Genomic DNA, 144,179 nt, shown 5'->3' on the forward strand with positions numbered 1-144,179 from the left:
TGCCGTATTCAGCCGTATACATCCAGCTTAGCTATAGCCCAGCGAGAGGGGTTATGTGCAAGTGGTACTTCCTTGGGTGTAGGCCATTTAGGAATAAGTGCCCAGAGGGAAGGATGAATGAGTGGTCTATTACCCCCAACACCAACTCAAACCCTAAACGACTCTTTATACAGCATACAATCTACTATCAATTTCCTTATCTGTAGCATTCCCCAAACAAAAGCAGCATTCCTAACAGCTTGTCCATATTTTGAGAACAAAATAAAGAATAAGTGTTCAGTCAAGACTCTTTATAGAAACAATTTCAAATTACCTTTTTTAAAAAAAGAGTGTGTTTTGGGGGTTATTGGAAGGAGCTGGGAAATGAAGCTATAGAACATTCCACAAGGGGGCCAGCCCAGTGATTGAGTGGTTAAGTTCGCGCGCTCCGCTGCAGGCGGCCCAGGGTTTCGTCGGTTTGAATCCTGGGAGTGGACATGGCACTGCTAACGGAACCACGCTGAGGCGGCGTCCCACATGCCACAACTAGAAGGACCCACAACTAAGAATACACAACTATGGACCTGGGGGTTTGGGGGAGAAAAAGGAAAAAAATAAAATCTTTAAAAAAAAAAAAAGAACATTACGTAGAGTCAAGATGCACTCACGGAGCCACCTCCTCCTCAGGCAGAAGCACATGGGCTGTCTTTGTAGAACTCACAAACTTAGTTATTAACACATTAATATGTTGTTGCCTATGAAGCTCGGCCATCAGCAGTATAATTTAAACAATTAGAGTGAACATTGTAGAGGACAACAAGGTACCAGTATTTTTTAAAAATCCCATTTTTTAACAAGTATTTCATAGTCAGATAATTCTCATAAGAAAAAGCACTGAGCCTTAAATGCCCAAACTTGAACAGAATTTTCAGAAATGGCAATCGTGACTATTTAAATTATATTCCTATTGTTTTTTTCCTCTGATTCAAGACTTGCAAGAATAACTGGGCTTTTGGCTTGTTTGGGGAGACGTTCACATTTGCAAATTAATGACCCCGTCCTAGCTGAGATGGTGGCGTCCAAGAACTTCATTTCAAGAACAAACCCAGATCTGGAATTTTTAACAGCCCCAGACCTGGGATTGGATTGACGTTCATTTGTGCCCTAAGACACAAACCCAAGACTGAGAGAAGAGAAAACCTAAGTGAGCACGAGTGTGGGGACAGTTTAAGTGAAGGAAAGCATTTCACTGGACTTTCAAGCTGCAGGTGATCAGATAAGTCGGTCAACACACCAGTTTCTACTATCTGTCATCACTGAGAGATTAGGGGAACTTGAAACTGTCTGTACGAAAAACAATTTATAATGTTATATAGGTTAATTCAACAGATATCTATATGCAGCTACTTTGTGTAAGGCATTATGTGGATACAAAGGCAAATTAGACAGGGTATCGAAACAGAATTATAATAGAATGCCATAGATGCTAGGAAGGTGATAGAGTTATGTACAAAAGGTGAGCACCCTGGGCTGGGGGTGGGGACAAGAAAAAATTAGAACTTGTCTTTATATTTTTTATCTCATACTTTAAATTTTTTTATTTTTGTATGTTTTTAGATAAACATAATTGGTACAGTGGCACACATATAACTTCTAAATAGGTATAGGTAGCTATGGGGCATAATCAATCATTTAGAGGGCACTGCTGGAGGAGAACAGAAACAGGAATATTTGATCCAAGGTGTGGAGGATACAGGACAACCTCCCTGAACAACCAATATTCCATCTGAATCTGAAAGGAAGCCTGTGATTTTACCAGGCAGAAAAGCGGGGGGACCATGTTGGTCAGAAGGAAAACAGTGCAGTTTTTTCTCACATGTGTGAAAGAATATATGACAGTTTTACAAAACGTAGTGTGGCCAGAGAGAGCCCTGCATCCATGGTGGGACATGCGAGGAAAGAGAGAGGTGGAACTGATGGCGGGAAGGAAGATACCAGAGTGTGAACTTAGTATGCCAAGTTCAAGAACCCATGTTGTACCCCATATGAAGGAGAGAGGGGGAGGAAACAGAAAGACACAGTGGTCTTCTGGATAAGCAGACCCTTCCATTGCCCCCTTGGATCAATCTGTGGGATTCTCTTCTTGGTTATGTTGCTAAGAGTGGGTCTGCCTCTGTTGGAGGAAGGAGGAATGAGAATCAAAACACTCTCCTGCCTCACCTAAAATATAAAATGTAGCCCCCAGCAAGAGAAGGCCTCAGATTTTTTAAAAATTGGACTATAATGAGGCCTCCAGCTGTCTATAACCAAATCCATATTGTTGGTTAGCACAATATTGATCTCAGACATGTGGTTAAATAAGCATTATCTTTGAACTCACTCTCTATTCCACTCCTAATAACATTCTTTCCCTTTATTAAATATGTCTAAAATCTCAAATAGCCAAATCATCAAGTCAAACGCCTTCTTGAATAATCTGCAGTACTGGACATTGTCAGCAACTTTTTTATACTAGTCATGGGTCTTAGTTGCAAGCAACAGAAATCAGTCTGGCTGATTTTAAAAGGAACAGAAACGTACTGGGTAGCTCAAACAATCTGGGGGGCTTGGGGCCTAGATGTCGGGGAGGGACAGGGAACCAGGCCTAGAGGCCAGGAATAAGTCCCCATATCATGTTGGAGATTGATCCACTGAATCTGCTGCTTACATTGTTGGTGGCACCAACACTGACTGTACCTGTCACTGCTGCCACTGTTCACTGCAGAGGGCGCTCTGGAGCATCGCTAGTTTCTTGTTCAGAGCCTGAGGCCTGAGCATCTGGCTGGCACTCTGTCTAGGTTATACCCCTGCTTCCTAGCTGAAAGGGAGGCTGGGAAAGTGATCAGGCTCCGCCTTAGACGATGAGGAATTCCCCAAATGTACCAGAGGGGCTCAGATTCTAGAGAGTCAAAGGAGAGCTAAAAGTCCACTTTCTGTCTCCTGGAATGACCCTGTCTTATCTCCCTGACACTGCCTAGTCTGGTTCCCTCCTACCTCTCAGATCGCTGTGCCTCTTGCTTCTCTTCCTCCCTTTGGCCCTTAAATGAGGACAGCCCATGTGGTATCATAAAAATGTATTTGGTCTTTTTCCTTGGTTCCTGGCACAGAGCTCCTAAAATCCTTGGGATTTCCTGAGTGATAAGTGTGATAGGTGTTTCTTTTGTTCTAATGAGGTGACTCTTGGTGGGCTCCTAGATAGCTTCAGGATGGGGACGGTTGCCAGAAAGGTGAAGCCTTGACTAGAAGCTTGGAGCTTTCAACATCATCCCCCTGATCCCCAACCTCCAGAGAGGGGAGAGATGGAGGCTGGAGCCTGGAGATTGAGTTAATCGCTAATGGCCAATTATTTAATCAATCATTTCCACGTAACGAAACCTCCATAAAACCCCCTAAATAATGAGATTTGGAGAGCTTCCAAGTTGTCAAATACATCTGCATGCCACGAGGGTGGTGAACCCCGACTCCATGGGGACAGAAGCTCCTGTGCTTGGGAGCTTTCTTGACCCTCACCATATGCAGCTCTTTATCTGGTTGTTCATTTGTATCCTATATAATAAACTGGTAAATGTAAGCGAGGTGTCTTTCTGAGTTCTGTGAGCTGTTCTAGTAAATTATGGAACCCGTAGAGAAGGCTGTGGGAACCCTCAATTTATAGCCTGTCGTTCGGAAGTATGAGTGACCCCAGGCTTGCCACTGGCATCTGAAGTGGGGGCAGTCTGTAGGACTGATCTGACACTAATTTGGAGTAGATAGCGTCAGAATTGAATTGAATTGTTGTACACCCAGCTGGTGTCAGAGAGTTGGAGAAGTGTTGTTGGAAAAGACACCAAGTATTTGGTGTCAAGAAGGAAAAAAATCTAGTAGCCCCCAGATGGTGCCCCCAACTTGCTGTTCTGCCAAGAGCCACTCTCCCTCTTCTCTTAGTGACTGTAATGAATTTTTTTCCCATTCTTTTGTGGATCACTTCAAATCTGTATTTCAATCTCTGACTATTCTCTAACCTCCAGTCCTCATGTCTACCTGCTTACCGAACGTTTGTATTTAGGTGGCCTACCCTCACCTCAAATGCAATTTGTCTAATACAGAAAATTTTAAATTAATATGTTCTTCTCTCTCACTTCTCTAACAACGATGGTTAACCACTCAGATTCCAGACTTCAGAATCATTTTTAATGCCTTCTGGTTAATCTTAAATCTTTTTGATCTATCCTTCAACATAACTCTTGCATTCACTTTCTTTTTCTAATTCTGCAGCCACGACTCTCCTTCAGCTCCTTATTGACCTATGCCTGGACTGTTGCAACAGTCTTCAACCTGCATCACTGCCATCCATCTATACTCACCCCAGTGTGTCTTGGACTCTGCCACCAGTGTCTTCTTAATGGACTTCTTTGATGAGTGTCAGCCTGTCAACAACACAATGGTTCCCTACTGACTATCAGAGAAAGGACATCCTTGTAAGCCTGCCATTCAAGGCCTCAACCATCTTGCCTCAACTTCCTTACTCTGTTCTAGCATTATATATTTTATGATTTAACTTCAAACATTTAAACAGACTAAGGGATGTTACCTTGTGGGGATCACAGAAAGAATATGCTGATTCCAATCATTCGGAAGTCCTTTAAATTCTATGCCTGCGGTGCTCCTCCTTGCAATCTCTTCTCTTCCATTACCGCTGCCCCACTTTAGTTTCTCTATTCTCAGTCAACCCCCAAGTTCTTCAATGAGTCACAGCAGCTTCCCTGAGCAGAGGCATAACATGCATCTAAAATTTGGTGTTTGCTTCTTTCCTCTCTTTTCTCTGTGTCCCTCCAAAAGCGGCTGTCGGTGTACAAAGCAGGGAAACACAAAAACAGGACTTGCCTACTTGACAAAGAACATGACAATTTAATTTAAGCAAGATATTCCAACATCCACTTAAAGCTGGTAGAATGCTATCTCCGAAAATTGTATTTTCATTTGTGTAAGACATTATCATGCCACAGCTATTTTATTGTTATTGAAGTTGGGAAATTACAAAGGAGATACATTTTTAGAAAAAAAGAGACATAAATCACGTGTTGGTTCTAGTTTCTTCAATTAAAATAAGCAATGTCTATATCTCTAAGCCTAACATTTCTCTGATCAATTAATAAGACGTCCTCAGGGCCCAGTGGCCTCTTTTCCCAAAGGCCTGGCCAGCTGCACTCTCTCCTACCAGGGACCTGAGCCCTGACCAGGGCCTGCGCTCCACTCCCGGACTTGCTACTGTCCTCTCTAGACACCTCTCCTGTCTTCTTACTCATGATGTCGTCTTTGTGTGTTAGCAATACAGTTTCCCACATGATTAACTGTAGCCACACTGGTCTATTTGCCTTCCGCAAAAATCTCTTCCTTCACAGACTTTGTTTTCCTTCGTTTTTTCACCCCTGTTCCATTTCTACTACTTCGGGTCCTTCCCTCATTTCATGACCTCTCTCCCAATCTCACCTTCTCCCTGAACCCATTCTTGATTTTCCAAGCCAGAGTTTTCTTTCTCCCAAGAACACTCAAGACTCTTCGATTCATCTGGACTTCTCCTCTAACTGTCCTGTTCAGTGAATATTGTGTGGTGACTTGGTAAACAGTGAAGAGCTGTACAAAGATAAGGTGACATGTTTGTAGTTTCCTCTTTTCTTTGCAGATATTTTGTGAGTTCTTGTAGGGCAGAGGCTAAGTTCTCAACCTTATTCATGCCCCTTAGCATAGAGCACAGATCTCTTCAGAGCAGAGGACAGGGTGTTTCAGGATGGAGGCGCAGAGGAAGGGTAGATGGGCTCAGCAGTATCCAGCCTTCCCCTATCTGGGCTAGGGGGACTGTACCTTCCCCGTCCTGCAATGAAACCCGAGCAGAGATGACTTGTGTCCCTGTCGCTGGAAGCATTTGACGGATGGTGCTTGGCTCTCTACCACGCTCTTCCCCTCCAACAATGATTGTGGAGGAGAACCTGAGCTGAGATGGCAGCCAGAATGCAGATCACTGACAATGGAGAACAGCTGGCCTGGAGGGTCGCCCGGGCCAGCAACAGACTTGGCATGACCCAGAAAGCCTTTGTAAGTTTAAGCCACTGAAATTTTCGGGTTGTTTGTTCCCATAGCGTAACTTTGCCCATCTAACTGACACTTATTATTATCTTAAATCCCTAATGATTAGGGTTTAATTAGATGACTGAGAGGCAAAGTGGGATTCTTGGAAATTTGGCACTTCAAATATAATAAATCTAAAACTAAACAGGGAGTAATTCAGGGTAAGAGAAAGGGTTTTGGAATCAGATTGACCAGGGTTTGAGTACTGGCTCCCACAATTTACAAGTTATATGTCCTAAACTGGCAGTCTTCAAAATTCTTGGTCTCAGAACCCCTTTATACTCTTAAAACTTCTTGAAGAGCCCTCTGTGCTGTGGTTTCCACCGCAGGGGTAGTTTGTTGCCCCTGCCTTGATCAGTGCTAATGCAAGCACACTTTTACCCACGGTGGCTTTTGCACCATTGGTGGAAATTCAACACAGAAAAAAGCAGGTATTTTAGTATTGTTATAAAAATTGTTTTGACTTTGTGAACTTGGGCATCCTGAAAGAGTCTCAGGGACCCCTAGGAGGATCATGGACCACACTGTAAGAATTGCTGTCCTTAGGCAAGGTACTTAACCTCTCTGAAATAGGAATAAGGCTGTTTGGAGAATTACATGAAATATTATTTAACAAGAAATAATGCATGTAAAACACTCAGTGTAGTGTCTGGTATATAATAAATGTTTATTAAATGTTAGCGATTACTGTTCATTATTGATACTGTGTAGGTATAGCTATTTATAATAGTAGTAAAGATAATAATGTTTCATTTTTCTCCACAAACTCATTCCTCTGGCAAATCTCCATTCTAGTTAATTGTTCCATCTGTCTCCTGAGGTCTCTCTCTTGGCTCCAGCCAATATCCACTCACTCATAAGTACTATTGATCAATCTCTGTCATGCCTTCACAGTGGTCCCTTCTCTGCTATTCCTGCTGCTGTGACTGTAGTTAAAGAACGTGATTTCAGGGGCCGGCCCAGTGGCGTAGCGGTTAAGTTTGTGCGCTCTGCTTCAGCGGCCCTGGGTTGACTGGTTTGGATCTTGGGCATGGACCTACACATCGTTTATCAAGCCATGCTGTGGTGGCATCCCACACAGAAGAACTAGAAGCACTTCAACTATGATCTGGGGCTGGGGTGAAAAAGAAGAAAAAAAAGAGGAAGATTGGCAACAGATGTCAGCTGAGGGCCAATCTTTCTCACCAAAAAGTATACAAAAAAAAAAAAAAAGCTGCTAGAACATTTGAGAAAAACCAAACATGATTTCATGGAAAGAAACTGCCATTTAAGCAGCTCTAGCTGTTGGTGTTTGACTTGCCTGAGGTACAGTTTACTAATCTGTAAATTAGTCATAAGAACAGTCTTTTCATACTTTTTTTGAGGGTTAAATGAAACAGTATATTGGAAAGAAACAGGCAGAGTGCCTATCTATAGCATGTGCTCAGCACATGTTAGTTTCCTTTCTTTTTTCTTTTCTCATGGTTTTTTTTTTTAAACCCACTTTCTTGTCTTCCATCCCTTTTCCAATCCATCCAGAATTAATTTGCTCACAACATAGCTCCTTCATTAAATCAGAACCCAACACACATCAACTGTGTACTGGGCCCTCTGACGGGGTTGCAGACTTAAGACACAAGACAGGCCTTGGCAGCTACAGTCTCCTAGTGGAGATTTTTGTCACCACCTGCTGAAATGTCTTTCCCATCTCTCCACTGCCCTCACTGCCACACTCAGTGGAAGGTCAGTCTCCTAGGTATGGCATTCAAGGTCCTCCTCAAAGTGGCCCAAACTGGCCAGACTGAACTCCTTATCAGTCTCTGAATGCACAGCTCCTGGCTTCCATGTCACTGCTTGCCCGGCTCTCCTTCTCTATTTGCCGAGAGTCTGTGTGCTCCTTAACCCCCAGTTCAACTGCCCCGGGCGTGAGGCCTTCTCGAGGCCCCCACGTGGAGGCGCTTTCCTTCTCCCTGCACTGCTGTCATACTTCGTTAAAACGCTTCTTCAGGTACTTGCCATCTTCCACCCGGGCTCGTGGCTATTTATGTACATCTTGTTCCTCTCAACTACACTGTGATTGTCCCAGGAAAATGCATCTCTCTTCTCAACCTCAGCAGGCCGCGTGAGGGCCTCACACCTGCAGTTACTCTGTGACATGTTTGTTGATGGATAAATGAAAGTTTTTTACTCATTTTGTTTAGCTTGTTAACTAGGATCCTACATCTGAAAGCAGCTGTTGTAAAATGAAAAACTACTTATTAGCAATAGCACCAAAAACACCAACACATTTCGTGTAGGCTGCTGGACAGTCATGGCCCACGCCTTTTATTCCTAATAAAAGTCAAATGTAGACACCTCCTGGTGCTCCTGTTGATACGCCTGTTAGTAGCAACTCCTGATCTTTCCTGAGAACTGGAGGATACGTAATTCTAGGAAGGAGAACAAAACAGCCCAGTGGATAATCTATTTGTGATCAGAAGTTTCTAGGAGATAGCTCTTTTTTACAGAGAAGACTTTATACCACTCTATGTCTTCAAAAGGACAGAAAATCGAATGGCAAAGGCTTCTGTTAGTCTGTAAGACCCCGTGGTTAAGTCTCTTTGGAGTCTGATTTACTGGAACGATTTCACCTATAATTTTTGAATAGCTTTGGAAGCACGGTGAGACCAGCTCCTCTAGGGTGTTGGAGAGACCGCCTTGTTTCTGTCCTCGGCGTTCTTCCTGAGCACCTGCTGCAGCGGGAGGCAGTGGCCCTGAATCTACTCTGAGCGATGAAGGCTTTTGCTGTCTTTTTTCCTCCCGTTTCACTCTTCTCCCATGGGGGATAAAGACTCTCTTGCTTCCCTAAAGGTTAAAGCATCAAGTGAAGTGAATGGCTGCTCTCCTGTTACCAGGTGTGCCCTGATTCCAGGGGTGTGGGGTGTCGTTAGCAGACATTTAAATCGTAGGTCTCGTGATCACAATGACCTTATATCCTAGAGACCCAGTTTTAGACATTCTAGTCTGCTGGCAGACCCTAGCCCTAGTTTCAGGTTTGGAAAGTAATCCCTAAGGGCATTCATAATTCATAAGACCATTTCTCTGTGTGCAAAGAGAATGGCCTTCTTTTCTTTCTTTTTTTGCTGAGGAAGACTGTCACTGAGCAAACACCTGTGCTAATCTTCCTCTATTTAGTATGTGGGTTGCTGCCACAGCATGGCCGCCATGGAGTGGTGTAGGTCTGCACCTGGGAACTGGGCCTGGGCCACTGAAGTGAAGTGCGCCAGAGGTAACCACTGGCCATGGGGTAGCCCCAAGAATGGCCCTCTTGAAACCATGTGAGAGGGCCTCGAGACAATGCAGAGTGGAATTGTCCCTTGGCTTCTGCTGGTCAGGAATAGGATGCCCAGGAAGCCTCTTCTAGGTCACTGAGGGAGGCAGCAGGCTGGGGGGGTGGAGAAGCCTGTGCCACCTCACCGCCGCTCCTCATCTGCCACACTCTGTGGGCTGCTGTGCCTTGTGCATGCTGCCTTGGCCTGGGGTGTCTTTCCTCTTTTTCTCAGCCCAGGAACCTCCTGTTTCTCCTTTAAGACCCTGCACAAAAGTCACTTCCCCCTTTCTGACCAACTCCCATGGTCATGATAGAGTTTGTTTTCACCTATGTTCCAAAGTGTTCCCATCTCCCTGTGCTAGATAGCATTTATCCCATGGCAGTAAAATTACTTCTGAATGTTTTTGTCTCCCTAACTGGACAGTGAACTCTTGCGCCCAGTGCCACGTTTTATGCTTCTTTGTGTCTGCCCCAAAGCCTAGCAGTGGGCGTGTCAGCTAGCAGGCGTTCACTATCAGGGGAATGAATGAATGCAGTCTAGCCTTTTGGGCGGAACGTATAGTTATTGTAAGATCAGAAACCATCTGTTTGGAACTTATTCATTCGATTATTTGGCTATCTATGGTTTTATGCATATGTCTTGATGTTCTCCTTTAGTCTTTAGAAAAGTCTTTTAAAATTTACCAGCTTGTTTTAATCATGTTGCAATAATTCATAATGCACCAGAAGAGGTGACTCCTTGCTCCACACCTGCCCCAGGGGAGGGCACACGTGCAGGGGCCAGGACGAGAGTGGCATCTGGACGTAAGGTGAGTGAACCCTAGGAAGAGAGAGCTATGGCTTGCTCTTTCTTCATATCACAGTCTTAGAGTTTATGAGATTTATTTTTTTGTATTGAAAGCTGTCCCCTTAGTTGGTGTTTCAGATGGCAAAAGTGGCACTGAGGCAAGCAGCGCCTCGCCAGGAATTAGTGAGCATCCTCATGAGTGCGCTTTGTTCCAGGAAAATCTCAACCTGTGATTGGGAGGGAGAACTCCCAGCAAGTCCATTTATCATATGATAGAGTAACTGAAAGGTAATCCTCTTTAAAATGTGAGTTATGGAGCTTTGTAATGTGCCATTTATCTCTGTGTCCTGTGGAAAGAAAGGAGGCCAGGGCAGGTTTACTACTGAAACACGGTGTGCTCTGCCGTCTTTAGGGCTCCACTTCCCACACCTGTTCCAGCACACACTACTGCTCTAACATGAGGAATTTTGATGAAAACATAGATTAAGCTCCTAGAGTTGCTTGCTACCCAATGTGCATTAGGTATTCGAACACATATCTGGTAAGCAAGCTGCTAATTACGAGGCTGCTGTGTCTATTTAAACACACCTTGGTTTAATGTTTCATATTTAATATATGTGAGGAATATTTTCTTGGAAGAAAGCTAAACAGCTTTGGAAATTGGAAACCTTCTACAATTCTTAACCAGGCAGGGAAGTTTTAGAAGGAAGTTAAAAGGGATCAACGCAGTCAACCATAAACTTGAAAAACCTCTCTGAAAATGAAAGAAAGGAGTTTTATGTTTCTCTTCCCTCCCATAGAAGAGGGATTGACATGTAGCCACGAACCCTGGCTGAATGGAACAAAATGGCACTGTTTGCATTCACGACAAATGGATAACACACAAAATATTTAGTTTCCAGTTTTAGGAAGTCAGTATAAACCAGGGAGAGAAAGCCCACTGTCTCCAGACTTCCTTTTTAAAAAATTTGCAGCAGCTGTTGCAAGGACAAATGACAATACTGTCCTAATACATTTGAGGCTAAACCCCTAGTGGCATTCACACTTACAGGGTTCAGGCCAACAAACACTTCTTCAGCACCTGCTTCTGTCTCCCCCACATCTTACTTGTATTCCCAGGGCCTGGCACTGGTCTCCACTGAGTATTTAGTGAGTGGGTGAATGTTCCATGTCCAGGTGGAAGATACTCATATTAGTAGGGTGCTTAGCACAGTTCCAGGCACATAGTGGGCACCACAACATATGAGGACGTATGCATGACAACATGGATGTGACCTCAAGAGGTCATGGTTTAACGTCCGGTAAGCAAGGAGCACTTGGTCCTGTTGACTTCCTGTGGAGACAGAAATGAGTCAGGGCTTGGAGCAGGCACAAGGGAGTGCGGACCATGAGAGGCGGTTTCTACTTCTTCATTTGCCATGACTTTCCTCTTCCGTTTACCACACAAGGGGGCTGGCCCTCACCAGGGCCGCCACCCTTCCTGGCTGGGCAGGGAGCCCTTGACAGTCCCATGGGGACAAGAGGGACTCTCTGCACGAGGTTTCTGCACATCACTCCACTTTGCTGTGTTCCAACTTGATTTTATCAGGTGTTTTGAATAAAATCACACCCTCCCTCTTCCATTATGGTGGACACTTAAAATTACATTTACACAAACTTCTATTAAAATCCAAGCCTAAGTATTGGGCCAAATTCCACTAAAAAAGAGGATATTAAGTAAATTAGTTGAGCTGATCAAAAACACCTTCATCAAAATAGAACATTGGTGCCAACAATACTGAGTCGAATGATTGATTTTTTTTTTTTTTATAGCACATGGTACAGCAGCAGGGAAGAAGAGTGACTTTCCTTCCCTTCCTCTGTACCCCGCCTTCACTTTTGGGGGTAAGAAGGGGAACTACTGACCTATTGCTGGGGATCCAGGACAGGGAGGTGACAGAGTAAGGTGGGACAGCATGAAGGTAGAGGATGGGGCCTAGGAAAGGGAGAGGAAGGGAAAGGAGTGGAGACTAGCGGCCGCAGGGAGCAGAGGTCAGACGCCTGGCAGAAGGGCGCTGTCCTCATGAAGGAGTGGCTATCCCTACCCTCACCCGGTGGCGGGGCCCGGCCCCAGCCGCGAGCCGCGAGCCGCGAGCCACGAGCCGGGCGGGCGCCGGCCGAGCGCACAGGGCCGCTCCCGCTTTCGGCCGCCAGAGGGCGCGGCGCGGGCCGGCGCGGCGGAGCGCGGGAGGGAGGAGGGGAGCCGGCGGAGGAGGGTCAGCCGCGGCGGCAGGGGCGGCAGCGGCGCAGCTCCGCTCCCGCGCGTCCCCCGTCCCCGCGCCCAGGCAGGGCGCGCCGTCCCTGTCGCCGGGATGCGGCTGCCTGCCTGTCGCGGCCGCCGCCTCGCGCTCTCGGCACTGCTCTCGCTCCTCACCTGCTCCCTGGGTAAGTAGCGGGCGGCCCGGGCGCGCACGGGAGAGGCGTGGGCTTCCCGGGTGCAGCCTCCCGCGCCCCGCGCCCCAGCCCGGAGGGAAGCGCCGGGCCGCCCTGCCCTGCCCCGCGGGCGTCCGCGTCCCGCCGTCCCGTCCCCGCCGTGCCGGCAGCAGCGCCCTCTTGCGGCGCCCCGGGGGCACCCGGCTCCTCGGGACCCCGGGGCGCGGAGCCCGGCCCCCTTCGGCGCGCGAGTCCCCGTCGTCGCCCGGGCCGCCTGGCGCCTGCCCGCCCCCTTGCGCCGGGAGCGGCCGGCCGGGCGGCGGGGCGCGGCGCCCACCCCCACAGGAAGCGCCGAGGAAGCGGCAACTGCGAGAAACTTTGAGAGCAGGCGAGCGGCCGCGGCCCGCCCCCCGCCTTCCGCCCGCGCCCGCACCCTCGGGGCTGCCCGCGGGCTCCGAGTCCGCGCCGGGCCGGGGCGGCGATGCCCCCGGGCGGCGGCCCCTCTGCGGAGTCCGGGAGCCGGGGGAGGAGCGGCGCGCCCGGCCCGCCTCGGCGTGGGCGTCGGCGGAGGCCTTCCCGAGCCCCGGGGCTGCGGGGGAATTCGAGAGGACTTCGGGGGCGAGGCTCGTCGGGTCTGCGGCTGCCGGAATACCCCGCCGCTGCTTTCCTCCGCTCTCCTCGCAAGAGCGTCTTCTCCCGTTTATCATAAAAGGATGTGATAAAAGTTTGAAAAAAATCATTATAATTGACTTTCATGATGAGGTTTAAGTTTGAAAGCTGGAGGGAAAAATTATTCCCTTTTCCGTGTTTTCAGGGTTATTGTCTTCTGACCCAGACTTTTGTGTTTCCAGCCTAAGAGGCAGTAATTTCAGATTTTTAGAAATGGCAGAAGGGGGCCACTTACGAAAAGACATAGTGTTATTGTACATTGCTGTTTTGGTAGCCCACCGGGACCGTTACAGACCATGTTTCTTTAGATTTAAACTCTCCTAATAAGGACCTTATTTGTGTACCCCTGGCATTTCTATAGGTGCTCAGTAAGTGGGAAAATCGAGCGAGATTAATTGGCAATTAATTGTTCATTCGCGTGATTAAGCAAGCAACAATGTAATTAAAAATGTTGGAGCACCTTGGGCAGAGAAGGCTGCGTTTGACGGTGGGGCGCTGCTGAACTTGGCGAGATCTGCTTTAGTGCAAGAAAGAATGCATTACTGGGAGCGGCCCTGGGAGAAGGGGAGGCTGGCGGGGTGGGAAACTGGCTAGGTGACTCCTCCTGCATCAGTTGGCTTGCTGTCTGGAAGTTTTGCACCTCACCGAATGGGGTGGGTGGTAGCTGGCGCTGGCATTCTATTTATAGCACTGCACTTTATAATGAGGTACTGGGGGTATAATATTTGTGTGTAATGTATTCAGTAGATGGGCTGAAATGCACATTTGTATTGCTATGTGTATCTATTTTTTACTGCACTTAGGGGAATATTTGCACTGTTCAAACTTGATAATACATTAAAGGACCTTCAGGATGAACTAAAATGTCAACACATTTTTAGAGATGTCTATTAGCATTGTGAAGTTGTCAGATAAGCACAGTAAATGAGACATAGAACCTGTTAAAAGTCCCTATGAGACATTATGGCTTTGTGAACAGCTTTCATGGATTGGTGCAGACAGGAAGCTGTTTTCTTCAAGGTCTGAAGTAAATCGTGAGTTCATTTTATTGAGCTCTGCTTTGATGTTGGGAGGGGGTCACTAAGATGTACAAAGATGTGATACCCACTCTATATATGTTGAAATCAAGATTCCTGGAATCTTGCTGAAACAGAGAATATAATAGGAGTTCGGAGGCATGTGAACTATCCTGATAGTTTAAAAATACCTTAAATTTACCCCTTAGAAGGTTGGCCTGACTGTATGTAGTTTAGTTTTGCCACAAACTGTAGCATATTCATTTTAGTTTTTGAGAAAAGTCAATTTCTCAAAAGAAAATTTATTTTAAACCCTTATGCTTGTACAGACAAATTCATTGTAATTCCAATTTTAAAGTCCGGTGCCAGTTCTAGAATCAGAAGATTTATTCATACCTCTAGGTCAGCCACTGTGTGGCTTCTCATGGCTTTCAGCCTCAGTTTTCTCATATCAAATGGGAGGCACAAACTAGATAAAATACTAGAACTTTGCCATCTATCACAGTTTTAGCACATCCTGATTCTGTTGTAGCAGAGACTGCTGTCTGCCTACTCACTTACCCTCAGTTCCTTCTTTTCCTGACTAAAACTCTCATAGATAATCAAGACTGTTATAGACTGAATTGTGTCCCCCAGATTCGTATGTTGAAGCCTTAATCCCATGTGACTCTGTTTGGGGCCAGGACCCTTAAGGCAGTAATTAAGGTTAAATGAGTTCGTAAGAGTGGGGCCCTAACGCAGTGGGACTGATGGTGTCCTTATAAAAGAGGAAGAGACGCCATGGATGCACGCAAACTGAGAAAGGGCCATGTGAGGACATAGTGAGAAGGCAGCCATCTACAAGCCAGGGAGAGAAGTCTCAGCAGAAACCAACCCTGCTGACACCTTGATCTTGGACTTCCAGCCTCCAGGACTGTGAGAAATAAACTTCTCTTGTTTAAGCCACCCTGTTGAATGGTTTCTCTTGTGGCAGCCCTAGCCAACTAGAAATACAGGGGGTAAGGGGAAGGGTGGAGGAATGGTGATGGAGGTGGAAGTGTGTCCAGTGAGAATACAGTTCTCAGTGGCCCTTGCGAATAGGTAGCCAGTGAGCTATCTATAGAGATTTTTGGGTGGGTCTCTTGGTAAAGCTTATTAAAGGTGGCTCACCGAGCTGGGATGCAGGCCTTTTTTTTTTTTTTTTTGCCACTGTCTCATCCTTCTTCGTAATGCTATTATGTGAATCTGATGGTAGGAGCCGTAGTGGCCATCTTGTGACCATGAGATGACCTTGAAGATGCAAGCCAGTAGTAAGGATGGTAGAGCAGAAAGGATAGCACCACCTGGGTGCTAGATGGATGTGGAGCACGATGTTAGCCCTGGATCGCCTATTTCCAGACTTGTACCGCACGAGATACAAAATGCTATTTGAACCAATGGTAAAATAATAGATATTAACTTTTATCTTTCTTATTCCTGTTTCCACTCTGCATGAGTCAAGATTGTATTTCTCAGCACCTGCCAAAATTAGGGATGATTTTTCCTTCTGAGGCAGGTCTTGCTCACATTCTCTTCATTGAAGTGAGTCAGACATTTTAGGACACCAAGAGTCAGGCCTGACTCCAAGTTTTTTTTTTTTTTTTTGCCTTTTTAACCCTCCTTTTATTGTTTAAGCAGTACTCAGATATTACGGGCACAGATTTTACCGTCTGTGTGGATTCTTTGTCGTCCAGGTAGTCTGGGACTCCCAAGTTGGCATGGCCTCCTTGGTCATGGACTTGACCCAGGGGAGTTTGCCTGTAGCCAGTGGTCAAACTCCCTGGGGGGAAGAGCATCTGTTTCAAATGGGTGGGGGTGGGGAGGAGAAGCCCTGACCCTTTCGTTAACTTCCCCTGGGGCAGACATTGTGGGCCCTGTACTTGAGTCAGTCCTAATAATTGGCCTCCTTTAGGGCACTGAGGGCCAGAGTTTTATCTTTTCATTAGAAACATTATAAAGAAGCATGATTTCTAGGCACAAAGGGATTGCTTATGGGAAGTTTGCCAATTTTAGATGTTTCACTTCCTTGTAGCATTCTGTGTGATCCATCTTTGGCGTTGCACAGATTCTTGCTTAAGAACAATATGCAAGAGTGTTAATTCCATCTTTCCCAATATAAGGGAAAAACTATAGTGTTAGGGGTTCATGAGACCTATTATTGATTGAAAGTCTCCCTTAATACCATGTTTCAAAGCTCTAGTCACTAAGCTACCCCCAGAGAAACTCGATTCAGTGGAGGTGCTGATGTGAACTAGTAGGAAATGTTAATTTAAAGATAGTGTTAAAAGGGAAAACTGTACTCAAAGTTTCTTTCATTTATTCAAAAAGTGTTGAATATCTACTCTGTGTCAAGCACTGGGGATATTGCAGGAAGAGGACAGATCTGGTCCATCCCTACCCTCATGTGGCTTGCAGTCTCGAAGGGAAGGTGACATTAAACATGCATTACACCAGAAACTAACTACACCATGCTCAGCGCTGTGAGAACGCGGTGTGGGGAGAGACACGGCTTTAGCCTGGAGTCCTGAGCAGTGGTTCTCAACCCCACCCCGCCCCTCGGGAATGTTTGTTGATGTCTGGAGACGTTTTGGTTGTCACTGGGGTGGTTTGGCGGGGAGTGCTGCTGGCATCTAGAGCTAGGGGTGTGGCTGAACATCCTACATGCATAGGACAACTCCCCCCCCAACCCAATCAATTATCTGGTCACCCCAATCAGTTATCTGGTGGGGGGCACATGGGGGACGGAGGACCTGGGGCCTTGGTGCTGGAGGAAGGGAATGGAGAAAGGACCAGAGTGGAGAGATTGACAGGGACCGAAGTTTGTCCTTAGAGCAGTAGGAAGCTGTTGAAGGCTGTAATAGGAGAATGATGTGATGTGACTTCCGTTGTAAGAAGCTCACTCTGGTTGTCGGGTAGAACAGGGATTGCTGGTGGCCGTTGTGGACATAGGAGACCGGAGAGGAGGCTGCTCGAGTCAGCCCCGTGAGAGATGGTTGAGAAGCTCTAAGACGCAGGATTGATTGGTGCGGTGGGCTGAGAGAAGGCGGGGTCGGGTGAGTCACTGTGGGCAGCCCGTGGTGCTGTTGACTGATACGGGCACTAGTGGAGAAGGACTAGCTTGAAACAAAACCTTTTTATTGCAGTTAAATATATACAACATAGAATTTATCATTTTAACCATTTTTAAGTGTACAAATCTGTAGCATTAAGTACCGAGACGGTTTTCTAAAATTTACTGTTAATTTTAGGAGGAGGTGAGGATGATGGGTTCACTTGGGACGAGCTGAGTTTGGGGTGCACGTGATGCTCTGGGACCATGTCAGAGGGGCAGTTAGATCTGTGGGTCAGGAGCTCAGAGGGGAAATCTCTCAGAAGAGAGAGATTTGGGGACAACTTGAGCAGATTTTTTTTTTTTAAAGAGAGCTTTGATTGACATAATAAATTCGTTTAAGCTTTTGCTCAAAATGTATGTGTACCAAAGATTTGGTAGAAGTTGGGGAAGAAAACAGTCTATTTGTATGGTATAAAGCTGCAGATTTAGACTTAAAAAAATGAGTAAAAATATCGTCAAATAAGATTTGAATGTATCTCAAGCATAGCAATGCCGTTTTCTCCTAGGGATAGAACTTATTTTTACTCCTAAAAGAGTATTTTATGATCTGCAAAGGTGATGTGTTTTAGTTTACATCCTTGCTTCCCGTAAGAAGCCCAAGGCTCTTGACACATCTCGTTGAATTTATCCTTCTCCACGTCCTTGAAGGTGCATATGCAGGAGCTTGTTCCTTGTTTATGGGATGAATGAAGTAAAGAAGGTAAATGGCCAAGGCCTGTACTGAAAATAGCTCCGTTCAGTTCCCTGGAGGGCCTGTCTAGCTGTCCATCGCAGTGTGTGTGGACTTGAGTGCACAGGAGAATCACCTTAGTGTCTTAAAGAGGCCCCTTTGTTAAAATGCAGATTCCTGGGTTCCAGCTTCAGATTTTTCTGATTCAAAAAGATGTGAGATGAGGCCTGTGGATTTGCATTTTCAACCAAGCCCAAGCTGTGTGTGCAGGATGGTGTGGGAACCCTGCCTGGGCCATCCTTGGCTCAGGTGTGAACTGGAACTCTCCCTGGATGCCTGTCATGCACATCTATAGAACGAGAAGATGATTGCTGGTTCCTTTGTCTTTAAAATGAGGTAAGGAGCTGTTTTGCAGAGAGCAGCATATGGAATTGAGGCTAATACTTAGCACAGGTGTTTGGTCTTCTTGGGAAAGTAACCAGAAACCCCAGAATTCAGGCGAAGAAGTCTTTCTCTGGTTCCAGCATTGTTTGGGAGATTTTCAAATGCTGTTGGAGGGTCTGTAGTGTATGTATCGTGAGTCTCAAAAACTAGAGCAGTGGGTTGTGAGAACAGAGGTTTTTGGACAATAGACAAGTAAGTTCCTAGAGGTGTTAGAACGTCTCAGGCTGTGGATGTCATGGAATAACAGTGGTACTGACATGGGTGCTTTTAAAACCCACTCTTTGTATTAAAAAAATAAGATACCCAAAAGTTAAGCATAAATGGTATTTAAAAAAATTAGCCTGACATGTAACTGTTCAGCAGTTCTCTTGCAACATAAAGGAATTGTAAGAGGTGCTGATTTGCTTGTGTTTGAGTGTCTGCTCTCTTGGACCTCTTCAGTGTGTGCTGGAATAGGTGTGTGACCCTTACCTGTGACTCAGCCTATGTAACGTGCTTGTGAGGATGGTGTTTTGAATCTCTCCCCAACACTCTGACTTGAAATTTTCTTGTTTTTGTGTCCTGAGTGGCATATGGGTTTTCATATCATTTGTTTCAGTGAGATGTGAATCAAAGAAGCAAATAATCTTTTTCTCTCAAAAATACATGGTTATTTCCTGTTTCTCCCCCCCGCCCCCCCCCCCCCCCATTTACTGTCCTTCCTGTTAAGTATGTTTACCCTCTGGCATATAGAATATATTGGTCCTGGCAAACTTTGTTGTCAAGTGAAGAAAAATCTGTATTCCATACTCCCTTTTCCCATTGATTCCTATGATAAAACAGGAGATGTGTTTTAGACGAGCAAGATCAAGTTTGAGTAGTTAGTGGGCTCAAAAGAGAACGAATGTCACGTCCCTGTGCTCACTGCCCTAGTTGGGTGGGACGTCAGGTCCCCTTTCATTACTTCTCTCAACTGGCTGAATCACTTTGTAAATGTCGTAGAACGCATGGAACGGGGCAAAGGGGTTCCCTGGCCCTAAATGTTATCCATTTAGGACAACATTCGTTCATTTTCAGGAAACCACACCAGCCATCTGTCAGTTGTCACACTGTGGCAACTGTGTGTTGCTGTGATGCTGAAAGCTGTGCCATCAGGATTTCAAATACTGGCAGAGTGACCCATGGTGGACAGGTTTCAGCAGAGCTTCCAGACTAAGACAGACTAGCGAAAAGGACCTGGCCACCCACTTCCGAAAAAACTGGCCATGAAAACCCTGTGAAGAACAGTGGAGCACTGATGTAGCGCCGGAAGGTGAAAGGATGGTGCAAAAAGACCAGGCAGGGTTCCCCTCTGCTGTCCACAGTGGGCGCTAGGAGTCAGAATCAACTTGATGGCACTAACAGCAGCCCGCCCAACATGCCACCTCTAGAAACCTGTCTAAGGCACACATTTCAGCATGGCACTCGCCTTCTTAAAAGCCTCAGAAAGTTTTTCATGGCACCAGAATAAAACCAGACTCCCTAAGAGGAACCTCTTTCATGATATGGCCCCTGCCATCTCCAGCGCCAGTCACATCCCCCACCCCCCCAACCCCCCACCTGGCTCCAGGTGTCCAGCTCTGGGCACACTGGACTGTTTACTGTGCTTTGTGGGCAGAAGCCTGTTTCCGGGTCTCCTGGCCTTACTTCTCCAAGCACTGTGTTGAGCTTGCTCCAGGCAGCACTCCCCTCTCTCCCGTCCCCCTCTGCCCTGCCTGGGTGAGGTGCCCTCTCTGCCCTTAAGGTGCTCCCTTAGCGACTGACTGGCCTTAGGAGGAGTGCCGGCAGGGCACGCCTCTTGACGCTTTGTGGCTGACTGAGGGACTTGTCTCTCACATGAGACCCTAAGCTCCTTGCAGAGCTGCTTGTTCATCTTCTTCCCAGGTCCCAGCATAATGTGTGGCACATAATATACATGCAGCCACTTTTTGATTTTCTGCTGAGCAAATGAAGATATAAATTAATAGTGATAATCATAAAAGTTGCTAACACCCAAAGTAACAATAGCTGCTAACATCCAAACCACTTAGCGTGTGCCAGGTGGTGTTCTAGGCACATTACCCATGCTTGACTGTTTGATCCTCAGCCACTGCCTGGGCTGTTTCTGTCCTCAGCCTATGTGGAGTGGCGGTGCTGTTTGGGTGGTGGTGCCCACAGTGGATGGAGCTGCTACCCAGCATGTCCACAACGTGGGGACAATGGGTTTGTCTGAGGAGGAGGGAGCAAAGGCAGGTTCTGTCCCCTGTCGCTCGGCTGGGTGCATTTGTTTCCGTTCCTTCTGCTGCCGTGGATTATCTTCAAAGCAGGTTATTGGAACCAAGTAAATTGGCTGTCGGCTGTGCATCCTGGAGCTTAAGGCCCCCTTTGGAGGACCTGGAATTAAACCTGGGAAGCTCCTGGGAGCAGAGCCACTTGGGGCGGAGCTGTACTGGGTGAACCACTTTGTAAGTAGGTCACAGGAAGAAAGTGAAACCCCAAAGGCTCCCTCCCACAGTGTGTCAGAAGGAAAGGTGGTGCAGTGCCCCGTGAGCCCCTGAGCCACGCGGGGCGGGGTGAGGGGGCACCAGCTGCAAGCTTCCAGAGGGTGTGCTGTGAGCTTTGTCCTGGATGGCAGAGCCAGGGCCTCATGGTTTTATTCCCTCCCTCCTGGCTGGTATGCAGGGCAGACGATCACCCAGACCCTGCCCAGACTGGCATAATCATTTCACTACAGCAACTGTCTGCTTAGTGTTAATGTGGACTGAACCCCTGCTAAGCACTTTTTGTATGATCTCACTTAATCCTGCAGCACCCCTCTGAGGTGGGGTTATTTAGCATCTTAGTGGTTTTTGGGTTTTTTTTGGTATTTAATTTGGTTTCTATGATAGGTGTTACTGGAGAGTTGGGGAGGACAAAAAACAGGAGTTACTGGTTGAGGTATAGTCGTCTTTCCTGCATTGGTGTGGGGTCCCTCGCCCCCGCCCAGGAACAAGAAAGGATGGTTGATTAGTGTTGCTTAAATGCATTGCAATTAATTCCTCTCCAGTTTCCTTGCACTCTAGGGCTTGGGCTCGCCTATAAATCTTAGTCCCAGGTTGGTGGTAAAATCTTGATTTATCTCTCAGGATAGGTGTGCTAACACATTAGTTGGTTTGAATTATTTAAAGTTATCATGAAAAAGGTCTTATTTCTATTGCCTGCCCTGATTTGCACTTTAAATATAGTTCCCTGTAGCAATTCACAGGAGTTCATGTTGAAAATAGAAAAGGGAAAATTACTTTTAAACAGCAGTTTGACATATAAGAGCATGATTTACCTTGGAATATTTCTCCAACTGCACATTAAGGCTAAGCTTTCAAGAATATTTTTTTCCGCACTGAATCTGGAAATTAGTATGAAGCGAAACAGCAAACACTGAGCCCCGGGTGGCGGCTCCCTTTGGTGGGGTGGGGCTGCTTCCCCTGCCCCAGCCCAGGCAGGTGGGTAAACTTCTACCGCGTGCTCTTGTGAGTGTTATGGAAAGTGACAAAGGTGACAGGTAATTTCTTACCTCCCTTGCTAATTTTTCTCACTTTCCTTTCTATTTGCACCATTTCTCCTTCATTTCCTTGAACTGTAAAACCTGGGATTTCATTGGTAGGGGTTCTGTAAATGATTCATTATTTTAAGATTGAATTTGTTAGTGGTATAGTATATTCTCTGCCTTCGAAATGCATCGGGTTCCTTTGTGATTTCTTTTATTTAGATTATGGAAATATAAAGATGAAACCAACTAGTATATATTTTTTAATATTCATCTTATGGGGATTATCTTGCCATGTGATTTTGCTCTTATGCCTGAAAGTAACTGATGCATTTTTTATGTTATTGCTTTAAATATTATATAATTTATTTCTATCATGGGAAAAAGGAGTTCTTCATTTCCCAGCAGAACGATGGAGAAATGACAACTTTTTTTCTTTTAAAGGATATTTTAACACTAGGCCTGTGTGTTTTTGGAGGGAGCTAACATCTAGTTTGCCCTTACCTTCGTGAAGCCTTGTTTGAATAAAGGTGTCTTGACTATGACCAGCAGGGTTTGTGGAATTCACTTGATTTATTGGGAACATCTTCCTTCTAGGTAATTCCTGCTTTAAACAGTAACACTGTCAAATAATATTAGCTGCTTATTTATGAAAGGTGATACATTAGTAATTTTCAGAACTGATACCAAATAAACACACTTTTTCTTCAGTGTAGAATCTAAATTCTGAAGGGCCAGGGGGCTTTTGTGCTGACATTCTCTTCTTTTTCACACAGCCATCTGGTCTTGCAAAAAAGTGAGCTAAGACTAAACTCTGGGTATTAGATGATGAGTCACTGAAGGTAGGAAATTGAGGTTCTTTTTCTTGATAGAAGAGGAAGTTCTAACCCAGAGAGCTTTGCTTGTCTATGTTTAGAATTAGGAATTGATGGAGTTGGCGGAGATGAATTTTGGAATCAAAATTGTGTTAGATTGACCACAGTTTTTATATCTCGCAAATTGTCAGCATGTTCTATTTTCTGGAATTCTATGATGTTAACGTGTTTTGACTTCCCTGTGTGATGTTTATTAATAATTCTATTTTTGATATCTTCTTGAGGGATTTAAGTGTGCATACTAGCCTGGAGGTAAATAAAGTAAAACAAAACGGAAAAGTTAAGTACAGTCACGTGTTGCTTAACAATGCAGATACGTTCTGAGAAATGTGCCCTTAGGGTATTTCACTGTTCTGATGTGCGAACGTCATAGAGTGTACTTACACGAACCTAGATGGTACAGCCCACCCCACACCTAGGCTCTATGGGACTAATCCATGGGACTGCTGTCATATATGCATCTGTCCTTGACCAAAATGTCGTTGTGCGGCGCAGGAATGCACCCAGAAGCAGAATTTAAATGGTGTTTGTGTTTAGATCTTTTCTTTCTTCTTAGAACTTAATGAATGATTTGGACATTGCATTTGCTTTGTTATGTGTGTGTGTGTGTGTGTAAAAAAGTGAGAAAGTAGATCAGATCTTAGTGAAAATAAACTTGCAGCGGGGGGTGGAGGGGGCACTAAATGCCTGTATTCTACTGGATTGATGCTGCCTAGAGTAAGGAGTAGACAGCCGTTAAGGATGTGATCCCAGAGGCATTGTGAGGACTTATGTTCGTTCATTCATTGATTCATTTATTTGGTAAATATTTGTTGATGTTCTTCTGTGTGCTCGCTGTGTTCTAGGTTCAGGGGTAAACTGTAAATAAAACGACATTCCTGCCTTCATGGGGCTTATGGTAAACTAATGTATAAGACAAGCAATGAACAAATACTTATATATTATGTCAGCGGTGGTAAGTGCTCTGGAGGAAAATAAAGCAGAGTTGGGGGTGGGGAGGGCGTGCAGAGGGGATTTACTATTTATGCGAGGTGGTCTCAGGGAGGCCTCATGGAAGACCTCTCGTTATCTGAATTCCACATAGGGAGGTTCATTTGGCTTGCATTTCATTTTCACCCTGCTTTCTGAAATGTCATTCTGAAATGGAAATGATTAAACCGTGTTAGTCTTTTGCTGCTTAGTGTGAATAGATTATTTCCTCTGAGCAAATGCTAATGGAGAGAGAATTTGAGGCAATGGATGTCTTGGCATCAGAGGCATCCGAATGGCTGTCCCCTGCTTCTGAGTAGGGTCTCCTCTGTTACCCAGGGGGCCCTCCCCCCAATGCCCTTTGTGCTATGTCACTGCTCCATGGGATGGCCTGTGCAACCCTTTCAGTACATTGTTGCCCTGTGGCATTTCCCATTTTCTCCTGGGAATGCTAATTAGAGAAAGCAAACTGTGAAATGCTTTGCTTTTAGTCTTCAGGAGAATTGCACTGTAAAATTAAGTATTATTTTTTGTCTGGTTAACCTTCCTGACTGGTTTATCATTTTGCTTTGTATTTCCAAAGGGTTACTGTCATGTTGTTGTTATTGTTATTATTATTATTAATGTAGAAGCTTGATGTGTCTCTAAGGGATATCTTTGTCTGTTTATGGGCTCCCACTCAAAACATTAAATCATTCTGGATGGGGAATGATTTTAATTCCTCTCCCTCTGCTGGCTCCCTGGCTTTCGCAGGATTCTGTTAACTCTCCCTTGTGTGCCGGTAGCCATATCTGCATCCCGTTTCCAACCTCGCAACTCCTGAGACCGAAGCTTGCTCCAGATTTAGCTCTGTTGCCCTCCAGGCTCTGGCAGTGATTGCGAGAGTGGGAATTTGTACTTCTCCCCTCTGGATTCTCAGGAATTCCCCTTTGCTGGAGAAGGCGCCCGAATTGAGGTTTCTAAGAAGTTGTATTCTGTGTGCATCTGTTTTGTGGTTTATATCTATAGACACGAACGATACACACAGATTCTGATTTCTTTGATGTAGATTCTCATTTCTTTAGCTTGGTAGCCTAAGCATGTCGGTTTAGCGCTGATGAATAATTTTAGGTCCGGAGATGAAGGCGGCCAGCAGTACTAGTTTGCAGCAATGTAGCTGTTTTGAAAAATGAGGAAAATATGTCTTGTTGAAGTATCAAGCAACAGTATTTAAACAAAACTGTTGAATGTGAGAATGAATCTTAATTGCTAATTTTAATGTAAAAATGTTTCCTTTTTTTCCAGCCTTTGCTTTGGCTCCTGAAGATATAAAGAAAGAGATCAAGCAGTCTAAGGTACTAATTCTAATGATCAAGTCTATTCTTCCTGTCTCAGATTCGTTTTTATTTTCTTTAATGGGGGCTGTAATATTTCATCTTTCACTAGTTGTCAAATTTCTTTTTTTTTTTAATGAATTAGTGAAATGTTGGTCAACATAGATTTTGCATCCCTGGCACAACCTACGGATAGGCTTGCTTTAGAAAATAGCCTTTAGTACTGAAAGCACATCTACTAGGTTTCACATTTCATTTTAAGAGAAAAGGTGTTTAGTACAGAGTTAGACATTTTCAAAGTCTTGCTTGGAGACAGTGATTTTCTCCACTCCTGACACATCTTGGCCTTGGGCTCAGTTTTCTCAGCCTGTGAAAGAAGGGTTATGCTGTGTCTCCAGCGTTGCAAGAGCCTGGATATCCCTCCATTTGAAGGTTGGCACCGTGTGAGAGGGCGTGTTAGGGACTGGCCAAGAGCCCCAAAGGTGACTGCCAGGCTCCTTGCATGGTCAGAATGAGAAACCGAGACCCGGGTTTCTCTCGATGGAGAGCGGACAGCACTTACTCAAACCTGAGAGCTGCCTCTTTTTTGTCATTGGTTGCATTAAAGAACCTCATCTAAATTTTACCTTTTGAGCTTTGCACTAGATCAGTTTAACATCTGAGAACAATATTTTAAAAATGTGAGATATTTTCGTCTTTAGTTAAGGCTTAGTTAACGCTACTTTTTACCCCACAATTAGCGTAAAAGCATTTTTTAATAGAATGGTTCTTTTACTGACAGAGTATTATCTGTTCTAACTATACTATGGGATTTCTACACAGGGGAAATGATCATAATAATTTCTTATGGTTTAAGATCCTTTATGGTTAATAAAGCATTTTCAGACATTCTATTTATTCTTCTCAGTGATCCTATTATTGCTAAGCAAATATTCCCATGGATAGCAGAGAAAGTTTACCCTCAGAGAAGTTAAGCGATTTGCTGAGGTCATGTGACTATTAAAAGGTGAAGTCAGAATCTAAATTTTCTGAATCCTTGAATTTTTCACCCTGTAATTTTGTATTACACAGCTGCGTGCATCATAATGTGTGTGCGTGTTTAGCAATAACAAGGCTTATTTATAATGAATTTAAAGTGCTACCTAAGGGTTATTAACAGGGAATTGAAATTTTGTGGAATGAATTTAGAAATTATAGCACATATTTTCAACTATGGGTTTTAACTAATCTTTTCAAGTGAGGAACTGTATGTATCACCTTTAAATACGTACATAAGTAGGAGTATAAATAGAGATAAGAGTCCTATATCTTAGTGTCATTTTTCATGCAAAGATATTAAAGCCTTTGAAAAATGTCATTAACTCAGTCTGTGCTTAGGCCAGAGGGCCAAAAAGCTCTTAATCCCACCAGGAGAAGCAGTGATAAAATACCTACTGTTGACCATACCTGCGACTGGGAGATAGAGAGGAATCCATTTGTCCAAGGTTACCCGAAGTCTGTAGATGAACCCGGAGGTAGGAGTTTGGGCTTTTAATGAAACCACATTAATTGAGGATTATCATTTTATCGCTCTCGGCAGAGTTGATCAGGATCTGCCCCATTCCTTGTCTACTGCTTAGAAGCAGCTGCCTCCCGCCCACCTCACCTCTCTGCTTGCCTTAGTCAGGGGCCCAGGCAGGGCTCTCTTTAGAAGATAGGCCAGCTCTGTTCAGGCCTGGGGTCCTTGCTCAAACAATGTTTGATTCACTGGTTGGCATCAGATTTGGCTTCACATTACAATCCTGAGCGCTGCCAGTGCCCGTTGTACTGCCTGTGGCCAGACCTCTGGGCCCAGGCTCCTCTCCTGGACTCCTGGTCCCTGCACTGTCCTGGATTCTGACCTGCCGCAGCTTTTGGGGGGGGCCTGTCACCCGGGCTCGTGCTCCAGCCGTGGATGTTGCCTCAGCCATGGCCGTGTGCCTGTCTTCACACAGCAGTTTTGCCCGGCCTTACATCTTGTGGGGGCTGTGGTACTATGTCCTGGACACTAGGGCCAAACTGCCGAGGTTCACATCCTTGCTCCACCACTGTCTGCTGTCGACTTACTGACCCTTGCTGTGCCCCAGCTTCCTCATCTGTAAGATGGGGTAATAGGACCTATTTCAGAAAGCTGTTTTGAAGAATAAATGTGTGTATGCTTGTCCCCACCACTTACAACAGTGCCAGGCCCTATTTAAATGTTTCCCTGGTATGGCAGCAGGGACTGTCTTATGCAGCCTTCGAGAGGAACCTAAACAAATCAAAGTACAAAGAGGAACCATAGCCCTTAACTGTTTTTCTTGGTTTTGGTGGCCGTTGAAGCAGACGGTGGTGATAACCAGAGTAGGAGCTAACAATTACGGAGCATTTCCTGTGGGCAGACACTATGCTCAGCATTATAGTATCTAATTAAACTCTCACAACAACGCTGTGCAGGAGGTCTTGTAATTATTATTCCTAATTTACAGATGAAAAACTGAGGCCTGAGCTGGTCAGTGGTGGGGGCAGAATTACAAGATGGGAGCGGCTTAGACTCGAGTGCGCTGAGGAGCACGTCCTGATTGTGTCATTTTATTCAAAATCTGGTGGGTGGCGGTGGTCATTTGTGACTGGGTTGGAGATGCCCTTTTGCTTCTCCTCCTTCTTAAAGATTTCCTATTAAATTCTTTTGTGGATGTTTTATCTTCTTGTCATGAAGAATTTATAAACGAAGCATTGCATATGTGGAGTGCAAGTACTCAGATCTGTCGTGCCTTAAACAGTAACACTATGCAGAGGGTGCCTTGGATTGGTCTTTTCCTGGCTGGAGTAGGAGCTGCCTGTGGGGTAGGTGTTTTAGAGACAAATCTCTTTCCTGTCTGAATAGCAATCCAGTTGACTATAAAACTTCGACAGTGAGCACGTTTTGATTGATCTTGATAGTTGGTGTAAGAAACGTGTGGCAGCAGAGATAATAAAACAAACCATGTGTTTCTTTCTTGAAGAACTAAGCCTTTTCACAAGGGAAGCTGGAGACAGAATTTTAAATGTTCTGTCAATTCTGTTCATTTAGTCTAATTTTCTTTCTCAAAGGGGAAATTACTCAAGACCATTTTGGTTCCGTTGCAGTTTACGTAATTCAACCGTTCCTTGGATACTTTATTTTTACAGTTGACAAATTGAGCCATTTGAAATGGCTGATCATTTCCTAGCAATTGTGTCAGCCAGTTGGAGCTGCAGTGCTTAATAACAAATAGAAAGATGTATAATTTTGGTTGATTTAAAATTTCCACCGGTTATCTGGTGGAAAGTTCCATTGGTGTTACAGCTTGTTTAAATTATTCAGTCTGGAAACACCGAGTTCAGGATATTTTTTATCTTTTAGGTTATTGATAAAGGTGACTTTTGTTATAAGTATTACTTTTAGCTTCCTCTCAAAATATGTTTCCATCTAATGATGCCCATTTTCTGAAGGATGCCTCTGGAGGAAGACTGGGCATGCATTGTCATGGGGGTGTAAGAAAGGAACATTGGAAAGGAGTCAAAAGGCCTGGATTTTAATCCTGGTTCTGTGGCTGGAATGACTTGGATATTGGGCAAATCCTTAATCTTTCTCTGAGTCTCTACTGTCTCATTTGTAAAAGGGGAGTGTTGGATTGGATCATCTCTAATGGTATTTGTTTTTAAATTGTGGTAAAATACACAAGATAGAATTTACCATCTTAACCATTTTTAAGTGTACGGTTCAGTGGTCAGTGTTAAGTGTATTCGTTTTGCTATGCAAGCAATCTCCAGAACATTTTTCATCTTGCAAAATGAAAACTCTGTCCTGATTAAACAACAACTCCCTGTTCTCCCCTCCTGCAGCCCCTTCTACTTTCTGTTTCTATGAACTGGACTGCTCTAGGGACCTCTTATAAGTGGAATCCTACAGTGTTCGTTCTGTGACTGGCTTATTTCACTTAACATGATCCCTGAAGTTTCATCTGTGTTGTAGCATGTGTCGGAATTTCCTTCTTTTTTAAGGCTCAGTAATATTTCATTGTGTGTGTATGCCACATTTTGTTTACCCATTCCAATGCTATTTTTAGATGTAAAATTTCTAATTTTCCATGATCTTCATTTGGCAGCTGAAGCTGTGGGCTGGAAAGGAGAAGGCAGCATGGCCAAGGAGCAGGCTTCAGGTTCATGGTGGAAGCTGGGCGGGCTCCCTGGATCTGAGGCCAGCACTCCTTCTGCAAGAGCAGGCTGTTCTCTTGGCCAAGAGTGGCATTTAGAGTATGGCAGATGCCGTGACTTGTGACAATAACCTGGCTTTGGCTCAGCACATTTAGAGTCCTGGCTTGAGCTTTCCAGTCTTTTTTAGTGGGCTTTTCCAAAAAGTACATGTTTTATCAGGATTAAGTAAAGTGTCACTTGATCCTGAGGTGTAACAAATCAGTACATAACTGTGGAGTTCCTCTCGACTCAGTGGTATTTTTGTTCTTGAGACAAAGATAATTTCAGAAAATGCTACCAAAGGTGGACACTCCCTGGTGTGTTGCTCTCTCTCCTCCCTGTCTATTGTCACAGTCCCTTTGGCATTCTAAGAGGACACTTCTCTTTGTGGTTGTATCTTGGCTTTTAAGCTGTCCCTGGTTTTGTTGGTAAAGACTCACAACTGCATTTCTTCATGCAGTCTGTGAAGTAAATTGAAGGATATTCGCCACTGTCCAATTGTCATAATTATAGCATATGGTGGTTGAAAGCGGAAAAGGGCAATTAGAGAGAAAATTCCCTCCTTGTCTGCTGAAGAAGACAGTGAAATGGCAGGTTTAGCTGCTGATACTGTGCACTTTGTCAGAGAAATTTTTTAAGAGCTCCTCCCCTGATTTACTGAGGATCAGGATCAGGTATTTCTGTGCCCACACCCAGATCTCAGTGTCTGGAGCTCTGTGGCTCTAGGACGCCCCTTCTGTGTTCATGAATTCTCGTGAACCACGGGCTGGCCAGCTCGGGGCCCTGTCTAGGCCCCCAGCGCTGCGTCTCAGGTAGGAGAGAACACTGTGGTAACATTCCTGTTGACAGTATGTCTGAGCCCACAAGATGATGAGTACAATCATTAGTGGAGCTTATCTTCAAGAGGAACACACTACCAGAATTGATACTGTCTGTGATGCTTTAGAGTTTAAGAAGTTTTTAAATATCCCTCCTAGGAACATTGCAAACCAGTTAAGCATTAGCTTCATTTTATACAGGAGGAAAGAGCCTCAGCTCAATTATGTGACTTGCCCAAGATCGTGGAAGAAAGGGACAGCCCCGTAGGAACCTTCTGTCATGACATAGAAATACATCGTGGCTGCCTTTTTCCCCTTAAGTTTTGGTCTCTCTCTTTAGGGAAGCATTTCCAAGCTCTCATCTTCAGTGTCTCACTTCAATATGAAGTGTTACTGTGTACCAGACATATTTTTTGGTGTTTTGCTAGCTTTGTTATGGTGATGAGATTTATTTTTTTCTCTTTTATTTAAAATACAGAATTTGAAGAAAAGTGATATATCAAGGAAAAATGACATAGGTAAGTAATGATTTTTTTTTTAACTTAAGAGTATGTACCCAGGTGTATTTCTTGTAAATTATATTTCAGTGAAGTGAGTTTTTCTTTCTGATTTTATTTGTGGGGTAAATATTGTTGTCCAAATACTCTGTCTTTGGCCCAGCCCAGTGTTTACCCTCGTGAAGACACAGGGAGAACACTTTTCGGATTGACATATTGGCATGTGACTGGAAGTAACAGCTAATATGTTGGATTTAATTCCCTTGGCTATAATTCCCTTGGCTATAATCTATTGAGTTACCAATAAGGACAGATTACTGTGCCAGCTGGGCACTGTTGGCGCTATAGAAATGAGTAAGACGTGGTCTCTGTTATTAGGGGCCCACGCTTAGTGGGAAAAAAGGATGTTTGCTCATGCCGTCCTCTGTCTGGAGCCAGGTTCCCCAGTCTCTGACCTGCAGACACCACTTTCCCTTCAGGTTAGCTTGTCAACCATATCTGCTGTCAAACTTAACCTGGGAACCCTGGTGTGGAAGTGGCTATTCTCTTCTTGCAGACACACCATACTTCTGTCACAGCCCATATGTGTCCTTATTTGCACACCCTTTTAAACACGTCTTTCTCCCTCCAGTATAGTACTGTGAGCATCTTCAGGGACGTGACCGTGAGTTAGTCATTTTTGTATTCTGTGGGACATATGCCACCCTGTGTTGATAGGAGGGTAGAGCCACAGCTCTGTGTGTGGGGTCTCTTTCCAAAGGGTGTGAACTTGTCAGTGTCTGTCGTCCCAGGTAGGCACCCTGGACAGGAGGGGAAAGGCACACTTTCCTTTCTAGGCCTTCCTTTCCTGGGCCTGGATTCTGAGGAGCCTAGAAGGCACAAGAGGCCCTGCTGGATAGTAGGGGGAGGATGACCTGTGCTGGGGCCCGGGCATGCAGGTGACTGTAGGCACATGGGTTGGAGTCTTCAGGCTCTGAGAGCAGCTGTATTTAAGGAGCCACACTGGTTCACTGCTTTTTCTTCTCTCTATTGCAATATCCTGTCTGTCTCAGCCACTCCTCCTCATGCGAAGATTTTTTCTCTGCTGCCAACCCTTGTGGGTTTGGGCATTTGTTTGTGTGTTTATTTTATGGGAGCTGATAGGTCTCCTCGTAATAAATGGTTATTAAATGAACTAATGACCCTAGTGTGGAACACGGACTTAAAAGTGCCAAGGGGAAGTTTACCTGGACAAGTAAATCTACACTCTTGCAATTGCAAATGGGCAATCTAGTGATGCTTAACTTGGTATCAGTTCATCTGAAAAAGACCCAGGGAGCTTATTTGCCACGATCTTAATGTAAGTCTACAGGACTAGGGGTCTGTAGAGCAGCTGCCCCAGTCGGATCTGCCTAGATCATGGTCTCACAATACTCAGGGCTCGGTGACAGCCTCCGAGAGCGGGGCATCCTCTATTTGTTTCTCTTTGACTCACTGCCTAATCAGCGGATTCACCAGTGACAATTATTCTCATCAAGTGAAACTCAATTGGAGTGACTCTTCATGTATATGTGTAAGTGTGCGTATTTACTTACCCCTCAGCCTAAGTCATGAGCCTGCCTGGTACTCAGCTCTTATCAGAAGAACCACGTTGATTTCTCATCAGAAAAACACTGGCATGGTGGAATCCATGTTTCCGGATAATCTCTGACCAGGAAAGATTAGCGCTTAGTGGAGTGTGTGGTGCATGATGCATGCTCAGTGACTGAGGGAATAGAGAACTTTTGATTTCCTTTACCTTCAAAGAAGAATTATTCCTCCTTCCAGAATCCTTTTCTAACCATCTCTGGTTCGACTGCCTTTCTTTACCGTTGGCTTCAGAACCGCATCGGTGCTCCCTGTATCCCTGACTAATTTCTTTATCTTCCCTTTCTCGCCTGTCACACTCATCATTATTGTCAGGCACTTGGTGTACGACCCATTTATCACACATTCCTGGCGGAGAAACAATGACAATCTGTCTTGAGTTGTGACAGTGTTTGCTGAAGGCAAATTGCCGTGAGTTTAGAGAAGTGCAACCTGAGTGATAAGGAAATAGTGGAGTCGTCTTATTTAGCGCCATTGACAGGGCAGTAGGAGCTTAAGAGTCAGATGTTGGATGGCATAGACAGAAACAGTCACCACGGTGAGCCCTGGGGTCTAGACTTAGCTAGAATTGATTGAGTTAGGGAGGGCTTAGGATGTATGTCAGGAAATACCTCTTGGTGCTGATATAAAGAACAGCAGGAATTTAAGCAAATAAACTGTTTTCAGCACCAAACTGTACTAGCCTGGTTCTTTTCTGGAGTGGGGGTGGGGCTGCATGGCGCGTAAATGATTTTCTGTTATTATTATCAGGGTTATAGGAACTGGATGCATCCTTTGTCTTTTGCCTCATCACCAGTGACTCCCCCATATGCATCTTATTCCTTAGCCGTACCTAACTCTTCATATTTTCGGGGCTCTGAATTCTACTTGCTGTCCCAAACCTTCACTGCTCCCTCTGTTGGGAAGGTCTTCCCACTCTTTTTCTGGGCGTCCCTGGGAAACAGTATCCTTATCGCTTCCTCTGGGAAGGCCCCACTTTCTGGGACCCCAGATGGCTCTGAGGCCCTTTCCCTGTTTGAAAGCCCTTCTGTGGCATATAAATCCTTCATGATCTGATCTGGCCCACCCCTCCTTCCTCTGTAGCTTTATCCCTGACTGTTCCCTTCATCCTTTTCTCAGAAATGCCTGACAAACTCCCTGGTCACCTGCTCAGGGATGCTACAGAGATAAGGCGGGTTGTGGGCTCTGTGATAACCCACTTCTTTCTCTGCCGCTGATCTGCTACCCTCCATGCCTGAGTCTGCAGAAAACTGCTGCTTGCGGAGGAAGCTCAGGAAACGCCCCCTCCTGGAAGCTCTCCTTGCACTTGCTCCCCCTCCGCTGTGCTCCCAGAGTTCCCTGCCTTGGCTCCGGATGTACACCTACCGCTTTGCATTGTAATGGCCGCCTTCTGAACTAGACCCAGGTACCTACATGCTGGGGGACTGCACTTGCTCGTCTTTGTATCCCAGAGCCTTGCACTTGGTAGAGACTCAGAGATGTTTGCTGAATGAGAGCACATAGCATGTGTGATCGAAGACCGTGAAAAAGGATGTTGATGATTTCTAGGTAGCAGGAGAAACAAATACAACTCAGAGCACAGGACCCGGGTATATGAAAGGGGAGGCATTCGCTTTTTTTCTTGCAGAGCCTCTTCCCTGCGTGGAAGAACTGTTGTCTTTGTGAGAACCGTGGGAGCCTTGCTGATTTGGTAGGAGGAGTGGCAGGAGCTGAGTACTGCAGGATTAACCTTTTGACAGGTGGATCTGCTCTTTGAAAAACTTTATTGAGTTATTTTGGACAAACAGGAAGCTACAAAGAGTAAAATAATGAACATCCATGTGTCTATCACTGAGCTTAAGAAATAAAAATTACTAACACAGCTGAGGCCTTTTAACCATTATCTGGATTTGGTAGTTATCATTCTCATATAATCTTTTATACTTTCACATCATATATAATATATATACATACATATATAGAGGGCATATATCCATTTTATATATGTATTTGTGTTTGTATTTTTGCAAACCATTGATTTATATAGTTATTCCTTTGCAGCTTGCTTTTTTCCCGTGCTCTTTCATAGGATTCATCTACGATATCCATCTGGATTGATACATGTAGTGCTAGTTAATTTTATTGCTATATAGTAGTCCGATTTGTAGTGGGTATTTGGATTGCTTCCAGTGTTTTCTTTTTACACAATTCTGTGAGCACTCTTGTTATTTATCCTTGTACATACATATGGGATTCTCAAGGATAATTAATAGGAGTAGAATTTCTGGGTCATTGGGAAGGTGCATCTTCAACTTTATTAAATTTTGCAAAAATTATTCTCTGAAATTTATTTACTCCATTCTTAACAAAAATAAATCTTTGTACCCCTTCGTTTGATATGTCACTTATGTTAATGTTTCAGAGGTAGTGAATCAAAGATTACATTTCAGTTGAAATATAACACACCCGTTTAAGCCTTCTCCGTGCATCTGGTTTGTGGAACCAGGAAGCTGGTTTAAAATAGAGATAGGTATGTGTTCATATTTATGTGAACTCCTACAGAAAAGTAATTAGGTCATATTCAATAGGTTGTTCAGCATTTCCTTTTAAATTTTTTATTGAGTTTGAACCAAAGAGAATTTTGGGTTATTTTTAGGATCTAGATGGCTCACTGTGGAGCTGTTTGTTGTATGAATATTTGAGTGAGTGAACAAACGAATGGAAGTGTGGAACTGAACATAAGAACAATAAAATATAATGGAATAAAATTAAAGCCAAATTAGTCTCCCTGAGTCGAGGTGTTAAGGGGAAAAGCTCATCCCTGCGTTCATTTGCTGTAAACTTTGCTGGAGGCTACAATTTTATGTGACATCTGACTTCTGCCAACACCCTCTCTGTGGCAGGGTCCTGACACACAGCTCTATTTCTTTATTATAAGCTCAGAACCTGGGGAGGCCTAACTTTCCTCTTCAGTGTGGATCTGAGCCACCACCCCTACTGGTAAGACCTCTGATCCTCTACCCTGGTCGGGCGGACATGACATACTGGGTTTCCTCCCTGCCAGCCATTGTTAAAAAGTCCACTGCCTTGCAGCGAGTCTCTCTGGTGGTTCGCAAATACTGCCAGGGTTGGAGATGGGCTTTTATGCAACACTTCTTGCTGAAGCTGTGCTGCTGTGGAATTGTGGCTGTTTTCTTGGAGATAACACTTAATCCTGGCCCGGTGCCTTGTGAGGTAGGGGAAGGATTGTTGAGTTGTTTGTTTGCAAGCTCTTGGGAACTCCTGGGACATACGCAGTCACTGTTGAGTGTCACCTTAAAGGGCCATCCAGAACATTCTTGCTGTGGTGTATTAGTTTGCTAGGGCTGCTGAAACAAAGTGCCACCAAGTTGTGTGGCTTAAACAACAGAAATTTGTCTCCCAGTTCTGGAGGCTGGAAGTCTAAGGACAAGGTGTCGGCAGGGTTGGTTTCTTCTGAGGCCTCTCTCCCTGGCTTGTCGATGGCAGTCTTCTCCCTGTGTCTTCACAGTATCCTCCCTGTCTGTCTCTGTGTCCAAATTTCCTCCTTTTATAAGGACACCAAATATACTGGATTAGGACCTACACTCATGACCTCACTTTAACTTGATTACCTCTTTAAAGACACATTTCCAAATAAGGTCACCGTCTGAGGTACTGGGGGGTAGGACTTCAACATCCGAAGTCTGGGGACATGATTCAACCCAGAACAGGTAACAGCGCAATGTAGGGTTATGTGTGAATTGTTAAAAGATCTGGCAAACGTTGGAATTTTTGCTCCAGGGAGGTTAGTGTCCTAGACATTTTCATACTTCTGCACATTTTCATTCACATTCTTTTTGACAGATGCAGGAGCAGACTCACAGTTTATTGCCACAGACTTGATCTAGTACAGCGAGCTTATTTACTTGCTAACTTCTAGGAAGGACGTTTCTGAGATCAGTTTAAAAAGAGAGATTTTGTTACTAGAATTACATGTAAATTGATTTTTTTCCCTAAGAGTTTATTGCCTGAAGACTTGCCTTGTGGCTAGCTTTTTCTTTTTCTTTTTTTTTTTAACTTGTTTTCAATTTTATTTCAGTAGTTAAAAAATAAATACCTGACGATTTTTTTTATTTTGGTTCTAGATTTAAAAGGAATTGTATTTGTCATCCAGAGTCAAAGTAATTCTTTCCATGTGAAGAGAGCAGAACAGTTAAAAAAAAGCATCTTAAAGCAGGCTGCAGATCTTACACAGGTATGTAGAACTAGCTTGGGATGTCTGCTAATTATTTCTCGATACATTTATATTTTCCAAAACACTTGATCTGTAGAGAATCAGTTTTATTTAGATGATAGTAACTCTTCTGACTCATTTGCTTATTTAGTATTGACTATTGTTTAAAATGCTCCAGTTAGTTCCTAATGTTCAAAGCATCACATTCCAAATTATTATATGTGTTTTAAGAGAATTATAAAATTATGTAGGACTATCATGATTTTGTCATAAAGTGTGATAAAAAGAAATGGAGGAAATAACTTTTTAAAGGCAAAGTTTAAAATAGTAGGGATAATTAAATGTTCAGAATTTTGGTAACAAGTTCTAAGGCGGATTTCATGTTGAAATAACATGTTCATTAAGCTTAGTGCAGTGCTTCCTCTGTGAGTCTCTTAATCTATTTTTTAATTGGATATCATTAATGGGACTTTTGATTTGATTTATAATGTATTATTCGAGAAGGATTATGGAAAGATCGACACATAGAGGTACATTTTAATAACGTTTAAAATAGGCATGAACTGAATCTGGCACTGTTCTGAATAATGCTGGAGGTTTGGGGCAAAGAAAGATCTACCTTCTGATACTGCCATATAGGTGCTTAATTCTTTAGCTAAGCAAAAAATTCCTCCAGCCTGCTATGCTACATTGCTATGGCCTTCAAGATAGAAGTGCTTGTCTGTAGATAAATGCCATCTCTTGGTTTTCTCAGCAAGAACTCTTGCTGAGGAGTAAAAAGATGTTTTTGACAGATTGGTTTTTTTCTCTTGGTGGGTGCTGGGGAATAAAGGGTCAGAAATATCAATGGGAAAATTAGCAGCCTTGATGGTTCAGGGCTAAGACACTGGTGAGAATATGGTTTACTGTGCTTAATCTTTAAATGCTTTACATGTAAATTCATCCAGCCTCCCTGCATCCCTGCAAGGACAGGTCCTCACTCCCCCTCCTTGGAGCATTCATGACACCTTCTCAAGGGAGAGGAAAGAATTTCATGCTATAGACAGATTTATTTTTTTTAAAGGAAGATTAGCCCTGAACTAACATCTGCCGCCAATCCTCCTCTTTTTGCTGAGGAAGACTGGCCCTGAGCTATCAGCCAGGCCCATCTTCCTCTACTTTATACGTGGGACGCCTACCACAGCATGGCTTGCCAGGCGGTGCCATATCCCCACCCAGGATCCGAACTGGCGAACCCCGGGCCGCCAAAGTGGAACTTGTGCACTTAACCGCTGTGCCACCGGGCCGGCCCCTGACAGATTGTTTTATTGGGTAGTGGAAATAGGGGCAGCTTTAAGAGTTTAAAATTCTTCTTTGTTTGGAAACTCAACTTTTGGAGATTTTCTTCTGCTAAATCTTTTCTGATTTCATCAGAAAGGCAGACGTGCGGCAACCTTGACTGGCTGGGCTTTTTCCCTTTGCTCTGGTGGATGCCCTAGTGGAGTGGCCAATGTAGGCTGCTGCAGGGAGGAGGGGGGACCAGGAGCCGGGATAATCCCTGAGCTGGGTCCAGGCGAGCATTGATGGAATTCAGCTCCATTGAGCCTTGGCAGTGACCCCAACTTGTGTAATCAGTGGTGACATCAGGACAGAGTTATGTAGCCCTTACTCAAATAGAATTGAGTGCGTATATCCCTGTGTACCGCATGTGTCCCTGCTCCCAGGAATACCTTCTATCTTGTAGAGGCAGACTGCTGTGTTTTAACTTATATCCCCGTTTAATCCATACTGATAGTCCTTGTGATCAATGTGGATAATTAACATCCTTTGCCAACCAAGGCCAGTTGATTGAGTATACCCCATATTTCCTCCATTAGTTGTCCACTCCTTTTTTTTTTTTTGGTCTATTTTTGTGTAAATGGGTACTCATCACTGGCTCTTTACCTGCCTTTTCCCCTTTACTCATCTGGGAAGAGTAGCTTCCAGGGAACTTTAGGGCAGGACAGTGGTCCCAGGACTTGGTTTATAGTGGGGATATGGCATGTGGGTACCTTTTGATGGGGAGCAATGTAAATTCCAAATGTTCTTTTCTTTCCCCATAGGAAAAACAAGACTTGAAAAGGTGCTGCTAGGGGCTGGGTATACCTGCTGTTTCAGGAGGCCCTGGGGCTCTGAAAAGGATAGGGCCCAGGTGTGGGACCACTGGATGCTTAAAACCGGCTTTGGGCTCTGGGGGAGGATGGTTGCAGGTTCCCATCTAAGCTGCACTCGGCGGTCGTATTTAGGAATGGAGCACATGTGCTGGTTGGAGCTTCTCTGTGTCTCTCGGGAGTTCAGGCAGATTGGCAGGCAGCTGAGAGGGGGTGGATCCAGCAGAGCAGTGGGAACCTCCAGTGCTTGTCACCTCTTGCTGAGACACTTGCACCAGAGTTGCTAACTAAAATCCCTGTCTCTGGATCCCAGCTTCGTTTCCCACCGCTCAGCCCCTTGCTCTTTTTTTTTTTTTTTTGGAAATATCTGCTTTATCTCCCCAAACCCCCCGTATACACAGTTGTATATCTTAGTTGCAGGTCCTTCTAGTTGTGGGATGTGGGACGCCGCCTCAACGTGGCCTGATGAGTGGTGCCATGTCCGCGCCCAGGATCTGAACCCTGTGCTGCCGCAGTGGAGCGCGTGAACTTAACCACTTGGCCATGGAGCCAGCCCCAGTCCTTTGCTCTTTATTTGCAGGTCATTTCAATCTTCTTAACTTTCCTGGGGTCACCTTGCTATGCCATGCCTCTGTGGCTTTGCACATGTTGACTCTTGTCTTTTTGATGAGTTCTTGTATCCCCAGGAGGCCTTTTTGTGCACTCTTTTGACTCACAGTGGTAAATCACTTCCTCTTTGGTTCCACTTCTGTGTCTTGCACACACTTTTACTGTATACTTTTCACTTCCTATTATTATTATTATTTGTTACATCTCTGTCTGTCTCTTATAAGTTTGGAGAGCAGAGAATGTGTCTCATTAGTTTTTGATTCCTTAGAACCAAGCACAGTGCTTTGCATGTACATGGCCTGAGTCCCCTGAATATTAATTGAACTGACTTCCTGAAATTCATTCTCATTTTTTCTTTGCTCTCTTTTCTATTGTATTGGTAGTTTCTTTTTATTTCTGGTACAGCATAGTTAGCATAGTTACCTTTAAACACACACATGCACACACACACACACCCACCCACCCCCCCCCCGTACTAATCACAAGTTCTTTGAAGGCAGACACTTTGGCTTGTTCTGCTTTTGATTCCTCGATGGTGCCTTAAACATAATGGGTATTCAATATATGGCAGTTGAATTGAATCCAGAAGAAATTGAACAAATTAAAATTAAAATTTACTTAAATAAATTGTTTTATCTATTTTTAAAAATTTTTGTTAATTCTTAAATTGATAATGGTCAACCTCTCTTATTTTACTTCTCTCAGTGAAACCACAGAGTTTAGGGAGAAGAGTAGGGAAAAATTGAGTATGAGTAGGTGCTAGGGAAACGAGATCTCATGATTAAGTGACTCTTTGAGAGACAATATGGAAAACAGCCAGAAAAGTCACTTGATAACTTTAACATAGATCATATAACAGTGACTTAAGGAAGATCGAGATTTACTTCCCCTCACAGACGGTCCAGGGGTCAGCAGCTCTACTCCAGGTTCCCTCTATCTTGTTACTTTACCCTGGGCTCTGGTGTCTTGTCCTCATCTGCCTGTGGTTGCAGCTGGCTTACCACCATTATATCTGCGTTCCAGTGCGTAGAGGACAAGCAGCTTCCATTTAAGGATGTGACCTTGAAGTTGCATAGGTCATTTCCCCCTACATCCCATTATCCAGAACATAATCGTGTAGGCAAACCTAGGCTGGGACAGGTCATATCTAGTTGAGCGGCCATTGGTCCAGCCAAAACTCAAGGAATTCTAATCACTAAAAGGAGGAAGGTAGGAATGGGGACCAAATTGGCATCTCTGCTGAAGTCAGGATTTTGTTTACACATCAAGGACTCACCTGGTCTGTAGCAGAGTTTGTCTCTGAATCTCTCATTCATTCATTCAATATTTACAGAGCTGCTGTGGGCAAAGTACTGGGCATACAAAGATTGGCAAGGCATGGTCCTTGTACTTGAAGAACCCACAGTCCAGGAGAGGAGACAGGCCCATAAACTGGCAATTTTAAAGCAAGATGGAAGTGCAGACACTGAAAAACAACTATTGCATGATTCCACTTACATGAGGTATTAAAATAGTCAAATTCATAGAGTCAAAGACTAGAATGGTGCTGGGAGCTGGGGAGGGGAAACAGGGATTATCAACAGGCATACAGTTTTGGTTAAGTAAGATGAATAAGCTGTAGAGATCTGCTTTACAAAACTACTGTATTGTGCATTTAAAATTTGTTAAGAGGTTAGAGCTCATGTTGAGTGTTTACCACAATACAATAAAAAAGAAATTAAATAAAAAGTTAGGTACTAGCTAGCTTGAGGGGAGTCATGGGAGCAGGGACAGGCTTTGTGGGTAGACAGCCAGGTAAGGCAGCCAGGTGAGAGGCAGGAGCACGGGCTGTGTGTGGGCAGTGCATGCGGTCCTGGGAGGAGGGCAGTGTGCGCGGCCGGTCTGCAAAGTCAGGTGGGGACCTGATCACCGAGGACCTCTATGTTCCTTCTCAGGCCTTTCTTGGGGGGCATTACTGGCATTTTGAGAGATATTTCTCAAGATACGTCCGAGACATTTGGCATCTCTGGCCTCTGGCATTACATGTAGGAGCGACCCCCAGTCACTGTTTCTGAAAGTGCCCCTGGTTGAGAATTACTGCCAGGAAGAGCTCCTAGGGCGTCGACCTGAGCTAATTTGTGTTTTAAAACCATCACTCTGGTGGCTATGAGGAGGACACCTTTAAGAGAGCAAACCCTGGGGCAGGGAGCCTAATTGTTAGGCCTTTGGACTCATCCAGGGCAAGGCTGCCCGGAGTGGGGGTCGCAGACGCCTGCTGGTTCATCCTCACAGACAGTCTGAGCAGCACTGCCTGGGGATGAGTGGTGAAGCTGGCTGGGGTGGTGGCGATTGGGGTGATGTGGGGCCAGAATGGGGGGAGATTGGGCGTGGGGATGAAGGAGAAGTCAGGACCACCTCCCAGCTAGGACTGAAGCGGGGTGGGGCGCGGCCACCATCTGAGACTGAGGAGGGGATTTGCAAGTTTACAGGGTGCAGGTAACTTCAGGTTTCAGTGGATGGAATTTGAAGTGGAGATGTCAGCGTCCGGAGGCTCGATACTTGTGTTAAGCTCAGGAGAAAGGTTTGACCAGAAGATGGTGGATTTGGGAGTCAGCAACATATATATAGGTAGTGGCAGACTTCCAGGGGAGCAGTGGGACTCTGGGGAAAACCGATGTTGGGGGGCTGGGCAGAGCAAGAGCTGCCGTCTCAGGAGACAGAAGGAGTGTCCAGAGACAGAGAGAGTGCATCATCTGTGGTCAGGGAATCTGAGGGCATAGCCTGTCCTTGTGTGGACTCTGCCCATGCACTTAGGTCAGGAGGCATCCCTACCCAGAGTGCTTTGTTGCTGCTGCCACCGTTGCTTTTTTTAAAAGATTTTATTTTTCCTTTTTCTCCCCAAAGCCCCCTGGTACATAGTTGTGTATTTTCAGTTGTGGGTCCTTCTAGTTGTGGCACGTGGGACACCGCCTCAGCATGGCCTGATGAGTGGTGCCATGTCCGCGCCCAGGATCCGAACCCATGAAACCCTGGGCTGCTGAAGCAGAGCACGCGAACTCAACCACTCGGCCACAGGGCTGGCCCCCACCGTTGTTATTTTTAATTGTGGTAAAAAATATATAACCTAAAATTTGCCATTGTAACCGTTTTTAAGTATATGTAAAGTACATTTACACTGTGCAACCACTTTCCAGGACTTTTTCATCTTTCCAGCTGATACTCTATCCCTATGGAACAGCTCCCGTTTGCCCCCTCCCCCCAGCCCCAGGCAGCCACCATTCTACTTTGTGTCTCCGTGGATTCTCCTGCTCTAGGTACCTCATATAAGTGGAATCATACAGCATTTGTCTTTTTGCGACTGTCTTATTTCACTTAGCATGATGTCCTGAAGGTTCATCTGTGTTGTAGCATGTGACTGTATTTCCTTCCTCTTAAAGGCTGAATGTTATCCCTGATATTATCTTGACAGACTTTACTGCATGTCTTTGCTGGCCACCTCAGTCCACCATGACGATGTCTTTGTCCCCAGGCACTGCTTTCTGGGCCGCTCGTTTGGTACTCCACTTGGGCTGCCCTGCAGTGCCCTTTGTCCTTTAGGGCGTCATTCCTGCCTTCAGAATTGGAGGGAGGCCGGCCCTGCTCTGTCCTCCTCTGTGTATCCCCCACGGCAGCTAGTATAATGCCACGAGCGCACACAGATGCTGTATTTTCACCAATACATTTTTCTCAGCTTTGAAAACTTGGAAAAGAGCTCCATTTATGTAAAGTATTGAGCTTTCCTTGTACTTCATTTGTGCTTTCATTTAGTTGTAATATGCTTATACTTAATTTTTACTATCATTTGCATTTACGATGTGCAGTTGAACCTATTTAGTAGGTGACTTAGTCTGCCACTAGGTGGCAATATTGGTTTTACATTTAAAGACACATAATTAGGCAATATCATTAAGCACATCCCCTCCCCCCAGCATTTAATTTCTGTGATAATAAATGGAGTCTAGACTAAAGCAATAAGGAAACCTCCCTTTAATGATAAGATAGTCTGTTTTTCTTATTCTGAAATTCTTTCCTAGAATGGAAGCCAACTGTGCGTACCGAAGTAATTATGACAAAACTTTAATGCTTGGATTTAGTTTGCTCACAAGATCCAGAGTGTACTGTTATGGCTTAGATAACTTCATATTTGGATGAGCAAATATTTTTGTAGTTGAAATGGCCAGAAAGATTTTAGAATTTGCAGCTATCCTTGATACTGGTTCATTTTTTCTCCTTATGGAGTTTTTTAAGCTACGTATGTGATTAAAAACTGAGTTTATTCCGTAAATAGCATTTTAGACATCCAGAGATTGTTGACAGCTAGCATAGGGTCTTCAGACAACGCTTGGAGTATTGATGAGATACCCTGACCTAGAACTACATGAAAATAGAGAAATAAGATTAACTTCGGAGAATTGAATGCTAAGATGCACGAAACATAGGGAGGCAAAGTCCCTTTAGGAGACAGGTGTGGCTCCCTAGTTAAAACCTAACTGGAACTTGTTTTAAGAAGTTGACATGTTCTTGAGAAAGAATTGACAGCCCAGTCATCAGCTGTGGAAGCTGAGAAAGGCTGAATGTAAGGCAGAAATTGTCATGGCATCCCCAGCACCGTGGCGGGGAGCTGGTCGGCTCCTTCGAGAGGGGTCAGTCCCATGGTTTGACAAGTGTGCGCTTACCTCTAATGGAACAGGATGTCTGGGGCCCTCGTGTCACCTGGGGCCTGAATCATGAAGTCTTCAGGATGCAATTTTGGTTTTCTCCATAGGTTTGCCCACCACGAGCGTTCACAGAAGTTGCTTGGTGAGGGAGGAATCAGCACTAAGTTTTATCATCTGAATATTTATCTGATAGCCCAAAATATCTATTCCTCCCACACTACCAGATGTCTAGAACTGCTGTTTATTTATTCACTACTCCTGTCAGGTTGTACTTGACTACAGAATCTGCAAAAAATTAAGGTGCAAAAATGTAATGGTTTCTGTGATTATGCATCTGTTTGTGGCTGTTCTCTTTGCTTCAGCAAGTCATTACCTGTTTTGCCTCAAGGTGCTAAAATGCGGTCTTATTAAAAATGCAACCTTTTTCATCCTTCTAATGTGAATATAAAAACAGGAGCCTAAACTAACTTTCTGTCTGAAAATTTAATACTGTTCTTGGAGTTACTAGGGTGGTGAAAGTGTTTCTCTTGTTTTCTAAAGTAATTTGGGTCATTCTAAGTTGTCATTCCCATCCCGAGTTTTGAAGCTTATCATGCAGTTTATAATGGCTTTGAAGTTTATAATTGTATGTTTGTTCTAATTAATAAGCCAGCAGACTTTACCATGGTGCAGACTACCATTCTAGATTGCTATGGAGCAAAGGTTTAGAAAGGAATGAGAAAAGATCTTCTAGTTCTTTGATTTTAATTATAAGGTAGATGGCAACTATTTCATAATATAAATGACTGTATCACTAAACAGAAATTAAAAGTCCAGCATAAGTGTATTACAGTATTTATTCCACAAATATTAGTTGGACATCTATAGTTACATTAGGTACTTTTGAGTGAAACAGGACATCTCCAGACAATACATGGGGCCCTTGAGAGAGCCGATACACATTGGAAGCTAAGAAGTGGAGTCATCTGTAAAAAGCACTAGTTAATATAGTGCTAATGGTGCATGTGAAGCCTGAGAGGATGAAGGAAGACTTTTGTTAAGTCGGGTACGAAAGACCAGGAAAATTAGCTGGAGGGGTGTCGGTTTAAGACATGGTTCTAGAAGACAAGGATGTCAATTGTCGGGCAGGTTTACTTTTGGGGTGCCAGGTGGGGACTGGAACTTGTGGAGGCACAGTTTGGGGCATGAGCAAAGCATGTGTTAGCAGTGGAATAGCGATCTTTTTAAATTGGAACGGATGGAAAGTAAGGTTGGTGAAATGTGGTTCACGAGTATGAGGTTCCGAAATGCAAATCTGTAGATAGAAGAATACTGATTTTGAAAAAGCGCTATTTTTTTCCTGAGTTTTTTTCTCTCTGCATTACAAATGGAAGGGAAATGTGAAGTTATAAATATTGATTATTTAAAGAGGTGCACGAAGGAAAAACCAGGTGGCGGCGAGGCTAACAGAAACCCATACAGAGAGTTTGTGCGATGATCTCCTAATAAATCAGGCACTTCGGTGTACTTGTTTTAAATACCTACTGTGTGCATAGCATCTGTGTGTCAGTTATGGTTTGACTTCTGTTTTTTGAACGTAAGAAAATTCTGTCTTGAGTGGATGTTTGTGTGAAGATTTGTGTATTTCGTTTGTTTATGAGATGGAGCAAACAGCTCAGACTCTGGTGAAGACTCCATTGGAGTATCTTGTGTTTATGTTGTGATGGAGAGGCTGTCATCTCAGAAGCTTTTATTCCCTCTGGAGTCTGGGGTCCAGTGACCAAGGGGATCCTAGACTGAGATCATTTATAGTGTAGCTTCAGAAGTGTATTCACACTTGCCTAAAATCATGGAAAGCATTATTGTTCTTCAAAGGAATTTCAAAGTATGATTAAATTGAAAACAATAAAGGAGAGAAGATAGAGCATCGTTGTGGTTTTTTTTTTAGTAGGTTCTGGTGGAACAAGGAGTCATGCATCATTTTGAAGACTCTAAAGTGTAGCCTTTAATGTTAGCACAAGGCAAGGATCATGCTGGGATGGGGAATCGCTTTGAATGGGGAACAAGGATGTAAGCTCCTGTGGGAGGGAGTGATCAGAGAAAGGGGACAGACAGAGTTTAGATGAAGGCAGGACCTAAGATATGGGCAGAATCACACATAAATTATGGTTGCATTTTTAAGACAACCTGCAAAAACAGAAAAGAAAATTCAGAAGTGGGAGATGCTGATAAGGGTTTTTTGAGGAGTGGGTGTGTGGGATGGTGCAGCTATAGATTACATTTTGTGGCAGGTGTTGGATTACATGTTCTACTTTAGGCCACATGGAGCCCGACTAGCTGCTTAGAAACCTCGCCACTCTCCCCACCCCCAACTCAGTCGCTTTGCAAAGAACAGACACTTCTAATTCAATTGCCTTCTTTTGTGATATGAACTGTATTTAAGACCTGGCAGAATCTCAACCTTACAAATAAATGATTCTTTTTGCTCGTTGACAGAAAGTTTTGGAAATCACTGTTTTCTTGAGAAGAATTAGTCAGGCTTTGGCTCATTAGTTTAAAAAAAAACCTTATTTCCATAAGATTAAGTCAGGAAAGCGAGAGCAAAGCCTTTCACCGGTGAGTGTGAAGGGAGCCTGAGGAAGATGGCCTCGTGTTTCCTATTTTTAGAAATTTTTTTATTGGCAAGGAGACACTGTGAGTGAGAGTCATGTTGCCGTCTATGACTGACCTTTTCTTTTTTAGGTGAGAGCAGTGGATGCTTAATTAGTGTACTTACTAGAAGTTCATTTTTTGTGGTAATTGAGAGATATTATTTACTATAATTTATTAAAATAGATTGTTCTTTATTAAACTGGAGACTTTACTACATTGCTGTTGAATAAGAATTTATTCATCCATTCATTTAATAAATCTCTATTGAATATTTACTTTATGCAAGGGCCCACACAAGATGATCCAGGGGAAAACAGAACACTGGGACCGAGTCCACTTCCTCTGGGGAGGTCGTTCAGCAATAGTGAATTCTTCACACCGTGTAGAAGGCTGAATCGTGAACGTTTGTCTCTTTTTGGCTGCCCAGCATTTGAACCCCTGCCCTGTACTGGAGAACTCTACTATGTATGAGTCTGGTGAGAGCTGGGGCTTGGCCCACTTGGAACGCCAGAGGCTAAATGCTGCGTGTCACCAGGCTCAGGAGAGGCCAGCCTGTCGTCAAGTTTGGCCAGTCAGACGTTGCCATGCAGGATTCTGAGTCTGGAGCCAGGGACCCAAAGAAGCCAGTCACTTTAGAACTCACTCCTCTGGTGGTGACATCAGTGCCCAGTGTCTAGAGGTGACACGGGGGACCAAGTTAAGGACCAGCACATACAAGTTTGCGGAGGAAGTGAGTGCTCCTCAAGGGCAGTGCTAGTGGTCAGTGATGCCCAGCAGGGCAGCCTCTTCCGGGACAGTCAGTGTGGACGGTGCCATGCCTGTGCCCACCCTCCAGGAGGCTCATTGTAGTAGGGGAAGCACTGCACGTTGCTGCGTGAAGCAACATCAGCACAGCACTGTGCCGACACAGGCAAGGAAGCAGCCAGCCGTGCCTGGAAATGTCAGCAAAGGTGGTGACATTTGAGTTGAGCCTTGAAGGAGGAGTCAGAGTTTGCTAGACTCCTGTCTGTAGCAACTGTGAGGACTCCCACTGATGGAGGCAGTAAGTCTTGGGTCTCACTGGATGTTAGCAGTGGGTGAATAACAGGAAGATGAGTGCCTCTGTAAGCTAAGATGATGAGTGTCTGTTTGGCAAAGCAGAGTGGAGGTGCCAGGGTCTGGAGTAGAGACAGAGTTGGAAACTACAGTAGTAATCAGAGCTGACTTTTATTGAGTGCCCATCATCGTATTGTTTTATTTAGTGCCCCTACACACTGTGCTGTGCTGTTTACAAGCATCAGCTCATGTAACTCTCTGGAGTGGTTTCTGTTTTCTCCCCATTTTGCAGAGAGGAAACTGAGGCTTAGAGAGATTGAGTGACTTGCGCATGCTGACGTCACTCATAGTGCAGTCAGGCCTGTATCTCAATTCTGACTGGTGCCAGAGTCTTGTCTCTGTTCTGCTGCCTCCTGATGCACAGACTGGGCCGTGGTCACCTGGGCAGCAGATTGGTGCAGCTGATGTGGGGGAATAATTCCATGCTAATTAGTAAACTGTCCTGTTCACTCGTCCCTTCAGCTGGCTTGCTTTTTATACCATTGATCCCTGACATTATAGTCTGTATTTATTTGCTTATTGCTTGCCCCCTTCACTAGAATGTGAGATCCAAGAGGGCAGGGTCTCTGCCTTGTGTCTTCACAGCTGTTCACTGTGTTCCTAGAACAGTGCCTGGCACGTTATAGTTGCTCAACAAATTTTTTAAAATCATGATGTCAACAACCATCACATACTTATCATGTGCCAGGTATGTGACATGTATTAACTCACTCAATCCCCAGGACTATGGTTATCCCCATATTAGTGATGAGATAACAGAGACACAGGTCTGGGAACTTGCTGAAGGTTGCATGGCTCAGAAGGATGGAGCGATGATACTGATTCAAGGGCTTTGGCTGCAGAGATCAGGTCCTTAAACGCTGAGCTTTACTGCCTTTCGTGGATGAATGAATGATTAGTTAAGACAGATTTATGTGAGCTATAAAACTGTACTTAGTAATGCATTTCAAAATAGTTTATAAAAATAAATTTTATAAATAATGAGGTAATATTTTTCTCTTGTTAGGAAAGGACAGTTAATGATTAAGACGGATATCTGGGAGAATCACTCTTTTTTTTAATGTAGACTCAGATTCCTGCTATAATAATGTTACTATAGCATCACATATAATCTACTGATCCATAAATGAGGACTGGATTTTTAAAGGCTAGTAAATCTGATATATGTTCCAAACAGCATATTATACATCTCCATTATTATTCTCATAAGTTTTACCTACTTATGGAAGAAATTATATTAATTTTCATGTTAATTTTCATCATAATTTATTTGTTGGTCTAAAAGCTCAGTTCAGTGCCTAAGGACTATGTAATAGTTGGAATTGGAAATACAGTTGAACTGGATTCAGTCTTTACACAGGATTCAGCCTTTGAGAACCTTTGCCTAATACTGAACGAATGTCTTGGCTTTTGCTTTCAAATTTAGTACTTGGTCTGAATAGTGACACTGAATTAGACCATAAACTCATGTACTGCTAGGCTTATCTTTTAAATTAAGGTATGGATGAGTTACAATTGTTGGGCAGCAGTCTGTTGACAAGCGAAAAGGGCAGCAGCCTGGAGTTAAATGAGTTGGATTCTTTCCAGATGGACAGAAAGACTAAAGTGATTCAGAACCAAATTTGCCTAATAATTAAAGTTATTTATGATATTTAAAATATTAATCTGTTTTAGTCCTTGTTCAAATGTTGGCTTTTTCATTCATCCTATTAATATTTATAGATATAAATTTTTAGTCGTTTCCCTCCATATCAGGAATAATGGGCTTTCTCCATTCTCAGAGCATTTTTAGAATGCTCCATTATGGAATCAAACCCTTTCCCAAGTGAGGATGATGGTTATGTCTAAGAACCAGGTAATGAATTAGAGTGTTGGTTTTGTCTGTCCTCTATAACTATTAGCAGCTTTAAATGTGAATATATGCCTCGATAAGAAATATGTTCAAAGGAAGTACTGACGAAGTCCAGAAGGCTTTCTGACTTCAGGGTGCCTATTAGGATGTCAGTAGATGCTCATGGTGGAAATTAAGGTAGACTTTGGTTCAATGAGACAAACAGAGTTGACATAAGGAGTGTAAATTGCTGTGGTCAGCTTTTCATTTTCTTTCCCTTTTCTGTCATTACCTACATTTGATCATTTGTATTTTTAGCTTTCTTATGCTTGCCTCTATTATGGCATCATCTCATTATTGCTCAGATTTTGCCTTACCTTTTAGGTTTGAAAGAGTAGCATGGTTTGGTGAATAGACATCATTTAGACTGACAACAGACAGTGCTGTGTGCATGAGTGCCTTTACTGTAGCTTTTATTCCAAACGGCTCTGTTGATATAACATTTTCTTACTCTCTCCTTGATTTTTCATTTGAAAGCTCTTTCTTAGTCATCCATCCAGTTACATATTAGAAAAACTTGGTTTGCGTCTAAAAGTGCTGTAAGCTGGTGAGACAGCACCTTTAAGCAGGTCTAGATCTTGTGGTGGTGTTAGATAGAGCAGACAGATAGAAAAAAAATAAATTATTACAATTGCAAGGGGTAAGAACTGAGATAAGATCATTTGGAAAATTTTTTTCTGGCCTTTTAAATTATTTTATCTCAGAAGTGCTAATACATATGAGTATTTGTGTGTTTTTGAAATGTTTCTATTGGGGGATAACTTGATTGCCATTTGTGTATTCCCCAAGTGAAGCAAATATGAAATCCAGGCATATGATTTAGTAAACAAAAAGTGATGGAGATAGGAATAATTATAGTCCACTAGTAACCCACAGAGTTTATTTTAGTCTAGAATTTAACTCCTCCTTTGTGCTGATGAAACCTTTGTCTGCTGCACTTTTATTGTTGTGACAGAAGTTATTCGTAACTTTTGTTGTCGTTGCAACTCTGCTAGGAAAGTGCCCTGACAGCCCTTCTGCAGAGGTCACCTGTCTAGGTGTAATACCTGTTGACGTCATTTATATATTTTCTATAACTAGGAAGGATAGTTATTTTGTTTGGAGGGAAAATTTTGAGGTACAGTCATTTTTCCTCAAGAAATTTTTTTTAAGTAAACTATGTTTTAACTTTATTAAAGGATTTTTAAAGCATATATGTAGTACTTTTGTCATCTCGACACAAATATTTTCATTTTTCTTGTTCTTTTCAGGTTCTTTTCATATATGAATTTGTCTTACGTAGTTGGAATTGTGTCTGTTTTCCCATTTGATGTAAAATTTCCATTGTTATAAAGTCTTTATTATTATAATTTCAATTGGTGCTTAATAGCTCATTCTCTACTTATTTTCTTATAAAACTTTAAAAAATATTTGCTGTTTCTTTTCTAGCTAGTTCATATTAGCATGCTCCCATAATTATTTGAAGGTTTTATGCAAATACTAATGTTACTAGTTTTCTTCATGCATGATTTTTATTCTTATATAGTTCCTCATGAATATATATAATATTATATATATTGCAATTTTTAAAAAGACAATGAAAATTACTGCATAATTTAGCATCAGCAGTAGGAAAGCTGTGAATTATATTGGGTAAATGCTAATTCAGCCTTTAGGTTTGCTTTTTATCTCTAACATGCCATGTTGTTAGTCTGATTTAACCTGTGATGACTGGTTTTGCATTTCATATTTGTACAAGGAAGTTAAAATAAATACTGCATAAAATAAAGACATGAGACTTATTTGATATTCAATTCCAAAGATTTATGTTAAATATCATTCCCTTCTTTGTAAGTAATAAATTTATATGAACTTTAAGACTGGTATGGAATCTACTTTAGTGCAGTAATATTTCAGATATTTAGGCTGTATTCTTAAAGTCTTTGGTCTATACAGTTACCAGGATATAGTTAGTCTAAAACACAGAACATACTAAAGTTTGTTGGGGAGGGGCGTGTCCAAGCATATTAGATATCTGACTTTGGCTTGTAACAACCTGAAATATATCGAATCGTGCTTTATTTCAAAGCTAACATTCTTAGCCTTAGAAATAGTAATCTCTCTCTCTTTCTCTTGTATCTGTATGCATGTTTATTTAACCATAGTTATGGCTTATTTCTGGATCTTAGTTCCTTCTAAGGAATTTTGAAATTCCATCATTATACTGTTGCTATTATTGCCTGACTACTTAAATATTCTATTTCTAGTATTTAAACCCCAAACTCCTCATTACCATGGTGTTTTAGTGTACTTAAAAAATTTTTTTTTCACATGAGGTAAATTGGATATTATATCCTCTTTGTTTAACCGAAGTGTTTTATTTTCCATATGCTACCAGTGGTGTGTATACAATAAAAACTGTTTTTCTGCCTCTGAGTTATCTGTGACTGCTTCTTCCTGTCCAGTCACCTTTGCAAATCTGCATGTTAGGTCCGCTCCCCGGATCACTGAGGACCTTCTTGGAGGTCTGCAGCACTGGCCGGCCTGGCTGGTGGAGAGGCTGTGTGGATTCAGCCCAAATCCCTCATTTCTAGTAGCTCCTGAAGAGAAGAAAAAGAGTTGTATGAAGAGTAAAATGTCAGGTCTCTAAAATTACCTGCGTTTTAAAATGGAGACTTTTATTTTAATTGTTGTGGTCATGTTGTATTTTTATTTATTTCTCCTCTTCGATGATGTTTCTTTAGGAACTCCCCAGAGTCCTCCTCCTCCATCAGCTGTCTGAGCAGGAAGGTGCATGGACCGTCCTGCCATTGTTGCCACAGTACGTTTAACTCAGAATGTGTAAGCCATTCACATTGCTGCCTGAACACTTAGAGCCTCCCTTGTTTTCTTATCAAGAGGGTGTGTTTTTGCTCAGAATCAGTAAATAGAGTAAATTTGAACTCTACTTTTTATGACAGCTACATTAACCAGATTTCTTGATGGTTGATTCTTAATCATGAATGGCTTTCATTTTTAAATATGTTTCTTTCTTAAAAGATAAAATGTCGATATATTTGTTGTTTATATTTGAAAATTATCTGTCTTCTGAACTGATGTTGTTATGAAGAGAATTAACTTTTAAGAACTCTGTTTTATAAACCATTAGTATCTGGCTTTTCTATAAGCTGAAACTATACATTGAAGAAAAATATAGAGGAAAAAATCTAGATTTCTTCCATTTTATGTGTTCCATCCATTTCCTCCTTATCAGTTTTAAACTTTATTGTAAACTCACCTTATAGAAGCGATTACTGTAACCTGTTTCTTTTTGTCAGCTTTTCTGCAACATATAGCAGAAATTCATCATGGATTTTCTTCTGTGAAGAAGAGACAAGAATACAGATTCCAGAACTCTTAGAAACACTCAGAAGATATGACCCATCGAAGGTGAATACAATATTCAATACCAGTATTTATCTTTCAGGGAAAATGCTTAAAAGAAGATTTAATTTTGTTAAGAGGTTTTTTTAATCTAATAAAAACAATTTAAAATCAAAACAAAACTAAATAATAGTTGAGTATCTGGAAGCCACTTTAAATAATTCTCTTTGAGATTTGTAGCTTTCAGAGAGATAGAACTTATAATGAACCATTTTTAAATGAAAAAAAAATCTATTTACGTGAGTTAGCAATTTCAGAGAGTTAAAAAACTATAACCCAGAGTTAAGAAATATTTAAATTGATTATTTCTCTTTATCAACAGTGACCACATATTATTTTAGCTAAATACTCTCTGAGTACCAACTGTGTGTGGAACGCTATGGGGAACAGGGGCTGGGATGGACAGACGAGGATCCTGACTGCGCAGATGGTGCAGAAGAGCAGGGAGGGGACGGACATTAGATAAGCAATGACAGGTACAAGTGAGGCCTCGTTTAATAAGGGCAGCACAGGACGTAGCACAGAATCTAACATAATCTGGCGGAGTCAGGACAGGAAGTAACTTGTCATCTGAGTCCTGTAGGATGAGTAGGAATTAATAGGGGAGAAAGAAAGTGTTCTAAGCAGAGGGAACAATATTTGAGAAAGTCTGGGGGTGAGAGGGGATGCATGTTGCGTTAGAATTTCACTATTACTTTCATGTTTTCAAATTTTATTTTGAGCAGATATGATGTGGCAATTGGATCTCATTTACCTCTAAATCCCTAGAACTGAACAGAGTGTTTAACACTTACTAGGTGGTTAATAAACGTTTGCGAACCGCTGAAGAACCCTATAATGTCAGCTTTCCTGCTGGGCTATGCTCGGGGCCTCAGGAGGTTTAGAGGCTGCCTAGAGATGTGCCGAGAGTAAACCATCCAGTTCTCTTGGGGAAGCCCAGGTTACACCCTGATCACTCTATAGAAATCTTGAAATTTGGAGTAAGTGGAATTGACTCCTTTCTGGTACTGTTAGACATGGGCCCCACCCAATTCTGATGCCCACTCCAAAAATGAATCAGGTTTAATAAGGGTATGAGGAAGGAAAGGTGGCTTCTGGGTGCCGGCTTGGTTTCTTGATGTAGATGCGAAAATTTGGGCAACAGTAATCATTAGACTGGTTTCCTGAACACTGGAGTAAATGTGTTACTGTAATAAAACCTCTGGTTTCGGTGCTGTTTAAATGCTGGAAGGATGCGTTATGATTTCTTTTCATGCTTTTGATTTCTGGGAAGGTACAGATATAATTGAGTGAGAAGGTTGTTAGGTTAAAAAAAAATTCCTTCAAAGGAGAGAAGAATTATGACCGTGTCTCAGCCAGTGTTTTCAGATGATGCTGACCAGCATCTCTGTACTTTCTGCTGTGTTTTATGTGAAACATTTGTTAGGCTTTTATGTTTCCTTTTGACTTGAGAAAAACTCCCAGATCTTTTCTAGGATGTAGGAGTTTTCGTCTCCTCCTAATGTTCATTTCACCTGGAGATTATTTTTCCATTATCCGTAGCTCTAATTCTGTACAGAAGATGGTGACTCACTCTGCTTTTTAATGAAAATTGGAATGATAAATTTAAAAGTTCAAAGCGAGTTCATGAGAAGCAAGTACAGAGCAGAGGTAAAATGAGATGTTTCCCCCGCCCTTTTCTGAACTCTACCATGTGAAAAAAAATCTAGGATGCTTTATTTCTTTTGAAACTAGCGTTAAGAAATAACGATTACATAATGTTGAAGCTAGCTCAAGCCTGTCTGGTTTTTTTGCCCTATCATTTGAAATTTTAGGAAAAAAATATAAAGCAAACCTGGCTTTGATAATGACATGTATAAGCTACATTAAAATAATATTATGCAATGTGTTAGAGTATCATTTATTTTGTTTGATTCTGATGTTTTTTCTCTTCAATATCTTTTTGTCATTCTTACTAATGCAAATTTATATTGTAATATGATATTTTAAATGGAAAAATTTAATCTTTATTAAGGTAACTAATCTTTGTTAAATTGCCTTTCTAAGTGATTTCTATAAATTTCCATATCCGGTGACGTCTTTCTTTTTTTTTCCGCCATATGCTTTTAATATAAGTATGCATTTGCTGAAGTGTCCTGACTTTTTTATTTTTCATAGAGGCAAAACATGGTGCTGATAAAGAGTAATTCTAAAATACTAATAGAACATTGTCTGAGCTATTCTTTTACAGTTTATCTTGATTATAATTGTCTTTATTATGGAGCCATTGAGAAAAAAATTAAGAAAGAGGAAGGAGTGCTGCTTTTCACAGGTTCTGTATTAGTGGCTCCCTTAAAGTAGTTTACAGTATAACCCCCTGAAAAAATTTTGAAAAACAATTTTATATATTAGCTAATAGCTACACACTGCTATGTTAAAACATAAAAAACATGTTTTGCATAAAATTGTTTGGAACAGGAGATTATAACAGTGAAATATTAGTGAGAAAAGTGATAAATATATACGGATGTGTTCTTTTTTTTAAATAAGCTGTATTAACATATATTAAATCTGATGATTTTCATATTGATTAATGTTTATTCATTTGATGAAGTGTTATATTACTGATTTCTTTTAAAAAGGTGTTGGATTTTCTATCTCAAGCCAAGGCCATTTGCCTTACAGTTATTCCTCTTGCCCAGTGATGACTTAACATATCCGTGGACAAAGGATCAGGAAGAAAACTGTGAGGTGGACCTGGGAACCCAAGCATATAGTTATGTTAATGACTGTCACACATGTTCCGTTAGGACTTGTTGCTGAATTGACTAGAACTAAGACTCTGGGAGGTGTTGGGAAACCACCACAAGCAGAAGAGGGCTCTTAAGAGAGAGTACTCTGGGGCCGGCCCGGGGGGCCTAGTGGTTCAGTTCGGCGCGTTCTTCTTTGGGGGCCTGGGTTTGGTTCCTGGGTGGACCTACACCACTCGTCTGTCAGTAGCCATGCTGTCGTGGTGGCTCACGTACAAGAAGAGGAAGATTGGCAACAGACGTTAGTTCCAGGCAAATCTTCCTCAACAAAAAGAGGAAGATTGGCACTAGATCTTAGCTCAGGGCAAGTCTTCTCAGTGGAAACAAAAAAAAAAGAGTACTGTATCTCTCCTGCTTTTATTTTCTGGTGAGGAATAGGGAGTGAGGTGATGATGGTTGGATAAGAGAGAAAATAGATAAAACTTTCAGAAGTTAGGGTACTTGATTTAAATTAAATGGTTTAGTTTCTTTAGTAGGAATAGTTGCGTTTTAAAGCTCTCCTGGGCTTGCTCCATTCTTTTAACAGAAAGCTAATGAGTACTTATTACATGTTAGGTATACTGGGGAAATAGCAGTGAGCAAAATGGATAACATCTCTTCCCTCAGGAAGGGCTATTCTTGTTGCAGGGGAGATAGGCAATAAGTGGCAATGCCAATAATGTGTCAGATGGTAATAAGTGCTATGGAAAAAAATAAAGCAGAATAAGAGGGATAAGGGATAGATTGGAGGTGGGCTTACTATTCTATATAGGGCATTCACTGATCAGGTCACTTTCAAGCAGAGTGTGAAGGAACTGAGGGAGTGAGCCATGTGCCCCTCTCTCCCATATTAAACTGCCTCCTTAATCCCTCCACTTATCTGTCTGTTAGGAGCCTCAAACTCAACATGTTCAAAACAGCTCTGAATGTCCCTTTAAACCTCTTCAGTCTTTAGTCTTCCTCATCTCAGAAATGGCATCACTGTCTATCCAGTTGCCCATATAAAAAAACCTAGGACTCGTGATTGATTCCTCTTTTCCCCTCAACCCCATGTTGGCATATCCAGTTGAGTCTGCCTCCAGAATATGTCTCTCATCTGTCTTCTCTCCGTATTTAACACTACCACTCTGGTCCAGGCTACCGTGATCTCTTGCCTTGACCATTATGAGGGCCTCCTAGCTGGTCTTCTGGTTTCTACTCTTGCCATCCTAATAATCTAGCCTCTCTGTAATTCAATTCATAACATTCATCTGCTCAAAAACTTCCAGTGGATTTTCATTCCATCTAAGATAGTTTCACTAGGTATAGCATTTTAGGTTGGCAGTAATTTTTTTCTGTCGCGGTGAAGATGTTGTTCTATTGTCTTTCACGTTCTATTGTTTCCTTTCAAAGGTCAACTGTATGTCTTGTTTTTGCTCCTTTGAAAGACATGTGTACACCCCTCCCTCCAGTCTACTTTTAGGATTTTCTCTGTCTGTGGTTTTTCAACCAATATATGCCTATGTGTGGTTTTTTTTGTATTTGTCTTTATTGTCTTTATAGAGCTTCTTGAATTGATGGCTGGATGACTTTTGTCAGTTTTAGAAGATTCTAAGCCTGTATTTCTTCAAAAATTGATTCAGTTGCATTTTCTTTCTCTTCCTATTCTGAGTTTCCAGTTTCATGTATTTTAGACCTTTCACTGTGTCCCATGTTGCTCTTGCCCTCTTTTCTGTATTTTCTTCCTATTGTTTTCTTTTTTTCTGCCTCAATCTGGATATTTTTTACTGACTTACCTTTTAGGTCACTAATCTTCTCTTTGCTTGTGTCTAATGTCCTCTTGAATTCCTAATTTCAGTTATTGCATTTTTCAGTTTTAGAATTTGCATTCGACTCTTGTTTATATATTCTAGTTCTTTGGTAAAATTCTTCATCTTTTCATCTATTTTCTTAAATATATGAATCGTATTTTTTTATGACTGCAAAGTCTGATTTATCTGTGCATCTCTTTCTATTTCTCTTTTGTTTTTGGTCTGGTCTTGGTTCTTGGCATGCCTGGTAATTTTTCACTAAATGTTGGGTGTTTTGTGTGAAAAATGGAAGAGGCTGTGATGATATCCCTTCCTGTGGGAGGGTTTACTATTCCTCTGGGTTGTAGACCTTGTTTGGGTAGGTCTGTTTACAGACTGCCCTTTCTCCTAGACCCCTTTTCCCGTGGCAGACCCTGCACTTCAGCATTGGGCTCCCCAGCACCTCTGCTAAAGTCTTTGTTCAGCTTTCTAGCCTCTCCACTGCTGCTTTCCACTTGGCTCTTGGTTTTTCCCCTGGTTTTTGTGCAAACTAGGAGTTTAAGGGAAATTACATGCAGACTTTGGGCTCATTCTCTGGGATCCTCCTAAATCTGTACCTTCTTGGCAGCTTCCAGCTCCAACCTCTGTCTCAGTCCAGCAAGGCTACAGAGGTCCTCAGCTGCTGTTTTCTGTTGTGTGTTATTCTCTGCTCTGGGAACCAGCCAATTCCTTGAGGGTTAAAGGAGGTGAATAGGTTCAGTTCCCATTGATGGGCTTCCCTTCTCTCTGGGATATTAGCTCTCACATCCTCTCTGTCTTTGGTGTTTTTTGATACTCTTAGTCATTTGCTTTAAGTATTTTCTCCAGCTTCTATGCTTGTTCTTGGTGGGAGAGTAGGTCTGATCCAGGCTATTCTGTTGTGGCCAGAAGTGGAAGTCTTCCATTACACCTAGAATAAAGTCTGTGTTGCTTTCCACTGGCATCTACAACCTACCTGGTCTGTCTCCTGCCTCTCTCTTTCATAGCATGTTTCCCCACACCCAGTAAATTCTAGCCACACTGGACTTCGTTTTTCATCAGATGTGTCAAGCTCTTTACCACCTTGGGGACTTTGTGTTAGCTGCCTACCTGCGCTTCCCCAGATTTGTGCACAGCTGGCTCCTTGATGTTTCCTCTCAGTTCGATTGTTGCCTCAGAAGAGGTTCCCCCTCTTTCCAAGGTAACCCCTAGTCACTCTGTTTAATTTTCATCACAGCACGTTGCAGTCTCTACCTGAACTACTTTATTTACCTGTGTGTTTTCTGTCTCCTCACTATTGGATAGCTATGTTCCCACCTGGTTTGGAATAAAAGTTAAATGTTAAGTGATAACAATTAATATTATGTGTTAATTGAATGAGTGAATGAATAAATGAATAAAATAGGCACTGATTCTGGAAGGAGTTTTTCAAATTCCTTTTGGCAAACCTCAGTGGGGCATGAAGGAGCACTGTTATTTTTGCCTTAATAGTATTTTGATAAGGAATATTCTACAAAATAACACTTTTATATGTTTATGGTATAATGACTAACATTTTGTTCATCTTGATGCTATGACATTAAATTACTCTGTTTATAGAAAAAGATGATGCTATGTTCATTATCATATGAATATTATATTTTTGTTAAAATTCTTTAAAAATATATAGTCTGTGCTAATTCTCCATCACCAAGAATATGTAACTAAAACTAATGGTATAACTTTGTTTTTGTTCTTACATGAAATGGATTTTTTAAAAAATGACATTTTATATCTTTATTTAACAGGAATGGTTTTTAGGAAAAGCATTACATGATGAAGAATCTACAATAATTCACCATTATGCCTTTTCTGAAAATCCTACAGTTTTTAAGTATCCGGACTTTGCGGCTGGCTGGGCCCTTAGTATTCCACTTGTAAACAAGTAAGGATTTATTCGTCTTGTTTTTTTTGGTATGTGGATCAACTTTTATTTCTCTGAGCTTTTAGTTGATGGATCTCAAGTGAGTTTTTCAGCCAGAGGCAGTATGCTGTAGAGTGGAAAGACCTGGAACAGGAGCCGGGCACCTGAGGGTTCTTGCTTCTGCTCCGTCACTTACTAGTCCCCTCAGATGGATTGCTCAGCCTCTCTGTATTTCCTCTTACTTGCCTGCAAAATAAAGTGAATAATAAATTGTGAGACTAAAGGAGGGCACATTCGTGCTCTGAAAACTCTGCACCCAGAAGTGTTATTGCTGTTGTCCGTGGACCTAGTTAGCTATAGGTATGACTTTGATCATCAGTAAGAAAATGACTCAGTCACATGCCTGGGGTTGGGAGTTGATGGCTGATTTTGTGCATGGGTATACGTGTTGAAACATAGGCTGGACAAGGAGGGACAGCGACCCGAAGGCACTATAGATATTCATACCTTGCGATTTGTGTGTATGATCGCAATAGTGCTTTTTCAGATGTGAAAAGTGAAGATAATTAAATTGTAATTTGGGAGAAATATGGCTGTTGAGAGGCCCTTTCTTAATCTGAATACTTCAGATTAATTATTATGTATTTTTGTTCTTTAGATAATGGAAAGTTGATAAAGCTATTGTAGCCTGTATATCTTCAAAGATGAAAGGCTTTCTTTTATTTCTTATGTTAAGTGTGCTGTTTCTAGGATTTGGAGACTTGAAAAATTTTTTAGTCCATTGTAGATATACAAGGTAGTGGCTACCTTGTCATTTGTGGCTGGCCAAAACGTCTTGACTACTCCCTTGACATTTGAAACGTCCTTGCAATGTAATACCCTCCTTCCCAATGTAGAATCCAAAAAGTGACAACAGGACCCCTGTGTTGTCCAGCCTTCCTTGCTACTAGGGAACCGCTATGTGAGGTAGGTTCCATTAGGAGATGGACCGTGGAAAATTCTTTTTGAGAACTGAGTTGGAGGAAGGAGACAATTCATGGGGGTCCATTTGGCTTGAGAGGTCATGACAGAGGAGGGGTCATTTGGGGGCTGGCAGCTGAGACAGTGGCTTCTTGATGTAGCAGCTTCCTGATGGTGGCAGAGGCCACACAGCTCCTTGACCACCCATTTCTGTGGCGTGAATCTGGGGGCTGTTCTTGGAATCTCAGCCTAGAGTCTCTGTATGCAGACATTCCAGTAATTCTGTGAGCCATCCATATGCCTAAGAAATGCACTTTGTGCTGAAACTGGCTAGAGTGGATTCTGTTGTCTCCAGCTAAAAACCTTGATCCATGTACCCAGTCCTGTGACCGCTGGGCAAGGATGCCCTGTTCCCAGCCTCTACCAAGTGTGCCTAGGAGGATCTACGCATTTTCCCTGCTCCATTCTTGGAAGGATGGGGCAGAAGGAGAGGGGAGATGAGAAGAGAGACTTGTCGCTCCCTTCTCACCCTCTGCTGCTTTGCCTGGCTCTGCTCTCTGTAGGGGTCAGGAGAATATGTTCTATCTCAGCAGCCCAGGGGCGTATTTATTCTCAGATTAATTAAGCTTGGATTTGCTGCAGCTTGAAGACCGGGAGCTCCCAGGATACTCTTTTCCCACTGTGTCCAACAGCCTGTGTTTGGGGCCAGCTCAGCTACCTTTGTTTAGCCTGGACTCTTCAGACGCCATAAGTGGACATCCCAGGCTGAGGCACTGTTCCTTGTCCCTTCAGCGTTCTTCCCACCTCCCGCAGCAGCAGCAGGCTTCCTCTAGTTCGTCCTCACCCACTCTTTGCTTCATAGCATGGAATTATTTGGGCTGGCCTCTCTACAGAAGTCCCGGGTGGCTGTAGTTTCTCTGACTTCAGATAATCTCTTCATAAGTCTGTTTCTCTCCCATTCCTTGGAGAACCAGCTAAGTCCTTTAAGAGAGAGACAAGTACAGCTATAACCTGTCCTGAGATGTACTTGGAGTGCAGACAGTGCCTTTTTCCCCCAGGGCTATCGAGGAAATCAGTGGACTTGCAAAGACCCTGTAAACAAGCCCAGGGATATAACCATTTCTCTGAAGCCAGTGTAGCCTCCTTTGTCCATCCCTCCCTCCGATCCAGGAGGCCTCTCATCCTGGAGGCAGATCCTGGTCGTCTAGAGAGTTTCACCTTCCTTCTTCCTTTCCCAGTTTCCCCGTCTAGCAAGGACCTTCTTGGAGACTTCTTGATGCTGAATGAAGTTCACCTTTTATTGAGCTAGGTGTAAGAAGTAACCGTTAATTCTTACTTCCCTTTTGACTTGGTTTTTATACCAGGTGGATGGAAATGATCTGTCTTGGACATGTCTTTGACTCCTAGTATCCACTTACAGGACGGTTTGGTCCGACTCTTATTGCTTGGCATGCTGGCATTAAAGCATAACCTGTTCTGCAAGACCTCTTTGGTCTATGAATTCTGCTCTCTGGCCTCACTGCTCATACGGTGTAGAGGAACCTAAGTCCTGGCAGATTCTCTTGGCTCTGGCTTATGGTCATCTCATAACTACCTCCTTCTCCCCGTGTGACTTTCTGGCAGGGGCTTGTGAACGGGGGCTGCAGGTTCTGCAGATATTGATTGAGATCTTAGCCTTGTTCAGGGGAAACTTTGTGTTATGGATTACCTGGCATTCTGTAGAGGTAGTTCCACGGACACATGATTCTCTTCCTTCTTGTGTTTATGAGGTCATTGAAAATGCTGTTGACAAGTGCCAGCTTACTCCCTTCTGGTCAAGCTTAACAATATTTTCTACTGAGATATGGGAGAGAATTGAGGGCCTCACGTCACTGCAGTAGAGTGTGTAGAGAACTATGGCTAAGGGAATTGGGCCCAAAAGACTAATCTTTTGCATAAGTTCAGAAAATTTCCAGCACTTGCCCAGTAACTCCGATGTGATAGAGGAATGAGGCACCACTTAACCTTCTGCATTCAGTGTCTGCTTTCACAACACTGAACAATTACCGACAAACTGTGGGATGCTTGTAGTTAATTAATATCCATGGTCTTCTCCCTGCCTCCCCTCCCTTTCTCCTGCCAGCAAAAACAAAACAAAATAAAAATGTAGACTCTACCGTAGCACCAGATTCAAAATTCTAGTTATCCTTAGACTGTATTTCCTTTTTCTTGTGATACAGACTAGTAATCAAACAAACAAAATGATACAACCCATCTAGCATAGCAACTGTCTTGTGGCCAGGATATATTTTAAAATGGCTTTCTAATAGGAGATTCTTATTTATTCTTTAAGAAACGGTATTATTCTTAGAATTGCAGGAGGCATAAAGTATCAGCCCCATCAGTTGCAAAGTTGGATCTTTCCATTTGGTTTTTCCCAGTTCCAAGCGAATGTGCTATTTTCTCTTGTTATCAGGAACTGTATCAGTTAGCATGCTGGATTAAGGGAATATTATTACTGTAATTGGACGGTGAGGTCTGTGGTTGGTTGATGCAGGAGTTCAGCAACCTTATTGAGGACGCTGGTTCACTCTCTCTCCTGCTTAGTATGCCACACTAGTTCATCCTAAATCTGGTTCCCTTTACGGTTTCAAGGGAATAAGGGCTACATTTTCTTGTTTATGCCCAGCAGTAGAGAACCTCTGTAATCATGGAATGTAAGGGCTTGTCCTCAGTCTCTAGTTGGATCTTGTCCAGTTGAAATTGGTCAGTCAACTTCAGACATGTGTCAACCCCTGGACCATTCACCGCTGCCAGGGAATTTCAGTGCTGTGGTTGGGATCAAACTGATTCTGACTCTGGAGCCTATTTATTGGGCTCAATAATGAATCAAAGTCAGAATTCTCTTAAGAGGAAGGAAGGGGAAGCTCTGTGTTGTGGAGGCAATCAACAGTGCCCACTACAGGAATGTCGATTCCATCTGTCTCCTTGTGTTATTACGGTGTTATTAGAGAACTCTGTTACTGGTTTTCTCTCTTGTTTTTCTACCTGCAAACCTCCTCTAGATTTCCTTCAATATCTTGCTCTGTTGACTGGCTCACAAGTGGGACTCTCAAAGTCAGCTCGGAGGTTTTCCTGTTATGGAGTTGAAGGGGCCCTATGTCCGTTACAAGTTTCCAGTCTAGCTAGTTGTGTCATTAGAATTGTTATTGGGACATGACTTAACACCTTCTAAAAATAGGAAAGCTGAATATCGAATGTGATATTTGCTGGGAACTGAATATTTAATGAGGAAATAGTCTTTCTAAGTAATTGGAATTTCTGGCCTTACTTGTTTTTTTGGCATTGTTGGTTTCTGCAATTAGCATTTGAAAAACCCTTGTGCTGTCTTGTTTGGTGTATAGAAAAATGAAATCTAGTTTCCACTACGGGGGACTTGCCTTTTCAGTGAGATGAATGCCCTGCATGCTTTTAGAACGTGAGCAAGTTTGTAGGGTGACTGACTTAGGCTCGGGCTGTCACGTGAGGCTTGCTCATCACAAGAAGGTCGTGAGGTGGAGGTGCTCACTCGGTTATGGTGGACTCCACATGCGGCTAGACACAGCCACTGAAAAATGTCAGTGTACATATTTTTTTGGTGCTCAAATCAGTCAGTGTCCATCTTAAAGAAGTTCTGTCAGTGGTCTTCACTTTTTTCCCCTTTGAGGTTTCCCCCAGAGAAAAATTTCCAAGAATTGAATGAGAAAGAAACTTAAAAAAGTCAAAACAAGTTGAAAGCATGTTTAGGGTAACAATTCAGAGGTGTTCATTGTCAATTAAGAAGGGGCCCGTGGAGCATGGCCATCTAACAATGGGTGTCACCTGCCGTCAGATTCTGATCACCACTTTGTGTCCCTTGCCTGTGGCGATCAGTCCAGCTATGACTTTTTCTGTCTTTGGAGTCTGAATGTGGTCTGATCACAGTTTGAAGGCACTTGGCAGGAGTCCAAATTCCAAAGTTACCTTGATATAGTTTATTTATAAAAACTGGCTCCAGCCAAGTAGAATTCAAACTGGACAAAGCTCCATGCCAGGCCAGATTTTTTTCTCTTCATATAAATCAAGACTGTGAGAACATAGTCTCTTTATGTATCCTCACAGACTCCTACTCTCAGGTCCTTGGGCAGCTATCGAGCAGGAATGTGACAGAGATTACATGGGGCTTCCTTTGAGGCCACCTGCCACCAGGCTACATTAATATCAACCGCGAGACAAATGCTTTAGAACTAAACATAGATTATAACCTGTGTCCTCCTTAAAGTAAATTTTTAAGGAAATCTTTGTGGCTCAACCAGGCTAAAAACTCAGTAGACATTTTTGAAATTTAGTACTACTTTTCCTTTTTAAATTGCTGTTCTTTCTTTGTAGTTGAAATATGTATTAGGAGGTTTGTAATTGAAACTGGTAGTCTAGACTCCGGTCCTGTAACAAATATAGAACTGCATGGTATTTCGGTGGTCTTGGTGAGTATGCAGTTCTCCCTCACTCAGCTCGGAATCGAGGAGTACATTGCCCTCATCCCGAAGGCTCCTCGCTGAGTGCTCCTCTTGGCCAGGCATGGTGGGCAGTGCTGGTGATACACAGAAGACGTAGTGCAGAGAGGGACGTGTAGACAGCGGATTGTGATGCATGTGGTAAAGCTAGTGGGGCTGTGCTTCCTGCTCTGGGGGCAAAGGAGGTCTCCATTTATTCTGGTGGGCAAATCTGGGGAAGCTTCACACAGAAGGTGCCCCTGAGCTTGGTCTTAAAGAAAAGTTTGCCAAGTAAAGGTTGAGTACAGGCGCACCAGGCAGACGAGCCGCAGGCGAGAACAGCAGCGGGAGTGCTGTGGGTGTAGCAGGTGAGTGCTGAGAAGCTGGCGGTAGAGAAGGGCACGGAGGGGCTCTCAGGCGGGGCCCAGGGCCTAGGTCTTTATTCTGCATTGAGACGAGCCAGTGAAGATTTTTTAAGCAAGAAAATGGCTTGAAATGAAACTGTTATTCTTCCCTGAAAATGACACCCTCTCTCCCCTTAAAAACTCCGCAAACTGTAATTCACGTGGGTTATTAAAAGTAGGAAACTGAAAAGTAGTGATTTTTGTTTCTCTGTCATGCAGGCTTTTTTCTTTTCTTTCTCTTTCTCTGTCATAATTTAGTGTAAGGATTATCAGGAGTCAACAAACTTTGTGGCTTTTTGTTTAAGGAATTGAATTTATTGTATTGTAGTTTATGTGATTTGCCAGATGTTGAAATAATGAATGCTACATTTGCAACATTTCCTGGTCAACAAATAATTGCATTTTCATAGTCCTTTGCCTCAAGAAAATTAAACTCATTTTTTATCTTAAAATTTGTGCTTTCGTCTGTTTTTAAACGTTAGAAAGTCTCAAGAATGTGTTATTCTTGTTTGACGCTTCTTCTGGTTTTAAAAAAAACTCCAATTGTCTCTGTTTTCTAGGCTTACCAAGAGGTTAAAGAGTGAATCCCTGAAATCTGACTTTACAATAGATTTAAAACATGAGGTATGTCACGGTTTGTTTGGTTAAAAGTCTTAGTAGTCTAGAATTGAGGTCTTTCGATGTAAAAGGTGTTTTGTATTCCCTCACAGTGTGGCCCCTGCCGGCAACCTGCATCTTCTCCCCACCAGGGTAATTCCACTCCAGTGAATTAGGTCCTTCTCTCTCTCTCTCTCTTTTTTTTTTTCTGGTGAGGAAGCATATAGCTGAGCTAACATCTGTGTCCACCCTTCCTCTATTTTGTATGTGGGATGCCTCCACAGCATGGCTTGATGAGCAGTGTGTAGGTCCATGCCCAGGATCCAAACCTGTGAACCTCAGGCCGCCAAAGCAGAGCACACAAATTTAACCACTATGCCACCGGGCTGGCCCCTAGGTCCTTCTCTTTTAAGCTCATTTTAGTTATGTAGGTGGAGAAGGAGCAGTGATTCTTGATTCTCTTTTTAAAGCTAGGTGGATGGGTCCAGAGGTGGATTTCTAAAAACATGCAAAAATATCATTAAAAGTACCTCTGGTCTTATTTGGTGCTTTGGTTGGACATAAGCCTTCATCGTGTCTCTGTGCTTGGCCCTCTAGAGCAGAGTTAGCCAGTTGGTCCCAAGCAGGCAGCTGTGGCATGCCAGCCTAGACCCCAGCACCCCTGGCATTTAGTGTTTAGTGGACATCTGTGATCAATCATCTGGGAGGCATGTGGCAGGTGTCCCATCATTAATCACTCCTGAATTGTCATGAAGAAGATCTCTGTGCATTTAATTCCTGGGCATATCTGACTGCCTGAGACAGACCTGCCTTTCACACTGCCGGAACCTGTATCTTAGGACATTGGGGTCAATCTTGACATGTGACTCCGTCCAGCAGTGCTGGCAGCCTGCCAGGAGCAAAAGGGGCACACCTGTAGAGACTTTAACTTCTTGAGCGTTTTTAAATGATGAAGTAACTTATTTTAAGAGAAATATACATGTAAAAAAATCATTCTTCTGTTCCATAAAAAGGAAAGAACGGCTAGTTGAAAGCCAGGGTCTGCCTGGATGTTTTTAATTAAAAGTCTACTCTAGTATAGATGCCCAGGTTGGGAATCTATTGAACACTGAATACATACAAAAGAGTCTTTCTAACATATGCGAAAGGTATAAAGATCAAAGTGTCTGCGTAGTCACCACCTGGCTTAAGAGAGAGGACTTTACCAGTCGCCTGAAGCCTACCTGTATGTGTATCTGCAGTAGTGTCGCCTTCCTTCTCACCAGCATCAACACTTTCTTGAATTCTCTGTCTCCTTTTTCTTCATATTTTACAAGCTACAAATGTATCTGAGTAATGTATTAGGTAGTTTTGCTTCCTTCTGTGCTTTGTGTAAACAGAATTGTACTGTGAATATTGTTCTAATTTGAAACTCATCCGTGTTGATGCGTGCAGCTCTCGTGAACTGATTTTCACTTTCTGTAGCAGTCTCTCCTATGACAACACCACATTTATTTATCCATTCTCCCGGTAGTGGGCTTCTGGGTTACTACTGGTTTTTTGCTATTACAGTAATTGCTTATATGAGTATTTTTAACGTGTCATAATGATCATCTGCCAGAGTTTCTCTAGGACAGAGGCTTTTAAACTGCTTTTTGACTGTGACCCACCTTAATAAATTTTTCATTGTGACCCAGTATATTTGTGTGTACTGTTGTTTTGTCTTGTTATTGATTTCTAACTTAGTATTATTGTGGTCTACATAACAGTGTTGTGAAATATTTTTAGGCTTTATGGCCTAGTTCATGTCACTTTTCATAAATGGGGAAAAGGATGTTTATGGTCTAATTTGGGGGGCATAGTATTCTTTTTTATATTTATTGGATTAAAGAAGAAATAGATTTAATCCAATAGGTCAATCTATTAAAGCACAATTAATGATGTGCTTTTTAGGTGTTTTATTTCCTTCCTTCCTTCTTCTTTTGTTTTGTCTGTTTGATCTATCATTTACTGAGGGAGGAATGTGAAAATCTTCCATAATAATTGTGGATTTGACAGTGTTTCCTTGTGGAACTGCCAACTCTTGCTTTTTATACTCTGAGACTATGTTAATTAGATGCATTCAAGTTTAGAATCGTTACATCTTCTTAGTGAATTTGTCTTCATCTCTAGTAATGTTCTTTGCCTTGATGTTTAATTTGGAGATATGAATCTTTCTATACTAGCTTTCTTTTGATGTTTGCTCCATAATTGTTTTTCATCTTTTTCTTTCAATCCTTTTGTGTCCTCATATTTTAGATGTCTCTCTCTTAAAGAGGATGTATCTTTTTTCTCCCAGATAAAGTGACAATCTTTATCTTTAAAGTAAATAGCAAATTTACATTTATGTTGATCATGATTACTAATATATTTGAATTGATTTCTAGCACTTTATTTTGTCCTTTCCCTCCCATTTTTTCTCTTTAAAACTTCCTTGTTATCTTTTTTTTTCCTTTTTTATTCCATTTTTTTCCTCCTTTGCTATTTTGAAAGTTCAATCTCTATGTCTGTGCCTTATTTGTTATTTTAAATATTTTAACATGTATTCTTAACCTCACAATGGCTGATTAATGAATATCCTGAAAGTTTAGGAGCCTTAGAATAATTTAACTCTGATTATCCAATTACCAATTCATATGCTCTTGTTGTTCAGTACTTTTGTTCTGTCTTATTTTTAATCCTGTAACTTAAATAGCACCATTACCTTAGCAGTTAACATTGATATTAACTTAACCATGTCTGTACCAGTGTCTTTGCTCCCTATTCCATCTTGCTTACAGGACTTGCCAGCCGAGATCATTTTTATTCTTCCTGAAGTATATGTATCCTTTAGAATTTCCTTTAGTGAGGTGGTGTATTCTTTCCTCTCTCTTTAAAAGTATTTATTTCAACTTTGTTCTTGAAGCCTAGTTACACTGTATCTATAATTCTAGGTTGTCAGTCATTCTCTCTCATCAGCATGGTGTTACTCCACTATGTTCCGGCTTCTGTTAAAGCTGCAGTGTTAGGAAAGCAGCTGTCAGTCTAATGTGGTTCCTTTGTAGGTAATCTGTCATTTCTCTCTGCTTGCTTTTAGGATTATTTCTTTGTCTTTGGTATTCTTCAGTTTCACTAGGAAATGTCTAAATGTAGACTTTTTTTTTCTAATCCTGTTTAGGATTCACTGGCCCTTTCTATAATATGATTGTTATGCAATTTTTGGAAATTCTCAGCCATTGCCTTTTCAATTATTTCTCATCCTCATTCTCTGTTGTCTCCTTCTGGAGCTTTAGATGTAGGCTAGGGTCTGAACTTTTACATTTTCCATCTCTATTTCTTACTGTGCTACTTTTTAGAGAATTTTGGAGGCTTCATCTTTTAGTTCTCTAATTTCCTAGTAGCTGTGTTTAATATTCTGTTTATCCCAAACATTAAATTTTTCATTTTAATTATGTTTTTCGTTTCTAGAAGTTCTAGTCATTTCTTTTTCAAATTTGCTTTCCTGTTTTGTAATATCTTTTTAATAAAAATTTTGCTTGTTTTAAAGTTTTTCTTTATCAAAATATATTAAACATAGTAATTTTATAGTCTGTGTTTGGTAATTCTAGCACCTGAAGTCATTTGTGTCTGGTTAAGCTGTGTCTGCTGGCTCTTGCTCATCAGCTCATTTCTTTGTGCTTGCTGTGATTTTTCTGAGTACTCTTGCTCCTTTGGAACTTTATCTGAGGCAGTCCTCTGAGTCCTGTATTAAGGTTGTGGGTTCCTCAGTAAGGATTTGTATTTCTTTTGCCTGCTGCTGGAGGGTTATACTGACTCAGCCGCTTTGAATTACTCTGTTTGAGGTGTTTTGGACCATACAGATGACAGATTAGGGAGGCCTGCCTTTTGGTTACAAAATCTCAGAGATTGGAGATGATTTTTCACCTCCATCTGGCTTCAAGGTCCCAGCTTTGTGTGGGAGTCTGCTGGTCGACGCTCCGCACCCTGGGTGGTTCAGAGGCTTTATTCTCTGAACTCCTGTCAGAAACTCAGCATCACCAGAGTTCGTCTGGTACCTGCTGGGGAAAACCACCCTTGAGGCCCTTTCTCCCAGGTTCTCACTTTCGCATTTTTGTCCTCACAAGTTCCACACTTTTTTGCCAGTTTAGCAATACTTTTAAAATGATTTTAAAGGTATTTTATCCAATATTTTTAGATGTTTTTAGCAAGTTGGTTAGTCAGGTTACCCACTTACAATACTACAGGAAACCAGAGTCATGATAATACTTTCTTTCCTCTTTCTCTGTGATGTGTTAGAATCTCTGAAATAGCTTCCCTAAAATTGCTTCTGACAACTTTGAAATATCTTGGAGGTTAGAATATGGATTCTTAATTAACTGTTTATTGTTAATAAAAGATTAGATTGCTCTGCATGGAATTACTATTTTTATAAGTAAAAAAAAAAACCTATTAAGTATTGACAAATTGATATGGTGCAATCTGATACTCTAGAGAAGGTGTGGTCTGCTTTCTCTGGGGATGTTTCATACCTTCATTTACTTGTGGTGTTGGCTGAGTTTTTTCACTCATTGCCAGTTTCCTGTCGTGTGGCAGATTGCTCTCTACATCTGGGACAAAGGCGGTGGACCTCCCCTGACTCCAGTGCCTGAGTTTTGTACAGATGGTGTGGCCTCCTCCTGCGCTACCACATTCCATTCTTTTCTGCCACTTTGTGTAAGTAATGGGAGAACTTCCTTGTGTATCAAAGGAAATGTACGTGCTGTGCATAGTGTTGTCCTGGTGTTTACGTAGTGAAAAAAAATCAACATCTGCTACGTGCCAGGTAAGAACCATATGTCGTGTTTCTACTGATAACAACCCTGTAAGGTAAGCACGGTTGTTATCCATTTTCCACTCCAGAAGAGAGAGGAGCCAAGAAGGGCAGGACATGAGGCCTCTGACCGCACGCGCGTCTCCCCCCAGAGCCTTTTACCGCCTGCCCCAGTGCTGCAGTGCCAGTGCGCCCAGGTCATTTCTTTTGTTGATGATGTAGCACGAGTCTACTCGAATTATCTTTTCCATTTCCTAGAAAGTGACTTCACACATTTCCCATTATACCTAAGCCTTCTCCTCAAGCCCACCCCTTTACCCTCTCAGCTGGTGACCCTGCTTGTTCTCCCCTGAGACTGTCCAGAACTTTTGAACTTACTTGTTGTGGCAGACCCTTGATCCAGTCCCCAGGATGAGCCCAAAGCCCCTGAAACTCACTGGGATGTTTACAGTTCTTCTTTGTAAGGTAAAATATATTCACCACTCTCAAATGTTGTCTGTTATTTTCAAGTCAGTCACGCAGAAGTCTGTGTGTTGCATTTTCAAAGATGATATATGTACACACACATGCATACACACACACTTTGCAACAGTGGGAGAGACTCTGTAATGCTTGCACAGTTCCTGAGGAGGAAACCCTGTCTTTCTAGACATGCTTGCTGTTCTTTAATGCTCTTTTAGGGAATCTGAAGGAGTTGACCTCCTAGTGCCTTGAGTGACATGACAAAGCTATGTTTAGATGTCACTGTAAACCAGCCCCAAATGGTCTAGGAGTCATGATTGAATATTATTACAGACCTAAGGCAGGTGAAAAAGGGGTCAGAACCACCCCCCCGCCACCCAATGAAGCAGTCCATGGCCTTGAGTTCTCCACTGATCCCTCCATGGGCCCCCTTTCATCAGAGTGATCAGCCTGGGCTGGAGCCAGCTCAGGGCTCCAGGGCCCCCAAGGTGTTTGAAGTAATCCTGCCTTTGGCAGAGGACAAATGTTGCTAACAAACGTTGCTGTAGCCTAGACTTGGGTGGACAGTAGAGGGGCCATAAAAATACTGTAAACATCGAAGTAAGGCTGGGCCCATGAAAGAGACTCGTCTCTTATTTTGCACGAAAGCATCCCCCTGTTTTTCTCTCTTTGTCAACATCTTCACCAACTGGCAAAAGGAAAGAGAAGGAAACTAACATTTATGGGGCATCTATGATGTGCCTCATAAGTAGTAGTAATAAAATCAGTCTTGCTGGTGGTTACTATTCCCATTTTCTAAATAAGCAGTCTGCAGTTCAGAGAGCTGAGGAAACTGGTCCAAATGACGCGCGGCGAGTGAATGGCAGAGCTGGGTCCAGGCACAGGTCCAGCTAACGTCAAAGGCTTTCTTGTCAGCTGAAGTACAGTTCCTTTTTTCCCCCAAAACTTAATCCTGGAAGTAGGTTTGATATTCCTGACATTGGTAAATCTGAACTCTGGAGCTTCTGAGATCTAATGTGGGGGTGACGTTAAGGTAACATTGACTCATATATGCATGTATTTTTTCTTGTTTTTTTTAGGGAAATCCAGTGAAGAAGGAGGATATTTTTGTTGCAGTAAAAACATGCAAGAAATTTCATGGTGATAGAAGTATGTTTCGGGTTATTCATTTTTATTAAACTTGTAAAATCTGAACTGCCTTTTTTAAAAAGTACAAACCAGATATAAACTCAAGAAAGAAATAATGACACATATGTTATTGAAGTGAAAGCAATTATTTAATCATTTTGCTTCATTGTACCACTTCAATCACCACTGTCAATTAGAAAAGACAATTTCATATTGAAATATGAATGGTCATAGCCCTTCTAAGTGCTGTTTAGAGCAGTATTTTTAATTGGAAATGGAAAAGCTCAGCTGTGGCAAACTTGTGACAATATGTGCATAACAATCCATGAGCAAAACAATGTCCTATTCTGTTCATGCACAGTCTCTGAACCTTATGAAGAATATTAGAGGGGATTTCAAGGTAACAGAAGGCCGAAAAAGAATGTTTCCTTGAAGGCTGTTCCTTCTTTATACATTTATTTCAAATGTACACATTGGACTTTTAAATAAAGATAGGTATTTACTCATGAATAGATATATTGGAGAAAGGAAAAAGTTGCCTTCCGAGCAGTGGTCCCTTCTTAGGGAAATCCTGGCTTGCAGATGAACCTTGTTTTTTTTCGTTTTTTGTGTCATGACAGGATTTTACTAATTTATGGTGATAATGTTTTAAAAAAAGCCTGTTCTAAATATAAGTAGACATAATTTCTCTCTTTTTTTCACCTTATTTCAAGCAGAGCTTCTCTGACATTGAAAATTAGACAGTCTTTTGCATTTTCTAATTTTAGCCTTTTAAAAATTTTTTTCTTGAAATGACTGTCGATTTCACCAAGAGTGTGGTGGTTACATAGGAGAGATTTCTAAACCAGCTGTCATTTTTGTGGGATTGCAGTTATGGGGGAAGTTCATTTATATAATTTATGTGATATTATGATACTTTCAAATTATATTTTAAGGGGGAACATATTTTCTAAATAAAAGAATATTTGGGATTAAAGTTTTGTCTAAGACATTGACATCAGTTAAAATCTGGTTGTAGTCAACAATATCTTAAAAGTCCATTAACTATAAATCTTCATGGTTACCTAAAATAGTCACATTAAGTTGTAAGTCCTATTAAATCAGCCTAAATAAATATATGCCTTCATTATACAGTGAGTCCTAAAATACTTTATAGAATCAAATCAATGTAGCAGTTAAAATAAAATTTTCATTTTTCGCAGATTTAACCTAAATTTAATATCCTTTTGCTTTTTTCATAATCTGGAAGGGTTTTGTGGGACAATTTTTGACAAATATCTTGTACAAAAAAGTATCCAGGGAAATGAACAAAGCTGCTTTTTTTTTATGGTAAGCAGAAGTGTTTGAATTGATTTACTTGTTCTTGAAGCTGCACTTGGAGTAGTAATTGTTTTTATTGATGCTAAGAACGGTGGAGGTGGTAGTATTTTCTCTTTTGAAACACATTTTTCAAGTGACAATAAAGCAGTAAAATTAGAGTCTGTCCCTGTTGTATTTTTATATCCTACAGAAATGAAAAAAAAGTTTGCTAATTTTAATTTAGTGATTTTGAATAATCTAGTTTATTGCTTTCTTATTTGTATAAGTTTGAGATAATCTCTTCAGATATCCATCAAATGCCTTTATATTTGAATTTTGAGCCAAAGTTCTTTAAAAATTACAGAATCTTACAAGCCTGTGAGGAGAGTTAAAACCAGTCCTCCCAAAGCCAGCTGCACTGATTTGCTGTTACTAGTTTGGGTCTGGGGTCACTGACGCCTGAGACCTAGAAGGTGTGGTGGGGCTTTCACAGTTGGGTTTCTGAGACAAGCCATTTTTAAACTTGGACATGTTTGTTTGAAAAGGTAGTCTAAGGCGGCAGGATATTAGGGACTTTGATGTCCATTTTGTTTGATGGAAGTGACGCCTGCCAGGCCACTGGGCTCTGCTCCTCCTTTTGGAAGTCTAGTCTAGCCACTGTTTGGCCCAAAGAATTATCCGATAATCATATTAGTTACAATGACAGTGCCACAGTAACTGCTTCTAACTGCCAATCTTTTACATTTTCTGGTGTGTTTTTCACATACATTCTATCATCTAATTTCATGTTGGCAATTCCTTGTGATGTGATGATTCATGTATTGACGTGATACTGTAGAGAAAGCTGAGTATGGGGTGACACATCTGGCCCAAGTTCTTGTGGACTAGTGAGTAAGGGAGCTGGTATGAGGGTTTTCTGGCTGCAAGTCCCAGATTGTTTCTGCCAAAGCACAGCTATACTGTAATCTTGGATGTATTACAAACCTAACATTTGATAAATAGCATTTGGTATTCATGTTGACGCTCTGCTATGCTCAAGGTCAGTTTTGACTTGAAAGAAGCTGTGAAAGCAGGCTTTTTATTTTCAGTTACAATGGAGATAGCCAGGAATTGAAATCCACAGATGACATACATCAAGCTGGGAATTTGGGCTGCCACCCCTGTCCAAGCAGACTACTGCTATAGTCAAGAAGAATACGTGGGCTGGGATGTTTTTCTTTTCTCTTTTTGCTTTCCCATTGCACTCTGTGGTAGAAACACTTGATGTTACAAAGGCCAAATGACAATGAAGGAAAAAAAATAGACAAGATTGTATTTCTCTTTGAAAAATTGAGAGTCAGCTGTACTGTTAGTGACTTGTGAGGTATCAGGGTCTCCCTTGTGGGTGCACTGCCCCGGCTACTGGTTAGAAATGAACACTCGTGATGGCCCCCACTCCTCACTCCTTATGGTCTGGGCCACCTCTAGGATAAGAGTCAGTGATGGAACATTCTGTTCAAGGCTCTAGTCAAGGCAAAGGAATATATACATTGAACTCATTTTTCATACTCTCTTGGAAGAAAATTGATAATAAAGCCAAGTTCCAAAATTAAAAAAAATTATTTTACATCTTGGACTTTTGCCTAACAGTGAAACAAACGTTTATGTAACTGCTTGTATGTGGATTCCGATTTAAATGAAATAATGCATTCTTCGGACACAGCAAAAATATAGTCTATCTTTGGGCTTAAGAAAGAAATACTTACTGACACCGTTGAAGCAGGAACACTCTCTGAGATGCAAGCAGTTAGTAGAGTTTTAAAGAAACTTTAAAAGTATTATATAAAGTGATGAATTGGGCAAAGCATGTTCAGCTTGATCACTTCCTCTCTTGGGTTATGTCTTTTTCCTTGCGTGACATGAGCGGTCAGAAAATGTTCAGAATTGCATCATTTTGCTGTGCAGTTCCCATGCATGTCTCAAGTATCTCGCGCCAGCCACTGTTTTTGTTCCTCAAATGGTAGGTTGTGAGATGCTTTCCTCCTGCAGTCTCCCTCTAATTAAAGAGGTTAAATTGCTATTTGCTCAGCCTTCAGTTCCTTTTCACAGCTTCCTGAGCTCCTAAAAATAAACACTTTATTCCTTTCAGATTAAAAAAAAAACACCCTGTTTGATACCTGTACTGCAGTGATCTGGTCTAGAAGAGGCAAATCTGAACAAATTTATTCAAAAGAGTCTGCGGTAGCTGTGTCCTCTTTGATCAGAGAGGCTAACCGGTACTGGGTAGTCTGCTGATTGAAAACATGAGGTTTGAATTAAAATGCAGCCAGATGGAAGGCTACCCTCTGTGTTAAATGAAGTGATTAGATTAATTATTAAAGAGAGGAAGTGAGGCAGATGTTGTCTAGTTCAGTTCTCCCCCTGGCTGTTGAACAGCTGAAGATGTTCCAGACTGCCCTGAAATGTTTTAGATCCACCATGCCGGATGCTTTTCGGGCTTATGTGCATCTCCTCTTTAAAGGCAGGCAGTATAGCACACTCCTGGTGTGTGTGTCTAACCCTCTCTTGAGAACAGAAGAGCAACCGAGGATTTATTTTGTGGTCATTGACTTGGATACTGAGACAAACAGTCCATTTGTCACTAGAAAATAGCGGATTCCTTAAAATCAAAAGTGTCATTCACATTTGATTGTGTGGTAGTTTTTGTACAGTGTTCAAGTGTCAAGTTCATTTACATTTGTAATCAGAGTTTTGCAAGTAAATTCACCGGGGGTAAAATTGTGTGTTCTGTGTCGCGTAGCGAGACACATCTCCTCCTGCTTCGAGTCTGTGAAGCCATGTTGAAGATTTCTGCCATCTGTGCAGTGGGGTTTTTTGATACTACAATTTTTACTTTGCTCCAATTTTAAGTTATCTTGTGGCAAACCTTCTTGAAAGAGGCATTCACTATTGTTTTATTATGTGTTAGAAAGTCTGCTTTTCTTTATTGAGAATGAGATGATAGATCATCTAACATATTGAAAGTATTTTCTCAAGGTTTATATCTTTAGGAATATAGTGCCTCAAGACAATATAAAATATTTTATAAAGAATAGAATGAATTCAGTTCAGAATTCAAACAGTGCTAGTAACATAGACCAATATTTTTAAAGTTTTAAGTAATTTAGAATCAACCTTGGTTGAAAATAAAGCCTTCATCCTCTGGCGTAGAAGACCAGCCTTAGCTTTAAATTCTTTCTGGCTAGTGGACACGACAAATGCACAGGAATTCGAGTGATGAGGGACAGATGATACAAACTGTTGAGTGCTTTAGTACTATAGAATCGTAATACTTGACTGTGTTAAACTGTTGTCTGTTTTTAATTGATTGGTAATGGTGGTACCAGTCTTGTACCAAAGGATGAATTGCGGTTATGAATAAAACATTCCTTTAAACTAGTTCCACAAATAGCTGTAGGCCTTTTGTTGGAACTCTTAACAAAATTCCATCTTCATTCAGCTATTTATTGAGCGCTTACTGCATCCCAAGCACTGTGCTAAGGGGTTGGGGAATGAATCAGACAGTAATTCTTACCTTTATTCAGTGAAATTTCTGTTTCCGAAGAAAACTGAAAGCCAGTGATCAGGTAGGGCAAAGAGCTAACTCACACTCGATTTTGATTTTAATATCATTTAAATCATTTAGTTGAGAAGAAACTCCTGTGTAACATATATGTATGAAAATAAAGCCGTTAGAAGAAACAGGAACTGAAGGCTGAAGGCTGAGGAAAGTGAACAGAGTCTGCACAGCCTGCAGGACCGAGCGCTGGGCCTGAGGGGCGTTCTGTCCTTTCCTCACAGCCCCTTCCAGCGTGATGCCGTGGGGAATGTCTCACCCAAGAGAGGGAACAGTTAGTGGCTGCAGCCTGCAGGGAGCCCTTCCTGGGTGGGTCCTCCTGCTGACTGTGTGCAAAGCAAATGGCCGCTGCAGTGCCAAGGCTAAGATTTGTGCTGTGCTGGAATTTGGAAGAAGGACAGAGTAAGGGTTTTTTTTTCTTTATTTTCCCCTCAGCAACCATATCTGTTATTTACTGCATCTTTGTCTGTTTTGACATAGAGAAATCTTTATATCTGCCTTTTTTATGGTTGCAGAAAAATTGTATTTTAATGTAGAAGAATGCTATTTATTGGTTTAAAATAGGTAGTTTGGAGGTTATTATAGCAAATGTCCAGAATTCGTAGGTCTATTTCTTTCTTAAAAGCTGGTGAATAATGGACTATAAAATGGTACACTTTTGTATTTCATAAACAAGGGCTGTCTGAGTTTGAATCCGAATTTGTTGACTTGCATAGCTAAACACTTAAATTTGGCATTGCGCTGGCAGTTTTGCATATGTTTATTTTTGGGGGGGGTTGGGAAAAAGGAAAAGATAAATGATCTGATAAAGTCACAAAATATTGACCTGAAGATTTGGTTCATCAGAGTCGAGATTCTTAATTTAAGAGGGTATAAGATCTAGATATGATGATCTTTTCTATTAAAACAACAATAGAAATCCTTTCTTCTCTTTAGAATTTAGAGATGCACAGACAGTAACTTGAGAAAAAAGTATAGAAGAAAATAATGACTTGGATAGTTGGTCAAGTGAATTAATATCCAGTAGCAATCAGGCAGAATTCTGTGTCAGGTGTGGCGACAGAGCTACCTCTGAGCATCTCCCCCCAGATGCAGAAAACCAGGAAAGTCTTCTGTTGTTTGTGTGTATTGTATTAAAGCAATTTATCTGCTAATGATAGAGTTTTAAAATCTGCAGTGGTTCTCAATCTTATTTCTCCCACATTTTCCAAAAGTGCGACACAATAATACCAGTCATCATACGCAGTGATTGTCCAGGCTCATGCCCTTTAGAGGGTTGGGTGGTCCTGTTTGAATCTTCGGATGGGGATGTGTGTAGTTTGAAGAGGTCCCCTCCCCTACCGCCGCCATCATAGGGGAGCCAAATTTGCGTCTCGGCTAGAACCACAAAGAATATTCCAATCCTTAGGAGTAATTATATTCCCCACCCCCACTAAAAAGCATTTTAAAAAGTCTAGTTGTGAATTTTAAGTGAAATAGCCTATTGGGAAAAGAGAAACATTAGTTAAAATTAATTTAAACTCATAATTCGACCAGAAAATTGATCATTATGTGGAAGCAAGTGTGTTTATGATGAGGGATGAGAGGTGCTTGGCTCTACAGTGTGTTGAAATGTCTCAGGAAGAGGGTTTCATTCTTGTGCTGCCAGCAACAGCCAACTTTGGCGTTTCTCAGGGTAAAGAAGCAAGCTCTAGGTCTTGGGACGTCTGAAGATCTCTTCCTTTACACGTGACTTTGCTGTCCTTTTGAGATTCCAGGCTTCCCCATATAACTGCCTCTCTCCATTTTTCAGTACCCATTGTAAAGCAGACGTGGGCGGGTCAGGCAAGTCTCATTGAATACTACAGTGATTACGTGGAGAGTTCCATTCCTACAGTAGATCTGGGCATTCCTAACACAGATAGAGGTGAGTCCTTGATTCTTGCTGCTACTCTTATTCAGAATGTCCATTATGTAAATACAGTAAATTAAGATAATAATTAAATATTTTATAAATACTATGAATTTTGCCTTATGTAAGTTTTTTTCCTTCCTCCCCTCCCAACACCTTTATCCACGGATATGGACTGATTGCTTCAGATTAAGAGCTACTTTATAAGCACTAAGAAAGATTGTAAGTTTTTAGTAGGTCATACTGATATGACTGAGCACATGACAATTATGATAGAGTTTAACAATAGATTTCTCCTACCTTCATAATTCATCATGGCCATAATGGAGTGTGCAAAGTTAATTTTTCATCTTCCCATGCAAAGCTTCTCCTCTTTTAATGTTGGCAATTTAACCAGCCAGGATTGTTATTCGAGCTGTGTGCCAGCCACTGTTAGACGCTGGGGAAATAGGAATGAAGCCAACAGCTTCTGTCCTCATGAAGCTTGTGGACAAGCTCACATATTGTATGTGCCTCTGAGTAGCACTTGACCATGTTCTGCACTGGTTATATGTAGTATGAGCTCCATGATGTGTGTGTGTGTGTGTGTGTGTGTGTGTATGTATATATATATTTAGCCATGTATGTTAGTATTTTAATTAGTAAATTGTTGGAAGTACACCTGCTTTTCTCTTAGGATTTCAAGCTTTCTACTTAAAAACATTTTTTGTTTCAAAAAATGGGAGTAGAAAATTGGCCACCTCATCTTCAGCTGCTCTTTGTTCATCTTAATTTTTATCTGGTGTTTCTGCCACGTTTTTTCTTTAGTTTTCTGGTTCCCCAAGCCCTTTTATGAATAAAAATAAAAAGTAGTAAGTTGACTGTCTTGTTCTATCAGGTGGTTTATCTTGATTATCTTCTGGTAATATCACTCATAATGTCTTGATTGATAAAGTACAAGTAGAATCAGGTATGCCATCTGTAGTGATCAGTTGTTCTGACGAAGTTAAATTATTACTGAGTCTGTCTGTTGCTGTCTGTTTTGGAAAAATGATTTTAGATTGAATTTTCTTTTTTTGGTTAATTTTGCTTTTTTTACTTCAGTTTAGGTTGGCTTTAATAATCATTTATTTATTCATGCATTCCTTATTTGATTTCTTAATTTATCTTTAGTCTGACCTTATTATTGCTCATGTTTATAGTCTACTTTATTCCAAGAGGAATTTGAGATGGCTGTCAAAAGTGCATACCATAATGGCTAAAAATACCTAAAGAGATCAAGAATAATGAAAATAAAGGTCAAATTGAGTGGTTTAATATTAATTAATTAATATTAATTTGTTCTCTATTGTGTTATGAAATATTTTGTTGAAATGAAGGTCATTTTCCTTTTTATCAAGTTGAATTCTCTTCCCAAGCATTTTATTCTTATCTTAGCCCCACCATTTTCCATTAAAGCATTGACATTTATCAGTTGGCATCTGAAGGACTGTGACCCTGTCTCATCAGCACTGTATCTTTAGTGGATATCCTAGAACCTTCCACAGTACCTGGCATGTAAGAAACTTAATAACAAACATTTACAGAACAAATGAATGAGGGTGTAATATTCTATTTTTGCATCATTGTTTCCCTCTGGTTGTGATGCTTGGGGTTCTAACAGTTCCTTCAGGATAAGTATATCTAGGGAAAGATGCTGGGCTTCTGTAATTTCTGTGAGGCTTACAACTTTCTTGTTTGTCTGGCACGAAGATACTATTGCTGTCTCTGCCTCAAAGTGACTGTGTGTAATTCCCCTCATCTCTCTAGGCCTCGTTTCTTCATGTGTGAAATGAATCGTTTAGACTCATAATCTCTAAAGTTCCCACTGGTTCACTCTGTCTATGAAAATTAGAAAAGGCTAATTTTTAAAATTTCAAATTATTAAGGTGCATGTCAGCATTTAAGCTTTTACTTTTAAAACTTTAAAACTAAAAAAAAATATGATTTAAAATGAATTATATCTATTTTAAAGAAAATAATGCATTGTAAGTTTTCTTCTCACCTTTCTTAGGTCATTGTGGAAAGACATTTGCCATTTTGGAAAGATTTTTGAATCATAGCCATGACAAAATAGCATGGTTAGTCATTGTGGATGATGACACCTTAATAAGGTAAGGAATCATTCTCATCCCAAGGTGGCTTTAAATTCTACATATAGTCACATTCAGAGACTGTGATGCTTACTTCTGCCTCTGGCCAAGATGGAATAACAGGGACTGGATCTATCCTTACTTCTGAAACAACCCCCAAGAGGGCAAAATATATGAAATGTGGATTTTTAAGACACTGAACATGAAGCAATAAAGGGCAATGATTTGTGAGACACATGAAGCAGATGAGGTGAGTCCTGCAACTGCCCCAGCCAACTGCCTTATGAAGGTGTCCAGGTCACTGCTCAGGGAGGGGAACCCAGGTGGAACCTGGCCAAGTCCTTAAGTTGAAGTGATGAAGTTGAGAGTCTGGGAGACCAGAGCCATTAGGGTTTGCAGGACAGAGCACTGGAGAGGAGAGAGCTGCACAGAAAGAGAACACTGGGGATCTGTGGAGGCTCTCCGTAAGAATTCAGTAGAGTACTGATTGGTGCATATGTGTGAGGAAACTACTGGAGGCTGGGGAAAGAACCAGTCAAAATGATTAGAAGGAGTTGTGCCCAACACTCTTGCGCAGAGCTGAGTATAGTACCTGTTCCCACCAGCCAGACTGGAAAACCCTTGGTTCACAGGGTATTGGGTAGAATATGTAGAAGAATCTTTCTTTAATAGTGGGAGATGGCGAACCCTGGACTAAACACTGTTCCAGTCCTGCCTAACAAATCTTAAAGGCAAGACTCCAAAAGGTTGAATTGCTTCCTAGTAATTAGCCTGCATCTGAGAACAAAGCTCAAGAAGATTTATAAAAACACCAAAAGATCCAGCACCCAGCAAGGTAAAATTCACAATGTCTGGCATCCATTCAAAACTTACCAGACGTGCAGGAGCAGGAAAATTCACCAATAATGAGGAGAAAAATCAGTTGATTGAAATTGTCCCAGAAATGATACAGTGTTAGAATTAGCAGGTATTAAGTTGTTACTAATAAATAGTTAGTATAACTCTATTCCATATGTTTAAAAAAAAAGACTTGAAAGGTATAAATAAGACTGATTGAACTTCTAGGGATGAAAACTACATTGTGTGAGGTGAAAAATCCACTGAATGGGATAACAGCAAATTACACGTTGCAGAAGAAAGTATCAGTGAACTCGAGGACATTGCATAGTAACTATCCAATTGAAACACAAAGATAAAGAAAAGGGAACAGAGCATCACTGAGCTGTGGAACAATTTCAGGTGGCCTTTATATATGCAATTGGGAGTTCCCAAATCAGAAGGGACACGTGACAAATATTTAAAGAAATATTTTCCAAATTTGATGAAAACTATAAACCCACAGATCCAAGAAGCTCACTGAATCCCAAGCACAACTGTGAGCATCAAAGCAGAGCACAGCCATCTCCAGGAATGATGTCCTTTTCAGCAACATTTGTGCAGCATTTATTGCATCTGTAACTGCATCAGTTGTACCATCAATCTTCAGTATACGCACTGCTCATCAAGCCATGCTGTGGCAGCATCCCACATAAAAAGTGGAGGAAGATTGGCACAGTTGTTAGTTCAGGCCAATCTTTCTCACCAAAAAAAAAAAAAAAAAAATCAATTCCCAACTCAAAAAGCTGGAAAAAGCACAAGGAAGGAAATAATAATAAAGATACAAGCAGAAATAATGAGGTATATAGAATAAAGAAAAGGAGGATCAAACTAATGAATCAAAACTTTGGTTCCTTGAAAAAAAGAAAACAACAAAGTGTATTGAGTGATTTCAAGGATCATTAAATGAAAAAAGCAAGTGCACAAGAGTATATTTAGTATGCTACCCTGTATGTAAGAATGAGAAGGAATAAAACATCCCATGTCTGCTTATCTTTCCAAAAACAAAAGGAGGACAGATAAACCAGATAACCATGTGGCTATTTTCTAAAAGAGGTTGGGTGGGCCAAGAGGGTGGATGGAGTAGGGAGGGTGTGACACTTCTCTGGCTTTGGGAAGCATGCTAATATTAAAAGTAGTAAGGACAGGAGAAAAATCAACAAAGATGGAGAGAAAACTGAAACAAATGACCCAAATGAAAATATCATCATGCTGAAGGAAAAGTATAACACAAGAAACCGCTGAAGATGCTGTACCCCTTCAGTCAGGTGGGGGGAGAGGGGAGGAATGTCAGACAAACCCTGAATTTTCAGTTGGTCTGATTTTTGTAGTGGTGTAGGTGAGGCAATTCTGAAATGATTTTAGGTACATCATAGGATTGAGTAAATGGTAATATTGTTGAGAGCCAGGATTCTCACTGTGAATGAGTGAAATACGGGTGTGGAATGACGCAGGTCAAGGAAATGGCCTATGAGGGGAGATTGGAAGTGGAGAAATCTGTAAGAACTCATACCTTCTGTTAGACTCATGATTTCTAAAATGCATGCGTGTGTCCATACATGTTTCCTAGTTCTTTCTACTAAAGAAGACTAAAAGCAAAGATATCCCAGTAGCAATGAGCAACTAGTGACCAGAACTAGTATTCCTGCTTTCCCCACTGAAAGGACTTAGGCTTTCTCTGAGAAATACCTGATCCTAAGGCTGAGGCAAGGAAGATACAAGAGAATGTTTGAAACAGTCTTTTTTATACCAGAAAGTAAGGATGTCTTAAAAAGAAGAAAGGAAAGAAAAGTGCATGTCAAGAGGACACAGAAGCGAGCTTGAATGGGTTCCCATTAGCCAAATCTGAGACAAGTTAAGGATCATTATAACTAAGGACAATAATGACTCATGAACCATTAAAATTAAGAATCAGTGAGTTGATGCTTATAATAAATAGATAAGTAAGTAAGTAAATAAATGGGGGAGAAGGGCGGTGTATTAGTCAGATTGGGCACCGTAACAAAATACCACAGACTGGTGGACTTAAACAACAGAAATTTATTTCTCACGATTCTGGAGGCTGTAAGTCCAAGATCAAGGTGCTGGCAAGGTAGGTTTCTGAGGCCTCTTCTCTTGGCTTGATGGTGACCACCATCTCTCTGTGTCCTCACATGTCCTTCTTTGTGCTCTATGGAGAGAAAGCTCCTAAACTAAACTAAACTAGAGGTAGATTTTGATGAGACCAGGATATTTGCTGGTGTTAAAGTGTCTGCCCAGAGACTCTTAGAAATAGCAAGGGAAAATAGCAACAGCCCAGTGGAGAAACCAGACAACACCTTGACTGGGTAATCAAAATGAATATTACCAATGAAGGACATCATGTGCCAGACACAGCATCACCAATAAAATACCATGACTGGGAATGCATAACCTGCACTTTATCATGAGGAAACGTTAGACAAACTCAACATGAGGATCATTCTATTAAAAAAGGACAGGGGCATTTATTATTAAAAAATACCAATGTCATGAAAGACAAAGGAAGCTGAGGAACTATTCCAGATTAAAGGAGAATAAAGTGATACAATAAATAAATGCAATGAGGGATCCTGGGCTGCATCCTGTACTGGAGGGGAAAAAAACACTATAAAGGACATTATTGGGTCAATTGATAAATTTGGAATATGGTGGTAGCTTAGATATAAGCATTGTGTTTCCAGATTTGGATTATTGTAATTCAGGCTACTATGAACCTTTGTGTACATGTCTGTGTATAGACACCTACTTTCATTTATCTTGGCCAAATACCTAGGTGTGGAATGGCTGGGACATACAGTTGGTGTATGTTTAACTTTTTAAGAAGCTTATTGTATCGATGTTAAAGTTCCTAACTTTTCCTCTTCTTAGGAAGTACACATTGATGTATTTAGGGGGAAAGGGGCATAATGTATGCAGCTTACTCTCAGGTATTTCAGAAAAGAGAACGCAAGTATATATGTACACACACATTCATATGTGTACAAATATATGTATATATAACACATATATGTGCGTATGTATATCCGTATATATATCTGTCTATCTAGAGAGAGAGATTGAGAGAGAGTGATAAAACAGATGGGGTGAAAGTTAGCAATTGGTGAATCTGGGTAAAGGGTATATAGGAGTTCTTTATACTACTCTTGCAAATTTTCTATAATCTTGAAATTATTTCCAAATAAAAAGTTAAAAAATAAAAGTCATAGAAGGTTAGATTGGAACTTCATGTGGATTTTAAAAATCAGTATTATGTTGTTAAAATCTGTATGCAACACTAAGATGTATTAATCTAATTTTGATAGTGCTTAAAGTGTTGCCATACTGTTTTTCTTCCTTTCTGTGTCTCAAAATTGCCTTAAAAGGTAACATTGTTAAATGAAGTTCTTTTCTTGGGTCGGTAGCCAATCCACTTGGATAGAATTGGAGATCTGTCTCCTTCAGCCACATTTCCAGTTTTTGGCAAATATGAGGTATATGATAGTTGTCAGACTCAGTTTGTAATTCTTCAGCTTTAAAATATTTTGAATATGGAAATGGTTAATGTTACAAGGAAAAGAAATCCAGAGGAGATATAAAATCTCAGTTATTTTAACCTCAGAAATTGGAGGTTGAGGGTTAAATTGATAATTTTACAATACTCAGGAGGAAGAGAAATACTTTTCATTTCTTCTCAGATCATGAAGTAGACATAAATCTGCCCCAGAGGGCTTTGAGTTTTTACAGAACCTTTTACCAACCAAAGACTGCGGTTTCCTTAGAGATCTTCAAGAATATATTCTCCGTAACCGAATGGTGTTTTACTAGTTATCCACTCACTCCCTGGCCCTCCCCTGCACAGTTATTAGATGCTTTCCTAAAGGCTGGTTCCAAACCAGATGCCTAGAGTGTTTAACTTGTGTGCCGCAAACAGGATCGTTTCCAAAGATAACATTTTCTGGCCATTCTGACTGTCAACATTACGAGAGACCTTGACCTTCAGACAGATAATAAACCTGATTGGCAAACTTGCCGATTCTTTTAGCACCACACTTGTAAGAGATTGTTTTCATGCATTGTTTGTTTTCTTCACCTGCAGCTTTAGCTTTATTGCTACCAAAAAAAAAAAAAATTTGTAAGATGCATGAGCATGTTTGGGAAGGATGATCTCTTCTTGTACATCTCCACTTTGTTTTCTTTGACGCCACCCCTACCCCCAAAAAGAGAGGAAAAGTGAGACTCTAGAACACTGGTGTTCTAGATGTTAATATTGCTCTGTGAGAAAAGAATTCATGCTTAATAATTTAGAGAAATGCTTGATGTCATACCCACCTCTTGGAGACACATGATGCTCGTGAATCACGGGCTTGAGAGACATTGAAATTTATTGAACCCATTAAAAATAGTCAGTGTGAAGTTATTGACCATGGAAAATCTTTTTTCGAGGAACGCTGAGTAATATCTTGAGGGAACCTAGGATGTGGTCGTGTCTGACAGAAAGCTCTAGTTTAGGAGAAACTGCGAACTGACTTTCTATAAGGCATTTTTAAGTGGTGTAAGTTCTTAAAACATGGAAAAACTAGACTTTCTTAACATCAACGTTTGTCTTTGCTTTAAAAAGTTACTTCTAGATTTTATTTTCCTGTGAAATCTTTTTTCTCATCCTTACGGCACCCACAGTTGCAAGCATTATTCTGACCAGCCATGGATAAGCTGTCGTTGTAAGCTGCCCTTTGTAAGCTGTCGTTGTTGACACATGACAAAGAAGGCTAGGCGTCAGAAGATAGAAACAAATAGACCCAAGAGGCCCACAGTCTAGGCTGGCTCACTTGAGGGAACACAAGCATAGTTGCATATTATATTTGAAAGGTTTTCCAAGTGCCTCACCACCGAAATTCCCTTCCCCACCCCGGCCACATGCTGACGTGGACCCCACTTGTAGCCCAAAAACTCCCTTGTTGGCCATCAGGAGTTTAAAAAAGATACCAAGGACATCTGAAAAGAGACGAGGATTAGTTCACACTCGCTGGAGCACAGGACTGGTATAGGTGAGCTGGTAGACCAACCACCTTTCCTGTGGTAACCTGCTGTCCTGTCCACCCAAACTCAGCATCCACGTCTGGCAGGGGCTTATTAAAACTGAGGAGTAAGCCTCTTTTTTCTCAATTTCTCTCCTCTCTCCAGTAATGCAAAGTGTTCACTGATTCTTTTTTTTGTTTGTTTTAAAAAAAAATCCAGTTCTGTAAATTGCTTGGATTCCATCTGTAAGTGATTTTATTGTAGTATTCCTTAATATAACCAGTGGGATGTAAGAACCATAAAATGTTTACTCTGGAAACACATTTGAATGAAATGATTGTTGCTTATGTCCCCTTTGGAATCTCAGCATCTCCAGGCTCCAGCGCTTGCTGAGCTGTTACGACTCCAGTGAAGCCGTGTTTCTGGGGGAGCGCTACGGCTACGGCCTGGGCACTGGCGGCTACAGCTACGTCACGGGAGGAGGAGGGTAACTATGAGCATGGCTTTCTGCAAATACTCCCAGCATTAAACTGCCATTCCCACGGTGCAGAGGTGGGTCTGGGGCAGTGGCATCTATGCTGATATGGAAGTGCTTTGCAAATGGTAGCTGTCACCGAAATAGGAAAGGAACATTGAGTTTGCTAAACGTGAAAAGAATTCCCCGTAAAGAATACTTTACCCCGTGAAGAGACAATAGAAAAATGTATGTCAAGGTCCTTGGTAGAAATGTCTCTATTGTAATGATTGCTTCTAGGAAGCCAATTAGTTTTGATTGTCTGTTTAAATGAAAAAAAAATTGGATATAGATTTTAATTTCAGAAAACAAGTCGTTAGACTTTTAAATTCTCCAGTGTTTATAAATCACATTTGGGAAAATAATGGTAAAGAAGTTTAGACTTAAGCAATTAAGTGTTATTTTTGTAGGATTTATAGGTTTTAAATAACAGTTAAAAATCAATATTTTTAAGTGAAGCGTTATGCCCAGTCTCTTGTGGGCAAACGTTTTAATTTGATTCATATGGGTAAATTGAGCCCTTAGTCTTTTCTATTATTTCTATAGTCTCTGCTATTGGGGTATTTAGGGTGAATCTTAAGTTATCAACTATAATAATTTAAATTCACTCAACAGGTGTTTGTTTAATGTCCATTGTGTGCCGGGCAACATTTTAGGCGCTGGATGGTAAATTTCTGAAGGGCTGGGACTTTATATTCTTAGTTTGCAATCTCCTAGGTCAGAGTGGCTCCTGCTGGAGGACCTCGAGAGTCATGTTCCAGGTGTTCCAGTTCTGGTTTGTACTAGCCAATTCAGTGGTGAATACAGCATGGTTATGGAAGTGGCTCTTTCATAGTGAGAAGAGGCCTGAGCAGGAGTACTCTTCTTTGTTGAGCAGTGGCGTGTATCCACCTGGGCTCATTAGCAACAAGAGATGGGGGGCCAGCTATGCCTTTGAAAAGACACTAAAGGGCAGGACTGAGGGATATTGACCTCTTCATTAAAAAATGGTTCAAGCTATTTGCAGCCTTACGGTAATGCAGTTAGTTTTCTGGCTGAGGTGTTGGGCCCAATAAAGGATTAAGGCATGCCAACCATTGAGCCAGAACTTTCCACTTTTGAAAGGGACCTTGTCGTTTGTGTATGGGTTTATATATATACTTCTAACACAGAAGTGACTTTTTGTGTGCTTTCTGCAAGACAACTATCTTGTTGTCTTCCTTGCCTATAGGATTTAGCTGTTGTTTCTGAGACAGGCACTTGAGTCCTTCTGAAACCTCACTTTACCTTACCTAACCAGCCTTGCCTTTCATTGTTCCAGTTGGTCCTTCGTTCATTCAACAAGCATAGTGAGTGCCAGGCACCAGGCTAGCCCTGGGAATGCAAATGAAAGCCACAGTTCCATACCTCCTGGAGCTCACGGGCTAGTGCTGGATTGGCAGATATGTTGCATAAGTGCCACTGCTCTGCCTTCCCACACCCTGGCAGCCGCAGCTAAACCACCAAGATGGCTCCTTTCACCTCTTCTCTGTTCAGCCTCTGCCTTGCCACTGGATATTTCCCACCACCTCCAATTTTCCCATAGTAAAACTTTTCCTGCCGCCACACCATCTCTTCTCCCCTTCAAAACATCTTAAGAATTCACCGCTCTCACTATCTCCACTTCTTGGCTCCCACTTCCGTCCGACCTCCACGCTTGGCCTTCCACTGAACTCCCTTGCTGAGGTTTCCAGTGATCTCCATGCAGCCAAATCAGATGCATCACTCCCAATCTTTCTCTCATTTAACCTCTTGGCAGCCTTTGAGAAAGTCGACTGTTTACTCCTGGAAACACTCCTTTCTCTTGCTTTCCAGAACACCATCCTATCCTTGTTTATTCCTATCTTTCTGCTCATGCCTTCTCAGTTCTGTTTTTCTATCCCTTAAATGTCTTTGTTTTCCAGGCATCTTTTCTCGTCTCCCTTCTCTTCTCACTCTCTCTTCTCCCTGGGTGACCTTGTCCACCCCCCTGGCTTTGTACTGAGTGCACCCAAATCTCTATCCGCAGCCTAGAACTCTCTCCTGACCTCCTGAGTAACGTATCCCCCTACCAAAGGACATCTCCGCTGTGATGATGTATAGACACATCACACTCAACACCTCCCATGCTGACCGCATCCTCTCTGGCTTGAGCCCCTGTTTTGGCTGGTCCTCTCTCAGGGAAGATAGCAGCATAGGTGAGTTCCTACCCCAGAAATCTGAGAATCAGCTCTCACCCTTTTCCTTCCTCATTCCCCACTGTCCTGCAGTCGACTCAATCACCAGGTCATGTCAGTTTTGTCTCTTAAATATTTCTTCCGTTAATACTGCTCTCTGTGTCCCCCTCCAGAGTGCTAGTCTAAGTCACCAGCATCTCTCGTGTGGGTCCCTGCCCCAGCCTCCTGGTCTCCTTGCTGCTCATCTTGCTCCACTCTATGCCGTATCCACTCTGTGGTCGGAGGCCTCTCTAAAAGCATATCTGATCTGTCACTGCCCTGCTCACAGGCCTTCACTAACTTCTTATTGCTTTTATTTTTCCCAAGAGTGTGAGCCCTTTCCTACTTTTGACTTCTAAGCCCAGGAGATAATCCTTCAGAGTTCAGCAGAAGCCAGGTAGATCAGGGATTAGGCCCCAATTTTAATCTCTTCTAGTTTGCCTGATCCACAGCTGCCCTGGGAGCCCCCGAGGCCACTGTCTTGGGGCCAAAGTCTCTAGCTTTTCTTCCACTTTCCTGCCCTCGAAGCTGCCATAGTGGATTCATCTTCTAGAAATTAGTTCATCTAGGCCTCATATCATCCACCTCTCCTCAACAGTTCAATAGATTAATAGGATTTTTATTTTATTTTGATTTTTCTTTTGTCTTACCACAGGAGTGGAAGTCTTTTGCATCCTCTTATAACCTCCCATCACCTTTAGAATAAAATCCCAATTCCTCTTCAAGGCTTACCAGGCCTCCGTGGTCTTGGCAGATGCTGTCCTATCTTTCTAGCCTCGTCCACCTGCACTCTCATCTTCAAGAATTCATGCTGAACTTATTTCAGTTCCTCAGAGGCACTATTTTTTTTCTCTTCTCCCAAGATATGGCATCTGCTGGTCTCTACGTAGCACTGTTCTCTCACCCCAACTTTCCGCCTCTGTCACCTGGCTAATCCTCCTCGTTCTTTTGCACTTGAAACAGCCATCATTTTTGTGTTCCTGGAGGCCTTCGGCCTAGTCTAGCCTCTGCAGTCTGGGTTTGATGCCTTTCTAATGTACTTTCTTAGCATAGTGTGCAAACCATTATCATTTAATTGCCTATTTACTATTTGATTTTCCACCTAAATTATGAATGTTTTGAAGGCATCATTTTCATTATGTCCTCACTTCCTAGGATAGGGACGCATTTTTTACAAGATACAATGAGTAAATGAGTAAACAAATGCGTGAACACTGAGCGTTGATCTTTGCATAATTAACACTGACCAGTGTAATATTCTGTCTTTAATAGCATTTTTACAAAGATGCAGAAACGTTCCTCATGACGTTGTCTCTTATGTCAACCTTTGATAAAAGCTGCATCCTAATGTTAAAGTTTCTCTAGCATTGCAGTAGACTTTCCTGATGATCCAGCTTAAGAATCAGCATGCTTTTTGAAACAGCAAGTCAGGATGAATCAGTGGCTTGTAAAACCAATTAATGGGTCCTAACCATCATTTTAAAATAATGAAATACAGAATGGAATGGAATAACATAGAAGTATCATAGTGCGTCATCCCACGTAGTAAGGGTACGTACTGTTATGTGATATTTTTGTTTCAGTTTTATACACACACACAACACATAAATGGTTGCAATACGAAATGTGTTTTTGTTTTCTCACTATGGTTTATAGTCAGTAAGTTTTTGAAAACCATTGCCCTAAATCACCCTCTTAAGCCCCACTTACCAGAGCTGAGCCAGGTGTGTGGCCTCCCATCCCGGGTGGGCAGGTATTCTGTATTTTTTGGAAAATGAGACCTGGGCACTATTTGAATCCAAGTGTCTGTTTTTCACTTCGTTGCTTACTCCTTGAAAGTTTAGGTATTTGAAGACAATTAGTTCAATAACTGTTTTCTTTTTTGAAAATATATATGTTTGGATAGGAAGCTGTGACCGGCATGTCATTAGTCTCTTTGGCAGCCTTCTTGGAAGGGGCCATGGGGACTGTTACCCAAAGAGACAGCATGACCTGCTCCTCCGCTAGAAGACCAGGAGGGGGCGGGCGTGTTTTAGATGCGCTTTGTCTTCTGAATGTGTTCTCGATTTGCATGGATGCCCTTGGGCAAGTCCCTGCCTCCCATTTCAGTTTTTCTTATTTTTCAAATTAGTATATTATATGTTAAAGGAAGCCAAATTATTAGTCTTATAGCCTCTCAACATCTTTTTAATATTTAGACGTTGGCAGACAGAGATACTATGATGTGTCTGGTAATTTTCCGTTTTTGGAGGCAACTTTATTTTGAAAGGAACCGTCAGCATACTGATAAACAAGTTTTATTAAAGGCCCACATATACTTAGTTTATATGAATAATTAGTGTAAGACTGTTCTGTCTGAGTAGGCAAAAATAGAAAAAAACTACCGATAACAATCTCACACTTAAATTTTATCTTCCTGTAAAGTAATTTTTCAGAGCATGGCCAAAATAAAAGGCCTTTCTTTTCTTTTTTGTTCTACTACATGCTGGCAAAAGAGAAGATGAAAGCATTTTTATTTAAATACGGTTTAAGAGAGCAAGATGACTGCTCTGACTGGAATACAATTAGTATACTTATGAAGTTTTTCTTGGTGTAGCGTCAGATAGATGACTTGAGGGAAGTGTCCTTATATCATTGACACATGTCCCCTCTCATAGGCCCTTTTCCTAGGTCAGGTAGTTGAGCAGGAGTTTGACTCAGCCACTTAGGTGTGAGGCCCAGAGTCACTGGTGGACGCTAGACTTTCTAAGAGAAAGGCAGTTTATGTGAGCTTTCAAACTTGCGGTTTTCCTTTTTGTATCATTCACAAGAACTTTTTTTTCTTCTTCTCGTACAGTCGTATTTCCTTGTATCATCTTACGTGAGGAGCTTCTTTTTCCTCTTGTCACATTTCATCGTGTCCTCTGACATCTTAACAAGGACCAGGAGTGTGTCTTCCCCTTTGTTGCGTTGCCAGTGCTTGGTCACTGGTGTTAGTTAAACTACACTGGACCGAGCCCAGCTGAGCTGCCGTCAACGTCCTTGAATCAAGTTGTGTTCAAGCCATTTGTCCTTTCTCCCTTCCTCTTCCACTGATTCATAGGACTCTTCCTCCCCCGGGAAGAAGATCTTTGCAAAGGCAGCTTCCTTCTCACTTGTTTGATGCTTCCAGCTTTGATTGAGTGCCTTCTGTGTGCAGGGCCCTGTGTTTGGCTCTGGGAATACACGGATACATATTAGATAGTTTTGCCTTCAGGAAAGTCTTTGCTGGCTGGGAATGAGCTTGTGAACCGTATTAGTCCCTTCAGCCCTATGAGCTATTGAGTTATTCATGATACAAGAAGATTCATTACTAACCTAAGGACCAGAATGGAAACCAGAAACCAATCTATATTTTAAAAAGAGGAGAGTTTATTGCAGGAACTTGGTACAAAAGTATTGCAAGGGGCCATAAGAATAAAAGGGAGCGGGTGGTCTGAGCCAGAGCTCAGTGACTGTAGAAAGCTGCTCTTGCCCCTAAGGCTGGAGGAGCAAATCATGTGCTGTTCACTGGAGCCCATTTGTGCAGGCTGCTGTTGGGTCCCAACATGGCATCTGAGCCAGACCCAGGACTGGATCACTGCTGCTGCTGTGGGACCTCCACCAATGCTCCGCTGCCCCATGCCAGCTCTGCTGGAGCCTATAGTTGCGCACTGTCATCTGCCTCTGCCACAGAGACTGCCAGAGCCAGAAGCAGACAGCCTCCCCCAGTATTATACCCTTCTTTGTCAGAATGAAGCCAGGACTCAGCGGCAACAAAGGCTGGAAAATATTGTTTTAAAGTTTCTAGCCTCCTTCAGTGCTGAGGAGAGCACAGAAAGGCAGGAATGAGCATGAGTCCCACCAGAGAGTACCCAGCATATCAGGCCAAGTAGTGTCATTGCACTATCAGAGGCAAGTCAGTCTCTCTTTCTCCCTCTCAGTTTTGTTCTTTCTCTTTCTCGAAATCAGCCTGAGGAAGCTTCTGTAGACTGGAATCACTTGCACAGTGCATGGTTTCTTCAATTAGATTTGATCTCATGTCGGTCATCATCTGTGTGAGTGGGGTACCTAGTATTTCTGGGCCCATCTACCTGCTGGGAATGCTGGCAGATTTTGTTATTGATTTCACTGAGAGTGTTGAAACTAAAGAATTGTTCTAATTTTCCAATGACATTAGAAAAAGAACATTGCATAGTATTAGTTTGCAAGAGATGTGTAAAGAAATAAAATAGCCTATTAAATAGGTAAATCTCTCTTCAAAGTGATTTTATTTTCATAGAAAGCACAAAAATGTTTTCTCCGGAATAACCATTAAATACAAAATCCTGCTGATGTCAGTGTCTTTTATCTTTATCGGAAAGCTGGCCTCTGAACTGTATTTCTTTCTTCTGATTTGTGGTCTCAGGGAGCTGTTCTAATCCCTTTCTGTCTGCTCTGGCTTCCCACTAGAATGGTCTTCAGCAGAGAAGCAATCAGGAGACTTCTTGCCAGTAAGTGTCGCTGCTACAGCAATGATGCTCCCGATGACATGGTCCTGGGCATGTGCTTCAGTGGCCTGGGAATCCCCGTGACACACAGCCCTCTCTTCCATCAGGTGAGGAAAATGTTTTCATTCCTGCCTCAGAAGGAGACAGGGGCGTTTTCTTCTCACTTAAGGATCCTACTTCTTTCTCTTCACATGTTCTTCTGGAAACAATCTTAAGAACTATGTGGACAGGCTCCTGGGGGGCATCCTTATAGACTTCTTTGTCCAGAGGGTTGATGCTGTGCCGTCTACAGCATGAAGGTGGAAGGGAGAAACATTTAGAAAACAAAATGGTGTTTGACCAGTGTCCTTGCATGTAGAACCAGAAAAAAGCTTCTTTTCTTCTTTCTTTTGAGTTAAAAAATTGATGGTATTTAAAAATTATGAGGTGCTATCTAGAAATATACAGAATTGACCTAGTATGGTCCTGCTGGCCACTAAATGTATGTAATTCTGCACTGTCCTCAGTTTTGTTTGTTTGTTTGTTTTTGGTGATGAAGACTGACCCTGAGCTAACATCTGTGCCCATCTTCCTCTACTTTATATGTGGGACACCGCCACAGCATGGCTTGATGAGCAGTGAGCAGGTCCATGCCTGGGATCCAAACCCACTAATCCGAGGCCACCAAAGCAGAGTGCGTGAACTTAACCACTACGCCACTGGGCTGGCCTCTGTCCTCAGTTTTTATGCTGTCCATTGGTTGCCTTTTTATTGGACTTTCTCCCCTTTGGTTGCTATTAAACTGAGTGGCTAAACTTTATTAAATTTTAATATAGTCTCTCAGTAAGCATATATTCTGGGAATTATATGAAGAAAGATGAGGTGATGTTTACCAGGGGTGGTTGGTGCTAATAGCATCATCGTACTGTAGTTAGGGATTGGAGAAGGGAATCCTTCTGCATTATTTTTAGTAGTTTCTTAAGAATCAGGTCAGTGAATGTTCTTGATATTATCAGAAGAATAGCAGATATACTTGCACTAAAAATAACCTTAACCCACACCCATTTAACGCTCTCCTTCAAGAAATTCAAAGCATTTTGAAATTTGAAATGTATGAACGCATGTGTATTTTAGGTGCCCTCCCTTATATTGAAAATACAGTCTTCATGCCTTATTTACTAAACAGTAGCAAATGCTGTCACAGCAATATGAAAAATTGAGCATGACAGGAATAGCGCCATAGAAAATAACTTGAACAAGGCAAAGAAAGTGTTTGCATTATCAAGAAAGGCAGAACTGAGGGCCAGCCTGGTGGTGCAGCAGTTAAGTTTGCATGCTCCGCTTCAGCAGCCTGGGGTTTCCCAGCCTGGATCCTGGGTGTGGACCTGTGCACTGCTTATCAAGCCATGGTGTGGCAGGCATCCCACATTTAAAGAAGGGGAAGCTGGGCATGGATGTCAGCTCAGGGCTAATTTTCCTCAAGAAAAGAAAGGCAGGACTCATTTCTACATTCTTGAGGACCACAAGGGAGGATAAAATGGACGTTTAATAGTAAGAAATATATGAGAAACTTCCTTTCTGGTACCAGTCAGAAGGTACTTATCCATCCTTTAAAACCTTGAAAAGGGCTTGCCCATTTTAAGCCTATGTGTTGTGTTATGATGATTTAGAAAAGCAAGTTATTCTTTGTCTCTCTCTCTCTCTTGCTGTATTTCATGTTTTGCTCAGAAAAGTAAGGGTAGTTAAAACATTGGTGTATAAAGGAAGTAATTTATCTTGGTTAATATGATAGTCTTAGATTTTTATAGCAGCCTTTTTTACTTAGGGAAGAATACGTTAGTAAATAAAATGATAAGGTGAAAAGAAAGAAGGAAAATAATCTTTAAACATAAGTCCTTGAAGATAATTAAAAAAAATTGTTACCCACACTTGAAAACTCTTGATTTCTCTAATTCATGTAATAAATTTTAAACCTTTCCAAAATTGTAAAATAGGCTTAAAACCTATCCTCCCCAACAGATACTGCTGTATCTTCCAATTCTTAAGCCTCTTTTAGAGAGTTTGCTATGATTTGGACAGTACTTTCCATTTGTAATGTTTGAACACTGATCCAAACAGTATATTTGTTCACGTTGAGAAAGAGATATGAGGCAAAGAGATAAAATCTAAGATTCCTGATGAGTTTGAGATAGAGTGGGCATTTGGAAACAGTCTCAGATACAGAGGTGCCTGGACCGCTTTCCGTCTCTTTTTAGCCAGGGAAGGTTATTGTGAAATCATAGGTGTAAGAGGGGGCTTCAAGGAATGTCTAGTATATCCCTTTGTAACAAAGTATCTAGAACATGTGGCTTTCTGTTCTTCCAAAATTATATGTCACTAAGGGTATGGCAGTGTGCAATGGCCAGTGAATCTTCTGCACAAAACTGTCAAAATAACCATTTCAGAATTCTGGAAATCAACCCAAAGCGTTGAGAAGCATTTATTCCTGAAAAGCTGCTACAATTTTGGGTAAGAACCACAGAGTCTGAGGCCTTCTGAGGCTTTTCTGCCTGAAGCTCCCCACACCTGGCCCTCTTCCACCCCAGCTTGGGCGGAGAGAGCAGCAGCTGTTTCAACAGTATGGGCCTGGCTGGAAAAAACAACAGCCTTGCTGTCTGAGGGGGTGGACTTGATATGCGGAGAGGGAGAGAAAAACCCACAGATAATGTCAGCTAAAATTGTCGAACGTGGTAGGAAATAAACAGGAAAAACCTGCACCTTTGCTGGTCTGAGATTGCTGTCTCAGATAGAGTGAAGGGTAAATTAGCCAGAAATTGAATACCTAATACCCTGGAAATAAGAGAGCAGTAGTAGGGCTAGGAAAGCTCTCCACTGGGAAACTATGTGAATGCACGTGGGACAGTCATGCGCCAAGGCGTAGTTGAAAACCCACTGAAGCTTTGAGCGTATTTTCCAACCCACACAAAAATGGAAGCCTGGTGGGCTCGAGGTGTTTGAGCACAACCTTGCCTACTTCATAAGTTGACCGCTAAGCTATTTAGGCACAGGGGTGATTTCTAGCAAGCCAAGCTAAAAAATAAAAATAAAAACTAAAACTTGAGAGGAGATAGCAGCCACACACTGCAGGGAAAAAGATTCCACAGTGTAAGTCCAGGCAAGTTACTTAAAAAAAAAAAAGTAATAAAAATAAAAAGATTTGTGAATTGCTATAATACGTTATCTAAAATAACCAGTTTCCAATGAATTATTGTGAGAAAAGCTAAGAGGTGTCCTCAGGGAAAAATGTAGTCATTAGAAACTGACTCTGAGTAGAACCAGATGTTGGAGTTCATAGATAAAGACTTCAAAGCAGCTAATAAAACTCTAGTCACAGAATTAAAGGAAACTGTGTTCATAGAATTGAAGGAAAATATGATGACAATGACTCAAGAAATAACAAATCTTAATATAAAAATAGAAACTATGATAAAGAACCAAATGAAAATTCTATAGTTGTAAAACTCAATAACTGAAATGAGAAATTAGCTAGATGCACTTAATAGTAGATTTGAGATGGGAAAAGAAACAATCAGTGAATTTGAAATCAGATCAATAGAAGTTACCAGGTCCAAACAATAGAGAGAAAAAAAGACTGAAGAACAATGAACAGAGCCTCCTCAGAGACATGGGGTAGAACATAAAGTGTGCCATCATACGTTTAATGGGAGTCCTAGAAAGAGAAGGGAGAGACAATTAGACAAAAAGTTTTTTGAATAAGGGTTAAAACTTCCCAAATGCAATGAAAAACATTTATCTGTAGATCCAAGAAGCTCAACAAAGCTCAAGTAGGATAATCATGAAAAGAATCACATGTAGACCTGTTATAGTCACATGGTTGAAAAACAATGAAGAAGTGAAAAGTCTTAAAAACAACAATAACCTAATGAAAAGGAAAACAAAAAGTGATTATTGGCTGATTTCCCGTTAGAAATAATAGAAGGCTGAAGGCAGGAAGAAAAACAGAAACTAATCAACCAATGATTCTTTATCCAGTAAAACTATCCTTTCAAAACAGAAGTGAAATAAAGACATTCCCAGATAAACAAAAAGTGAGAGAATTATTTTCTAGTAGACCTTTCCTACAAGAAAAACTAAAGGAGATCCTTCAGACTGAAAGGAAATGACACCACATGGTAATTGGAATATATAGGAAGGAATGAAGAATACTGGAAAAGGTTAATATGAGGGAAAATATAAAAGACTATGTATGTGTTTGTGTGTATATATACATATCTGTATATATGTGCATATATATATAATTAAGAGAAGAAAAAATGGGTGTATATAAACACACATAACCATATATGTATATTTTTCTCAATTTCTTTAACAAATACAAGATTGTTTAAAACAGTAATTATAACCCTATATTGTTGGGTTTATGACATAGATAAATGTAATATATATGATGACAATAGCACAAAGGCAGGGGAAGGAAATGGAGCTATATTATAGCAAAGTTGATTTTATTGGAATTAAGTCAGTATTAATCTAAGTTAAAGATGCATACTGATTCTTAGAGCAATCTCCAAGAAAATAACTTTAAAAATAAAGCTTAGGGGCTGGCCCCATGGCCGAGTGGTTAAGTTCGCGCGCTCCGCTGCAGGCGGCCCAGTGTTTCGTCGGTTCGAATCCTGGGCACGGACATGGCACTGCTCGTCAGACCACGCTGAGGCAGCGTCCCACATGCCACAACTAGAGGAACCCACAACGAAGAATACACAACTATGTACCGGGGGGCTTTGGGGAGAAAAAGGAAAAAATAAAATCTTAAAAAATAAATAAATAAATAAAGCTTAAAATATCAATAAAGGATTTAAATGTGCACTAAAAGATTTTGTTTAACAAGAAAAAATGTCAATAAAGGAGAAACAGAGGGACAAAAAACACAGGAGACATAGAAAACAAATGGTAAAATGGCTGATGAAAATATAACTATATCCATTATTACATTAAATATAAATGGATTAAACACCCTAGTCAAAAGGCAGAGACTATCAAACTGTATAAAAAACAGGATTTGACTATATTTTCTCTATCAGAGTCAAGTACACTTTAGACTTATAGACACAAATAGGTTGAATGTGAAAGGATGAGAAAGGATATGCCAAGCAAACAGTTAATCATAAGAGAGCTTGAGTGGCTATATTAATATTAAACACAATAGATTTTAAGAACAGAAATATTGCTAGAGAAGAAAGAGGGGGACATTTCATGACAAAAGATCAATACATCAAGAAGACATAAAAATTATAAGTGTGTGTATATACCCAACAACAGATATTCAAAATAGATGAAACATAAATGGACAGAACTGAAAAGAGAAATAGACAAATATTAACTACTTGACCTGACTGACATGTATAGAACATTTCATCTGACAGCAGAATGCACGTTCTTTTCAAGTGTACATGGAACATTCTACAGGATAGACCATATGCTAGGTGATAAAACAAGTCTCAACAAATTTAAAAGGATTGAAAATATACAAAATCTTGCAGCAATGGAATGAAATTAGAAATCAACAGAAAAAGTATTGAAGGAATCCCCAAATATTTGGAAATAAAACAACATAGTTTTAAATAACCCGTGGGTCAAAAAAGAAATCATTAGGAAAATTAGAAGATATCTTGAATGGAATGAAAATGAAAATACAACATATCAAAAATTTTGAGTGTAGTTATATAGTAATTAGAAATTTATAGTTTTAAACACATACTAGGAAGGAATAAACATAGTAAATCATTAATCTAAGCATATACATTGAGAAGCAAAAGAATAATATCAAATAAAACCTGAACTTAGTGGAATAAAAGAAATATTAAAAGTTAGAGCACAAATCAATGTAGAAAACAGAAAAACAGCTGAGAAAATAAGTTAAGCCAAAAATTTGTTCTTTTAGAAAGATAAACCAACTTGGTAAACGTTGAGTTAGATTGACCATGAGAAAAAGAGAGAAGATACAAATTGCCAAAATTAGGAATGAAGAAAGGGACATCATTACAAACCCTACCAAAATCATGCCAACAAGTTAAAAAAATTGAGTGAAATGGAGAAATTTCTAGAATCACACTCATTAGCAAAACTGTCTCAAAAAAGCCATAGAAAATGTACTTAAACCTATCTACATTGGTGAAATTGGATTAGAGGAGCGAGAATACTTCCCAATTCATTTTATGAGGCCAGGATTTACCAAATATGTCAAAGATGCATGTTGTTATCCCTACAGGAAGCACTAAGACGATCACTCAAAAAACAGCTAAAAAATTAACTAAGGGATTAAAATGGTACATCATAAAAGTAAACTACAGGCCACTATTCCTCTTGAATGTAGATGCAAAAATCCTTAACAAAATATTAGAAAACTGAATCCAGCAATATATAAAAAGGCTTATATGTCATGACGAAGTGGAATTTATCACAGGAATGTGAAGTTAGTTTAATATCCAAAATCGGTTATGTAACATATGAGTAGAATAATGAGTAAAAACCACACGATCCTCTCAATAGACACAGAGGAAGTATTTGATAAAATCTAGTCCCCCTTCATGATAAAAAACAAACAAATAGAAAAACAACTCTCAACAAAATGGAAGAGAACTTCCTCACCCTGATAAAGTGAATCTACAAAATAAGACGATTGGAAACAAAGCAGGCATGGCCAGTCTCCCCACTTTTATTCCACATTGCACTCAGGTTCTAGCCAGTGTAATGAGGCAAAAAAAGAAATACGAGGGTGCAGATTAGAGAGGAGGAAATAAAATGGTCTTCATCCACAGACAACATGATCTTGTGTGGAGAAAATCCTAAGAATCTACCAAGGGAAGAAGCTGCTAGAACTAATAGACGAGTTTAGCAAGATTGCAGGCTACAAGATCATATAGAAAAGCAATCTGTATTTTTTAGCAGCTGGAAATCTCAAAATGAAATGAAGAAAATTTCATTCAAAATAGCATCAGAATGAATAAAATACTTAGGAATTAATCTTAGAAAGAAATTACACTGAAACTATAAAATGTTGCTAAGAGAAATTAAGATCTAAATAAATGAAGAGATGTATACCATATTTACGGATTGGGAGGCTCAATATTGCTATGATAACAGTTTTCCCTGTTGATTTTTTAATATTCATTTTAGATGAATTTATTAATTTAAATGAATTTATTAATTCATTTAAAGTTAACTTTAATAATTTTATCCTGAATGCCCACATGAAGTGTTCTGGATCAGAGACAGACTTTTAAAGTAAATACCTCACAGTAAATAATAAGCACATCTTGCCTCCACCCCCGACTCCCCTTGCCCCTTTGACCTGGTTTTTACCTCTAGGGCAATACGGTGAGAGCCAGGTCAGTTGTCCTACACACGTGGCCAGAGACCCCATAAGCAAGGGACAAGGAAAAATTGTTTTCTCTGCTTACAAAGGTGAAGGAGGCAGCTGTCCCTTTCCCATTTTTGCTCCAGCCCTTTGGGTCTGCCAGTTAGGTCTCCAGAGACCTCGTAACTCCTTGAAGTGTAACTGTAACCCTAGGGCGATAGTGTTCAGGTCTCCTGGCACGTTGGGGCTTAACCTAGGGGCCTAGTTTAGGGGTGTAACCATTGGCCTTCTCCAAGAGTTAGGGGAAGTTTTACTCTCGGTTTGGTTCAGAGCAGTTAACTGGACAAATGACTACAGATCCAATTCTCGTGGGATGTGAGATGTTTCTAGAAAGTTAAGGCTCAGGAACACAGAAATTCAGAGAAATTTTATTTCTCCACACTCCCCAAATTGATCTATAGATTCAGTGCAGTCCTTACTAAAATCATAGCAGCCTCCTTTATAAAAATTAACAAGCTGATCCTAAAATTTATATGGAAGTACAAAACAGTTTCTTAAAGGGAGATCAAAATTGGAGGACTTACACTTTCATGATCTGAAAACTTACTATAAAGTTATGATAATCAAGAGAATGTGAAATTAGTATAAAGATAAACATGTATGTCAATGGAACAGGATAGAGATTTTAGAAATAAACCCTTCTATTTATGGATTTTTGACAAAGATGCCAAGGTAGTGCAGTGGGAAGATGGAACAAATGGTGCTGTAACAATTGTAAATATATCTCTCCACGTACAAAAAGTGAGCTTAGAACCTCGCCTCACACCATACACAACAATTAACTCAAAATGGATCACAGTATAAAAATAAGAGCTAAAGCTATAAACTGCTGGAAGAAAGCAGGGATAATTCTTTGTGACCTTAGTTTAGGCAAAGATTTATTATGACGTCAAAAGCATGATCCATAAAAGGAAAAATTCATATATTAAACTTCATAACAATTTAAAAATCTTTGCTCTTCAAAAGATATCATTAATAAAATGAAAAAAGAAACTCATAGACTGGGAGAAATATTTGCAAATCATGTGTCTGGTAGAGGACTTGTGTCCAGAATATGTAACAATCTTTTACAACTTCATGAGAAAACAAACTGCTCAGTTTAAAAAGGGCAAAATATTTGATCAGACATTCCCGTAAAGAAGATATCTGAATGGCTGTAAGCACATGGAAAGATGCTCAACATTGTTAGTCATTAGGCCAATGTAAAATAACTGTGAGGTGCTGCTATACATCTACTAGAATGGCCATAAGCCAAAGGACAGACCATACCAGGTGTTGACGAGGGTGTGGAAAAACTGGATCTCTCGTACATTGCTAGTGGGAGTGTAAAATACAGTCACGGTGGAAACATTTTGGCAGTTTTTTAGAAGTAAAATCCATGTGGTAGGCAATTTATGACAGATCTCAGTGGTCCCTCCTGGTGGTATTCACACTCATGTATAAGCCGCTCCTCTTGAGTGTGGGTCAATAGCATATGGCAAAGGCGATGGGATGTCTCTTCTGGAATTAGGTTACAGAGGATGTGACTTCCACCGTCCTCGCAGCCTCTCCCGGTTGCCTTCTTAGCTTGCCTGTTTTGATGAAGCAAGCTGCCGTGGGGGCGAGGAGGTGAGTCCCTCAGTCCAATAGCCCTCGAGGACTTGAATACTGCTGGCAGCCAAGTGAGCTGGGAAGTGATTCTTTTCCTAGTTGAGCCTTCAGATGAGACCACAGAGCCTGGGCTGACATCCTGATTGCAACCTTGTGAGGGACTGTGGAGCAGAGGTCCCAGTTAAGTTGCGCCCAGACTCCTGACCTGTGAAAGCTGTGTCACAATAAATGCGTGTTGTTTGTGTGGTATGTCCATACACTGCAATATTGCTCAGCAAAAAAAGGAATGGACTACTGATAGATGCAACACCACCAAGTGAAGGATGCCAGGCACAAAATACTGTTATGATTCCATGATAAGAAATTTCTAGAAAACGCAATACTATACAGAAAAAGCAAATCAGTGGTTTCTTGGGTCTGCTGTTGGAGGTGGGGATTGACTGAAAATGCATGCAAGGGAATTTTGGGGGAATGATGGTAGTGTTCTAAAACTGGATTTGTGGTTGCCTAACTCTGGAAATTTACTAAAAATTTTCAAACTACCATTGCTGTGCATGAATTTTATGGTATGTAAATCATACCTCAATACAGCTGTAAAAAAGTGTTTATCTAAGGAAATACCATTTTAATCTCCATTTGTTGCACTGTGCAGTGTGCTCTAATCTTTACAGGTAAGAAGGTTTTATTTTTGCCCACTTTATGTCTTTCTCATGCAGTTTAAGCCATCTCTCTTTTCATGGTGGGTGCACAGCGTCCCACTGTGCTCCACGTCTGGTCCTACATCCTCCTTCCTTGCCCCTGACCTGCCTGTTTGGGATTTCCTTTTGGCATTTTGGGCACAGAGATGTGATTATTAGAAGCGGTGTAGACTTCTTGGTGTTACGGCTGCCTCTTTGGATGCAGTTCATTTTTCTGGTTTTGTCTTGTTCTTTTCCATGACCTTGTTTATCAGAAGTGATTAGCATATGCTAATCCTTAACAAGCCAGCTCTTCACTTGCATACACGGCTCCTGAGATGCAGTTAGTCCCTCCTGGAATCTGCATTAACAGAGGGAAGCTCTTAGGGGTTTATCGTTTTCCCGTTAGATATATTTGTATGTCCAGCAGTTCATTTTCCAGTGTGAGCAACAAGCAAAGATTTGTTTCTTCTGCTTTCATTTCTTTCTTCTGGGACCATCATGGAATTATGTGAGCCCTGAATTGAGAGGATGTTTCTCCTAGATTTTCTTCCCTGCCAGTAAACTCTCTGAGGGCCTTGCAAATAAACATCGTATAATATATACATTCCCTCAGCTAATACTCAATACCTTCCCAGCTCAGTTAGGCTTTATTCCAGTATGTATTTTTGGTCTCTGTCTGTCTTTTCTCTTTAAAATTCCCTTCTTAGATTTTTAACTCCATGAGCATTTGGAATTTTTAAAGGGCAATAAAATATCCATTATGAAGGCTCTCCCCCACCTTAGCGTGAAGTCTTCCTCACAGATATTATTGTTCAAACACTCGTCTGAGCAGGACATTTGTGCCACCACTGGATAAAGGAGGCCAGCATGGTCAGAGTGCAGTTGACACGCGTGCCTGTGGACTGAGCGCCAGCTGCAGGTGTGCTGGCAGGATGCTGGGCCAGGAGCTGGTCTCGCTCCTGCTCTCTCCCGAGCCCACATTTGCTGCTCATATTACCGGGGAGAGTGATAGCTTCTGTGAGCTCTGCTTTCCTCATCTGTACCTTGGGTTTGAATCATGATACTCTGACCATCTTGCAAGGTTGTTTCAAGGATTGAATGAGGTAAAGTTTAATGAAGGTATTCTGTAAACCATTTTTAAAAGTTTGTGTTCATATCAAAATTTAAGCAGGACATAACAAAATCTTATCCTAGAGAAGACTTGTTTTTACAGTGTATTATATCTAGTTTTAATAAAGCCAAGACTGTTTTAGTGTTGATAGCCCAGTGCGTTACTCTAGAACACAGGTGGGCCGTGTAATTTATAGACAGGGTGAGCACTGGGAGAAAGCGGATGCTTTGTTGGGAGTAAACCAAATACTATCTGTTTCAGTTTCCTCCCATACCCCGTAGGTTACTTCTTCAATCTGGTCATTCTAGGCTATATCTGATTCTGCTTAAATTTAATCTTTTAACTTCTAGAGAATTTTGAAATGATGATGATGCAAAAACTTTTTAGGCCCTCTTTCAAACTGCTTCTCGTTGCTCAAAATTTCCATTCACGCTTGTGGAACCAGACTAGATATTTGGGTCGGAAGAGTGTTTGTGACTTTACCCCTCTCCCTACAAGCTCCGTGTTCCCTGCTCTGAAAGACTTATACCCAGTTACATGTTAGAGCCGTGGGCAGGCAAAGGGAACCCCGAGCACGCCTTGCCCAGTGTGCCCTGCCCCACGCAACCCATGCATGGCCACAGTTTCTTTAGTGGGACCTTGAAATAACCATTTTTCTGCCTTTTTGTAGAAGTCATAATAGTAATTTAAATGACTTACCAAGGAAAGCTTTTTATGTTGACTCCCGTGGTTGCGGCATCTCCCAGAGGCATGGCTGTGGAACGTAGAAGCAAAAGGCCCTGCATTTGGAGTGATGCATTTGGGATATTAAAGTAATTGGAGACGCAAAAGTGAACAGCCTGCAGTTAGAGGGAAGATTTTAGTGGAAGAGGCCTTCCTTCTTGTTTTTAGATTCCCGTAACTAATATGAAATATCTCAGGAAAGCAGTGCTTCGTAGATTCCAGTGCTGTTCAGAAGCAGAACTGTTTTCGGTGAATGAGAGAGCATCATTCTCTGTTCTTCCTCCTGCAGGCTCGGCCTGTGGATTACCCTCAGGCCTACCTTTCTCACCAAGTTCCCATATCGTTCCACAAACACTGGAACATCGATCCGGTGAAGGTGTATTTCACGTGGTTGGCACCCCGTGAGGAAGACAAAGCCAAGCGGGAGACACAGAAAGGCTCTAAGGAGGAGCTGTGAAGCATGGTGGCCTGTGCACCCTGGCGTCATCCTGCTGTGCTGCCATCATACTACTTATGTGTGCCACGTCGGATTGGAAGCTTCCTGACGTTAGGGGGAAATTATGTATATAGTATTTTTTAAGGGGGGGGGAGAAAAGAAGTCATGGGGAAACAGATTTTTTTTCTGGGAAAAATCACTTGCTTTTGCATTATGCAGTAACTGTAACACACAGTGATAACTGTGTATTTTTCAAGCTGTGATACAGCAGCTTTATTTCTGTCACAGAAAAACAAGTGGTACGAGAAGCCTCCTTCCTGTCTCTCTTCATTATAATGAAGGGTTCAGTTGGGCGTGAGACTGGAGAGACGTGACTGTCATTCTGTATGTATATATATAAAGAAGAGGGACAGCCTGTTGACATGGAAATTACAATGGTGTAAACTTTTTAACCATATTGCTGGTGATGAAAATTATTTCCTAGTAACTTGGTAGGAATAATGCTATATTAAGGGTCATTCAAAAAACATCATAAAACTCTGGCGGTGACATCCCCTGTAATCTATAATCAGAAGTATGTTTTATCTGTTTCCCTGTTTGTGCCTCATCAAAAGAATAATTCCTTTAGATTCATCTGTGTTCTGTTTCTCCCTGAAGCCCTATCTTTATGACCTACTTGTAACATGGAAGTGTACTGGATGCTGCCAGAAAATAGTGTCCTCAATATTTAAAAGCAGTGTTGTGTTTTATTCAAGTCAGTGAGCTCTGTGTAAGTCTCAGGAAGTGAATTAAGTTAATTTGTCCCTGATGTTTTACTCTTATTTTTCTTGGTTGTTACTTAACGACTCTCTGACTCAGAATAGACCCCCTGGGGTACCCTGAAACCCTAGTGGAAGGACAGCATGGTGATCTGACAATTTCCCTGGGTTCTTAAAGAATGAAATTTGAACCTAGTATTCTGAAACAGCTCTAATTTTCAAATCATATGTTTAATATATAGTAATTTAACACAGTATTAATTTGTACAAAGTACTCTGTATTTTAATGTTTTAATTATATAATTCAGTTTTCTAAAGGTATTTGCATAAAATTTGATTTTGATATATCTTAAACTAGTTTTGGTATAGTAAAATACTTTCCTCTTTTTTTTTTTAATAAAAATTGCTATTCATTAACTTTGCTTGTAATGCTTTTATAGGCAAGCACAGAGTTTTAAAGCCATACCACCAAAAGTACCCATGTGTATGTTTTTTAAACAATCTATCTTTCTTGTAGCTTAGATTTGACTCATTACCAAAATGATGCAATATTATTCACTGTTTCCCAAGTTAGCAGATCCCAGGACTGTTGTGGTTCAGTGGTAACTGAATGTGTTGGGTTCATTTTTGTGAAAGTGGATTTTGTGGCCCACCCGAGGAATGGATCAGGGACAGTCGGCTGGGTGAGAGGCACCCTAAGGGTTTATAGATCCCGTCCAGGTGTTGGTGATGACATCAGCATTGTTGTCATAGCTGGAATTTATTGTCATGCTACCATCATGGTCACCGTTGTGTCATCTGAAATGAGACTCCTGGAGGTTCTGGCTGCCTGACGCCAGGGAGAAGAGTCTTCCTACTCCTGCCTGCCAACTGTCACACTCAGAAAACAGTGTATTCATCAGACAGGGCCAAACTGGCCTCTGAACGTGAAGATCCATGTTAAGCTTTCCCTGTGTTATGATCAGTGCCTTCTGCTGACACCGGAGCACCTCCTCTGGTACTTTTGGTTGTTTATTAATTATGTTTACTTTTTGGAACTATGTAAGCCTAACCGCAAATAAAAGATCTTTGCCTATGTTTCTGATTTTCCCAATGTATTTGTTAATCCAACCTAGAGTGGGAGTGGGGAGGATCATGGGGAAAAGGAATTAATGAAATCAGAGAAAAAAGTGGGCAGCTCAGTAAATATAGTTTTCAGAGATAAAAATTAATAGAAATCTGTCCTTTTAAGAGAAATCCATTAGACATTGAAGATATATTTACACAAAGTCTATAAAACCATTATCAATTTTATTATATAATGAATTGGAGATGTTATGCAAAACTGATTCCCATGTTCAGTTCACATCTGAAGAACTAAGTTTTGATTCTGAACTTGCCAGGAGAGATCCTGTCCTATTCATATTTCCTTTGCCTCCTTGATAGGAATTTACTTCCAAATGGCTATTTTTATCCTAGGGCTGTCAGCATCGAGAAGTTATATGTGAGTAACTGGAATGCGATTTTTGCTCTTAAGCCACTTCTACTGATGTAAAAAAAGCCAAAGCAAGCTGTCTGAGTATGTAGGACTTTTACAACTTGTAGCTAAATTAGGAATTCAGACACAAACACAGCCTTTACAGAATGTTTGGGAACATGAAACAGTAGCTTGCTGGGTTGCAAGTGATGCTGTGCACAGGTATATAAATATCTGTGCTCTCTGAATTTCCTGGTTTGTTGAATACCTTTAGTACTTCCACATCCGTACCCATTATAATCGTTCATGTATTTTTCCTCAGAAGTTAATAATATAGCAGACATTTGTTAAGAATGTTTCTGGTGTCTTCCGTTCATAATCAGAGATACAATTTCTTTGTACTAAAATGAGTCATTTAGTAGATTCAGCAACTGTTTATTAACCCCCGATTGTGTGCCTGACGTTCCAGGATACCCTTGGTGTGTCCTATTCACCACTCTATCCCTGGCATTGTTGAATGCCGGGCACATAGTAGGTGCTATTGTTTCATGTTCCCAAGCAATTCGATAAACATGTCACCTGCAAAATGTGTCTTCCTTCTGTCTATAGAAAGTGAAGGCTTTTTTTCTGGTGCTGTCTTTTAGCACGTTTGCTCTTTCAAAGCACTTACACTCCTGGAGGGAGGAGAGGTAGATGCAAGGAGAAGGGACATAAAATAAACCAGTAAACAAATAAGGAACAGGAGGATTTCTAATGGTGGTAAGTGCTATAAAAACACTCAAGAGGGGCCAGCCCCATGGCGTAGTGGTTAAGTTCGGCACACTGCACTTCGGTGGCCCGAGTTTACGGGTTGGATCCTGGGCACAGACCTACACCACTCGTCAGCCATGCTGTGGCAGCAATCCACATATGAAGTGGGGGAAGACTGGTGCAGATGTTAGCTCAGAGCTAATCTTCCTCAGCAAAAAAAACAAAAAACAGAACAGGGCACTGTGATGTGGAGAACTGGGTGAGTGTTGGGGGCTAATTTGGATGGAGTGGTCAGAGAGGGCCTCTCTGAGAAGGTGACGATTGAGTGAAGACCCAAATGAGTAGGAAGAGTCAGGAATGCAAAGATGTCTGCGCAGGGTGTTCTCGGCAGAGGGAACAGCAAATGTGAAGGCTCTGAGGCGGGAACGAGTTTGGCATGTCTGAGAAAAGAAAGCCCGTGTGATATTACTTAGCTCTCATCATTGTTATTACTAGACATCCAGGTCGTGTCGGACCAACAGTCGATAGGGAAGTCTGGAGCTCCGTGGAGAAGTCTGGGCTGGAGATATAACCGGAACTCATCAGCGTTTTAAAGGATTTGGAAGCTGCGAGACTGGACAAGGTGGTGTAGGGACACGAGAGAACAGACTCAGCCTTGGCAAGAGGACAGTCAGTGAGGTGGGAGGACAACAGCGGGGTAGGGTGTGAGGGAAGCCGAGGAGAGCGTTTCGAGAAGCAAATGGTCAAGTGTGTCACGTGTTGCCCACAATTCCATTAAGAGAGGACGGCAAAGTGACCGTATGATTTCGCAGCACGGCAGCGACCTTGACAAGACCCATCCCAGTAGGTGGGGCAGAATGGGAGAAGAGATTGCAGAGAGCAATTACAAACATGTTGTTTTCAGTTAATTCTTTTTATGAGTTAGTTTGAAGACAAGGGAAGGCGGCTTGAGGGGAAACGTGAAGCCGAGGCAGTTTGTATTTTGAGATGGAAGATTCCAGGGAGGTCTGTGTGTGATGAGAATGATCAAGAGGGAGGGCGGACGATGGGTGGTTGCTGGGCAGTCAGGGTGAAATGGGATGGAATCCAGAGCTCCACGGAGGAATCTACTGTGGTGGGAGGACCCACTGTCAAATGGCGGGAGAGTGTACGCACAGAAAGACTTAGATTTGCTGGCTTGAAAATGTGGGTATTTGCATCTGATCACTTCTATTAAATGCAAGACAATGTTATCTGCTGAAATGACTTTTTGCATATGCTTGTTCTTATGGAGAGCTGTGACATAATTCATAATAACAACCACAACCACCAAGATAATAATAAGCACAAGATAATGCTTACTGTGCTTGACACTATTGTGATTTATTTAATCCTCACAATAACCCTTTGAAGTGAGTGCTATTGTTTTCTTCAGTTTGCATTGGGGGTAACTGAGGCACAGAGAGGTTACATAACCAGCTCAAGGTCACACAGCTGGTAAGTCGCAGAGCTGGGTTTTGAACCCAGACATTTTGGCTCCAGAGTTATTCACTTAATCCCTGTGCTCTTTGACCTCTACCAAGAAGAGCATGTAGCCTCTTCCCAGATAGAATGTGTATCCAGTTCTGAGACGCTATCATAGGTAAAGATGACCAAGAATCCAAAAGTTAATTATGCAGTAACTTTATATGAGAGATTAAAGGCAAATATGATTATATGTCAAATTATAGAGGCAATACGTGCTGGGAGGTTAAAAAAGGAAGAAACTGGCTACTTGAGGTTGAATTTAAGCTTTTGTACCAGTATTTTGGAGAACAGTACAGCTAGTAAGGGTGAGGATCCTCATAGCCATGACCCAGCCCTTCCACCGTGAGCGTGCGCCCTGGTGGACCCCTCCATCCACTTACAAGAGGCGGGTGCAGGGCTGTGCATAGCAGCGCATATGGCTCAGGGGAGCCGAAAGCTGGAAGCAGCTGCCATGTCCGCTGCTTGAAGGGCTGGCACATAAGCTGGAGTGTGTCTTCACAGGATCACGTTCTGCAGCAGCTGGTGTGAATGAATGACAGCTGCAGGAGACAGCTCAATGTTAAGCAAATAAAGTCACAGAACAAAACTTATAGTAGGATTTCCTCTATATAATTTAAAACCATGCGAAATAAAAAATTAAACACAAAGAGATACATTCATATCTAAAAGAATAAAGAGACAGGTAAACACAAAATTCAAGATGGCAGTTCCCTCCAGGGGACAAAGAGGACTATGCTCTCAGACACGTGGGGACACGAAGATAATTCTATTTCTTAAACAGGTTGGTGGGCACGTGGGTGTTTGTTTCATAAGTAATCTCTATGCCTGATACATGTGTTATGAAGAATGTTCCCTGTTCAACATTTAATTTTGATGTAATTAATGTTAATTACGACTTAATTTAATCGAAAAACAAAAATGTCTTGTTCAGCAACAAGTGTGTGAGTGGCTGCTGCAACATTTTATCCCCATCTGGGTGGGTTTACCAAAACAGAAATTCTCATCCTGTGTCCTGCCTGTAGAATTTTGGGAGTCTATTGGCCGCCTTTCATTTTGTCCTGTTTCTGTCCCTTTTGGTCCAAACTGGCAGTGTTTCTGCTTATTTAACCATCTCAAATCCTTGTGAGTCTTGCATGTGTGTCAAGGGGAGCACGCCATTAGACAAGGGGCTCCTCCACAGACCTTTTCCGATGTCTCATCTCCATTCCTGGCTTCTGTCGAGAGGATGGTGGGGCTCCAGTCGCTGTCTCTTCAAGGAACCTCTGTGTGAAGGGATACTCCGACCGTCCCACCCTCTCAAGGCACTCGCGAATGAGTTTCCACTGTCTACACCCTTGGGGTTCTCTTCGGAGCGTGCTTTCCTAATTGTGAGTCTCCTAATTTTAGCGTCTTTTACAAGGTAGATTGGCTGAGAATTTCCCAAATCATCAAGTCCAGGTTCCTTTTTACTTAACAGTTCTCTCAATTTATCTCTTTCTTCAAATTTTTCTCTAAGCTACAGGAAGAAACCAGGTTGTACATTCAATACTTGGCTTGGAAATCTCAGCAAAATAGCCAGGTTCATTGCTTACGTGTTCTACTTTCCATATAACTACAGGACGTAATTCAACTAGACTTTCTGCCACTACATAACAAGGATCCCCTTTCCTCCAGTTTCTAGAAGTATTTTCCTCATTTCCTCCTGAGCTCTCACCAGCAGCACCTTTGACATCCATTTCTACCAACAGTCTGTTTTAAGCCATGTTGGCTTTTTCTAGCATGCATGTCAAAACTCCTTCCAGCTTCTACCCGTTCCCCAATTCCAAATCCACTTCCACATTTTTATGCATTTGTTACAGCAGAACCTCACTTCCCAGGACCAAAATGTGTACCTGTGGTTGCGTAACAAATTGCCACAAACTTGGTGGCTTAGAACAGCCAAACTTTATTCTCTTACAGTTCTGGAGGTCAGGAGCCTGAAATCAGTATCACTGGGCCAAACCAGGGTGCTGGAGGGCCGTGCTCCCTCCAGAAGCTCTAGGGGAGAAGGCATTCTTGGCCTCGTCCAGCTTCTAGTGGCTGCTGCATTCCTGGGTTTGTGGCCGTGTCACTCCATCTGCCCCTGGGGTCACATTGACTTCTCATCTTCTGTCTGTGTGTCAAACATCCCTCTGCCTCCCTCTCATAAGGATGCGTACGATTGCATTTAAAGGCCACCCGGCTAATCCAGGATAATCTCCCCATCTCTAGAACCTTTTCTTAATCACATCTGCAAAATCCGTTTTTTTTTTTGTCATACAGGGTAATGTTCACAGGTCCCAGGGATGAGGATGTGGATAGCTTTTTGGCACAGGGGAGCATCATGCAGCCTGCCAGTGTGCTACCCTTGATGAGCTGTTGTCACACATTGGCAAGCAAGTGGGTGAATCAGAGGAGTCCAAGGATGACATGCCCACTCTTTCATTCAGTCGCTCGTTCATTCATGTGACAAATACGTTTTGAGCAACTGCATTGTGCCAGGCATTGTACTAGGCACTGGGTGCTCCAACGGTGCCACCTAGACCATCCCACGTCAGGAAGCACATACACACACTCACGCAGATTTCTTTTTTTAGAAAGTTATTCTTTAGGCAGAGAAGTGGTTAGGCTAGAGACCTGTCCTGTGGCGTTCTGGGCTTCTCGCACACCAGTCTGCTGGAGGTTTTCAGACATTCCTGAACCTAGAATCTCTTTTCACCGTTTTACCTTCCTCTTTAATTCCTCTTCTGTGTTTCCCCTGATTCCGCAGCTGGAACTGGGAGTCATTCTGCTCCTTTATGTTGAGCTGAAATGAGCACTGGATCAAAGGCCCTAGTGCTGGCTTTGCTGTGCCATCTCGGGAGACTCACTGTGTCTCTGGGCTTCAGTTTTGTTGTGAAATGAAGCAGTTTGAACTTTGAAATGTTAGGATTCTACTGGCCAGATACAGGACCTGCGTTACTGACTATTCCACTGCTAGATGATTCCTGTAGGTGCCATTTCCACTTCTGTACTCCATTGGGAAAGACCTTCATTTCAAGACTTCAAGGTTCTCTAATTACAATGAACTATCTGCAATGAACTATCTTCTCTATCCATCTGGAAAATTTTGTCGTTTGAATTTAATCAATTTTAGATATATTTGACTTTCATTCATGAATTCAGAAACATAGGAAAACTCAGTAATAAGACGGTTTTAAGATAATATTTTTTTCTGGATGCACAAGTTAACTTTGGTTCAGTCAATAAATATTTAGTTTCTGTTATATTCTAGGTTCTGGAGATGCATTGGTGGACAGAGCAGACAAACTCTCTGTCCTTGTGGACTTTATAAACTAGCGCACAGATAGCAGTAGAAAACTACTGCTAAAACATATCATTATAAACCTTAATAAGTGCCGAGAAGGAGTTGGGCTTTGATCTGAGAGATAAAAATAAAAAGCAGTTAGCCAGGCAAAGGGGTCGGAGGGAGAGCATTTTAGGGAGAAGAAACAGCATATGCAAAGGCATGAGCGCATGTGGAGGGGTGGTGTTCTTTGAAAAACTGGAACAAGCCAGTGTGGCTGGAACGCTCTGGGATCACATTTTACACACGCCTTTGTGACTTGCTTTCTTCACTTCATTATCACATCTTACATGTTGCTAAATATTCTATCACAATCCCCACACAGTATGTTTACACCATAATTTATCTAAGGAATTCTCTATGATTGGTTATTTGCCACTTTCAGACTTTTAATTAATTTTTATAAGAGGTTAGATTGAACCAAGAGAAGCAGGATGACTTAGCTAAGATTAGACATGAAGGCAATGATTTTGAGATAGATTAGTTATGTTGGTCACCTCAGATAGGTGGGTGGTGGAGCTTTAACTTTAAAAAAAATTTTATTATTATTTTTTAAAGATTTTACTTTTCCTTTTTCTCCCCAAAGCCCCCCGGTACATAGTTGTATATTTTTAGCTGTGGCTCCTTCTAGTTGTGGCATGTGGGATGCCGCTTCAGCACGGCTTGATGAGTGGTGCCATGTCTGTGCCCAGGATTCGAACCAGCGAAACCCTGTGCCACCAAAGCAGAGTGAACTCAGCCACTTGACCACGGGGCCGGCACCCCCTTTTTTTTTTTAAAGATTGGCCCCTGAGCTAACAACTGTTGCCATTCCTCTTTTTTTTTTTCTTGCTTTTTCTCCTCAAATCCCCCATAGTTGTATACTTTAGTTGTGGGTCCTCTAGTTGTGGCATGTGGGACACCACCTCAGTGTGGCCTGACGAGCAGTGCCATGTCCACGCCCAGGATCTGAACCGGCGAAACCCTGGGCCGAAGCGGAGCGCGCAAGCTTAACCCCTCGGCCACAAGGTCGGCCCCTTTAACTTTTTTTATTGTTAAAGGTGTTATTTTGAAGGAAGTGAAAGGAAAATAATAAAAACCATCTCTAATGCAACTCCCAACTCTCTGTCTCCCTATCTGTCCTATCAAAGAAGACTTCTCTCCCTCCCTTCCTTCTGCCTGCATTCTCCTTTCTGTTTCTCTAGTATACACACATATATATATATATGTACAGTATTTATCTTTTTCTGTCTGACTTGTTTCACTTAGCATAATGCCCTCAAGGTCCATCCATATTGTCACAAATGGCATGATTTCATTGTTTTTTTTTATGGCTGAATGATATTCATTTTCTTTATCTATTCTTCCATCAATGAACACTTAGGTTGTTTCCATGTTTTGGCTGTTGTAAATATTGCTGCAGTGAGCATGGGAGTGCAAATACGTTTTTGAATTAGTCATTTTGTTTTCTTCACATACATACTCAGAAGTGGAATTGCTGGATCACATAGTAATTCTATTTTTAATTTTTATGGATCCTATGTACTGTCTTCCATAGTGGCTGCACCAATTTACATTCTCACTGACAGTGCACAAGGGGTCCCTCTTTTCCACATCCTCGCCAACGCTCGTTATCTCTTGTCTTTTTGATAATAGCCATTCTAACAGGTGTGCTTTAACTTTTAAGTTGATGTAAGTTTTATTTCACATATTCTCACAATATATAATCTGAAGACTTTCTCATTTCCAGATCCTAAAGACATTATGACTATACTGAATTTAAAAGGGCAGTTGTGTCCTACTTTCCAAAAGTCAGTGGAGAAAATTTTGCTTTATTATTGTTCTCCGGAACAAAATGACCTTGACCTGGTGTAGTGTGGGTGAGATTCAGGCAGTGGCCCAGTAGGGAAGGTGGACGCGGGTGGGTCCTGCTCCCTTCACCTCTGCTGTCCTTACCTACTCCGGGCAGACCAACCGCTCCCTGTCTTTTATCAATTCCTAGGTTGCTTTCAGGTTTTATTGCTTGTGGTGCAGAAATAGGCAACTAGGGCAGAGGAGATGGTTTGCTGCCTTTTGTGACAGCTTCCTTCTCCTTTGCAGGCGGGCCCTGCCCTCCTCCTACAACTCTTCACAGGGCCGGTGGCTCTGGGCTGGGCACACACTGCAGGCCTGCCAGGCAGTGTTACATATGGCTTTCCCCCTTTGGTCTTTACCCACTCTGGATGCCTTAAGTATCAGGAGGTGAATTATCTATTTTAGTCTAGAAAGAATTCTGCCTTTCATCTCCTGGCAACATTATTTTGCCCTGGATTAGATAAGATTTGTGCATATTCATTATTACCATGGTTTGTCATGCTATCCCAGCTCACAGAGCAGGGCCTGTCCCCAGTGCATGCTCAGTAAATATGTTTGAAGAGGGGATAGATGAGGGACTGAGTCTCTGGGGCTCCTCACATTTCAGCCCAGCAAAGAGGGAGACAACGAGAGCCTTGGGTCCTCTACTGTCAGTCAAACACCCGTTTGGTTTCCAGAGCGAGGCAGTGTGGGTGCCGAAGCAGGCAGAGGGACCGTAAGGCAGCCTGGACGGCGCTCCCCGGGAGGCTGGCTCTGCTCTGTCTTCTCAAGCCCAGGGTTCCGAGTGCCTTTAAGGTACAAAATGTCCATAGTGGTCAGGAACCTACCGCAAGAGTCCTTATCCTCGTTTACAGGTCGCTGGACATATTCTTGGGATTTTGAGAGTTGTCTGTGACAAGTTTTGCATTCCGAGCTTTCTTTTAGATTATGCGATGAAAATTAATCTAAGTATATAGACCACCAGCTGTAACTGTAATGCCTATGTCTACGATTGTGTTCGCACCAGGCAGACACCAATGACAAAATGACAACCATCATCACATTCTCTTACTGCCTCTAAAGTAAAACTCTCCTTTTTCAGAGATGGTTAACCACTGAAAGTCATTTTCACAAGGTTGTTTAATAGATTAAGGGTTTGATTTGATATGAAAACAACAGTTTGGGGTGAATTATGTGCTGCTTTGTCATTGTTTAGTCAGAAAAGAATGGGGACCGACCTGGTTCACAAATAGTGCTGTTGCGTACAGCAAATGCCAAATGATGTCATGACGCACTATGAAAATAGACTTCGCGTATGTTTATATAATCTTCATTGAAGGCAAAATGGAAGCAGTAACAATCAACCTAGATTTATCATTCAAAGTGGAGTGAATAATCCATTTCCCTTATTACTCTTTTCCTGTAAGAGTCTAAATTTTTTTCCTTATCTTCAAGATTGCAAATGAACTTCAGGTACTCTTCAGATCCTAATTCCAGCAATAATTGGATTAGATATCCATTTAAAGTAGATTTCAATAATGCCAAAATACTAAACTTGTTTTTAAAAGACCAAATCGATGTGAGAGTGTTGCCGTATTGCACTGTTAGCATTGTTTTGGTTGCCTGTTTGACTTAATTATCATGAACCAGCAAACCGTTGGCTGATAGATGAATAGGATTGTCACAAAATAAGTCCAGAGCTCTGTCCAGATTGCCGGGTGTGCTAAGTATTTCTGTTTGCCCCTCAGGTCTACTCTCCACTCTTCTTTGTGTGCTCAGAGGCTCATTGGCCCTTTGGCTTCTAGTTTGGTTTAGCCAACGGGAGGCAGCTACAGGAGGTTGGGAAGTGGTGGAGAGGGAGGTATTTTCCTCTGGCTGGCTCCCTGCTGGGCCACCATGGGTTGGCAGGCTCCTCTGACAAAGCCTTCCGCTCTTATTGGAGAGCCTTTCCCAGGCCGCTCCTCTGTGTGTGGTGGTCCCAGTAAGAGCTGCCTCCCCTTGCCCCTTCAGGCATGGGGGTGGTAATAGCTGCTCACAGTGGCTAGTTTTGAGGTACTGCAAGATTCCTGTTGATTTCCGTAAACCCCGCTCACTCCTTGGCAGATAGTCCCTTTCTCAAACTCTGCTCAGTTACCCGATTTGAGTGTGAGATCTGTTTCCTGCCAGGGCTCTGACACCCCTGGCAGAGTTGGCAATGAGTCAGCTGGGATCAGGTGCTCCCTCCCCTCAGCAGGAGGGGCTGTATCTGTTTTCAAGCTTTAACAAGATGCTCTCAGTGTTTTTCCCAGCATGCAACTCCCCTGAGCAGTAGGCGTCTAAGCCCAGGCTGTTCCCTGCTCACAAGGCAGCTCTCATGAATGCCTAAAAGGGAGAGCAACCGTGGGGAGGGCTGCCTCCCTCTCCTGGAGCACAGCCTCAGGGTGCCAATGCACCCACGTGTGTCCTTCCCAAGCACATGTCCTGTGCATGCCAAGAGAACAGGGAAAGACATAGATCTGTGACTCTGCCTATGATTTCTGGTCAGTGGTGTCTGCCTGAGCCTTTTTGATCAAAGTCTTGAGGTTGCTAATAACATTTGTATGATATACTTACACGAGAAAGAATCTTAGGCAGTAGGGTTGTTGAAGTCAGAATGCAGATAGAGTCAAAATAGAACCGGACTTGAGGTTCCATTTTACTGTTAAACCTAATACCAGAAATTTAGTTTTAGGGGAAAAAAAATCAATCACACTAAATTATTGTAATTAGTTTTCTTGGATTGGGAATGTTATTTGCATTTATTTTGTAAATTAGTTTTTCTTTTATAGTTGCATAAGGGTTATAACATAAGAAATTGTTAGGGGCTGAATTGTGTCCCCACCAAATTCATATGTGGAAGCTGTAACCCCTAACGTGACTGTATTTGGAGCCGGGGGCCTTGAGGGAGATGACTGAGGTTAAATGAGGTCATGAGGATGGGACCCTGATCCAATAGGACTGATGTATTATAGGAAGAGGAGGAGACTCTCGAGCTGTCCCTCACTCTCCACACACGCGTGGAGGAGAGGCCCATGGGGACGCATGGAGGAGGCCGCAGTCCACAAGCTGGCGAGAGAGGCCTCACCAGAAACCAACTTTGCTGGCACCTTGATCATGGACTTCTAGCTTCCAGAATTGTGATCGAATAAGTTTCTGTTGTTTAAACCACTCAGTCTGTAGTATTTTGTTATGACCATACAAGCAGGCTAATACAGAAATGTACAGTCTTATGTACACACTTAAGTAACGTTACAATGAAAATAATTTAAGCTGTTGGCCAGATTCTATGAGTAACGTTACCTGGAAAAGGACCTTATATTATTCAAATTTGACAAACACAGTTTTGTAGTTAAAATATGAGAGTGCTAGAGTCATAATACCCGATTTTTTTTTTTTGAGGAAGATTAGCCCTGAGCTAACCTGCTGCCAATCCTCTCTTTTTGCTGAGGAAGACTGGCCCTGAGCTAACATCTGTGCCCATCTGCCTCTACTTTATATGTGGGATGCCTGCCATAGCATGGCTTGCCAAGCGGTGCCATGTCTGGAACCGGGATCTGAACCAGCGAAACCCGGGCTGCCAAAGCGGAACGTGTGCACTTAACAGCTGCACCACCGGGCCGGCCACTATAATACCTGGCTCTACAACTTACTGGGTGATGCTGGATAAGTTAATTAACCTCTCTGCACTTCAGTGTTCTCTTCTGTAAAGTCGGTAATAATGATTCCTACCTTTTAGGGTTATTGTGAAGAATAAATGAGTTAAATGGTATAATGAATCAAAATGCCTAGCGTTGTATATACAAATCTACATTAAAGGTGTGTCATGTGTTTAAAAATTACTCATGGTATTTTGCTCCTACTCATCCTAATTCTGACAAATTTCCCTAGTCAAACAAAAAATTATTAATAAAACCACATATCTCCATATGACCCACAGCCAACATCATACTCAATGGACAAAAACCGAAAGCCATCCCGCTGAGGACAGGAACAAGACAAGGGTGCCCACTTTCAGCACTCCTATTCAACATAGTACTGGAGGTGCTGGCCAGAGCAATTCGGCAGGAAAAAGAAATAAAAGGAATCCAAATAGGTAACGAAGAAGTAAAACTCTCGCTGTTTGCAGACGACATGATCTTATATATAGAAAACCCCAAAGAATCCATAGAAAAACTATTAGAAATAATCAACAACTACAGCAAAGTAGCAGGGTATAAAATTAACGTGCATAAATCAGTAGCATTTCTATACACTAACAATGAACTAACAGAAAAAGAACTCAAGAACTCAATCCCATTCACAATCGCAACGATAAGAATAAAATACCTTGGGATAAACTTAACCAAGGAAGTGAAGGATCTATACAATGAAAACTACAAGACTTTCTTGAAAGAAATTGACGATGACATAAAGAGATGGAAAGACATTCCATGCACATGGATTGGAAGAATAAACATAGTTAAAATGTCCATACTACCTAAAGCAATCTACAGATTCAATGCTATCCCAATCAGAATCCCAAGAACATTCTTCACAGAAATTGAACAAACAATCCTAAAATTCATATGGGGCAACAAAAGACCACGAATTGCTAAAGCAATCCTGAGCAAGAAAAACAAAGCCGGCGGAATCACAATCCCCGATTTCAAAACATACTACAAAGCTACAGTGATCAAAACAGCATGGTACTGGTACAAAAACAGATCCACAGATCAACGGAACAGAATTGAAAGCCCAGAGATAAAACCACACATCTATGGACAGCTAATCTTCGACAAAGGAGCAGAGGGCCTACAATGGAGAAAAGAAAGTCTCTTCAACAAATGGTGCTGGGAAAACTGGACAGCCACATGCAAAAGATTGAAAATTGACGATTCTTTTTCACCACACACCAAAATAAACTCAAAATGGATCAAAGACCTAAAGATTAGGCCTGAGACAATAAGTCTTTTGGAAGAGAATATAGGCAGTACACTCTTTGACATCAGTTTCAAAAGAATCTTTTCGGACACTATAACTCCTCAGTTGAGGGAAACAATAGAAAGAATAAACAAATGGGACTTCATCAGACTAAAGAGCTTCTTCAAGGCAAGGGAAAACAGGATTGAAACAAAAAAACAGCTCACTAATTGGGAAAAAATATTTACAAGCCACTTATCTGACAAAGGGTTAATCTCCATAATGTACAAAGAACTCACACTGCTTAACAACAAAAAAAACAAACAACCCGATCAAAAAATGGGCAGAGGACATGAACAGACATTTCTCAAAAGAAGATATGAATATGGCCAATAGACACATGAAAAGATGTTCATCATCGCTAATCATCAGGGAAATGCAAATCAAAACTACACTAAGATATCACCTTACACCCGTTAGATTGGCAAAAACATCCAAAACCAAGAGTGACAAATGTTGGAGAGGTTGTGGAGAAAAAGGAACCCTCATACACTGTTGGTGGGAATGCAAACTGGTACAGCCACTATGGAAAACAGTATGGAGATTCCTCAAAAAGTTAAAAATAGAAATACCCTATGACCCAGCCAGCCCATTACTGGGTATCTATCCTAAGAACCTGAAATCAGAAATCCCAAGAGTCCCTTGCACCCCTATGTTCATCGCAGCATTATTTACAATAGCCAAGACGTGGAACCAACCTACATGCCCAGAAACTGATGATTGGATAAAGAAGATGTGGTATATATACACAATGGAATACTACTCAGCCATAAAAAAAGACAAAATTGGCCCATTCACAGCAACGTGGATGGACCTCGAGGGTATTATGTTAAGCGAAATAAGCCAGTCAGAGAAAGACGAACTCTATATGACTCCACTCATAGGTGGAAGTTAGTATATTGATAAGGAGATCTGATCGGTGGTTACCAGGGAAAAGGGGGGTGGGGGGAGGGCACAAAGGGGGAAGTGGTGTACCCACAACATGACTAACAAAAATGTACAACTGAAATCTCACACGGTTGTAATCTATCATAACATTAATTAAAAAAAGAAAAAAACCACATATCTAATTATAATCTTTGTGTGTGCTATTAGTAAATAGCTCTTATTATTGAAAAAATTTTAGACAGAAATAAAGGATAGAGGACATTCTAAAATTCCCAAGCAAAGCAGATTTAGTAAAGTCGCCAGTAAGAAATCTCAAAAAAACAAAAAAGAAAGCATGAAATATCCGGGGCAAGATTCACCTTGGGCTGCTGGTTCTAACAAGGGTCCAAATTATTTGCTTATAAAGTTGCATGCTCCTTTGGTATGGAAGAGGTGTACTGGGCATTGCTTAACTGATGACTTCTCCAAGGATCCAAAGGATTAATTAAAAATTTAGATTTCCTTTTTGCATTAAGCAATAGAATCATAAAACTCTCTGAAAACACAACATTATAAAACACATACTCAGACTTTTTGGGCACTTTGTATCACTAAAGTATGTAAGCAAAGTTTCAATTTCCAACTGGGGAGAACATGAGACAGAACGTGGAAACTTTAAGTAGCCAGGGGTTTCCATATGCTGTCTGTATTGATTTCCTATTGCTGCTGCAACAAATTGCTACAATGTAGTGGCTTAAAGCAGCATAAATTTATAATCGTACAGTTGCGGAGGTCAGAAGTCTGAAATGGATTGCCCCAAGCGAATAATCAAGGTGTTCGCAGGGCTGCTTTCGTTCTGGAGCCTCCCGGGGAGAATCCATTTCCTTCCCGTTAAGTGAGGAGTCTGTCCCCTTGCAGCTTCTGGAGGCCACCTGCATTCCTTGGCTCCTGGCTCCTTCCATCTTCAAGACAGTATCATATCATCTTCAAATCTTTCTCTTACCTCTAACCCTCCTGCCTCCCTCTTATAAGGTCTCTTGTGATTACATTGGACCAATCTGAATAATCCAGGTTAATCTCCCAATCGCAAAATATTTAACTTAACCATATCTGCATACCATTTGCCATGTAAGGTAACGAATTCGCAGGTTCTGAGGGTTAGGACGTGGACATCTCTAGGGGCCATTATTCTGCCTAACACTCTATCCCAGGCTCTGTTTTACATGGCTCAAAGTCAAATTTACCTGGTGTGCTTCTGTTAAGTGCTACTTTGGGTGACATATATTATGATGCTAAATGTGTGACTAGTGCTTTCTCTGCCAAGTCAATTCCTCATGCATTTATGTACAACTCGAATGCAACCAGCATTGCCCTAAAACTCTGTTTTTAGTGACAGCTGCAAACATTTCTCCCTGTCATCACACAGACGATTTAGAACCTACAGACTATAGGCCCACTGACATATCCGTAACAGCTTATCAACATGTCTGTTTACATGTGATTATCACTTCTTGGTGTTCTCACACTTTATCAGGGAAGGAAGAGCAACTTGGAGAAATGTTGTTCAACAGTTTGAGGTAAGGATCAGTCGAGGCTGGAGTTGGAAGCCAGCCTCTCTCATGCGAGTGCTTCTTACTACTTTCAAATGATAAGATTTAGGATTGCTACTTAAGATGCTCTGCATCTGCTCATTTAGAAAATTTCTGCAGTAGGTCTTTAGGAATGAAAGGTAAGGGAAAATAACCTTATGGATGAAGTCATAGCTAAATTTAAATAAAGTTCCAACAAACAATCTTAGAAGCCTGTACAAAAATTGAGTTTATTGCTCTTTCAAGAGGGACTCTATTCCAAGAGGTGAATCCAACTCCAAATCTCCCAAGAGTGAAAAATGGATTATTATTTAAACAGGAATGTTCTGCAAAGCACAAATTAATACAGTTCTGCTTTTATATTATGTGCCATGAATGACATATGCCCTCACTTTAAGACTGATGGATGCATTTCCCTGGGAGGAAAATGTGGGCTGCAGAAGAGGAAGATAATGTAACTGTTCTCAAATGATCCCATGTTAAGTTCTGGTATTTGCACTTTGAGGGAGCAGAGAACCAAATACATCACTGAAGAAACTGATAAGCTTACGTGGGTAATATGGTATCCAACACCAGATCAAACAGGACTACAGAGACGTGGGAAGGTCTCGTCCATTACTATGGACAGATCAGAAAAACACTGTAAAAACTCAGGACTATTCTCTAGAGGTATCACTTCCATGACTATGTGGAAAGAAGGGAGTGGCTAGTTGTGGTAGGACACACAAAAAATCACCCCTGAAAAGACAGAACCCCATACCAAATGGGGAAATGCTAAGAACAGGCCTGGGGCCTGGTATATCTAAGTACTGATGCTGAGGAATTGAAAAAAAATTGTTGGCATTTTTCCCGGCATCATATTAAATGTTTTTTGCTTCTACCCTGTGCCGCGGTATGAGACAGGCAATTTTCCTTATAGCCCCTGGGGTAGGGTGGAGGAATGTCTACTTCACTCTTACTCTGAGAGTAGAGCCCTGTGTGGCCCCAGCTTTATTTGGAGAGGTCTCTCATTAGATTTCCAGAGCCAGCCCTGGGATTTGTCTTCTGTGCCCTTCACCCGGGATACATGGCAAGCAACTTCAAGTTTTTCCAGTTCGGCCAATGCCCTCAACACGAAAGCAACCTCCACCAATTCTTTGGCACCATCTTAATTTAGTGTTTGCCTTGTGTATTCTTTACTTATTTCCAGTTCAGCTTTTTGTATAAGGATATTTTTAAAAGACTTTATCCATTCTTTTTTAGTTGTTTTCAGCAGTAGGTTGGTTACTAGTCCACCATACCTCTGGGAACAGAAAGCCTGATTTTCTTAAATATTTTAAAGACCTTAAATAATAAACACAAATAGATATACGTAATGATTCTAAATTGTGAAACCAAAGTATTCATATAGTGGCTGTAATTTATTTTGTATTTTTATAATTATTAGTATAGTTTCTTGGTGTGACAATGCCGTTTACAGAACCAAGGGAAGCAGAGTGCCATCATGGGCTGGCTGAACTTACTGTATTGGAGGTTTAGGACTGAGAGCTGGTATTTATCTGTCACAGATTCAAGATCGAGACACAAGAATTCTATGAGTGACAGGTGAATATTCTGAGTACCTAGTCAGTATCTACAGTTATCTGCAGTCTGCTGTGTCAATGGTGAACCCAAAATAGACACTTGCCTTTCTACTTGGTTAATTTTTGCCCCCAGTGTATCATGCTTTTGTGAGTTTTAACCTAATTAAATTTTACTGTAACCTCTTTCAACGTTTTTTCAATCTCCTGGTTTGGGTTGCTAAAATTCTGTAGTCTGCACCTAGATTTCAGCTACTCTCTTTGATATATAGTTAGAAGAAATTGACTTCTGTATGTCCTATTGAGCATTAGCCCTCTTCATATTTTATTTCATTATTTTTCCAAGCCAGCTGGGGAGAAAATACTCATAATACATGTATCTGATGAATGACTTTTATCCAGAATATATTAAAACTCCTACAAATCAATGATAAGAAGACAATTCAATTTATGCATGGATGAAAGACTTGAACAGACACTTCCCAAAGAATATGTATGAATAACCAATAAGCACGTAAAAAGATGTCCAACGTAGTTAGTCATCAGTGTTAAACTCTCAGGTCAGGGGCTGGGAAAGCTCTGAGATTTTATTCTCTGCAAGCTAACAGGTTAGCCTGTCACAGTTTAACAGATAGTGGCAGAAAAACATGAGGCATCCGAGTCAGAAACGATAAGTAGTTTATTACTCTTAGCAATAATAGTAGCCAGAGTAACATTTTGTCTCTGTTCCCCGAGCCCCAACTCTCGCAGGATTATATCCTGGAGGACAGGTGTTTCCTCACGTGGCATGGGAGGCATTCCCGGAGAAGAACTAGGGAGTAGGAAAGCCCGATCTTATGTGGGCGCCACTGGCAACCTGCTCATTCTCTGCTCCAGAGAGAGGCATTAGCTTTATCTTAGTACCTGAATTGTAAGCAGATCTGCTCTGGAGAGGAGGGAGGCATCTCTATCTTTACTGCATTGCACCAGTAATGCAATGCATGTAAGGAATGTAAGTAAATCTGCTCCAAAAGGAGTCACTAGCATTTTTCCAATGCCCTTTGCTTATACAAATATTCTTGTAAAGGTAATTTGAAGCAAATTGGCTGTTAATGACTAGATGTTTAGAAATGTAAGATTTGAGGAAACTTGTCTCACAAGGATCATTTTGGTTCACTCATTAAAGAGGCTGGACTAGTACATCCAAACGTGCCCCTTTTTTGGTGGTAGGAGGAGCCAGATGCAATAATTGATCTTCACCTTAGAAGGTATATCTTGACATGCTCCACACCACTGGACCCCTGGAAATTTATTTTCCACCCTCTGACACAAAAATGTCTTACCAATATATCTAGCATAGTCTCCACTTCTTGATCACCATGCCCAATCTGCATAAAGCTTTCAATGTAATAGGCCAGCATGATATCTTGTGGAATGGAAAGGTGATCAAGGCCCCTAGGGTACCACTTTATGATACAGAGATGGAGAGTTAATATATCCATTTATCCCTGAGGTAGGACAGTGAAGGTATATTGCTGGCCTTGCCAGATGAAAGCAAAAGTCTTCTGGTGGTCTTTACTAACAGGTATGGAGAGAAAGCACTTGCCAGAGCAATGTGTTACTCAGCTCAAGCAATAAAATCATATCTGGAACAGCAGCTATAAGTGGAGTCATCATTGTCATCTTCTAAGATCCGTCTGTCTTCTACATGGGCCAAATAGGCAAGTTGAATGGGGATGTGGTGGGAATCGCCACCTCTGCATGTTTCCAGTGTGATGGCATTAATGTTTGCAGTCTCTCCAGAAATGCAGTATTGTTTTTGGTTTACTCTTTTCATAGGTAGAGGCCATTTTAGTTATGTCCATTGGGTCTTTTCTACCTTAATAACCCTCACTCTGAGGGTCAGGTAACAAGTGTGTAGATTTTGCCAGTTACTGAGTAGGTCTACTTTAATTACGTGTTCTGGAACTGGTTGGGTTTGGGGAAGCACTGGGTCCGCCATCAGACTGATCTGAACTAAATCTCTATGTATGGCCTGACCTCCAGAAGCCCCTGTTCTGATTGCTCGGCCACAGTGACATTTTGGCTCCTCAGGAATTAGTTCAGTTCAAAGCCAGTGTCAACTAATCTCTGAAAAGTCTAATTATATCCCTTTCCCCAGTTCACAGTCACAGTAGGCCCCTTTGGAGAAGATTGAGAAAAAGACTGAGTAAATTTTGGGCAGTTTAGTGTGCTGCTTCCTCAAAGGGAGTCATCCCTCAGCTTCATCCAAGGTTCTGGGTCTTAAGACGAGAAGACTTGGAATTAAATGAGGGGCTGTGACTATTCTGGTGATTCAGGTCAGACTTCTATTTACTAGGCCGAGAACTCCTTCGTTTACACAGATCAAACAGGAATTTAGTAGGCTGCCCATCAATTCCTTTTCTAGAGACTCTGAGATCAATTGGCCAATGCTATAGGTCTCAGCCAGTTGGACTATTTTGATTACTGCTTTGGTCCCTCTGCCCAGTACAGTAACCATGCCCACATTGTCATTGGCAATTAAGTGCCATCTCTTGGCCCCTGCCACTCTGGGATCCCATGATCACATCGTATTACATTTCCCACTGTAAGTTCTGAGCTACAGAGAAGAGCAACCACAGAGCTCTCCAAGGATGCTGCGGCTCTCCACCCAAATTGATCTCTCACTATCATGGTAAAAAGTATGTTCTCTGGTCCCTTCCAAGGTGGGTGAGCAGGATTTTTATGGTAAATCCACTTTAACATCCCAATATTGCTAAACCTTTGAATACTTTCCTCTACAGTGTAGCAAGGCAGCTCTGGCATTTGGCCACCTTTGGTCCATATTTCAGTCAATGAACCAAATGGACCTCTTCCTAACCCCTCAAGCTAAAACAGTGAGTCCAGAATTGTGCTTAGTGAGCCCATCTTAATAATTTCCACCTGATCCAGCTTTGTGTTCCTTCCATTTTGATCCCACACTCTTAAATCCCTTCCCACACACATTCCCCAGTTTTCTGTCTATATAAATTGGAAAGATCACACAGTTCTTTTGGTATGTATCACACCTCCTCACATATTGGACCCCAGATAGGGGGAAAATAGCTATAAAGGACTTCATTAGGATATTGATGGAATTTGACTATGAACTCTGGGTTAGCTAATAGAATTCTGTATTAAATTTTTTGAGTTTGATCCTTGTGCTGCAATTATTTGTGTTCCTCTTCTCAGAAATACATACAAATCTGGGCAAAAATAGCCTACCGATCCTTTAAAACATAGCTAAAAATAAATTTCACATTTACACTTCAATCATAGCATTACTGTTCATGTGGCCTCTAAAAGAATTTTGAAAAATTATGTTTCTCTTCCTACCTTTTTAAGTTGACATTTAAAGTGTTTCATCCTAAGTTTTACTGAGGAGAATTATCCAAAACTTGAAAATAAGATGATGATTATGTGATTTTTTAATGTTACTAAGAGCATTTTCTAACAAGCCAGTTTTAGGATATTCTCTTTCTGGGAATGTAAATTTGACTTCATCTTGTACTTGATTAGGGCCGAGTCTGTTAAGTTAGAGGTTAGTTTGTAGAAAAATGATAAAGTGTGTTGATTTTTCTTCTCTGTCTGCTAAAGCAGATAACCTTGAGGGTTATGATTTTATTGCCCCTTAGCACATTAACCAGTTTTGCTTCTAATTTAGCAATCTTGTTTTAACATTCCTTCTTTCACTGACTACATACAACCCAATTTCTCACATCCTTTTTAAACTGCCTTTATCTCATGTGGGTTCCTTCAAGGGGTTAACTAAAACGTTGACTCATCTATTTGTATAATATTTAACTTCTATTTGTATGATAATTATATATTTAACATTTTGTGAGTTATGCTTTGAGAGCTCAAATAGTCATAAAGCATGTAATTATAGTGTATTGTAAAAATTTAAAATAAAACAACTAAATCACTCTTCTGATGTATCCAGATGAATCCAAAAACCATGATGATTTAATACCTACCATCACTCATTTAAAAAATACAGGAACACGCAGTCAGAAGCTTTAAATCACTGCTTTTCCTCCCTAAACTCATGCCCAGCATTCTCAAAAGTCATTTATTAATAATCCATTATACTTCTTGGCAAAAAAGTCTATGTGTTCACATACATATATGTAGAAAATGTTGTTTTAAAAAATTTCCTCTGACTCTGAGGCTTTAAATGTTAAAAAATTTTGGGTTGATTTATCATTATAATCGTTATGAAGGCACAGTTGATCAAAACAACAGTTATATATTAGATTTTTAATAATTATTAAGTATAGGAAAGTATTTTATTGGAAACGCAACTCAATAAGATTAGTGGAGCTATATACAATTTTTATATATTCATGGATGAATATTATTTATTGCTATTTTAATTTTTATTTATGTAATCACATCAATAAGTAGTTGGAAATGGAATGAATATTATTACAGTATTGTCCTTTAATTCTTTGAAATCCTTTGAGTTATATGCCAAAAATTACGTAGTAATTTATTCATCCAAAATAATGTTTAGTGACCTAAGAGCTAATGACTTCATTACGTCATCCTTCACTTTGGTTGACAGTAAAGAATTGGAAACCACCTAGCTTACATAAGGATTTTTACTTAGTCATTTCCCTTTGCTGATGGGAAGATTTTGAATGGATCCTTTGATTTGCACCCAGAGGTTTGTCTACACGAACCAATATATCCTAGTGAGATTAGGGACGGGAGAGCAATAGGCCTTTCTTTTATAGAGTGGGGAGGGAGATAACGAAAGGGGAGATGGGAAAGGAGAACCCATACCTGCAGTACCAAGCTCAGAGTACGTATGCAGGTGCAGGTCCGGAAATGGATTCTGTTAAACATCCATGACCACTTACACGGCTTGAAGGCTGCTTCTCTAGAGAATTTAGCTCATGATTTTGTGATGCTGCAAAGTAGGATCCTTTTAGCTACCAGTGCAACTGTTCAATGGGTTTAAATGACTTCCCAGTACAGGTCCCTGAACCCACCATATTAGCTGTGTAATTGACCCAAACATATCTGCCAAGGTAATTCCAAAGAGAGATTCATAAAATGAAGAAAATACAATGTAGAAATTTGTATCAGCATTTGACAAAATTTTTTTGAGGTTAAAGTACTTGAAGAAAGATGAAAAATACCCTCATATCATCAGAAGCTAAACGTAATATTTTATTCTCATGTATCAATACAGGAAGTTGCACTGAGTCACTTGCCTGGAATTAAGATGCAGAAACATCACATCATGTCCCCAGTGATATGAAGAAAGGCGATCAACCGAAGAAAGTGAGCAGAACACGCCAACGTGTGAATAGTCTAATCAGAGATATCGTCAGTTACTGGATAATCACTTCAAACAACACAAAAGGGGAAAAATATGTTTTCTCCTTTGTCTCCTTCTTTTTCTAATAAGCTTTCAAGGAGTTTATACTTAAATTTCAATAAGTGATCAGAGTGTAATCCTTTCTTCAAAAATGTAAAAGAAATAGGGTTTGATATTCTCTTGTCACAATTCATTTCCAAATAGTTTCATTCTATAAGCTCACTTGGAAGTCAGGGCTAATTTAATTAATTGGAAAAAAGCAAGTACATACAAAAACCATATAAAGCTCCCTAAACTCATCCTAAGGCACGCTATGTTAACTTGTAGACTAGCCCTTGCTAATGAGGCAATGCATATATGCCAATATTTCAGATTCTAAGACTTATCTGCTCACTGATTTTATGAAGGTTATTTTAATCAAGAAGACTAAGAGGTTTCCCCAGCACGGAACAGGGTTCACTGCCAGCTACAGACAGCAGCCTCCAGCGATGAGGGATTAGTGGTCAACATTCTCTCACGCTCTTCCTTCTCTTGTTGGGACTCCCTGGTCATCACATCAGCCCGGCTGCGAGAGAAAAGAGGCGATGCTCCCCCTGCTGCCTCTGTGATGGGAACTGGTGTGAGGTGCAGATGCAGGGGCCTGGTGAAGGCTTCACGTGCCCTGTGGCAGAGGTGAGGCAGAGCCATCGTCATGGCTGGGACTCCACAGCGAACACCCACTCGTCCACGCCTTTGACCCCGGGAGCAAGGAAGGAGGGAGGCGAGCATTTAACTTTTCAAGTCTGTCAGAGTGGGTTCAGAGGGAGAGGAGGACAGACGGTTCTCGTAATTCTTGTTTTTCACCACTTCCAAATGGACTATTAAGGCAAATGATCCATTATCCCCAACCTTTCATTTTCCCAACTAAGTGAACGGCTTGGCTTGGGAAGAGGGTGGAGGATAAAAAAAAACCACAACCAAACAATTTGCCTCAAAATATTTTTCCAAATGCTTTGGAAATACAATGTTTAAAATAAGGGTTCAGGTGAGGAAAAGCAAGGTTTCTCTTTTTCTCAGTTAAATGTTTTTGTTTGCTTCATCTGGCGTTCTGAAGCACACCGCTCAGAGCAGAGGAGAAGAGGTGATGTGAGAAGAGCAGAAGCAGTTGACAAGTGTAGAGTTTCAGCTCGAAGAATACCTTCCTTTATTAGTTAACAGATTATTTTTTCGTGCTTCTTCAGTTTAGAACTTTATGTCCTCTACTCAATGATCATAAAGGTTTCCTGAGTGGCTTTGAAGAAATACAGAAGCCCAGGCTCATCCTTGGAGAATCTCAGACAACAGGTGTGGGATGGGCTCTGGGCCACTGTTGCAAAGGGAATTCTCTCTATTTGGCAGAGACTGACTTCTGGAGATGTACTAAGTCCCTTTGGTGCTTTCCTAGATGTGACCTGGACGGCAGGTAGGGGTACCTGCTGTCCGCTCCTGGAAACTTGAGTCCATGACCTGACATCATATCAGGCGTCCAGTTTGTGTTGGGGACTTTTGTCAAGCTTAATAGTAAGAACGTCTTTCTCCTTCCCTTCTGGAGTAGCTCCCAGTTATGCTGGGAATAGCAATTATTTCTCCTAAGGTCATAACTTAGGAAATACTTTGCTTCCTGTTTTTCATAAATAAGAAACATCTTGTATTATTTTCTGATTATAAATGTACATATTCATTATTAAAAATTCATTAAAACTATGAATTAAATGAAATTAAATGAATTAAAATTATTTTAATGAATTAAAATTAAAAAATTATTAAGAATGATAAAGTACATAAAGATGAAAAAAATATGAAAAAGGTAAAAGATAAAATCACATGTCATTCTTGTAGAAACCTGGAGAAACTACAGTTCATATGTGTTGTGCAAGACATTATTTTATGTTTGATTGAAAATCAGGATCACATGGTTCGCAGTACACACAGGTTTATTACTTGATCCCTTCACCTAATAAAATATCAGGGAAACGTTTAAGGTCAGCAAATGCATACATACACACAGGTGTGTGTGTGCTTACTTTAATGATGGCATAATATTGCACCATATAAATAACTATAACTTATTCAACCCACATCCTGTTGGACATTTTGATTATTTTCAATGATTAACATCCTTGCGCAAATAGTTTTGCACAGCTTTCTCATTATTTTCTCAGGGGAAATTTATAGTTGTTAGGGAGGCTTGTGATGTATATGGCTAGATTGACCTCGAGAAAGTATACCAATTGGGACCTCTAGTTGCATTTTTTAAGTGAACTCATTTTCCCAGAGATCGCCTGATTTGAGCATTGATTGGTGAAATTTGTGGTTCTGTTTATTTACTGATTATTTATATTTCTTGTTTGTGAATTGCCTGTTCATGACCTTTGCCATTTTTCCATTGGAGTATATATTCTTATTAATTTTTTATTAATAACAACTCTTTGTTCTGGATGTGAATTGTCTATCGTATATGTTGTAAGTATTTTTAGCAGTTTAATGTTTAATATAAGTTATGGGATTCCAATTTTGTAACAAAATTTTCTGTCTTTTCCTGTATCTTCCAGATCATCTGTTTTTATTGCTTGTTTTATCTTTTGATAATCAGTTATTTTTCCTGTCTCCTACCATGCCTGGTATTTTTTGATTGAATGCCAGACATTTTGTATGAAATATTATATCAGCTGTGGGTGATTTTATCTTTCCCAGAAATGACTGAATTTCTCTCTAGATAGTAGTTAGACTAGGGGCAAAAAAATTTGGTCCAATCAGGGTTTAAGATGATTCAAAGGGGATTTCAGGCTTTCTGAGGGCTGGTCTTTCCTCTCTCTGTCCTCACATCTGGGGCCTGGCACTTTAGGGTTCTAATCTGAAAACCTGAAATATTTACCAGGGTCCCTCCTCCTTGTCTCATCCAGAAGAGTAATTTTATTTCCCCCAGCTCTGTTAGGTTGTGAAAACTCTGCTCCATCATGTAGCCACTTAGAAACTATTTTCTCCTTAATTTCTTGACCTCTTGACCCAGAGGAGTTTATGTTGTGGCAAATTCCTTGAGGACAAACGCAGTAAGAAAGAACACAGAATGTTGGGCTCACTTCTCTGTGGTTTCCTTTACTTGAGGATCTTGATACCTCAGGTCCTGTCTGCCTTATTAGCCATATGTTCATTTTTGCCTCCCAACTGGAAAAGTCTCTCAGTGGCTATTTTCTGCTCAGCCTCAGTCTGAAAAATTCCCTGAGGAAAAGGGGGACAAAGAAGGTCCAGCTCACCCCAATACATTATCCTTCACTCTGGGCTCTTAACTCTTCATATTAGTGTTCTTGCTGTGTAACAAATTATCATAAACTTAGAAGCTTAAAACAACACACATTTATTATTTCACAGGTTCTTAGGGTCAGGAATCCAGACAAGGCCTAGCTGGGTCCTTTGCTTCCAGCTCGCTCATAAGACTGCCATCAAGGTGTTAGCTACAGCTAGGATCTCATTTCAAGGTTAGACCAGGGAAAGATCCACTTCCAAGCTCACTTGGTGGTTGTGGGCAGGATTCGGTTCCCTGTGGGCTGTTGGCCTGAGGGCCTCACTTCCTAGCCAGATTTTGCCCATAGGCTGTCCTCAATTCCTTGCCCTGTGGGCTACTCCAATATGGCTGCTGGCTTCGTCAAAAGTGTACGAGCTGAGAAGGCAAGAGAGAGAGTCTGCCAGCAAGATGGAAGGTGCAGTCTTATGTAATGGAATCAAAGAAGGGCAGCCATCACCTTTGTGATATACTGGCTAGAAGCAAGTCACAGGTCACGCCTACATTCGAGAGGAGGAGATTACACAAAGGCATGAGTACCATGAGGCGAGGACTGGGGCCCCTCGTGTCCTGCTTCCTTGGCCAATTGTTCATGATTGGATTCAAAAGCTCTTTTTTTTTCCTAAATTTTATTGTGTTTTAATAGTTTTCCTTGGTGGAAAGTTTGGTTTAATATAAGCTACGCCAACAGTTCTGCAAGCAGAAAAACAGTACCCGTGTACTTTTTTTATTGTGGCAAAATATGCATAACATAAAATTTACCATTTTAACTATTTTAAAGTGTACAATTCAGTGGGATTTAGTACATTCACAGTATTGCGCAACCATCACCACTAATTCCAGAACATTTTCATCACCCCACGCGGAAACCCCACACCCTTTCAGCAGTCGCTTCCATTCTCTTCTCCCCCAGGCCCTGGAAACCACAATCCACTTTCTGTCTCTATGAATTTCCTTATTCTGAATATTTCGTATAAATTGAATCATACACTATGTGGCCTTTTGCGTCTGGCTTCTTTCACTGAGCATAACTGAAAACAAGGCTAATCCATGTAGTAGCATGTGTCAGTATTTCTTTCCTATTTATGGCTGAGTAATATTCAATTGTGTGGATATGCTGCAATTTTAATTTTCACAAACATGTTCTGCTATGGATCTCATTATTCTTATTACTGTTCTGACTCAGCTCTTTTTTAAAGTTATTTTCCTTGAGGTATAATGTACATACAAAAGAATTTTCCAATCTTACATGTACATTTGGATGAGCTTTGACAAGCATATACATTTATGAAACTACCACCATGATGGTAATATAGCATATTTTTGTCTCTCAAAATGTGGCCTCGTGTCCCCTTATTGCCAATTCCATCTGCCCGCCAGAAGCCCTGGGCAGCCACTGATCTGCCTTCTGTTGTGAAAGGTTCACTTTTCCTAGAATTTCATATAAATGAAACCGTTAAGTACAACATCTAGTGAATGGGATTTCCATGGATAATATAGAAATTGGAGGGGAGAAATTATCAAAGAAATAATTTTTAAAAATCTTGCAGGGCTGAAAAGAGACTTGAATCTTCCAATTAAAAGGTCCTATTGTGTGTCCACCAGCCTGGGGTCTAGTGGGAAAGATTCGGCACTCTCACCACCGGGGCCAAGGTTCATTTCCCCGTCAGGGAACCACACCACCCATCTGTTGGTTGTCACGCCGTGGTGGCTGCATGTTGCTGTGATGCTGAAAGCTGTGCCACCGGTATCTCAAATACGAGCAGAGTCACTCAGTGTGGACAGGTTTCAGTGGAGCTTCCAGACCATACAGACTAGGAAGAAGGACCTGACCCCTTCTGAAGAAATTGGCCATGAAACCCTGTGAATAGTAGGAGAGCACTGTCTGATGTAGCGCCGGAGGGTGAGAGGATGGTGCAGAAAAGACCAGGCAGGGTTCCGCTCTGCTGTCCACAGGGACTGGAAGTCAGAATTGACTCAAAAGCACTAGCAAATTCTGTGTCTAGGACAATAAATAATAAACAGAACATAATAAAGCAAAACATAAAAACCTCCCACACTTAGACAGAGCAGTGTGAAATTTAATAGAACCAAAGATAAAGATCTAAAAGATCCATGAAGAAAACCACAGGACTCATATTAAAGGGAGTGTCAACTTAGAAGAAAGAGGCAATTGCAAAGAAAAGGAGAGCATTTATTTGGGTTCTTAGAATCGCAACCCAGGGAACACAGTTTATAGTGACAACTGGAAAAGTGCCCCCCAGAGAAGTAAAGGTCAGGAGTTTTTGTTAGCAAAAAGGAGATCCTAGAATAATTACCTCAGTTGTTTATTAGGGAGGATAAATTTGTGTTACAGTTCATTGGCTTACTCAGGGACATCTTGTTGCTACCAGAAAAAGCATATTTTTTGCACAGTCCTTCAGAAAGTCCTTTCTCAGCAAATAAGTCCCTTTTAGCAAGTCAGCAAGGTCAGCACAGTTTCTTATTTTTTTAACAAGATGGAGTTCAGCGTACAAAATAGAGGCACTGTTGTAACTTGTTTCACATTTTCTCCTTTTGCTCGTGATTTTTCTGGAAGAAAACATCAACAGAGCAACATTAGTCTCTTGAGGCCGGATGGCTGGATTACCTGCTCTGGTTCCGTCCAGTCCCTTGGTGGGGGTCTTGTGAAAGAATCAGCAGCGATTTCCTCTAAACCTTCTGGTCCACTAAATCCATCTCGATGAAGAGCATCTCACATGGTCATCAGGGCAAACAAGCTGGTAAACAATGACCCAAATACTTCAATCCAACGATCCTTCATGTCCAGCCTCCCAAAAGACCTGTGGGATGCTTTCTAGGCTAAGATGCCAAACATAAACCCATTCTTGGAATTCTTCACTTCCCATAAAGAGATCCACAAGAAGGAGTAGGAAGATACAAATTACAAATAGATGTCTTGTGCTTTCTGTACGTGGAAGAACAGACAAAACAGTCTCCCAATAGGATGATTGAGGTTAAAGTACGAAAGGAATAATAAATTATTCAGTGAGAAAGGACATGAAAAACATACAGGGCTGGTCCAGAATCTTGGGAAAGCTGTCTGCTCCGCTATCGCCTGCTTCACTTCCTGGAAATCCTACTTTCAGGTCGCCAGTTGGTGTGCAGGTCTAGTCAGGGTTTGGCGCTTTCTTTAGATGTAACACGTGAATCTAGAGTATTTTTTGGAGAAGATATTTTCAAACCATATATCAGATAAGGAGTTAATATCCAAAATATACAAAGAACTCATACAGCTCAACAAAAAAAACAACAATCCAATTAAAAAATGGGCAAAGGATCTGAACAGAGATTTCTCCAAAGAAGATATACTGATGGCCAACAGGCATGTGAAAAGATGCTCAACATCATTAGTTATCAGGGAAATACAAATCAAAACTACCATGAGGTATCACCTCACTCCGGTCAGAATGGCTATAATTAACAAGACAGGAAACAACAAGTGTTGGAGAGGATGTGGAGAGAAGGGAACCCTCGTACACTGCTGGGGGGAGTGCAAACTGGTGCAGCCACTATGGAAAACAGTATGGCGTATCCTCAGAAAATTAAGAGTAGATCTACCATATGATCCAGCTATCCCATTGCTGGGTATTTATCCAAAGAACTTGAAAACCCAAAGGCATAAAGACACTCGCACCCCTACGTTCATTGCAGCATTAATCACAATAGGCAAGACTTGGAAGCAAACTAGGTGCCCAGCAAGGGATGAATGGATAAAGAAGATGTGGTATTTATACACGATGGAATGCTACTCAGCCGTAAGAAATGATGAAATCTGGCCATTTGTGACAACATGGATGGACCTTGACGGTATCATGATAAGTGAAATAAGTCAGAGGGAGAAAGTCGAATACCATATGATCTCACTCATAAGTAGAAGATAAAAACAATGACAAACATATAGCAGTGGAGATTGGATTGGTGGTTACCACAGCAGAATGGGGGAGGGCAAAAGAGGTGATCAGGCTCACATGTGAGGGGATAGGCTATAATTAGTTTTTGGGTGGTGAACATGATGTAATCTACACAGAATTCGAAATATATTATGACGTACATCTGAAAGCTATATAATGTTATAATCCAATGTTACTGCAATTACAAAAAAAAAGTGTATTTTTTGGAGTTTAGCAATGCAAGGGTTTGTTAACAGTGCCTGATAAGTGCCTCACCTTCCAGTGAGAGTGGAGGGAGTCTTTCTAAAGGTGTCTTTTCAGCAGATGAAAGCTCTGGGCTGCATATTATGATGTCCGGCGTTTTTGTCTCTGGAATGCGCGCTGTGGAAAGATTGTTCTACCAGAGTACAATCATTCTCTGTGGATTTGATTAGGCCTTTGCAAAACCGAAGTACGTCCTCTTTTATCAGCTGCAAATCAAAGGAAGCTGGGGCCAGGTGCTTTGGGAATCCTATTATAAAGAGAACAGATCCTCATTGAATTTATGCAAATACATACATTGTCATGAAAATAAGAATATTTAATAAGAGCTGCATAATTCTGGAGAGATCAGGTAGTGAGAAAAAGATAAATGCTTCAACCTTTGTTGCAAAGGTACAATTTACCAAATTGCTGTAAGTTTTAGAGAGCTCAAAGAAGAGGAGAAAAAGAGCTCCTTTGAATATGAAAAACAAAATGTCAAAGCAATCAGTTTCCCATTAGGATTTTAGAAATTCCCAGCCAGTTCAGTGTTATGATCCTAAAGTTATCAAAAACCTGTGTTCTGGAGTACTTGTCAAAGTCTTTTCTATTGGCCCTGAGCTAACGTCTGTTGCCAATCTTTGTCTTTTTCTTCTTCTCCCCAAAGCCCCAGCACATAGTTGTATATCCTAGCTGTAAGTCCTTCTGGTTATTCTGTGTGGGACGCTGCCACACCACGGCGTGACGAATGGTGCGTAGGCCCTCGCCCAGGATCCAAACTGGCAAACCTCAGGCCTCTGAAGTGGAATGCGCGAACTTAACCACTGTGCCACCAGGCTGCCCCCAATGAAGTACTTTTATAGGCACAAGTTTTGCCAAAGCATCAGTGTAAAATAATTGTCTGTAAATGACAAAAGACTTAAAAATGCCCATTATTAAAAATCTGATGAGAATTCACTATAATGCCACTGACAAGGGAACTATGTTGTTTTTGTGACATATAATATTTTAAAATAATAATTGGAGTTATGATCAATAACATTATATTAGGATATATCAAATTTTCAGGAACTTTAGATAATTTCTGAAACATTTATAACATACACCTATACAGACACGATATAAAGAATGCTTAGTATTAGTTCTTATTTGATGATGCTTTTCATTTAATTTAACATATCAAATAAGCCTTATTAATTTAATATCTCTAAGGTCAAAAATACTTTATTTAGAATTTGATTTTTGGGAAGTTTGTCAAAAATATGAAAAAGGTTTTAAAATATTTGATAAAAAAAATCGCATATTTTTATGAAAAATACTTAATTATCCATTTTGTGAAAGTGACAAAAAGATTGTAAAGGCAAATACAGAAGGTCACATAGTTCTAAGTAAAATCCAGCTAATTTAATATACTTAATATTGAGAAAACTCAGCTTTTCAAAACTGAAATCAATTTAATCAAAGACTTAAAGACAAAACACAGAATCTTTGTTTTCTAGGCTGATTACATTAAAGGTAAAGAGACTTTGTTTATAATTTCTTATTACGAGCAGAACAATAATCTGAGAAGACTTTGTCCTTTTAATAGAGAGGAAAACTAAATTCTAATTTTGCACCACTGTAATTTGATGTTAAAATTTATTATTATGTTTTTAAGATTTTATTTTTCCTTTTTCTCCCCAAAGCCCCGCAGTACATAGTTGTAAATATATATTTTTTTAGTTGTGGGCCCCTCTAGTTGTGGCATGTGGGACGCTGCCTCAGTATGGCCTGGTGAGTGGTGCCACATCCGTGCCCAGGATTTGAACCAGCAAAACCCTGGGACGCTGAAGTGGAGCGTGCAAACTTAACCACTTGGCCACGGGGCAGGCCCCTAAAATTCATTTTGAAATAAATTGATTTTACTCTTAACCAGCTTGACCACACATTAAAATTTCTGTTTAAAGATTTTTTTTTTCACAAACCTCCCAAAATTTTCTCTATTTAGATTTTGTCCTCTTTTTTCTTTCTTATTTCAGAAAAATCATTTTATTTTAGGACAAAATTACTTTCTTGTTTTCCTTTAACAAAAATACATTGTCATCTTCATTCTTTCTCATACTGAAAACATATATCCTATTCTCCTTGTCTGTTTTTCGTGTACAGTTGTTTTCTTAATTTCAAAAACTTACAAAGTTTGTCTAGAAAAGAAATAATGGAAGGCAGTTGTAACAGAATAATGACAGATTTACTCTCAGAAGATAGCGTAATTGCCTATGCATTACATTAAATGTATATAATCTCATTCTACATAATACAGTTAAAATAAACCATATGCTTTGTGGAAATTACCGTATGAGATTCATTTGCTCTGCCAAACTGGGGATGATAGAACAGGCAGAGGCAGCAAGGTCCCCACATTGTCTGTGAACAGGGCTGCTCTAAGTGGAGTAGGCAGAACAAAGATTCGAAAGATGGAACAACTTCTAAACTGATGGCAGAGCTATAAAGATCTGGGAAGCCACCACCAGAATTCTCAGCCTTGCAAGTAGTTATAAGAAATGGGGAAAGTTTTTTTAAACAAAAATTGCTGCCTGGCTGTAAGCCTGAAAAGACAAGGCCAATAAAGCATGAGCCAATCAGAGAGTGAGTACAGCCTGGCCTTGAGGAGTTGGCATTGTGTGTATACTTGACAGAAGGGATGGTGGTTCTTGTGTTGGCCTCTCCATCTAGCTGCATAGACCTTTCTATCACTCAATTTACTGTGCTATAAGAGCAGTGGCTTTCAAAATATGTTGGATCATTCCACAGCGAGAAATATAGTGTACATTATGGTCTAGCATATACCCACATATATAAGACCATATAAATAACTGAGAGAAAAATTTAATAAAGACACATTTTTTATTTTTAGTATATGCCATATGTGCATTCTATTTTTCATTTTATAAGATTATTTTCTTTTGTTTACACATACAATAAATTTATCTATGAATTACAAATAAAATTAAAGATATATTATCCATTTATTTATATTGATAAATGTAGGCATCATGTACATTTTCTATTTAAAGAAATGTTAATTTTGATTTATCAATAGTCTGTAGCCATAGTTTGAGAAGCAAGAAGTTACAGTAAATCCTTCCACAGGAGAAAGCTCTCATGAGAGCTCCGTTGTGTCTCATTTTTCACAGGGGCACCTGCTGCTTTGCCTGTGTTCTCAGCATCAAGCACACAGTTTGGATAGAGGTAATTTACGTTTATTGCTTTAAGTATTCCGACATTTTCTCTTGGTTCATTTTGTATTCTCAGCTCTTCTTTCAACTTTTTAAACTATTTGTAATCTTTGCTTTCCAATGAAAACTAGGAAACAGGCAATCGTGAACTGTCTATCATCTATCAGCATCCTATAGTAGATTAGCAAACCTATAAAACACATTCTATAATTTCTAGAAGCATATTTCTCTTTGCAGTAAATGTTTCATTGTGGCACAAAACCTGTCAAAGATTTTTTTTCACTTATTTGCATGCTGTAAGTACCCTTTTTAGAGCTGTTGCTGAAGTCATTTTGTCTTTTAGAAGCTTCTGTATACCAATCAAAGAATGCATTCCATTGTCTCTGGGAGGTTTGGAATCCTCTCTTTTAAGGATGCCCCTTAAGGTGGACTTACCTGAAACAAAGTTTCCTCAGAATGGCCATTACAATTCCAAAGTATCCAAAAGTTCACTCGTTTCACTTGCTTAGTTTTAGAACTCTTGTTTTCTAACCATGCATGCAAATAAACTAATTTAGGTATTTCAAATGAGCCCCACTGGGGCCAAGCAAGTTTTAAATCATCCTTGGTATACCAGTGCCATTTATCTAAAAATCTATATGCAGAGGGCCCATAATTTTTAAACATCATTCCAGCAGGAGCCCCAAATGGGGGCTGAAGTCCTGCAGCAGCCCTAGACCAGGCACTTCCCACTACAAGTAGGTACTCATCCAAAGAGGAAGGAAATTCCCTTAAACTGGTTTCAAAAGACACCCAGAATAAAAGCTGGAACCTCACCCAAGGTGGGAAGTTTGGAACCAAGATGCCTCACCACCTGGGCCCTGGGCCACTGGGGAGACAACAGAGCACAAGAGGCCCACACAGATGCCTTACTTAAAACCAACGGTGGCACCAGAAACAGGCAGAAAGTTGCTTTGAATCTTATGTCCCTGATGCCAAATATGTCAACTTAGAAAAAAGAGGCAACTGCAAACAAAAGGAGGGGTGTTTATTTGGGGTCTTAGAATTGCAATTTGGGGAATACAGTTCCAGCAGCAGCCAGAAGTTTCCCCCTCAGGAGCAAAAGTCAGGAGTTTTTATTAGCAAAAAGGAGAGCCCAGAAAAGCTACCCTAGTTGTTTGTTAGGGAAGGTAAAGTTATTGTAACCACAGGCCCCCTAGGACCAGTTCAAATGACCCCATCTTATCAACCGAAGGTTTTTCAGGGGCAAGCCAAAAATTTGCAAGTCTTGTAGCTAGAGCATGCACAGAGGAGAAAATCTTGACCTGAAATGATCCTGGAACCAAAGATTCTCCCCTCCATGGAACCAAAGGACTGGGCCATGACTGGAACTTGAAAGTCAGACTCTTATTAGAAGCGAGAGGTTCATTGTCTAGGAAGCCCCTTCCACACCTTACCGTGAATGTTTGAAGGCCTCCACTGAAAGCTGCCCTGTCAGCATTCTACATACCACCCTGTTCTCCCCAACCTCTTAAATTGTTCCCCAAACCCTGACCTGGGGAGACAGATCTGAGAGCTTATGCCTCCCGTCTCCTTGCAGATCCATCTCACAATAAAGCCTTTTCTTTTCTCAAAAACTGATGCTGTAATAATTGACTCTTAACGTACATCAGGCAAGAGAACTGCAATTTTGTGCCATAACATTATGTTACAGTTCATTAGCTCACTTAAGGATATCTTGTTGCTACTGGAAAACGTATATTTTTGCACAGTCCTTCAGAAACTCCTTTCTCAGCAAATAATTCCCTTTTGACGAGTCAGCAAGGTCAGTACAGTTTCATATTTTTTTAACAAGATGGAGTCCAGGGTGCAAAATAGAGGCACTGTTGTCAACTTGTTACCCTGACCCCTAGCTCCATAAGACGTTAATCATGGCCCTGCTCAGAACAAGCCTAAAATGTTGCCTTTAGCTTATGGGAAACCACAAAGAGAGGAAAGGGGAGAGGAGATGGTTGAGACATATAGTTGAAAACAGTTAAAACCAGTGGATGGCAAGATGGCAGTCTGACTTGAATTGACATAGACCCCACGGCTCATTACACGCTCACTGTAATATGTTACCATGCTACATAACACACCCACTGGCGCCATGACAGTTTATGACTGCTGTGGCAATGGTAGGACATAACCAAATAAGGAAAGAAAAGAGGTGCCACCTTTGTTCCCCTGAAAAGCCTGACCAGTTCCCCAAATAACTATGAATATTCCTCCCCTTCATTACCTTGACCCCTTATAACAGCTGCTCAGCTGCCTCAAGAGCTGAAAGTTGATTTGTGAGCTTAGTTCCTGCCTATCCATTCTTTGGCCATTTAATAAACCTTGTGGTATTGAATGCTCAGCTTCGGTCTCGTTTCAAAGTTACCACACCAAACAGAGAAAGAACCCCCAAGAGGAAGGGCAAGAGCCTCTTCCTCAGGTCTCTCCCCAGCTGGGGAGAGAGTTCAATTGGTAACAAACTCATTTCACAGGAGACTAAAATGGGCATTAAGCTATACTAGATGTTGGAATCAAATGGATCAATACCTTTAATGTGCTGAGAGTAAGTGATTTAGAACTTGGAATGCTCTGCACGCCAAGTTATCAATCAAGTGTGAAGAGCCAATAAATATATTATTAAATATGCCAAGATGCAGAACTTTTATTTCTTATGCACTATTCACTACTTCTTAGGAAGTTACTCGTGTTCTGGCCAAATGTGACAGTAAACAAAGAAAGGGACCCAGAAAACAATGGCTCCTACTCAGTTGAACAGTATGAGCCCCAGAGTGACAGAATGCAGCGGCTCTAGAGAACAGCCAGGCCAGACTGCAGCAGGAAGATGGACAACTCCAAGAGGGAGCTTTCTTGGAGAAAAAGAGGATTCATAGACCATATAGTGCCACCGAGACGCTGGATGAATTTAAGAATATGATAAATGGAGGAAATGCTAGAAAGAAGAAAGGCAGTTAGATATTTCAGACAACAAAAGCTTTAAAGGGAAGAAACATCAGCATGACACATACTAGCTCTGCAATGAACAATTTTTACATAGGCATAATGATGTACGTTATTGATATTTAAAACTTTAAGAATCTACCTACAGCAAAGAACAGAAAAATTAATTATTTCTACAGAATAGCATTTAAAGATTATAAAAGTAGAAGGGTGTATGACAAAAGTTGGGAGGGGTGTAGAGTGTGGCAGAGAGGCAAAGGAAAGGGCAGGAAGGCCGTTATCGCCGTGTTACCA

At 41.3% G+C, this 144,179-nt stretch overlaps 1 protein-coding gene across 1 annotated transcript; it reads left to right on the forward strand.

The window, feature by feature from the left end:
• Nucleotides 1-12,415: 12,415 nt before the first annotated feature.
• On the forward strand, nucleotides 12,416-108,098 carry B3GLCT (beta 3-glucosyltransferase). Its single transcript, XM_044777327.2, has 15 exons — nucleotides 12,416-12,623; nucleotides 25,189-25,238; nucleotides 30,729-30,768; nucleotides 36,498-36,607; nucleotides 52,341-52,417; nucleotides 52,914-53,025; nucleotides 59,362-59,498; nucleotides 65,892-65,955; nucleotides 70,519-70,638; nucleotides 72,277-72,346; nucleotides 79,012-79,125; nucleotides 81,143-81,242; nucleotides 87,481-87,600; nucleotides 94,290-94,434; nucleotides 106,117-108,098. Exons 1-15 carry the CDS (start codon nucleotides 12,551-12,553, stop codon nucleotides 106,282-106,284), a joined length of 1,500 nt encoding a protein of 499 aa, XP_044633262.2. The 5' UTR covers nucleotides 12,416-12,550; the 3' UTR covers nucleotides 106,285-108,098.
• The last annotated feature ends 36,081 nt before the right edge of the window (nucleotides 108,099-144,179 follow it).

This window comes from Equus asinus, chromosome 11 (assembly GCF_041296235.1).
Source record: "Equus asinus isolate D_3611 breed Donkey chromosome 11, EquAss-T2T_v2, whole genome shotgun sequence".
Lineage (NCBI taxonomy): Eukaryota > Metazoa > Chordata > Mammalia > Perissodactyla > Equidae > Equus > Equus asinus.

Bases quoted from the DNA above. Each gene is read 5' to 3' on its own strand.
- B3GLCT (XM_044777327.2), top strand. From the start codon at position 12,551: ATGCGGCTGCCTGCCTGTCGCGGCCGCCGCCTCGCGCTCTCGGCACTG. The intron at 59,499-65,891 runs GTAAGGATTTAT...TCTGTTTTCTAG, and splicing joins AGTATTCCACTTGTAAACAA to GCTTACCAAGAGGTTAAAGA. The intron at 79,126-81,142 runs GTGAGTCCTTGA...CACCTTTCTTAG, and splicing joins CATTCCTAACACAGATAGAG to GTCATTGTGGAAAGACATTT.